Consider the following 144,179-nt stretch of genomic DNA (forward strand, 5'->3'; position numbering starts at 1 on the left):
TTTTAAAAATTTAAATTTATGTGAGTAACCTTTTAAAATTTATATTTATTTCTGTATACTCATAAAGCACTATTTTTGCACAAATGCCCCCAATACAATAGTTTTTCTAACACCGCTAATAAAACCATATTTATTTTAATTAAAAATAAAATAAAATTTTGATATTATTTTTTTATCCTCCATCGTGATTGTCTTATAAATATTTGTTTTTGTGCATCTGCCTATCAAGGATATTTTAGTTATTTTAATTTGAAACCGTTAATTTTTTAACATTATTAAATGGTGTGGGTACATATGAAAGAGTAGATGCCCTACAAGCCAATCGCAATATGTATTGCGAAAGATTTTTTCTTTTGATTTGTCCAAATCATGTACATGACATTTAAATATGAATAAAGGCGTTATGTTTTATCATATGCTGTTGATTATATTTATGATAAACTCCTTAGATTAGGGCAATGGTTTTAAGACTATGATGAGATCATACTAGTGAGACTTAAAATCCTAAAATCCTAATCTTAAATATTCCCAGTCATTGGTACATTGAGTCGGAGATCAATGATTACCGGAAAGACTGGCATGTCTTATGTATGCTCGATGCAGAGGATGATTGATCTCACAATCATTTGTGTGGAGACACTAATACAAAGATGTGGGTGCTCATTAGAGGAATGAGTTCACTGAATTGACCTACAAAGAGAAATCTTATGAAGTCTTACTTACATGTCAAAAGATGATTCTCTTAGTGGGAGTTGTGCAACTGATCCTATGACCTGAGATCACCATGGTATCTTGTGCACATGAACCCATATTTTGGTTTACACTCATTCATGACAATAAGTTATGTACGAGGTCTTCTGGATATGGTGAATTGTGTACGAAGATTATGAGTAGGTCAACAAGGAATTAATCACTTCTAGTAAGAGAAGATAGCATCCTATTTATTCTAATCATATGATAATTCAGGAAGCCTTTGATCAAAGCAGAATGAAAATTAGAAAGAGTTTCTAATGTTTCATTATTTGAATTATCATTAAAAAATTGAGAAAAATATGAATATGAAATTGAGTTTGACATATATTCATACTCATATACATATTTGGGATGCAGTTTGATTAAAGGATTGAATTGCATGGTAACTTGCCACTGAAGGGTATTTTTGGTATTTCCACCAAATTCCATATTTTTCAGGTAGACATGACACGTTGCTAGACGTCAATCTTGTTTTATAGGTTTGATCAAATTAAAGAGTTTAATTCGATCACCAATTAGAAAGGATTCTAATTGTTAAGTTCGGGTTCGCGCAGTTTGGACTTAAATCGATTAGAAGAGTTCTAATCAAGTTGGGTCAACTCGCACTCACACCTATTGCTGGCTAAGTATGGAACCCAATGGGTCACACACAAGAAAACTTATCAAGGGTCTAATTGGATTAGATCATGTTTGCAAGATAAACATCCTAGCAGGTGTTGCAAACCTTAGCTCCTGATTCGAATTGGATTCGAATCTGATTCTTAATTGATCTAATTTGATTAGATCATATTCTAATATGGGTTAGCCAAGAGTTGGCACCTAATTGGCTTGGTTTGAGTATAATTGGATTAGATTTAATAAATCATTCAATCTAGACCGTTAGATCTTGATCTACCGTTGGATGAAGACATAATGGAGAGTTGGTTTAACCCAATTGGATTGGGTTAGAGGATGGCTACCATAATTGACCATTGGATCTTAATCCCACCATTGGATGAAGACATAATGGGTCAAGTGAATGGCGCCTTGCATTGGAGCCCTTGGATCATCATCATGAAAGATCAAGAGGTGAGGCGTGATAGACATGTGATTAGCATGTGATGTTGACTTGGTCAAAATATGGCACCACATGAAAGGACATATCATTTGATACACCTCCTCACTTGATCTGCACCTCCTCTTATTTGATATGGCCCTTTAGATGATGCCCTTTCATGAGAGGATGTGTGGATGGGATGCATCCCTTGGAGATACATCCCTACACCTATTATAAATAGGTTAGCACTCCATGGGTTTCATCATTCAAAATTCACCCCACTCCTCTCTTCTTTCTTTCTTACATTAGTTTCTTTCTTTCTAGCATTGCTTCTAGTGTGTCCTAAGCCAAGACAAGGTGGTCTTCTTTAGGACAAAAAGGATTAGAAGTGATTTTAGAAGGCTAAAGGAAAATAGAAAGGAAGGAAAGCAAGCCATTAGAGTTCTTTAGAAGAATTCTGCATTAAGGATCAAAAGTCTTTGGAGCTAAAGTCTTGATCAAGTTTTCGTGTGGATCACTATTGGAGGGCGGACACTTGGACGCCTCGTGGAGATTGTACACTTTGGATTAGCGTTTGAGGTATTCTACTAATTCTGCATTTATTTTATATCATTTGATTGTAATCATTAAGGTGATCTAGGCTTAAAAGGGTTTCATGCATAGGGACTTTATTAAGAAATTTTAAAATCCCTAGCTTCCGCTGCGCATTATAACATGCTAAAACCCTTCAGTGGTATCAGAGCCATCCTTAATTGGTTCAATCAAATAATTATGTATGATGTATGATTATTAATTTACTATGAGATAGTAATGTCATATGCTTAGAGAAATGCTGAAATGTATGATTAATATATGATATGTTATGTAATAAAATATCATGATATGAAATTTTCCATATGAAAATATGTTGAAGCATGTTAATTAATTGCTTATGATTTATACATGCTATGAGATAGCCATGATGCATAATAGTTTATTTTAAACATGTTAAATGTATGTTACAATTAAAGAATGTGCTAGAGACTAGTAAGCCCTCAATAAAAATTATATTAAGTCATAGTGTTGAAAAACTTTGAGCTAATCCATTCTAGAACAATTAATCTAATTGGTGTCTAAGGAAAGCACTAAAGGTGGTTACTTAATTAGGACCTTACTCTCTGAGTAAGGGGAGCCTCCCACCTGCTTGCCTGGCCAATTGTTTGATTGCCTATTATGGATAAGCTTAATATTGATATAACACTATTGATAGCCTTCCTTCATGCCTCGATATTATTATGTCAAGATCCATGCTAGTTTGTTGTGCTAACACAAGACTTGCAATGGGGACTGATGTTATACTGTCTTGGTGCATTAAGATGCTTATGGCATATTTTAATATATTGCCTTGTTGTGCAACCACAAGGGCAATATTATTCGAATATGACTATATGGAAATGAAGGGTTTGACTTAACTAAAATATTATTGTTTGTTGTGCTAACACAAGGCAATAAGTATTTTAAGAGGACAAGATAAAGTTGAGAATTGCATGAGATACAATTGGAAAGAGTTTCCTACCTTTGAACTCATAAGAGTTTGTTGTGTAAACACAAGGCTTTTTATGATGAATTAGGATCTCAACCCTACTAAGAAAAATTATATTTTCACGTTTATCATAGGAGAGGGCTATGATATTCGATAAAAATAGTAGGAGACAAATTAGATTAAAGTCCTTATCTAGTTGTAAACATGTCATCATGATTGGTCTGCTTATATTAGTTTTGTTCTTGCATATGTAGAATTATTAAATGGCTTCTTCACTTTCACTAAGAGGCATCTTAGATGCCAACAAGTTGACCGGACCAAACTATATGGACTGGTTGAGGAATTTAAAGATAGTACTCACTCAGGAGAAAATTTCCTATATACTTGAAACCCCTGATCTTGGAGATCTAGGGGATGATGCTACAGAAGAGGAGGTTGCCACACATAAGATGTGGAAAAATGACAGTGTGACTGTCAAATGTATCATACTTGCCTCTATGAACAATGAATTACAGAGGCAACATGAAGGCATGGACACTCAATCCATACTTCTCAATTTAAAAGAGTTGTATGGAGAACAAAGCAGGACTGCTAGGTATGAGATATCTAAGCAGTTGTTCCGTGCTAGAATGAATGAAGGAACTCTAGTGCAAAACCATGTTCTTATGGTTATAGACTTGATCACCAGATTAAGTCAATTAGGTTTTGCTATGGATAGTGAGCTCAATCAGGATTTGATCCTGCAATCACTGCCTGATTCATTCTCTCAGTTTGTTGTGAACTTTCACATGAACAAGCTGAACACCTCCCTGCCCGAGCTGTTAAATATGCTCCAAACAGCTGAAGGGCATATTAAGAAGGATAAAGGTCCACTCCTTCTTATAAATAGCACCTCTATGAGGAAATCGAGAAATAAGGGTTCTAAGAAACGATTGAACCCCAAGAGTAGCATCAAAAAGAAAAAAGGAAAGAAAAACTCCGGATCAAGTACCTGTTTTCATTGCGGCAAAGCTGGCCACTGGAAAAGGAATTGCAAGAGTTTTCTTGCAAGTATGAAGACCGATGCAAGAGTTGCATCAAAAGGTATGTTTATGTTACATGCCAACTTGTCATTAAGTTCTTCAAATTCAAATTCATGGGTATTGGATACCGGCTGTGGTTTTCACATTTGCAAATCTTTGCATGGACTACAGAAAATTAAAATTTTGAAGAAAGGTGACTTCGAGCTGTATGGCGCTGGAGGAGAGTCCATCCAGGCTGAAGCTGTTGGAACCTACAACTTGGAATTGCCTTCGGGAAAGCTCCTACAATTAGAAGATTGTTATTATATGCCCAAAATTATTAGAAATGTAATTTCCATTCCTTTGTTGTTAAAGAAAGGTTTTGAAATTAATGGAAAGGGCAATGGTTGCTCTATTTATTTTTCTAATAAGCATCTTTGCAATGGCATTATGGAAAATGGTCTTCTAGTTTTATTACTTAATGACAATGTCTTTCATATTAATAAAAGCAATAAAAGAAAGAGAGAGGAAGTGAATAATACCCTCCTTTGGCATTGCCGACTTGGTCACATAAGTGAATCAAGAATCAACAAGTTATACAAAGAAGAGTTCTTTGATCCTTATGATTATGAATCATTAGGAACTTGTGAATCTTGTCTTATGGGAAAAATGACCAAGTCTCCATTCACTAGACATGGAGAAAGGGCAAGTGAGTTATTAGGACTTATACATACAGATGTATGTGGTCCTATGACAACTCCAGCTAGAGGTGGATACTCTTACTTCATCACATTCACTGATGATTTATCAAGGTTCGGATTTGTGTATCTTATGAAACATAAATACGAAGCCTTTGATAAGTTTAAAGAGTATCAAAGTATGGTTGAAAAACAAACCGGAAAGTGTATTAAAATTCTTCGATCTGATCGAGGAGGTGAATACCTTTCTAGTAAATTTTTAAATCATCTTAAAGAAAAGGGCATTCTCTCTGAATGGACACCTCCGTATACGCCACAACTAAATGGTGTAGCTGAACGGAGGAATCGTACTCTATTAGATATGGTAAGGTCCATGATGTGCTTTACAGATCTTCCTATTTTCTTCTGGGGTTATGCCTTAGAAACTGCTACATATGTGCTAAACAGGATACCTTCAAAATCTGTATCTAGTACTCCATATGAGATATGGAGAGGTAGAAAGCCCAATCTTAAATATTTTAACATATGGGGCTGCCAAGCATATGTCAAAAGAAATTTTGGACATAAGCTAAGTGCTAGATCAGATAAATGTACATTTATAGGTTATTCCAAAGAAAGTATTGGATATCTCTTCTATCACCCTACTGAACAAAAGGTATTTGTTAGTAGGCATGCCACTTTCTTAGAAAAAGAGTTTATCTTAAAAAAGGGCAGTGAAAGAAGAATTGAACTTAATGAAGTTCAAGACCTACAAATAGAAACACAAGAAATTCTTCAACCAGATGTACCCATTGATGAAGTACAACCACAACACACATCTCCTCTCCAAAGGTCAGATAGAGTGCGAAATGCACCTAAGAGGTATGGGTTTATCATTGAGAATGATGAAGCCCACATCGTCGAAAATGATGATCCTCTGACCTATTCGGAAGCTATCATGAGTAATGACTCTAACAAATGGTTAGAAGCTATGAAATCCGAAATAGACTCTATGTATACCAACCAAGTTTGGACTTTGGTTGATGCACCAGAAGGTGTAAACCTTATAGGTTGCAAATGGGTCTATAAGAAGAAGATTGGAGCAGATGGCCAAGTAGAAACCTACAAGGCTAGATTGGTGGCAAAAGGTTTCAGGCAAAAGCAAAGAATTGACTATGATGAAACTTTTTCACCAGTTGCCATGCTTAAATCTATTCGGATTTTGCTTGCAATAGCTGCATACTATGATTATGAAATTTGGCAGATGGATGTCAAAACCGCCTTCCTTAATGGTTATCTTGAGGAAGAGGTTTACATGACACAGCCAGAAGGATTTGTCTCAAGTGGGAGAGCAAATCAAGTTTGCAAGCTTAAGAGATCCATTTATGGATTAAAGCAAGCATCGAGGAGTTGGAACATCCGTTTTGATACAACAGTCAAAGAGTTTGGTTTTATCAAAAATGTGGATGAACCATGTGTGTACAAGAAGACTAGTGGGAGTGCCGTTGTCTTCTTAATATTGTATGTAGATGACATACTAATCATTGGAAATGATATTCCAATGTTACAATCGGTCAAGACTTGGCTATCAAAAAGCTTTTCCATGAAAGACTTGGGAGAAGCATCCTATATACTTGGTATAAAGATCTATAGGGATAGATCTAAAAGGATGCTAGGCTTGTCCCAGTCTAAGTACATAGATCGTGTGCTGAAAAGATTCAGCATGGAAGGATGTAAAAGAGGTTACTTACCTATGAGTCATGGCATACGTCTCTCTAAGAAGATGTCTCCTAAGACATCTGAAGAGAGGAATAGAATGAATTCTATTCCCTATACTTCGGCAGTAGGATCAGTTATGTATGCTATGCTATGTACTAGGCCTGATGTTGCTTATGCCTTAGGCATAACAAGCAGATTCCAGGCTGATCCAGGAGAAAATCATTGGATAGCTGTGAAAAATATTCTTAAGTACTTAAGAAGGACTAAAGATATTTTTCTAGTTTATGGAGGATCTGAGTTGAAACTAGAAGGATTTTCTGATTCTAGTTTTCAATCAGATCCAGATGATAGCAAGTCCACTTCAGGGTTTGTCTTTACCCTAAATGGTGGTGCAGTGAGCTGGAAGAGTTCCAAGCAGCAAACTGTAGCTGACTCAACTACTGAGGCAGAATACATCGCTGTAAGTGAAGCCGCTAAGGAAGCTGTCTGGATGAAGAAGTTCATCGCAGAGTTGGGAGTAGTTCCTGAGATTGTTGGACCAGTTTCAGTTTATTGTGACAACACTGGAGCTGTTGCTCAAGCAAAGGAACCAAGATCTCATCACAAATCCAAGCATATTCTAAGACGCTTCCACCTCGTTCGAAAGATCGTCGAGAGACAAGACATAGTCATTGAACGAGTAAATACAAAGAACAACTTAGCAGACACGTTCACTAAAGCTCTACCACAACAGCAGTTCGATCGCCACCTCGATTGTATGGGGATAAAATATAAGAGCGATTGGCTTTAGTGCAAGTGGGAGATTGAAAGAGTAGATGCCCTACAAGCCAATCGCAATATGTATTGCGAAAGGTTTTTTCTTTTGATTTGTCCAAATCATGTACATGACATTTAAATATGAATAAAGGTGTTATGTTTTATTATATGCTGTTGATTATATTTATGATAAACTCCTTAGATTAGGGCAATGGTTTTAAGACTATGATGAGATCATACTAGTGAGACTTAAAATCCTAAAATCCTAATCTTAAATATTCCCAGTCATTGGTACATTGAGTCGGAGATCAATGATTACCGGAAAGACTGGCATGTCTTATGTATGCTCGATGCAGAGGATGATTGATCTCACAATCATTTGTGTGGAGACACTAATACAAAGATGTGGGTGCTCATTAGAGGAATGAGTTCACTGAATTGACCTACAAAGAGAAATCTTATGAAGTCTTACTTACATGTCAAAAGATGATTCTCTTAGTGGGAGTTGTGCAACTGATCCTATGACCTGAGATCACCATGGTATCTTGTGCACATGAACCCATATTTTGGTTTACACTCATTCATGACAATAAGTTATGTACGAGGTCTTCTGGATATGGTGAATTGTGTACGAAGATTATGAGTAGGTCAACAAGGAATTAATCACTTCTAGTAAGAGAAGATAGCATCCTATTTATTCTAATCATATGATAATTCAGGAAGCCTTTGATCAAAGCAGAATGAAAATTAGAAAGAGTTTCTAACGTTTCATTATTTGAATTATCATTAAAAAATTGAGAAAAATATGAATATGAAATTGAGTTTGACATATATTCATACTCATATACATATTTGGGAAGCAGTTTGATTAAAGGATTGAATTGCATGGTAACTTGCCACTGAAGGGTATTTTTGGTATTTTCACCAAATTCCATATTTTCCGGGTAGACATGACACGTTGCTAGACGTCAATCTTGTTTTATAGGTTTGATCAAATTAAAGAGTTTAATTCGATCACCAATTAGAAAGGATTCTAATTGTTAAGTTCGGGTTCGCGCAGTTTGGACTTAAATCGATTAGAAGAGTTCTAATCAAGTTGGGTCAACTCGCACTCACACCTATTGCTGGCTAAGTATGGAACCCAATGGGTCACACACAAGAAAACTTATCAAGGGTCTAATTGGATTAGATCATGTTTGCAAGATAAACATCCTAGCAGGTGTTGCAAACCTTAGCTCCTGATTCGAATTGGATTCGAATCTGATTCTTAATTGATCTAATTTGATTAGATCATATTCTAATATGGGTTAGCCAAGAGTTGGCACCTAATTAGCTTGGTTTGAGTCTAATTGGATTAGATTTAATAAATCATTCAATCTAGACCGTTAGATCTTGATCTACCGTTGGATGAAGACATAATGGAGAGTTGGTTTAACCCAATTGGATTGGGTTAGAGGATGGCTACCATAATTGACCATTGGATCTTAATCCCACCATTGGATGAAGACATAATGGGTCAAGTGAATGGCGCCTTGCATTGGAGCCCTTGGATCATCATCATGAAAGATCAAGAGGTGAGGCGTGATAGACATGTGATTAGCATGTGATGTTGATTTGGTCAAAATATGGCACCACATGAAAGGACATATCATTTGATACACCTCCTCACTTGATCTGCACCTCCTCTTATTTGATATGGCCCTTTAGATGATGCCCTTTCATGAGAGGATGTGTGGATGGGATGCATCCCTTGGAGATGCATCCCTACACCTATTATAAATAGGTTAGCACTCCATGGGTTTCATCATTCAAAATTCACCCCACTCCTCTCTTCTTTCTTTCTTACATTAGTTTCTTTCTTTCTAGCATTGCTTCTAGTGTGTCCTAAGCCAAGACAAGGTGGTCTTCTTTAGGACAAAAAGGATTAGAAGTGATTTTAGAAGGCTAAAGGAAAATAGAAAGGAAGGAAAGCAAGCCATTAGAGTTCTTTAGAAGAATTCTGCATTAAGGATCAAAAGTCTTTGGAGCTAAAGTCTTGATCAAGTTTTCGTGTGGATCACCATTGGAGGGCGGACACTTGGACGCCTCGTGGAGATTGTACACTTTGGATTAGCGTTTGAGGTATTCTACTAATTCTGCATTTATTTTATATCATTTGATTGTAATCATTAAGGTGATCTAGGCTTAAAAGGGTTTCATGCATAGGGACTTTATTAAGAAATTTTTAAAATCCCTAGCTTCCGCTGCGCATTATAACATGCTAAAACCCTTCAACATATACAAAAATAAAAATAAAAGAAAGATAGAATAGCAAAATAAGTGCTTTACGAGGGTATACATGCAAATATTAATTTTGGAAGGGTATGGTATAAAATTCAATATTTAGGAGGGGATTCATGTAAAACAACTTTTAGATAAATTAATAGCAGTTACATCCAATTCCTGAAAACTCAAGATAAATAGTTGTTTGGACATACAACGCTCTTTATTTTCTTTTCCCACACACAGCGAATGATTCCAAACCCGTTACCGTTACAGAAAGCGGCATAGTTTGAAAAAAAGGAAAAAAGAACTTTTTGAAAACTTTCCAATGTCCGGCTTGCGCCAACGGTCACTTCTGGGTCCCTCACACAGAAAACTCCTCCATGGAATCCAGATAAGTTACTCATAGACTTAATGAAGGCAAGCAATAGATATGTAAAAGGGTGCGAAGGAAAGCATGGGTTTTCAAATCAAGGGATCTTACAACTCTTCACCTCTGCTTCAGTCCTCCTCTTCCTCTTCTTCTTCGAACTCTTGAGCAACCAGAAGAAAGTAGCCTCCTCTTAAACTTCGTAGGTACTCTCTCTCTCTCTCTCCGTGTGTGTTTGTTTGAATGTATGTAGCGAAATTTTTCTCTTGGTATATGTGTTTAGGACCCTTTGAAGGCATTTCTTGCCAAACCTGGCTATCCGGTTGATAACCCTGCTATGGCCAAGAAATAAGCTAGAATATGTTTCTTTTTCTTCAAAATTTTTGTTTTATAAATTTCCTTGTTGTTTCTTTACACTGTCATTTTTTTCTTAAAAAAATCTGTGCCCTTAGGTACTTAGGTGTATATATTTTAATTAGTTCGTCTGATCGATGGCTTCATCTTGGCCAACAATTTTCTAAATTATTTCCTTCTTTTTTTAAAAAAAAATCTCAGACTCTTGTGGTTTCATCATTGTTTTCCTCATCTGCCTGATGATCCCTCCATGGACAAAAGCCAAAGTGTTCCTGACAGTCCATTCAAACCACATCATTTTTAATTTTAAACAAAAAATTATCTGTCCGACGTTTCCTTTTCTTTCCCTTTTCTTTTTTTTTCTTTTTTTTTTGCACCCTATATTTAAAACAACCGTTGTTATAATGTTCCAGTCTTCCAGATACGGTAACAGCAGCTCCGGAAGCCTTCAAGTGGATTTTTTTTTTATTGACATTAGTTATCTGACATTTTCATCATTCATCAAAATAAATCGATATTTAAAAAAAATGCTCTAGAACATCCATTAAGTGCACGCGAAAAGAAAATTCTTGAATCCACTAATGCTGACTTGGAAAATTAATGCTCAGAGCACACCATGGATGACAGTCTGTTAAAATAGCTCTGGAGGTGGTGATATAAACATCGTCAACATCTTTCACCAAACATAGAATGGCTTGAAATAGCCCAACAATAGGATGGAGCATGGCCTAGTGTCATAACCCAAAACCTTATCCAAAAAGATTAGCTGGAAGGTATTTTTTGAGTTTCTTGGTTCTGTATAAGTATCCAAGATTTACCTAGCGAATAACCGATGTAGAACTAAATACACACCCATACAGATCCTCACATATTTCTTCCGTTTAAGCCTAGCATTCTCGTCATGCTAAGGATCCAAATTTATTCAAATCCAATCACAAACACTACGATGAGCTCATGGTCAGCTCAAATATACTCGTGCTGCAGTATCATCTAGTCTACATATGTCTGAATCGGGTCTGCTCTGATACCATTATGTCATAACTCAGAATCTTACACAAAAAAGCTAGCTAGAAGGTATTAATTGAGCTTCTTGATCTTGTATAAATACCTAAGATATATCTAGTGAATAACCGATGTGAGACTAAACACGGCTGTGTGGGTCCTCAGACCTAGGTCTCTCCCCTTGAGAACCATGTCAAGGTTTGAGCATTGGCGACCTCTTCCTCTTCAAAGCAGGAAGGAGAAATGGCCCTTTCTATTCTCTGATCCACATGTTGATCTTGCGTTTATGGGATGTGATGTCCTTGGGTCCTCATTCCTGAAGATTAGTGGTTGCAGGTGAATAGGCAAAAAGAATGAGAATGGTGGAGAAGCAGTCCCACTCTTGGTGGTTTGACAGCCACAACAGCCCATGGAGTTCGACATGGCTGGAATCTACTCTTCAAGGTTTGGTTCTCTCAAAACTTGATCTTAAAGCTAGATAATATGAGATTATAAGAGGTGGACTATGCCGTGTCATATTGTTGATTGATTTCAAGCTGATACTAGAAAAATTTGTAATTGCTGGCTCATCGGCTGTATATTTTGCCACTTGATGTCTTGGATGTGGCGGTCTTATTCTATTTCGGAATAATTAATAATATAAATGACTGAAAAAAATGAATGTTTACTAGCAAACTTATAAAACTTTTCATCTTTAGAAACCCAAACAGAAAGGAATGGCACCATGGAACGCCATACCATACGGCGTACTGTACCTTACCGGTCGGTACCGGTATATGGTATAGGAGGCGTGCTAATACTCAGTACATCGAATCGGCCTTCATACTGCTGGGCGTACCGATATAGAAACAGGGTGGCATGGGTATAGGGCCTGATACTAGGACGACGTATTTTGGATGGCAGTTTCAATTATTTAGAGAATATGACTGCCCTACAGTAACTATGAAATCATCAGATAATCTAAATATCATTTTTCTGTTTTTTTTTCTTTATTTTAATTCCGGAGAAGGGTGAAATGACATCAAAAAACTTAGATTACCTAATTACACTAGTTTATGATCATTATCTTAACTATGTTGGAAGCCAATCTGGATATTTTAATGACTAAGCTGAATTTTTGGTTAAAGCTTTAAGAACAACCATAGTCAGATTGAACTTATGTTCTTCAGGACGAGTTGTTGTATTGTTGGCAGCCCTTCCATAAGTGACAAGAAATATGGACCAAGCCACTATACCTTCTTCTCCATTTTACCTCCCAATCCTCCTCAATTTGCTGTTCTTTAACATTTCTTTCCTTCATGGCTTACTTCACACCATGGTTTTATGAGTTTATGAAGCACGAAAAACTTGAGACTGGTAAGCAAGTTTTATTTTGGTAGAGGCTCAAATCACTTGCTAACAAATTAGCTACAGGTGTCTGGAAATCAACATATACCTTGGCCTGATTTGCGCCAACTCAAATTTATGGGATAAGAGTTTTTAGTCAGAAGGCTGGTAACATTCTCAAGTTGCCATTGTCCAGGACTTCAAGACACCTCGTAGAAGTTGCACATAGGATTTTATGTGGACAACAGATATGTAAACATGATGCTAGAACTCCATTGCCTTATATTACTCTGTTACAGTCATGCATTAGATGTCACTCAACCATCTTTTTACTTATTAATTTATAGCGATCATGGCATGATCAATCACATTTTCTTCATGCTATTTACATCTTATGAGTTTCTTCTAAAAACCAAACTCTACCATTCAGGAAGAATCTGTACATGCGAAGGAGTTTTCTGCTTGCATTTTCTTAGTATCTTGTCAATTCAGTATGTTAAACATAGATACTCAATAATCTGCTACTATTGCAAGAAATGACTAAGGATTCGCACAAATTCAAGAGTAAAACAATGAAGTGAAACTTGCTTACTCAATAATCTGCTACTATCTTTTTTCTTCGATTCGACAGAGCTAGAAGAGAAGACCAAGGCAATGCTGGCACTGATCGAAGAAGATGCTGACTCCTTTTCTCAGTGTGCAGAGTTGTACTATAAGAGGAGACCACAACTTGTGGATATGTTAGAACAATGGCACCGGGCTCAACGCTTATTAGCTGAGCGGCATGACCAGCTCAGGTTAGAAGTTGGAAGGCATCAGAACCTCACACCATTCCGCTCCCTTATATCAAGAAGCAGAAGCTGGTCTCCTAAGCTAAATAGCCCAATGGATATGTTGTGCGAATCTTCCTCGGATTCTTTTGATTCTTATCAGTCTGAAGTTGATGATCCTGAGGGAGAAGTCCAAGTCGAGAGCAAGATGACAGAAGTGGCTGATGAGGATAGCAGCAGTGATGAGGGGAAGCTGCTGATGCATGAAGAAATCGAAAGACTGACAGAGGAGAATAAAATGCTGAAAGCTGAAATAAAAGTAAAAGATGAAGAGAAAAGGGAAGTTATTAGACAGTTGTCTCTGCCAATTGGCATTTTAAGTGATGATAATGCTAGTCTGAGGAAGTGCATTAAAGAGATAGTAAGGGGAGTTTTTTCGAATTAAAAGAGTTGAAAGAAATATTTTCCTGGAAGTAGTTTGGTGTGCGTTAAACTTTTTCTCTGCAGTGAATGTGAAAGCATAGGAAAAAAAAAGATGACGACAAAATATACATCTGTTATGAATCAGCTTATATGTGGCTTTTCTCATGCACTTTGCGAGGTTTGATCCCAATAAAGACAAGTTTAAAAGAGAAAGTTCTTTGTTTAAGTTTTCTCCTTGCTATTCTTTCCTTATGGGTTTCTGTAATGAGCATTGCTGGATTCCCATCAACATACTGGATTCCCATCAACAATTGTGGCATGCATGGAGGATTGGTAAAATATGAAAAACAAAACATCTAGAACTTTGATCTTTCTTTTGCTAATAGATAAATCTTAATTATGTGTTCTTTCTAGGTCTTTTATTCCTCTTCGGTTGGTGGATATTGTTCAAAGTCACAAGTTCAGCATTTGGGAACCATATTGTTAGAGGAAAAATTGGAATTTTCAAAAACTAAAGAAGACTCAAAGAAAAATGTAGTAGAATTTAGGAAAAAGAATAGATTATTCTTGGCGCAGGCAGAAACAAACAAGGAAAGCAATCAATTAGCAGATTAAATTCGTTCATCATATTTTTTGAGTTGCTTATAATTTACTTCGGTGCATCGGCGATTTTTTTTTTTTTTGGACTAGCAGGAGATGTTCTTGATAGCACATGCAAGGTGTAATTTTAGCATTACTCAAACATTGTAATTGGATGCTTGTGATCCATGTAAGAGAGAAGTATGGATGAATGTGACCTCCTTTCAAGTATGGATGAATCATTTAGATTAGATTTTTGTTTTTACCAAAAATTCCTTGCAATAAATCCAATGTGAACTATGAGCAGGAAGGATAAGAGAAATACCAACTGCTATGCCGTGCTGCATATGTGTGTATCATTTCACAACGCATGCCAAACCTAGTCGCTGCTACCTTGGCCTAAGACACATCTAGCTAACAAGTTGACCTAACTCATTAACAAAGAGAACTGTTGTGGTTGAAATTTGGCCCGAGGGTGACCACGCCGGAGGAAGCCGAGAAGATGCTGGCCGAGACAGAGAAAGAGAGCCACCTCCTGCGCTCCGGAGTACCTGCATAAAGCCTTGGTCAGGGATTCCGGTGAAGGCCCTCCGATGGCTAAGTTAGCCGGACCTTTTTTAGAGGTTTCCGAGCGCCTTTGATGGCCTCTTGTAGCTTAAAATAGTTTGTAATGGTTTGAAAATGCTTGTAAAAGCTTACCAAGGGCCTTTCTCTACCTTTTTTTTATATGGTGAGGGTCACTGCCGTTACCTGAAATCTCGGGCTGAGCTGTGATCAGCTGTACAATAGCTGAAGACGACGTTCGTTGGCAGGCGTGGCAGGGTATGATTCTTGGCATGTGTGGTAGGGTATAGCCTTTGACAGGTGTGGCAGGGTATAGCCCTTGACAGCAAGCATAGTTGGGGCAGCAAGGCATAGTTCTTGGTTGGCATGTCATGGCGTGACCAGCAAACAATGGTTCGTAAAAAGGGACTGGCCAGGTTAGGATGTTCGGCCACATGTGCGAGCGTGGGCGCGCGCGCAGGTGCGGCTGCAGGCAAGGTTGGGCAAGCTCAGAGGGCGCGGCATGTGCTTGGCGAGGTCGGCCTAGCCTCTGGTTGAGAACGGCTCGGCCTTTGGCGGGCTGAGGTCGGCTCGGCCGGAATTGGGTGGCTTCATGCTGGAGTAGGACGATCCATTTTGCCTCCTATCAAGAACAATCAAACAAATGTGGACTAGAGAGAGTCGATCGGCATCATGGATATGCTGCCCCATGCATGATAAGGGAACTATACAATCATGGCTGTTTTGTCAATAATAGATGGTTGTAATTGAAGAATCGGCTCTCGAAGAGCATCCAAACTTAGACCCTGTTTGGGGGAGCTTTTGGAGGGCCAAAAAGCACTTTCTGGCCCTCCAAAAGTACTTTTAGATGAAAAACTGTGTTTGGTAAATTTTTCAAAAAGCTGTTTCAGCTTTTGCGGGAAGTTGAAAACAGCTTTTGGGAGGAAGCTCCAATTTGGAGCTTTTAGGAGGAAGCTGTTTCAGCTTTTTCGGAAAGCTGTATTTTTGACAAAAATGCCCATATTAAAATAACATAATTACATAGTTTGTCCCTTTATAAGCCTAAAAATCTGCTGGAGCTAAGAATCCTAGCCGTCAGACTCCCTTCCGTAAGAAAAGGTATTTTTCTTTTCAATTTTTGTATGCATCTCTTGAACCACATTTTAGAAGAAAAAAATTTTAATCATTTTCCATACCTTCCAAAATCAATCTTTTTTTTTTTTTTTATCATCAACCTCGTGGCCCATGCTGAGGTCCTCCTCAAGCGTGGACCACGAAGAAGAGCCCCTGGACCGCGGAAAATTATGGAAAATTATTATGGAAAATTATTTTATACTAATAATTATAATATTTTATACCTTTATTTTTGTATTATACTATAAATATAATATAATATTATATTATATCATAATACATTAATATGTTTGTTAAATAATTTAATATTATGTTATATTATGGAAAATTAATTTATACTAATAATTATAATATTTTATACCTTTATTTTTGTATTATACTATAAATATAATATCATATTATATTATATCATAATACATTAATATGTTATGTTAAATAATTTAATATTATGTTATATTATGGAAAATTAATTTATACTAATAATTATAATATTTTATACCTTTATTTTTGTATTATACTATAAATATAATATCATATTATATTATATCATAATACATTAATATGTTATGTTAAATAATTTAATATTATGTTATATTATGGAAAATTAATTTATACTAATAATTATAATATTCTATACCTTTATTATTGTATTATACTATAAATATTATATTATATTACATTACATTATAATACATTAATATGTTATTTTAAATAATTTAATATTATGTTATATTATGGAAAATTAATTTATAATAATAACTATAATATTTTATACCTTTATTATTGTATTATACTATAAATATTGTATTATGTTACATTACATTATAATACATTAATATGTTATTTTAAATAATTTAATATTATGTTATATTATGAGAAATTAATTTATACTAATAATTATAATATTTTATACTTTTATTATTGTATTATACTATAAATATAATATATATTACATTATATCATAATACATTAATATGTTATGTTAAATAATTTAATATTATGTTATATTACCAAATATTAATTTACTCTAATAATTATATTACTATTATGCTATATTAACATAATATTATTTTATATTACAATAATATTATACTATATCGTATATTTATGTATTAATTTATGTTATGTTTTATTATGTTCTATTGTATAATACTATGCAATGTCCTTTATGGTAATTTTGTCATACAAAAGTACTTTTTTAGTTTGTTTACCAAACACAAAACAAAGTACCACAGCACTTTACGAATATAGTTACCAAACAGCAGACAGCTTTTTATAACAGCTCTACTTCAGACATCTCTACTTCCAACAGCTCTACTTCTAACAGCTCTACTACCAACAGCTCCCCCAAACAGGGCCTTAGTTTTTTTAAAGTGATACGGGCAAACAAACCAAACCCTTCTTGTATAGACGCATCCTGTTAACAAGTTGACTTGGCATGCGCATGCAAACCTGACCTAGGGCCAAAATAATATACTCTCCAAGGAGATTTTATAAGTGCTCTGCAACATAAGAAGCAACCCAATAAGATATATTTTTCTATAGATATGTGTTTTTTCAAAGACAATAGCACTTTCACGAAGAGAAAAACAAAGTTCGATAGCCCTGACATGAACTTCCAAACATTGATGGGATAAATGTCTATCCCAACATGTTGTTGGCATCTCTAGCATCAATGTTCAACTTCATGAGAGAGCATTCAACCACATTCATGCATTAATCTCATGCAGATCCATACATTCCAAATCTTTTTTTGGTTTTTTGTTGTTAGAGATATTTCATATTCCAAATCCGCCCTGTACGTGTCCTCCAATGGTCAGGAGACCAAAATAAAGAACCCAAAGCTTTAGCCCTATTATTTACCAAAAGAAAAAGAAAAAGAAAAAGAAAACCTTAACCACCCTAGTTCTAGAAACTTAGGGACCCCACCGATCCCCTTTCTCCGTATCCACAGAAAAAGAAGACCTCCTCTTCTCATCCCGTCGCTTTCGTTCCAACCGTTACGCCCTCGTTCCGGATTCCATGCGGAAGACATCGCCATTTCCTTCATCTCCATCTCCTCTTTCTTCCCAAAACAAGAAGAAGATTTCAACTGGAGGAAGCAAAAGAGAGAGACCAAAAGAAGCCGATCAAGAATCAAATAAAGGGAGAGATTAAGCGAAGAACAAGAGACGAATCCGATCGGACTGGATCGCCGGCAAGCGGGCGGCGGCGAAGGAGGAGGAGAGGGAGATGGAGCGGGGGAGGGCTGGAAGCCCGCTGTACGTGCGGCAGAAGAGCATATCGAGCTCGTCGGGCGGTGGGGCGTCGTCGCCGATGATGTCCCCGATGCACCGCCACGTCCGCACGGGCTCCTCCGGCGTCGCCAACTTTCGCCGCCAGCAGAACACTGCCGCCCGCGCCGCCGCCCAGCGCCTCGCCCACGTCATGGCCCACCAGCCTGCCGGCGACGACAGCGACGATGATGAGGACCCTGCCGCCCCCCTGCCGGAGCTCTCCACCCCCCGCCGCGCCGCCCGCTCCCCCTCCCCTGCGGTATATTCTCTTCTTTATTTTATTTCCCCTCTCAAACAATCCTTTTGATTTGGTCTGTGTGCGACTACTTGATTTTTCCGGTGGGTCCCACCTGGATGTTGTTTCACCCTGCCTTTTTTTTAATAGAAGGAAATTAATTTTTGAAACAGTTTTTGTGATCAGCAATGATACGGTTCCCTCAATGTTAGGTAGATGGTTGTGATTGACTGATTTGCTTCCTGTCTGTTAATAAAATAACAGGAAACAGTAAACACGTTTGAATTACTCAATAATAGGGTGTTGTTGTACGTGATTGTCCTACTTACAAACACTACAACAAACTGAATCTGACACACTTTATGGTTGATTCTTCACCTAGTAAGTGATTTGATATTCTAAATCTTTCAAGAAGCTTAGTGTTGCAGACCCTCTAAGATGACCTACCCAAGTGTTTGAAATTTGAATGTATGTGTCTGTTAGGCCCTGTCTGGTCCAAGTGCTGCTCATATCCTATGGAAGTGTGACTTTGAGAATGGTAAGGCTGACTTTATCGCACTTGAGTCTTAACCTGCTTATCATCATAATCTCTTACTTGTTAATGACACCAAAATATTTAGAATGCTATTGCTACTACCAAGTGATTATTTTTATTAGATTTCTTCAAAGGAAGTTGAATCCACTATGGATGGTCAGAATCATGATTGAAACAAATAGTATCGTTATTCTTTTTTTCAAATAAACGTAAGTAAATTATTGTGGCTTTTGATTGGTTGGCTTGTTGAGGGAGATTGGATATACTTTGTTTGGAGGTCCCGATAGCTTCTGATTTTTTGAGTCATCATGTGATGGATAGAAAATCCTTTCGAACATTTTAAATTCTTGTAAGGTTGATTCACCTTTCCCTGTAAAAACAATTCTGACATAGATCATGAACATATAGAAGAACCCTATATGGCTAGGGATTGTTAGAAGATCTTATGGAGAAAGGTTGTTTTGTAAAAACTCAATTTTGGGGGGCTTTAGAAATACAATGATAAGGCATCACAAGTAATGATGACGTTAGTCCATTTGAGGTGACTATCATCCTCCATAGTAATGGCAACTTTTCGTGTTGGCTATGAAGCATGAAGTATATGACACTAATACAACATTATTTTGATATGATGACACAACAAATCTTCAAAACTATGATATGATATGGCTAAGATATGATAACAAATAAATTATATATTTTTCATATATGTAAAAAAGTATCTAAAACAATGATGGATTATCAAAACTAAAATATAAACATTCTTTACAACAACATTGGTATCCATGAACTCAATCAGTTAGTCATCACTCAAATTAATAGACCATAGTCATTTTGCCACATGGTTATCTCAACATCAGAAACTTAAAAACTAATTATTAATCATTAAAGGTTCGCATTCATCAAAAAATAAAAGAAAATGAAGCCTCCCTCTCATCTCTAAAAGGAATTTGAGAATTATTTTGGGCTTATCCAAGAAGTATTCAAAGCCCTTTTAGTTAAAATATTTAAAGAATGATGTGCATTGCTCTAAGAAAAGTCATGACCGATGCTAATGGTTGTTTTAGTCCTAAACCACCAAGCCATGGCCCTTGGAAGCCTAGCATGGACTTTGGGTTCATGGTGGATGATATGGCAGACTTGAACCCAATATGGCAGCTGGTATGGTGGGTTCGAGCTATGCCCTATGAGCCTGTAGCTGGCTATGGGCCTCTAGCAGGTTAAGCCAGTATCCAAGTGGGTTTTTCCTCTTATCTTTACAATTAATGGTATAACATCAAAGTACCACATTATCTCCCCTACTCCTCATAGTCAACCCTCTATCTTAGCACTTGCTTTCTTGAGTAACGATATAATGTTGTAATTATGGATGGACTCTACAAGAAATATATTTGATTAGTTCTACAGAGTTATTAAAGCTTAACATGAATAAATTGGTCATATTTATTCTCATTGAACCTTGAGTTAAGTGCATGAAATATATGTGAAAAATCACATATTGGATGTTAGGTAAAATACTAATACATTTTATTGGCCCACCTTAAGCTCAAATTGCTTGCCGTGGCACTTGCTTTTAGCTGTGTGCCATGAAACCCTTAGTTGTGTTTGCCAAGCACTTTTTGGTGCATTGGCAATATAATCCATGTTTGTTCACACTTATGTGTTTTCTCCATAAATATCTTTCTATTAAGTCTTCTAAGGAAGGCATGGATGAGTCAGGGAATTGGCTTAAGATCAAGGATTCAAATATTAAGGTACGTGGGCATATTGATGACCGACTATTATGGTAGGCACCATATTATATGTTGCATTGACAAAGGGTACCCATAGTATGCTTTGGTTCAACTAGTATGACCTTCATATGGCCTATTTTTGCCTCTAAATTTATTTTTTCAGCCTTTTTTCTTAGCATAGTTATATCATTATATTAATGCTACACTTTTGCATATATGGTAAGAGTAGACTATGCTTAGTTACCCTATTCAATGTGTATTGAAGTTCTTTATTGCTAATTTAATATATAAATCCATGTAGCTTGCAAGAAAAAATATTAGAAAATATTGAAATCATTGTATCAGTGAATGATCCGAAGGTTGTAATGCATTCAAGATGAAATCATTCACTAGTAGCATTGACTTGACAAATAAATAAGGAGAGGATAACCATTTTTTTGACATAGTTAATCTCTCACCTTGATAACTTGTTGGGTATCTAGAGAACTTGTATACATGTAAAAACGTACCACATACATAGAGAATTACATATATACCTACATATATATATGCATATATATATAGAGAGAGAGTGTGTGTGTGTGTATAACACTTCAAATATGGTTATTTTCATTGAAGTATATGTTGTCTAGTGTCATTTTTATGTGAGATGCTTGGGAGACTATACGACTTTTCTTATTGGACATTTGAGTGGTAACGTTTGGATATAGTAAATTATGATCCTTTAAGATTTTTGGGAAATACTTTATGGTAAGTCACTCCGTTGGAGGGGTGGTGGTGGATGAACGAAGAGAGGGGAAGAAGGTTGGTGATGCATTTCAAGGGGCACCTGCCTCCTGCACCTATTCAAGGTGGTGTAAACCTCCAAGTGGGAACACAAGAACAAGCATACCCTTTCTAATCATTCGATGAAACATCTATACAAAGCTGGGACCAGTAGGGGTCGTTACAAAGTGGGAAAGATGGGAGTAGTGGAAGAGAGATTCTACCATTGGTGGGAGCTAGTGTAGACACGTAGAGGATGACCCAGTCCAGAAGGAGGAAGGTGTGGTGAGGCGGAAGCGGACGTGGTGTGGAGTAGGCAGTGGGCCTATTGAATAGGAGGTTGTTATTTAATGTGATGGGTGATGGGTTGATGGGTGATGGGTGTTATTTAAAGTAAGAAACTGTAACCGTTTGGGGTGGGAAATATTTCGTATTCTTGGGTTTTGCATGGCGAAGAGGAAGCGGACATGATGTGAGGAGGAAGCGGACGTGGTTGCATGGCGAGGAGGAAGCGGACCTGGTGCGAGGAGGAAGCGGACTTGGTGTGGAGTAGGCAGTGGGCCTATCATGCCCCCTCTGTTAGAACGACCTTGTCCTCAAGGTCAATTCCCGAAAATCGTTTGCTGAGTTCAGAGAATATCTCCCACATAGCTTCGGCTGCTGTTTCACCCCGCCATTGGACAAGAATTTCTGTGGCTGCAGCATTGTGTCTTTTGACCATGCGCCTATTAAGAATGGCTTGAGGAAGCCTCTTTTTCTGTGATATATCGGCTGGTATTGCAGTTGGGGGTGCTGGTACATTTGTGCCAATGTGGGCCTTCAACATAGAGATGTGGAAGACTGGATGAACTCGGACGCCATCCGGAAGCTCAAGCTTGTAAGCCACTTGTCCTATGCGCTCCTGGATACGGAAAGGGCCATAATATTTTGGAGAGAGTTTGGGCACGTTGCGCTGAGCTACGGTCGACTGTCGATATGGGTGCAATTTCACATATACCCAATCACCCACACTATAGACTTTGTCGGTGCGATGCCGGTCAGCCTGTGACTTCATGCGATTTTGCGCCCTCCGCAAGTGTTCCTTCAATTCCTGTAAAGCCTTGTCCCTTGCTTGAAGCGCCAACTCTAGCTCCTGAAGTTTGGTTGTTTCTAGAGTGAAGGGAACGACTGGTGGTGGTGGGTACCCGTATAAGGCCTGGAATGGTGAGGTGCTGATTGAAGTTGAGACTGGTGTTGTGGCTCCATTCCGCCCAGGGCAACCATCGATACCATTCTTTAGGTCGGAAGCTACAAAAACAACGTAAATATGTTTTCAGGCATCGATTCACAACTTCGGTTTGGCCATCAGATTGAGAATGGTAGGCTGTAGATAGGCACAACTTGCATCCTTGGAGCTTCAGTAGTTCCCTCCAAAAGCTGCTTGTGAATGTTGGGTCTCGATCACTGACCACTGAGTTTGGCATGCCGTGCAATTTGTAGATGTCTTCAACAAATGCATGGGCTATGGTTGAAGCAGTATATGGATGAGAAATCGCAACAAAATGAGCATACTTTGTAAGCCTGTCGACAACTACCCAAATCACATTTTTATGGGCAGAGGTTGGGAGTCCTTCAATAAAGTCCATGCTGATGTCGCTCCATGGTCGGTCCGAAATAGGTAAGGGTTGGAGAAGACCAGCTGGAGTGCTTGTAGCATATTCGTTTTGTTGGCATATGGTACATTCCTTGATGAAGTTGTAGGCATCTCTTTTCATCCCTATCCAATAGAAGCAGTTGGCGAGTCTCTTCTTTGTTCTTCGTACGCTCGCATGGCCACCAGTGGGCGAGCAATGGAAATCCCATATGAGGAGTTTTTTTAAATTGGCATTAGGACTGATCAACAATTGCCCTTTATAGAAGATAAAGCCATCCTTGACATTATATTTCGTGGGGTCCAGTTGACCTTCCTGCCACCTTTGCAACATATCATATAAATAGGTATCTGAGGTGTACAATGCACGTACCTCATCTAGCCATTTTGGAATTATTGTGGTGATTGCCTGGTAGGATGCATCTAGTTCAATTCTAGACAGTGCATCGGCAACACGGTTTGAATTCCCAAGTTTGTATTCAATAGAATACTCATATCTCTGTAACTTACTTAGCCACTTTTGTTGAGCTAGAGTGCTTATCCTCTGCTCCAACAAATGCTTGAGGCTGCATTGGTCGGTCCGAATGATGAACTTGTGGCCTAGCAAATAAGGCCACCACTTCTTAATTGCGATAAGGATGGCTAACATCTCCTTTTCATAAGTTGATGATAACCTGCAGTCAGGTCTAACTTGGTGAAGTAAGTAGCACCATACAGTTCATTAAGCAACTCGTCTACTACCGGTATTGGGAACTTGTCTTTGAGAGTGTGGCGGTTTAGCTCGCGATAATCAACACACATTCGCCAATTTCCGTCTCCTTTTTGGACCGGAGATGAGAAGGAACTTGTGCTCGGTCGAATGATGCCTTCTCGAATTCCCTTGTTTACTTGTCTTTCAATTTCCAACTTTTGAAAGTGAGGGTTCCTATAAAGTGGTACCGCTACAGTGTGCCCTTTGTCCTTCAAGAGATATGATGGTTGTGGCTTTGTTGCGGCGGCAGGCCATGAGGTTCTTGAAAAACTTCTTGGAACTCGTCCAACAATGCCTGTAGGTCCGGATGTATGGCAATTGTAGGCGCTGGCTGCATGACAAGATCCACCCAAAAGAGGGAGATGGCTCTTGCTGTTCTGATCATCCGAGAAGCTTGTCTGCCATCCGTCCAGTTCGTGGGTAGCTCCTTTACGCCGGTGAGCGCCACCCTTTGGTAGCCTTGAATCAGGAAGACATGGGGCGTTCGGCATGTGTGGCCTTTATGCCACTTGTCATCGTAGTAGTAACAAAGACCTTGTCGGCGCCTCTCCACCCTTCGACGTCCCGCTTTCGCTGGAGTGAGAGTGGAAGGGCTCCTTGTATCTCCCTTGTCAACAACATTGGTAGTATTTGAAATGGGTGGGGTGCGGATTGGTTTAGCTTTGAAAGCCTTCCAGCGTTGGCTGTGCTTGTCTTCCATGAGTCTTGCCATGCCCATGGCCGACACGAGATCCGTAGGTCGAAACATCTGCACTTTGTAACGAATGTCATCCCGCAAGCCACTAATGAAGCAACTTACCAAAAATCCTTCGCCGAGTCTAGAGATGTGGTTGGCGAGCTTTTCGAACTGAGCTTGGTAGTCCTTAAGCGAGGAGGTTTGGTGAAGCTTGGTGAGAAGTCTGATGGGGTCCTCCATTTGGGTCAGTCCAAATCGAGTGTGTAGGCCCTCCACCAGATGAGACCAACTGGTCCACGTTCGCTCGGAGACAAACCAGCGATACCATTGAAGAGCATCGCCTTGGAGATGAAAGGATGCGAGTGCAAGCCTTTGTTCTTCAGGAGTGGCGTGGTATGCAAAAAATTGCTCACATCTATACACCCAACTTGCGGGATCGTCAGTGCCATCATACACCGGAAATTCAAGTCGAACCACCCGGGTTTGGATTTGGCTCTGACTGCCGTTGCTTGAAGTAGCCTCCTCTCCGACGGTCCGCGTGCCTGGTCCCATTGAAATTTGGTAGAGTTGTTGGGAAAGGATGTCCAGAACATCCTTGAGATCGGATGCTTTTGCTAGGGAAGCAATGGATTCCCATAACTTCGATATCGCCTGGTCATGTTGTCGTGCCGTCCGTTGTAACTCAGCAATGTCTTCTGCTCGCACATGGAGGGAGCCTGGCTCTGATACCAATTGATAAGTCACTTCGTTGGAGGAGTGGTGGTGGCTGAACGAAGAGAGGGGAAGAAGATTGGTGATGCACTTCAAGGGGCACCTGCCTCCTACGCCTATTCAAGGTGGTGTAAACCTCCAAGTGGGAACACAAGAACAAGCATACCCTTTCTATTCATTCGATGAAACATCTATACAAAGCTGAGACCAGTAGGGGTCGTTACAAAGTGGGAAACATGGGAGTAGTGGAAGAGAGATTCTAGCATTGGTGGGAGCAGGTGCAGACACGTAGAGGATGACCCAGTCCAGAAGGAGGAAGGTGTGGCGAGGCGGAAGCGAACGTGGTGTGGAGTAGGCAGTGGGCCTGTTGAATAGGAGGTTGTTATTTATTGTGATGGGTTGATGGGTGACAGGTGTTATTTAAAGTAGAGAACTATAGCTGTTTGGGGTGGAAAATATTTTGTATTCGTGGGTTTTGCATGGCGAGGAGGAAGCGGACGTGGTGCGAGGAGGAAGCGGACGTGGTTGCATGGTGAGGAGGAAAGGGACCTGGTGCGAGGAGGAAGTGGACGTGGTGTGGAGTAGGCAGTGGGCCTATCACTTTAGCATTCAGAATTTTTATTCAACACCAAAATCTAGAATTTGAAAACTAAACTAAGAAATTAAAAAAAAATTTATTGTTAAGAAATTTGAATTTTTGAGTATGTTCGTTCAACTCAAATAGGTGGATTGATGTTTATTTACATTTATAATCTTAAATAACTGGATATTTACTTGAACGATATTTATATGAATAATTTTTCACTTAAATGGCGAAAAACAAAAAGGAAAAGTATTTAAAACGGCTTGCCAATTAGTACTAGACAATACCTAACAATTCTAGACTAGTTTGGGCACGATTTACCTTGATAACCATCAAGATTGACGGTACCATCTCGAACCGCCCGATTTAGGGCATACTAAGCTGTATCGGAGGCCGACCGGCATGGTTTATCCTTCGGTTCGAGAAACTGGCTAGGGAGGGGGAGAGGGAGAAGGGGAGAGAGGAAAAGAGAGAGAAAGTGAGAGAGGGAGAGGGAGAGGGAGGGAGGAAGTAAGAGAGAGGGAGAGAGCTTTAGAAGCCCTCTCCTTCGCAATGCCGGAACCATTGTGGGTGCTAAGTCCAGTAGAAATTGTGCTCAACCATTGTTGGTTTGGTCCTGTTGGCATTTAAAATCTTTTCTTTAAGATTTTCTTCTTTTAAAATTAAGTTTTCTCTATCTCTATATGTTTGCTATTTCTATTGCTTTTTTGTTTTTACTTGCTTAATGAACTATATCTCTTGTCCAAGGTTCGCAGTACCGGTAGGTATCAGCCTGATATTCGATACAAGGGTGTATAGGTGTTAATGCACCGAATTAGCCCAGGCCAACATTATACCAACATGGTACCAGTATCAAGTCCCGTACCGAAATAGCAAACTTTATTCCTATCAAATGACCTTTGCATTAAATTGATGCAGGCCGAAACCTGCAAGTCTTGGCCAAACCAAAAGGATTCAACCAAGGGAAAGATAATCCTAGGATGCCACTCAACCAGGGGTAGCGGATGCCACTCGACACTACTATCGCAGATGCCACTCGATGCGACCAAGCCACACGCTTGATTGGGAGGATGATGCCACTCAACTCACAAATGCAAGAAAGGCTTGCTGGAAAGGAATTATGAAAATAACAACTCTGATCCTCATTTCATTCATGTACCAGCTTTATATGCTATCTTGGAACATTCCTCCAAGCATGGGTAAGACAAAACAGTGCTAAAACATATTGATGAGAGTCTAGTTACAAGTTCCAATATTTAGAAATACCAAAAGATACTTAGGGAAATGAAACTATGTGCTGGAAAAAGACCAACTTAAATGCACTTCGCTGGGCGCTGCTAGTCCAGACGTGAAGTAGTAAAAATGCCATAACTTTCTCTAGGGATCTTCAAATGGCACGAGATTAAGTTTGTTGGAAACTAGAGGAGTAGAGCTTTCCAATGGTATATGGCATGCTAGCTGATTAACCATGCTGCCAGGATCAAAGGATGACTCACTAAACACATGAGTCAACTCTTGAAAGCAATGAGTCAACCCCTGCTTCACATGAGTCGACTCTTGAAAGCAAAGAGTCGACCTTGCTGCACATGAATCGACTCTTGAAAGCAAAGAGTTGACCCCTGCTGCTCCTGCATCATTCTCCCCAGCTTGAAAAGAACTCGCCTTCGAGTTAGAATTTTGGTCTTCCCAAAGCAGATGATCCAATTTCTTGAGCTCCTCACTTGAAATCCTTGCATCCTCAGAATGTGGCTTTTCTTGCCAATGGACCAAGTATTGTGTATAAGTGCCATGCTGAGTCGTGATAGAATGTACATCCAGAACATCAACAGACTCACGCGGAGGATTAGAGAGCAGCACTCGAAGTTTTTTGGTTGAAACATAATCTTCTCCTCATCTCCATAATAAGGATAAAGATCACATATGTTGAAGGTAGGACTGATTGAAAATCCTTCAGGTAGTTCAATTCTGTAGGCATTTGGACTCAACTTCTTCAAAATCCGACAAGGTCCAAACTTTCTTTGTTTCAGCTTATTATAAGTACCTGTAGGAAATCTTTCCTTCCTCAAATATACCATGACCAAATCTCCTTCCTTGAACTCTAACTTCCTTCGATGAACATCAGCTTGTGATTTGTACATTTGAGTAGATTGCTGCAGCTAATGTCGAACTTGTTTATGGACCTCCTTTATGTGCTCATCAAACTCTTCAGCTTCCATACTCACTCTTGTTTGATTTGGTAGTGGCAAGAGATCAAGAACATGACTTGGATTTCTGCTATAGACAACTTCGAATGGAGGCTTCTTCGTTGATTGACTGGCTGAACCAAGGTTCGCTGTACCGGTCGGTACCGGTCGGTACCGAGCGTACCGTACCCGTACCGATGGGTACCGGTATCGGTACACCAATGTCGGTACGGTCGGTACCGAGCGTATGGTACCGTACCGACAATCGGTACGCCTATACTAGTGCGGCACCGGTACGGGGTTCGGTACCGGTACGGCGAACCTTGGGCTGAACTATTATAAGCAAATTCAGCTTGAGGAAATGACAAATTTCCACTTCTTTGGGTGCTCTCCCACTAAGCTTCTCAGTAAGTTCCCCAAGGATCTATTCACTACTTCAGTTTGTCCGTCGGTCTGAGGATGGTAAGCACTGGAGAACTGTAATCGAGTTTTCAAAAGTTTCCACAACATCCTCCAGAAGTGACCAACAAACTTTACATCACGATCTGAGGTTATAGACTTTGGAACACCATGTAGACGAACAACTTCTCTGAAAAATAAAGTAGCTATGTAAAATGCATCAATAGAGTTCTTATATGGTATAAAGTGAGCCATCTTGGAGAATCGATCCAGCACCACAAAAATGCAATCAAATCCATGCTGTGTTCTAGGCAAACCAAGAACAAAGTCCATTGATAAGTCTTCCCAGGGAGCATTAGGGATTGGTAAGGGTTGATAATAACCAGTATTTTGGACTCCCCCTTTGGCCTTTTGACATACAAGACAATTTTGCACAAACCGAGAAATATCACGCTTCAGGGTAGGCCAAAAGTATCGCAGCTTCACAAGAGCTTTAGTCTTGTCCCTTTCAAAATGTCCACCAAGTCCGCCAGCATGTAATTCTGCAATAACAAATAATCTCCAAGATCCTTCTGGCAAACAAAGTTGATTGCCTTTGAATAAATAGCCATTGATCAGCAAATAGTCTTTACTCTTCTTATTACTTAAATTCTGTAACACCCTTTTAAAGAATGGATCTGCAACATAATAATCTAGTAAGAGATCAAAGCCAGTAATTTCATAAGAGAGTGTTGTCAACAAACTATCCCAACTTTGTTTGATGAACCGACTTTATGGTGTAGAACAAAAGAAAATTTTTCAAGATATGATACCCAACTAGCATGACGAGAATTCAGCTTCTTTTGGCCCTTCAAGAATCTCAAAGCTTCATGGTCAGAATAGAGCACAAATTTGACACCAATAAGATAATGTTCCCAATGCCGCAAGGCTTGAACAATTGCATATAGCTCCTTGTTATAGGTTGAATATTTCAGCTTTGCATTACTGAATTTCTCACTGAAATAAGCAACAAATCTTCCCCCTTGCAATAGAACAACTCCTATGCCAACTTTGGAAGCATCACACTCCACTTGGAATGGCTTAGAGAAATCTGGTAGTGCTAGGACCGGTGCTTCAACAAGTTTGGACTTCAACTCTTGGAAACTTCTTTCAGCCTCATTGATCCATTGAAATTCCTTCTTCTTTAGAACATCCATCATTGGAGCAGTAATGGTACTAAAGTGTCGAATGAACCTCCTGTAGAATGATGCCAAACCATGAAAGCTTCTCACGTCAGTCAAACTTCTAGGTGTAGGCCAATCAAGAATAGCCTTTACCTTCTCGTCATCCATCTTCATGCCATCTGCACTAACAACATAGCCTAGAAATACAACTTGATTAGTCATGAAAGAGCACTTCTTCAGATTCACATACAACTGGTTTTCATGGAGCACTTTGAAAACATTGGATAGGTGATTCACATGCTGTACACTATCCTTGCTGTAAACCAGGATGTCATCAAAATACACCACAACATGCTTCCCCATGAAGTTCTTCAAAACTTAGGTCATAAGCCTCATGAAAGTGCTAGGGGCATTTGATAATCCAAATGGCATAACCAGCCACTCATACAAACCATTTTTGGTTTTAGAGGCTGTTTTCCACTCATCACCTTTTCTAATTCGAATTTGGTGATAACCATTCCGTAAATCAATCTTAGAAAACACCTTTGCACCAGCCAACTCGTCCAGCATATCATCAAGTCTAGGGATGGAAAACCTATACTTGATTGTAATCTTGTTTATAGCTCTACTATCAACACGCATTCTTCATGTTTTATCTTTCTTAGGAGTTAAAAGGGCAGGGACAGTACAAGGACTAAGTGATTCTCTAATCAATTCCTTTTGCAATAAATCAATGATTTGCCTTTGTAATTCAGCATGCTCATTAAGAGACATTCTATAATGAGGCAGATTAGGAAGCACAACACCTGGAATGAAATCAATTCGATGCTGCTTGTCTCGAAGTGGTGGTAAACCAGCAGGAAGGTCAGCAGGAGCTAAGCCTTTGAATCTGTCCATTAAGTCTCGAACTTCATCCGAAACTTCTGTTTCAAGTTCTTCACTTTTTTCTGCAGCAACCAGAGCATAAACAATACCATCTTTGTTGTAGGACTCTTCAAATTCCTTGTAAGATAATAAGCTGATCTAGTTCGAAGAAGGCACACTATTTGGAATGTCTTTCATGGGGTCAAAACATACTTCACTTTGTTGTGGATAATAGTGTAAGTGTTCTTCCTCCCATCATGATAAGCATTCCTATCAAACTGCCATGGTCTGCCAAGAAGCAAATGACAGGCATCCATGGGTAGCACATCAAAATAAATTTCATCTTCATACTTGCCAACAACAAACTTTACTTTGCATCTTTGAGTCACCATGATTTCTCCACCCTTTTTGAACCAGGAAACCTTGTAAGGCTTTGGATGGTGTTCACAAGAAAGCTTCAGCCTTTCTATCACTACTTTTGACACCATGTTCTCACAACTTTCCGAATCAATCATCAAGATGCACTTCTTTCCATAAGAAAGACAATAGGTTCGAAAAATGTTATGCCTCAGCCATCTATTAGTCTCTTGAATAGTCAGCACTTGCCGGATTACAAGACTTTCCGCATCACAATCACCTTCACAATATTCTTCATTAAGATCAGCCTCTGGTTCTTCATCATAAATTGGCTCTTCATCTTCTTCTTCCACAAGATGCAATTCAACTTTCTTCTTTGGACATTCATAGGACCTATGCCCAGATTCACCACACCATAAATATTTGTTGGAAGTTGAATGAAACTTTCCTTCTTACTCCCTCCACCCTGATGTTGGGTTTGTTTTTCAGAGGTAGGAGCCAACTTCTTACCCTTCTCTTTCATCCCTTTTGAGCTTTCACCCTTTCGGTATGAACTCCATTTTATTTTCTCTTCTGCCTTCAATGTCGAATGCATCATCAACTCGCCTTTAAGGTTATATTTCAGTTCACTCACATATCTGGCCACCAATTGATCATCAGATTCTTGTAAATTCACACGACTCATAAGCTTGTAGAATTGCTCTGTATAATCACCAATAGATTGCTCCACATGCTGATGCAACTGATGGAACTTTTGGTAGAGAGTTTGAGAATAATCCAAGGGAAGAAATTTCTCATCAAGCTTCAATTTCATCTCAACCCAGGTATTGACTCTTGAGATTCCTCTTCGATCTCTGCTATGCTAATATTGTTGCCATCAGATTAGAGCATGACCCTTCAGCTTCGTAGCCACAAATTGCACCTTTCTTTCATCTGTAAGAAATTTCCAATCAAAGAAAGCTTCTAAAGATGCCATCCAGTCACAATAGCCATCAGCATCAAGTTTGCCATCAAAGTCTTGCACTTGAACTTGGATGCTTCGATCAGTATTCTCCAAAGCACGGGTCAAGCGATCCATGGACCATTGATCAGCAACACCAGGTTCTGAAACAGAACTGGAAGAAGATGACCGATCATTTTGGTTGTGGTTGTTGAAGAAGACATTGTGTTCACTTTCTTGACTTCTATGGCTTCGAGTGGGTGAAGCTTGAATCTGCTGACAGAGTTTATTCACCATGTCTGTCAGTGCTTGATTCGATTCTCGTAATGCAGCAAGTTCAGCTTGCACTTCATCACGCTCCGTAGCCCTTTGATGTCGTGGAGGATTCCTTTGACGCCGTGGAGGCATGGTAGAGGACCCGAAGATATGAAGAAGATTGAATAATTTTGAAATAAAGGACACCACAGTAGGAAAATCTGCTCTGATACCAATTTGATGCAGGCCAAAACCTGCAAGTCTCGACCAAACCAAAAGGATTCAACCAAGGAAAAGATAATCCTAGGATGCCACTCAACCAGGGGTAGCGGATGCCACTCGACACTACTATCGCAGATGCCACTCGATGCGACCAAGCCACACGCTTGATTGGGAGGAGGATGCCACTCAACTCACAAATGCAAGAAAGACTTGCTGGAAAGGAATTCCAAAAATAACAACTCTGATCCTCATTTCATTCATGTACCAGTTTTATATGCTATCTTGGAACATCCTTTCAAGCATAGGTAAGACAAAACAGTGCTAAAACACATTGATGAGAGTCTAGTTACAAGTTCCAATATTTAGAAATACCAAAAGACACTTAGAGAAATGAAACTATGTGCTAGAAAAAGACCAACTTAAATGTTCTTCGCTAGGCGCTGCTAGTCCAGACGTGCAGTAGTAAAAATGCCATAACTTTCTCTAGGGATCTTCAAATGGCACGAGATCAAGTGTGTTGGAAACTAGAGGAGTAGAGCTTTCCACTGGTATATGGCATGCTAGCTGATTAACCATATATTGTTCCCAGAATTAATTCAAAACTAACTCTGTCATGCAGCCAGGATCAAAGGATGACTCACTAAACACATAAGTCGACTCTTGAAAGCAATGAGTCAACCCCTGCTTCACATGAGTCGACTCTTGAAGGCAAAGAGTCGACCCCTGCTGCTCCTGCATCATAAATTTACTAGTAAAAAATAACTAAAACTTGTTTTGGTCATTATTAAGTGTGGGAATTGCTTCTCTTGCCATAGATTGATATGAGAGAGGTTTATATGAATCAATCACCTTGGTTTATGGTTCAAGGGTTGTCAGGAAAAATATCCAGGTTTCATATAACTTCTCTCTCTTTCTCTATCTCTCTCTTGCTCTCCGGAACATTTAGTAAATTTGTATAGAATGGGAGCAAAAGCTATCACATTTGAGGTAGATGATTTTGCATATAATCAAAATGAAATAAACTCTCATTCTACTAGGTTGATACAATATCAATCTCTTTATTTTGCTGATTCAATTTTTGACATCATTGGATTCAATTAATTCCTATGTTGCACTGAATTTTTTGGCTGTAATTTTCTCTTGTATGCATGCAAGATTCACTTAAGCAACCATATGACTATATTAGTTACAATAATAATCTAATCTTTATGTTGAGATGGATAACTGAGCAGCTCTTATGGTATGTTAATTCCATTTTTTGACATGATATTTTGTTGTTGTCCTGCCTACTGTTATGCATATATTGGCATCCATTGAAAGCTTTCAATTTCTTGTTCTTTATGTGCAAGTAAGTATAATGAAGCCCTCCATATATAAGTTGGATAGTGTGTGATGTCTTCTTGAACAATTTTGTGCATGTATAGTCTCATCCGTTTAATACTATTTCATATTAGCTAACATATACTGGATTTTTATCTTTCAAAAGTAAGAAAATGCTTGAGATTTTGGTTTTATAATATTTTGACTTCACCATTTTTCTTGTCTCATACATAATTTCATGTGTAAATGTTGTAACTTATTTTAGAGTTTTGCCTCAAATATCTTAGTCGATATGTCACTGCCATTATTGTATACTTTTTCCTATCTTCCCTATTCCTCCCTCCGTCCCTGCTCCCGACTCTATCTTCTAGCGCACATAATAATTGGTTTGGTTTTTCATCTACATGAGGTTTATGCTTTAGGAATTCAGATTTCATATTCTTATGCAATGTTATGTCAGTGATCTTTAGCTTGACTAGTTAAATTTTGTGAATTTGCTACTTTTTGTTCTAATTTGATATATTGAAAACTTTTATATCCTTTTAGATAGGTCGTTACCTTGCTGAGCAAACTTCAACTATTCGTCTTACATCAGCTGGTCGACCATCTATTGCGGCAAAACCAACTACTTTGATACCACCTATTAAACCATCACCAAGGCCAATTATTACTACATTGGCATCAGAGTCTCCTGTTGTTAGTCGAAGAGAGAAAAGGTGGTTTTGACCTCTGAACAAACAGATTGTTCTGCAATTAGAAGCATTTTGTTATTAATTTTTTAATACACTCAGATTTCATATTTATATAGCATTTGCTTATACTTTGAATGCTTCTATTATCAATTCCTTTTCCTCCTTCCAGAGTTAAAATCATCAATATTGGTCACACATTGAAAGAAATTTAAGAAACTGATTCATTGCGTTTCTGATTTATCATGCTGTTCTATAACATGATGTGTGGAAGGTATCTGACTATGTAGTGTTTCTCATTTTTTTGATGTCATCTGCAGCTGCAGTTTCTAGTTGTTATTAGCAAATTTCTTTTACAATAATATAATGCAGTTGCTTTAGTGGATTTTGTGTAAGAAAAGATTAATATCATATTTATATTGATGATAAGCCTGGTTTCTTTTATAGTTTGGTAATTATTTTCTGATAGGGATGCTTAGATAACATCAACGTGCCAATTTGTTTAATCTGGATATTGGTCTGGCATGGACAATGTAAATGGAAAAACAATAGGAGAAACAAATTGTCTAGGCACATATGGAATTATTTGAAGTCATGTTACCGAATTATGGTAATCTAATAGTACATTCCAATGACCAACAAAATTATAGTCCATAAGGTCTGCAATCTCGTTGCCGAGTATGTATCGGTACCTTAACGGAAGAACAGAAAGTTTAATAATAGAAAAGAGAGATAAAACAAAGAGATGAGAAAGAGTCACACATGGTCAGGAATGCCAGCCCATGTGCCTTATACTTCTTTTAGATAATATGCCTAGTTTCCCAATAGGTTGCTGAATGAGTAAAATGTGCTTTCTTGAAGTCAGTCGTCTGCGGTGTTGTTATTTTCTTTTTTTGGTTGCCAAATTGATTCCATATAGTGCACAAGGATCAATTGATGGTTATGGTTGTCTTCAAGATTAAATTATTCAAATGTACTGACAACATGTATGTATTTTTCAAAATTAGATGAGAGAGAGTCGCACATGGTCAGGAATGCCAGCCCATGTGCCTTATACTTCTTTTGGATAATATGCCTAGTTTCCCACTAGGTTGCTGAATGAGTAAAATGGGCTTTCTTGAAGTCAGTCGTCTGCAGTGTTGTTACTTTCTTTTTTTGGTTGCTAAATTGATTCCATATAGTGCACAAGGATCAATTGACATTTATGGTTGTCTTCAAGATTAAAATATTCAAATGTACTGACAACATGTATGTATTTTTCAAAATTATAATTATCTTATAAGTATTTTTCAAAATTAATATATATAATTATTATTATAAGAAACATTAAAATCCATAAAGTTTAATAAATTGTAAATTTTTTATCTGTAGTTGAACCACTAAATATTGGTGCTTATGGAAGATTGTATGTGATGTTGTTGGTTTGTCGTGTTTTCCATTCTCATGCCAGGATCTTTTCAAATATTTTGTATAATCATGGATTTTAAGTATCCTTTTGCTTTTCTTGAATATTTGTTTTGAATAATTGTAGGTTAAACCATGCTGCTGAAGAACAGATGTTGTACAGGAATAGGTCTTACTGGAGATGCATGTGTTCTTCTTTTTTTTTTTTCAAAATAATTGTGGTGCTTACATGATGGAGAAGCATAATTTTGTTGGATATGGGGAGGTGGCTAGATGACCTTATGCCTAAAGACAAGTGGTTAGAGTTAAGCTAATTCATTCAAATTTCAAAGTATCCATGGGCATGCATGATGAATGCCATTGACCAGAGTGCTGAGATTCGCAAGTTCTGCAGGGACAAACTTGATTTCCATAATTTGGTTAGGGAGTAAACCCAGAAGGTGAGATAAAAAAGAAGTACAAACTAATCTCTAATGTCTAACAAAATTGCAGTCTATGATTGTTGTCAATAATTTTGCATCTTCTCCAGAAGTGTAATTTTTGGGAAACAGTTTTTGGACTTTGTTAGTGAGCCTCAAATCATAGAGATGGAATTAGGATCTTGAACTTTGCCACGAGACTCTAGATCAAGGATTTAAAAATTGAGGTACAGGCCTGTAAGAGAAGCCGTTATCCGTGAGTTAAATCTAGAACCACAAGAGAACCCAACCACGCCACCTTCAGTCGCTCCACTTGCAGAATTTCCAGCAGCTGAAGATGACTCCTCATGCCATGCCATCAGCCGTGCCGATTGGAGAATCTGGGACCGGATCCGTGAAGCCGTTAAATTGGACGTTCGGGCCCAAGAGATCCTTGAAAAGATTGACGCAGCAGCCGATGGTGTGACCAACTTCAAGGTCCGGGACGGGCTCATCTTCTACAAAGGGTATGTCTATATTCCCGACACTCCAAACCTAAGGCAAGACATACTAGATCACTTCCATAATAGCAAGGAAGGGGGCCATGCCGGATGGTTTCGCACTTATGTGCGCATCAAAAACTTTTTCTTTTGGGAGGGTTTGAAAGCCGAAGTCAAGAGGGTAGTGACCCAATGTGACACATGCCAATCCATCAAGTATGACCCTAGGGCACCCCCAGGACTTTTGCAACCACTTCCAATACCCAGGATGATTTGGGAAGACCTATCCATGGACTTTGTAGAAGGCCTACCCAAAAGCCATGAGTATGAAGTAATCTTGGTAGTGGTAGATCGGCTTAGCAAGTATGCCCATTTCATAAACATCAAACATCCTTACACTGCTAAGTCAATTGCTAAAGCCTTTGTGGAAGGAGTAGTCCGGTTACATGGCATCCCAAGGACCATCATCTCCGACCGTGATCGCATCTTCCTAAGTGAATTTTGGAAGGAAATGTTCTCACTCCAAGGCACCACGCTCAAGGCAAGCTCTTCATACCACCCCCAGACCGATGGACAAACAGAGGTTGTCAACCGCACCTTGGAGCAGTACCTTCGATGCTTTTGCCACAACAAACAGAACCAATGGTCAGAATACTTGGTATGGGCAGAATATTGGTACAACACTTCATACCATTCAGCTATCAAGACAAGCCCCTACCAACTTGTCTACGGCCGGCCGCCACCAACAATGACAACTTATGAACCTGGGACGGCAAGAACTCATGAAGTAGAGCAACAACTTATTCACCGGGACGAGATGCTTGCACATGCAAAAAGAGAGCTGCATCGGGCACAACAAAAGATGAAGAAACATTACGATGCAAAGCACAGAGAGGTAACCTTTCAACCCGGTCAATATGCTTACTTAAAGATCAATCCAAAGAAGCAACAGGCCCTCAGAAAGAAATTCAGCTTCAAATTATCAAAGAAGTATTACGGGCCATTCAAGATCCTTGAAAGGATCGGGGAAGGGGCATACCGGTTGGAGCTTCCTCCAAGTTCCCAACTCCACCCGGTAATCCATGTCTCCATGTTAAAAGAAAGGATTGGGGACCCGTCCTTGATCGAAAGAGAGCTTCCCACCTTTGATGAAGAAGGAAGATTCCTACTCCAACCAAGAGAAGCACTCAACTACAGAATATGGAGGCGGGGTAGAGGAAGAAGACCCGTGTGGCAAGTCCTCATACATTGGCAAAACACTCCACAAGAAGAAGCCACATGGGAAGACTATGACGAGATCACCCTACGATATCCTCACTTCACCCTTGAGGACAAGGGTGCTCTCCAAGAAGGGGGGAATGTTAGCGACCCCAAGCGGCCCCGCCGTGACAAAGTCCTGCCAAGCCAAATTTCTGCAAGTTTGGCCGAGGCCAACCTCGGCCAAGAGCAACGCCCGGGCCAAATCCACTGCTTGGAAGTCTGCCCAAGCAGTGGCCAGCACCTTCAGCCTTCGGCGCAGCCCCGCGCAGGCCATTCCCAGCGCCCGCACGAGGTTCTGTGCCCTCTGCAGCAGCGCGCGGCCCACCGCGCACCCAGCCGGCCTCAGCCGCGCGCGGCCAACCGCGCGCCCAGACAGGCCACAGCCCGCGCAGGCCTCTGCACGGCCACCCTGCAGCAGCACAGCCGGCGGCACCAGCGCCAGCCAGCGCGCACTCCCGCGCGCAAGACCAGACGGCCGCCTGCACACAACCGCCAGCCCGCGCGCACACCTGCGCGCACGCACGCGCGCGCCCCCGCGCGCCAGCCCGCGCGCACCCCTGCGCGCCCGCCCGCGCATCAGACTGCGCACGGCCCCCAGGCCGCGCGCCCAGCCACGCGCCAGCCCGCGCCCGCCCGGCGCGCCCCGCGCACTACGCCCGCGCCCGCCTGGCGCACCCAGCGCCCTGCGCCCGCGCCCGCCCGTCGCGCCCAGTTCCCTGCAACCGCGCCCATCTGGCGCGCCCCGAACCTCGCCAAACCAGGAGACGGCCAGTACACCGCAGGGCCGCCTCCCCGCCTCTCGCCAGCAGCTGGCGCCCGCGCAACAGTGGGTTGCGCACGCGCCAAACATGGGCATGAGCACGAGCGGCAGCCAAGGGCACCAGCCCATGCGTGCGGCCATGGACGCGCACGCATCAGGAGAAGCAACCAGCCCAAGGCACGGCCAGATCGACATTCGGCCGAGCGCACCACAGCCAAATCAGCCCAAGGGCAGCGCACGGGTTCAGCTCGACCAAAGACACAGCCAAGCAGCCGAGCCCGCCAGCATTGGGTCCGGACTAGCCAGCGCACGAGCGCCCGAGTGCCAAGGATGGAAAGCCATGGTCAACCAGGGCCCGCGCACACCAGAAGACACTTGGCAGCCATCCGCCGACCATGCGCCCAGCCAAAGAAGGAAGGCAGCAGCTAGCCCGACCCCACGCGCACTAGCGGACACATGGCAAGCATCGGCCGATCAAACGCCCCGCCAAAAGAGGAAGGCCACGGTCAGCTCAAGCCCGCGCGCGGTCAAGGACACATGGCAGCCATCAGCCGGCCGGGCGCCCGGCCAAGGAAGGAAGGAAACTGTCAGCCCAGCATCACGCGCACCAAAGGCCAAGTGGCAGCCATCAACGCCCGAGCGCAAACAAGGAAAACCATCAAAAGATTGCGCCCAGCCAAGGCCAACAACCAGGGACACTTGGCAGGCTGCCAAGCATCAGCGCCGAGGCAAACCAGGAAACCGCACGCAAAGAATCCGTGGAGGAGCTTCTAGGCTCTTCCATGGCCAACCGACCAAGGCTGACACGGGCGGCCAGGATGCATCAGGCCGTCAGATGAGCGCGCGTCAAGAGGACACGCCAGCAATCCAAGGGAAGCTCGAGCCAAAGGCAACAAGGCATGGCAAACCAGGAAGCAAGCTCGGCACAACAGGAAACCCAGCCCAGCCGCCCGGCGCAGCAACCAAATCTGGCTGCGCACGGACAGATGGCAGCCACAGCAAGTGCCACGCACAGAAGCCACGCCAACAGCAAATCCCGAGCGCCCAACCATCTGCAGCACATGGCCGAACCAAAGGCCAAGATTGACCAGGCCATTGCGGCCGAATTAGGAGTCTTTTTCATTAGGGTTTTAGTCCAAAATAAGCCAAGGCCGTCGGCCATTAAAAGGAGCCATTAGGGCCCTTAGGCAATCATCTCTTAGAACATTGTTTTTCCACCATTGTGTCAAGGGTTGTATCCCTTTCTTTTGTCGGCCGAAAGGCTTGGGACTAGGGTGGGGAACATCAGCCCCCCTAGGTTGTTCTTAGGTTGTGCAAGGTCCCTTCCCGACCTTTGCCGAGTCCTATTTGTAATCCGTTGTTTAGTGGAATGAAATCACTTTTCTTCCAACATTGAGCCCCATTGGTTTCATCCCATCGCCGGCAGCCCGAAGGCAAGCATACGGCGTGGATTCCACGGCAACAAGAAGGAGGAAGATACCCACAGCAAGTCGGTCCCAAGGCAAACCACCAACACCACCCTCAACCTTGGAACGCTTGGGCCGGGGATCGGGACCGCAACCCCCGGGTCGCCAACACTGGTGCTTTCATTGAGAGTCTACATCGGAGATCGTCGGGTAATAGGCTTCAGTCCAAATCCACGGAAGGACGATCTCAAGGGTATCTTCTAACTTTTCAGATCTACATACTTCATTGTTCTCTTGTTGAGATCTGAAAATCAGATTTCAAATACCTTGTAATAGCATAAAAAAATCTGATTGTAAGGGGTTGTTTCATGGAGTCGGATAGGGAGTCCTTTAGCCCCCAAAGGCTCTTTGAGACCATTGAAAACCACAACACCGAGATGAGTAGGGTGTTAGAACATGTAGTGACCTCCCTAGCCGCCATAAGAAGAGAAAGTAATGCAAACATAGAGAGGCTTGAGAGGAGGTTTGCAGAAAAAAATCAAGAGGGTGAAAGAGAAAGAAAAAACCAAGAGGAAAGAAGAAGAAGAAGTAGGGACGCATGTGGAGAAACCCTAGACGATAGATGGGCCGGTGGCATCCACATGGAGGATCGGCCAAGGAGCATGGATAGACCCGAGAGTGAACCCATAGGTAGTCCCCATTCTTGTAGGCCTTATGGCCGACATGTGCATGAAGGAAGAAGAAGAGAGGAAAGGGTTTATCATGAGGGAGGTTTCGGACCACATGAAAGAGGGATTAGAAAGCCCAAGATTGAGTTTCCAACCTTCGGAGGGGGGGATCCTTATGAATGGCTCGACAAAGTCGAGCAATACTTCCATGTCTACGAGACCCCTAGAGAAGAGAAGGTGACCTTGGCAAGCTATCATCTTGAAGGAAGGGCCAATAGATGGTGGCGGTGGCTAAGGAACATATATGAGAAGGAGGGAAATTATTTGGGGTGGACGGCCTTCGTGCAAGAATTCATGAACCAATGGGGGCCTTCACCCACCATCAATCACCATGGCCAATTGGCCAAGCTAAAGCAAGAGGGCAAAGTTCAAGCTTATATCGACGAGTTCCGACAACTTCAAACTATGGTTGAAGGATGGTCGGAAGAGGCACTACTTGGCACTTTCGTCGACGGGCTCAAACCTTGGCTATCCAAGGAAATCAAATTGAAGCAACCTACCCGTCTTCAAGAGGCGATGCGGATAGCGGAGATCCTTGATCAAGCCAACATTCAAGACCGGCGGACCAAGGAGGGCTCCAACCGCAATATGCTGCCACCCAAGTTCCAACCGGCAGCAAACACTTCCAAACCTCAAACAGCCGCTGCATCAACCTCCAAATCCGCAACCCCCGGCGCTCACGGGCATTCAAAGACCATCAACCATGAGGATGACGGCATGGATCGGCAAGCATGAAGTCTCTTTGCTCGTTGACAACGGTTCGTCCCACAATTTCATCAACCCAGGAGCCTTGCAGCGAGTGGGACTCAAGGGAGCAGCAACCGAGCCGTTCGAGGTCAAGGTAGCAAGCGGCGAGCGGCTCAAATGTCAGCAAATTGTCAAGGACGTGCGACTCAACACCCAAGAGGTAAAAAGGCTATCCCGAGAGGAACTTCAAAAATACTTTGATAAAGGCTTGTGTTACAAATGTGGTGCAAAGTGGGAGAGAGGCCACCGCTGCAACCGTGGCCAAAATTTTGTCATAGAGCTCCTCGAGGAAGAAGAGCCAGAAATTTCAGATGGGCTACAAACCGAGGATCACTCAACCGATGAGGAGACCGGTCAAGCCTTTACCATCCATGACTGCCAAGCCACGGAAAGCCTTGAAGGGCCAAAAGCCATCAGCACCACCGCCGCAGAAAATTCTGTAACCATGCACACAGCCGGCGGGAAGGAAGAACCACAAGAGAACCCAACCACGCCACCTTCAGTCGCTCCACTTGCAGAATTTCCAGCAGCTGAAGATGACTCCTCATGCCATGCCATCAGCCGTGCCGATTGGAGAATCTGGGACCGGATCCGTGAAGCCGTTAAATTGGACGTTCGGGCCCAAGAGATCCTTGAAAAGATTGACGCAGCAGCCGATGGTGTGACCAACTTCAAGGTCCGGGACGGGCTCATCTTCTACAAAGGGTATGTCTATATTCCCGACACTCCAAACCTAAGGCAAGACATACTAGATCACTTCCATAATAGCAAGGAAGGGGGCCATGCCGGATGGTTTCGCACTTATGTGCGCATCAAAAACTTTTTCTTTTGGGAGGGTTTGAAAGCCGAAGTCAAGAGGGTAGTGACCCAATGTGACACATGCCAATCCATCAAGTATGACCCTAGGGCACCCCCAGGACTTTTGCAACCACTTCCAATACCCAGGATGATTTGGGAAGACCTATCCATGGACTTTGTAGAAGGCCTACCCAAAAGCCATGAGTATGAAGTAATCTTGGTAGTGGTAGATCGGCTTAGCAAGTATGCCCATTTCATAAACATCAAACATCCTTACACTGCTAAGTCAATTGCTAAAGCCTTTGTGGAAGGAGTAGTCCGGTTACATGGCATCCCAAGGACCATCATCTCCGACCGTGATCGCATCTTCCTAAGTGAATTTTGGAAGGAAATGTTCTCACTCCAAGGCACCACGCTCAAGGCAAGCTCTTCATACCACCCCCAGACCGATGGACAAACAGAGGTTGTCAACCGCACCTTGGAGCAGTACCTTCGATGCTTTTGCCACAACAAACAGAACCAATGGTCAGAATACTTGGTATGGGCAGAATATTGGTACAACACTTCATACCATTCAGCTATCAAGACAAGCCCCTACCAACTTGTCTACGGCCGGCCGCCACCAACAATGACAACTTATGAACCTGGGACGGCAAGAACTCATGAAGTAGAGCAACAACTTATTCACCGGGACGAGATGCTTGCACATGCAAAAAGAGAGCTGCATCGGGCACAACAAAAGATGAAGAAACATTACGATGCAAAGCACAGAGAGGTAATCTTTCAACCCGGTCAATATGCTTACTTAAAGATCAATCCAAAGAAGCAACAGGCCCTCAGAAAGAAATTCAGCTTCAAATTATCAAAGAAGTATTACGGGCCATTCAAGATCCTTGAAAGGATCGGGGAAGGGGCATACCGGTTGGAGCTTCCTCCAAGTTCCCAACTCCACCCGGTAATCCATGTCTCCATGTTAAAAGAAAGGATTGGGGACCCGTCCTTGATCGAAAGAGAGCTTCCCACCTTTGATGAAGAAGGAAGATTCCTACTCCAACCAAGAGAAGCACTCAACTACAGAATATGGAGGCGGGGTAGAGGAAGAAGACCCGTGTGGCAAGTCCTCATACATTGGCAAAACACTCCACAAGAAGAAGCCACATGGGAAGACTATGACGAGATCACCCTACGATATCCTCACTTCACCCTTGAGGACAAGGGTGCTCTCCAAGAAGGGGGGAATGTTAGCGACCCCAAGCGGCCCCGCCGTGACAAAGTCCTGCCAAGCCAAATTTCTGCAAGTTTGGCCGAGGCCAACCTCGGCCAAGAGCAACGCCCGGGCCAAATCCACTGCTTGGAAGTCTACCCAAGCAGTGGCCAGCACCTTCAGCCTTCGGCGCAGCCCCGCGCAGGCCATTCCCAGCGCCCGCACGAGGTTCTGTGCCCTCTGCAGCAGCGCGCGGCCCACCGCGCACCCAGCCGGCCTCAGCCGCGCGCGGCCAACCGCGCGCCCAGACAGGCCACAGCCCGCGCAGGCCTCTGCACGGCCACCCTGCAGCAGCACAGCCGGCGGCACCAGCGCCAGCCAGCGCGCACTCCCGCGCGCAAGACCAGACGGCCGCCTGCACACAACCGCCAGCCCGCGCGCACGCACGCGCGCGCCCCCGCGCGCCAGCCCGCGCGCACCCCTGCGCGCCCGCCCGCGCATCAGACTGCGCACGGCCCCCAGGCCGCGCGCCCAGCCACACGCCAGCCCGCGCCCGCCCGGCGCGCCCCGCGCACTGCGCCCGCGCCCGCCTGGCGCACCCAGCGCCCTGCGCCCGCGCCCGCCCGGCGCGCCCAGTTCCCTGCAACCGCGCCCATCTGGCGCGCCCGAACCTCGCCAAACCAGGAGACGGCCAGTACACCGCAGGGCCGCCTCCCCGCCTCTCGCCAGCAGCTGGCGCCCGCGCAACAGTGGGTTGCGCACGCGCCAAACATGGGCATGAGCACGAGCGGCAGCCAAGGGCACCAGCCCATGCGTGCGGCCATGGACGCGCACGCATCAGGAGAAGCAACCAGCCCAAGGCACGGCCAGATCGACATTCGGCCGAGCGCACCACAGCCAAATCAGCCCAAGGGCAGCGCACGGGTTCAGCTCGACCAAAGACACAGCCAAGCAGCCGAGCCCGCCAGCATTGGGTCCGGACTAGCCAGCGCACGAGCGCCCGAGTGCCAAGGATGGAAAGCCATGGTCAACCAGGGCCCGCGCACACCAGAAGACACTTGGCAGCCATCCGCCGACCATGCGCCCAGCCAAAGAAGGAAGGCAGCAGCTAGCCCGACCCCGCGCGCACTAGCGGACACATGGCAAGCATCGGCCGATCAAACGCCCCGCCAAAAGAGGAAGGCCACGGTCAGCTCAAGCCCGCGCACGGTCAAGGACACATGGCAGCCATCAGCCGGCCAGGCGCCCGGCCAAGGAAGGAAGGAAACTGTCAGCCCAGCATCACGCGCACCAAAGGCCAAGTGGCAGCCATCAACGCCCGAGCGCAAACAAGGAAAACCATCAAAAGATTGCGCCCAGCCAAGGCCAACAACCAGGGACACTTGGCAGGCTGCCAAGCATCAGCGCCGAGGCAAACCAGGAAACTGCACGCAAAGAATCCGTGGAGGAGCTTCTAGGCTCTTCCATGGCCAACCGACCAAGGCTGACACGGGCGGCCAGGATGCATCAGGCCGTCAGATGAGCGCGCGTCAAGAGGACACGCCAGCAATCCAAGGGAAGCTCGAGCCAAAGGCAACAAGGCATGGCAAACCAGGAAGCAAGCTCGGCACAACAGGAAACCCAGCCCAGCCGCCCGGCGCAGCAACCAAATCTGGCTGCGCACGGACAGATGGCAGCCACAGCAAGTGCCACGCACAGAAGCCACGCCAACAGCAAATCCCGAGCGCCCAACCATCTGCAGCACATGGCCGAACCAAAGGCCAAGATTGACCAGGCCATTGCGGCCGAATTAGGAGTCTTTTTCATTAGGGTTTTAGTCCAAAATAAGCCAAGGCCGTCGGCCATTAAAGGAGCCATTAGGGCCCTTAGGCAATCATCTCTTAGAACATTGTTTTTCCACCATTGTGTCAAGGGTTGTATCCCTTTCTTTTGTCGGCCGAAAGGCTTGGGACTAGGGTGGGGAACATCAGCCCCCCTAGGTTGTTCTTAGGTTGTGCAAGGTCCCTTCCCGACCTTTGCCGAGTCCTATTTGTAATCCGTTGTTTAGTGGAATGAAATCACTTTTCTTCCAACATTGAGCCCCATTGGTTTCATCCCATCGCCGGCAGCCCGAAGGCAAGCATACGGCGTGGATTCCACGGCAACAAGAAGGAGGAAGATACCCACAGCAAGTCGGTCCCAAGGCAAACCACCAACACCACCCTCAACCTTGGAACGCTTGGGCCGGGGATCGGGACCGCAACCCCCGGGTCGCCAACACTGGTGCTTTCATTGAGAGTCTACATCGGAGATCGTTTTTCCACCATTGTGTCAAGGGTTGTATCCCTTTCTTTTGTCGGCCGAAAGGCTTGGGACTAGGGTGGGGAACATCAGCCCCCCTAGGTTGTTCTTAGGTTGTGCAAGGTCCCTTCCCGACCTTTGCCGAGTCCTATTTGTAATCCGTTGTTTAGTGGAATGAAATCACTTTTCTTCCAACATTGAGCCCCATTGGTTTCATCCCATCGCCGGCAGCCCGAAGGCAAGCATACGGCGTGGATTCCACGGCAACAAGAAGGAGGAAGATACCCACAGCAAGTCGGTCCCAAGGCAAACCACCAACACCACCCTCAACCTTGGAACGCTTGGGCCGGGGATCGGGACCGCAACCCCCGGGTTGCCAACACTGGTGCTTTCATTGAGAGTCTACATCGGAGATCGTCGGGTAATAGGCTTCAGTCCAAATCCACGGAAGGACGATCTCCAGGGTATCTTCTAACTTTTCAGATCTACATACTTCATTGTTCTCTTGTTGAGATCTGAAAATCAGATTTCAAATACCTTGTAATAGCATAAAAAAATCTGATTGTAAGGGGTTGTTTCATGGAGTCGGATAGGGAGTCCTTTAGCCCCCAAAGGCTCTTTGAGACCATTGAAAACCACAACACCGAGATGAGTAGGGTGTTAGAACATGTAGTGACCTCCCTAGCCGCCATAAGAAGAGAAAGTAATGCAAACATAGAGAGGCTTGAGAGGAGGTTTGCAGAAAAAAATCAAGAGGGTGAAAGAGAAAGAAAAAACCAAGAGGAAAGAAGAAGAAGAAGTAGGGACGCATGTGGAGAAACCCTAGACGATAGATGGGCCGGTGGCATCCACATGGAGGATCGGCCAAGGAGCATGGATAGACCCGAGAGTGAACCCATAGGTAGTCCCCATTCTTGTAGGCCTTATGGCCGACATGTGCATGAAGGAAGAAGAAGAGAGGAAAGGGTTTATCATGAGGGAGGTTTCGGACCACATGAAAGAGGGATTAGAAAGCCCAAGATTGAGTTTCCAACCTTCGGAGGGGGGGATCCTTATGAATGGCTCGACAAAGTCGAGCAATACTTCCATGTCTACGAGACCCCTAGAGAAGAGAAGGTGACCTTGGCAAGCTATCATCTTGAAGGAAGGGCCAATAGATGGTGGCGGTGGCTAAGGAACATATATGAGAAGGAGGGAAATTATTTGGGGTGTCGGAACTCGTCGATATAAGCTTGAACTTTGCCCTCTTGCTTTAGCTTGGCCAATTGGCCATGGTGATTGATGGTGGGTGAAGGCCCCCATTGGTTCATGAATTCTTGCACGAAGGCCGTCCACCCCAAATAATTTCCCTCCTTCTCATATATGTTCCTTAGCCACCGCCACCATCTATTGGCCCACGGACAGATGGCAGCCACAGCAAGTGCCACGCACAGAAGCCACGCCAACAGCAAATCCCGAGCGCCCAACCATCTGCAGCACATGGCCGAACCAAAGGCCAAGATTGACCAGGCCATTGCGGCCGAATTAGGAGTCTTTTTCATTAGGGTTTTAGTCCAAAATAAGCCAAGGTCTCTGGCAGTACGATGGATATTGAATCATGGGGGTTTACAAAAGTTTTGTAGTCTGGTATGGGCTGGGTTAAATTTCTTTAAAAAACAAGAAAGAAAAAAAAATGGTGTACCCCAGTGGTATGATTAGTACTGGGTTGGCAGATGATAGGGGGTGGTGTGCGAAGGGTATCTTCACCAGTCCCTAGCCAGCACAGGCAGTACTTCAATTATAGCTTAAGATGTTGACATCTGATAGAAGATTGAGGATTCAAACTTTCACAGCACTTAAGGAAGCTATTTAGTTCTTGTTTTTGATCCTAGAGAACATAAACCCTAGGAAGTATAATATCCGGAAAACCTAATTCTTGGTCAAATATAAAAAAGTTCTGATGCATCTTTATTTACAAAATGATTAGAATTAAACAGAAATTTAGCCTTTTTTCGGTCAATATGTATTTATGGATGTGTGAATGTTCATACGTCCCTCCAGATCATGTCTCATTGAACTTTATATAGGATGCTTTAGTAGAGATTTTCTTCTCTCCCTCTCTCTCTCTCACACACACACACACAATCTCATTCAGTGTGATTGACAACTTATCTCTACATCTAGGATGTCTATCGATTTGGGAAATTTGAATTTGAAAGAAACTGTTCAAACACGTTCCTCTTCTGCTCTTCAAGATGAGGTAATTCTTCATGTAGTTACCCTATAATTTTATAGGAGCATGGTTGTTGGTTTCCAGAAAGCGTTGATTTTTGATTTTGGAATTTTCATTCATAAGTTGGTCACGTCTTTCCATATTTTTATCTTGTTAAACTAAATAAAGTTTATTCCTAAAATTGGCATATATAGTTCTGTGGTTATTTCTTTGTACAACATGTTATTGTTTAAATTCCAGATTGACGTCCTTCAGGAAGAAAATGAAAACCTTCTTGAAAAGGTGAGATCCAGCTTTATTTTGAGTGACTGATCTGTTTATTTCATAAGCCTTCTAATGGCAATCCTTATGCCTTCTCTTCTTTTTCTTCATGCTGATTTGCAACTTCCCAGCTTCGACTTGCAGAGGAAAGGTGTGAAGAAGCAGAGGCAAGGGCTAGACAATTTGAGAAATGGGTCAGCTTCTCCATTAGCATATATTGCAACTGATTCTAGCAAGTAAACTATAATAATTCAGTGGCTTGTTTCATATCTGTTGCTAGATCGGAAATGCCTTTTCTGTAAAAGCTACATTTTGTTATTTGTGATGTATACTGCATTGCAGACTCTAGAACTTAAGAAAAACATATTCATAATTGTATTTAATTTAACTGTTTTAGAAGAAAATCAGAATCTTAATGTTATTAATTGCTCTTTATCAGTTTTATTAGTCCTAACACTGCACTGTCTTTCATCATGGTTTGTGTTTTTCATCATATAGATTGTGGGTGTGCTCTTTGGGTGCATTTAGTGGCTTTTCAGCTTTAAGAAATTCAAGTGCTAGATAATAATTTTTTCTGCATGGCATGAATGTTTGTAGGAAATTTAAGCAAGCTGAAATGATGCTAATGAATGTTGGTGAGGTAGTGGCTTCGACTAAAGAGCACTGTACTTCTGAGAACTACTAGGAAATACATGAGTAAAGGGGAGACAGTGGACAAGGAGATGATAGGTTTGAGTGACCAAAACATGTGAATAAAGAACATTATGTAGCAAATGCTATTACATTCTTAGAGAAAGTGAATCAAATATGGAGGGAAATAATCACCTAAAAAATTGCTTGGAATTAGAAAATTCTCCTACTCTTTTACCTTCATTAAGGATGTCATGATGCTCTTTCCTCCATATCTTTTTCTTTCTATTGCCAGCAATCTCACAAATTTTTATGTTTATCCTTTTTTCCAAGATCAAGGATTAAGCTCCTGGTCTGACCTAGTCCATCGTGGTGGTACCATATTGGATTGGAGAGAGACCAGCTTGGAACATTTTGTGGGACCCCAGAATCTAGCTCTCACTTGGACCAGGCCATTCCAATAACGTCATAATTGGTAGTGATTGTCACCGACTAGTTTGGTGACCGGAGCAATTGGTAACAATTGGGACATAGTTCGGTCCTGCTGAAAAAGAGAGCATAATGTTCTCTTACTTTTCTATTGGGGTTCTCAATAAGAGAGTAAGAAAGAGAGAACAAAATGAGAGGAAGGAAAAGAAGAGAGAGGAGAGGGAGAAGGGAGAGGTGCTTAGATATATTGTCCTCTCCCTTAGATCTATCCTCTACATTGGAACAATCATGCAAATCTAGTAAGCTTGTCCGTCCCCCACTTTTTTGTGATTTGTTTGGTCAAAAATTGAGAAAATAAGAGAAAGTTATGCCAAAGTACTCCCATTTGGTATGAAATTTGAAATGTTATAGGGTGGGTATCAATCTACAACACCATGTTTTTCATGTATTTTATTTTTATAACATTATATTATCTTTAGAATAAATTAATTACTAAGGTATCATTGGCATTATTTTTATTTTTGTTTATAGAAATATGAAAGTAGAAGTATAATTTAAAACTTTTTTTTCAAAAATATAAGTAGATTCGGTATCATAAGTTATTTTAGAAGCATAAACATGATGGTAGTTATGGAGGTGATGGTGGTGTGGCAAAGGTGGCAATAGTGATGATGGTGTGGCACGGTGGAGGTGTGAAGAGGTGGCGATGGTGGCGAAACAGCGACAATGGCGCTGGCCATGGTCTGCCATACCGGCCGGTACGTACCGATCCGGCCTGGAACCGGTACCGGATCAACATGGAATCCGGTACCGGTAGTTTATTATTGGAGAACCGGTATGAGATCAGTACGGACCAGTACGGGATCGGTACGTACCGGTCCGGGCTGCCACCGGTACGTCGACCGGTACCGGTACGGCAGACCTTGGCGGTGGCTGTGTAGTGGAGGCGATGGTTGTGCCAGGACAAAGGAGGCAACCGATGGTAGGGGTGGTGTGGAGGTGGTAGAAACATGGCAGCGGTGATGGCAAAAACAATGACAACGGTGGTGGAGGTGGACTAACGGTGTGGATGGTAGTAGTGAAAAAATATGAGTTTCTTATTTTTATAAATATTAAAAGTAAAGATTTCTTACTTCTATTTTCTAGAAATGATGAAATAATTATTAAAAATAAAAAATAATGTAAGGGAACCAGACTTGCTTTTTATCTTGGTTTCTATGTTTTTGTTTTAAAAGCAGAAAAAGAGAAATAAATTGATGCCAAATAGGACCTAAAATAATAGGAAATATTATTATAAAATTTAAATTTATATCGACAATATAAACCATTGGTGCTGGTGTCGGTATACTGACAATATAAACCCTACCATTAGCTCAAAAAGGTTATTTAGGGGCCTACAAACATCAAAAAAATCATTAAAAGTGACAAAACATCGAATAAAACAAAAAAGTAAGAAACAAGGGCCATCACGGCACGTTACGAAGATGGCAACCGGTCTTACCGGGATGGTAGCATTATGAACTGAACCAACTCAGGACCAAACTGGGATGGGTACCATTCCAGGATTCAAACCCTTAATAAATCTAATTCTTGTTTTGAAAATTGAATTGTATTTTAATTTCGAAGAGCAAAGTGGGATGCGTACAAGAAGCAAGGAATGAAGAATAATGCCTTGAAGATAACATATAATCCAAAGGCCACATGATAAACTGTACAAGGTGCAAAAACAAACTGGTTTCTGTGTTTCATCATTGCATGTAGGCAATATTAGGTAAGTGAGAAAAGGATGTGAAGCTACCAACAACCTATTGATCGAATCTGCCACCAGGGATTGGCTCACAATCAGTTTGCCGAAACTTATGATGTAGCATAGCAGTAGAGTAGCCTGATCATCAGTCAAGTAGCATGCAATGTGATCAGCTATACCTGTTTCTCTCATGCACACCTTTTGTGGGGTAGGGGGTTCTCAAAGGGCATGTATATACTTAAAATTGAGAGTACTGAAAGAGATGAGTAACCAAATTTGAAAAATAAGTTTCTGGATATACATACGTTCTATCTTAGATATTCATACAAAAGCAGCAAGCAATTTTGCAAGTACCTAAAGCTAATTCAGGTAAAGATAGGTTTAGAATTTGACCAGGCTTCGAGGAAGCAAATTGAAAATCTTCAATAGGCTTTTTACAAGAGTTCAGCCCATCATCATCATAATTCAAGCCTTTTGCCTTCATATTTGGTGTTGTTATGAAGCAGAACATAAGGCCAAGAAGGCTCCATGGAAGAATTAACTGAAAGTCGAGTCCATAACAATATAAAATCCGGCCTATGGGCTGCCAATTTCCAACTGCAGGAAAAGGCGACCGAAGTGAGAAAGCCAACTAGGCTCTACAGGTTAGAGAAGGAGAATAATGGCATGGAGAATGAAGAAAGTCAAATAAAAGAGAGAAGAGTGCTACATAAGTAAGAGAAGTATATATGATAAAGAGAGGTGCATTATCCAGAAATCTTTAACTGTGACAATGACTTCTGTTCACTCATATGGTGGTCTGGTCGTTGACTCTCCCAAAGGCATCAATAATCTTGCTGCTGTCCACTTTATGCAAATCAGTAGTGCAACCAGTATAATAGAGCAAATGGATATGTACTTCAGCAGTGTGAAGATCCAAATGAAAAAGACACCAAGTGCTAAACAAATATACGTCTTTGCACTTGGTTTGGGGGGGGGGGGGGGGGGGGGGGGCTGTGTGCATGGAACACATCTATCATCAGCTATAGAGTAAATAAAGTAGGTTGTTTGTAAGATAATTTCTTTTGTTACATTATACATCCAAACTCATAGAAAGACAATAGTATTAAGTATTAACTATTAAGTGTGTTGACTTCCTTCTTTAAGCACGTAGAACCACATATTTAATATTGCTGAAGTTGCAGGTCTTTGTGAACGTAGCAAAAACAATATAACCTTGACTTAATGAACCAGGATGTTGACAACTAAGTTATGTACAGGTTGCTTCAAGAGCTGCTATGCAAACAAGTGGTCCTAACAATCAAGAGGTTGCATCTCTTCGAATGAAAGCAAAGGTAGAAAAGTTCTTTCTGGTTATGTATCTTGCCCATTGTCATGGTAATGTCTGATCATTCTCGATAGCTTCTTCTTTGCATCATTATCCTTTTTCTTTTCTTTTTCTTTTTTCTTTTTGAGAAAAAAACTGCAGGGTTTCATCTGTTAGTCTTCATCATTTTCATGTTAGATTGCTAGAGACGAGGCAGCATCCCTGGCCGAACATCTTCAAGAAGCAGAATTGGAAATCAAATCTCTTCGAACATTGGCACAGAAAATGATTTTGTCTCCAGAAGAAATGGTACATATTCCATTATTTGTCTACAGAACTGAATTGCTTCAAAAGATTTTCCACCTTAATGACACTAATTTAATCTTGAGATATCTATCTCAGGAGGAGGTTGTTCTCAAGAGGTGCTGGCTTGCTCGATATTGGAAATTATGTGTCAGTTATGGTAACATGATTTATATATGCTACTTTTTTTTTGAAATAAAAGAATCAATTCTTATATTATTTTCAGACTATCAAGTAGATAACATTTATTAGATGATGGTAAATTAGATCTGTTACAATCATTTTTAATATTCAATGTTAATTGTGTGCTTACTTAAACCTTTAAATACTAGCAAGAATAAGTTACGATATTGGGGCTGACATGGTTCTAGGACACTAGACAAGGTACCACGACCTGAGACTCAAACTTATTTGAATTTGGAGGTGTCGCTATCGTGATTGATTAATATGGATGCCAAAGTAACATGAAAACCAAGCTACTCTCAGCCAGACCAAACGACCAATACATTCTTAACTGAAAAAGTCTGTTACAACCAAGGTACGTTGTACCGGTACCGGTAAGCGTACCGGTCACCTACCGAACCGGTACGGTTCCTATTCAGACCATTTTGAATCAGTACCGAACCAGTTAGCGCGCAGCGCGCGCAGAAAAAACATGCGCGGATGCGTGCGCGGGCCGCTGCCCTAGGGAATCGCGCCCGAAACTGCGCGCTGATGCGGTTCCCTGCGCGGGCAAGCGCTTGCCCCAAGGACGGGTACCGGTGCGAACGGGTCCAGTTCGCACTGGTATCGAGCTTGTACCGCTCAATTCTGACCCCAAAGAGACCAGAATCGTTTTCCACGCTTGAACCAGACCGGTCTGGTACAGGCTGAACCGGCTGGTATGGGTCGGTTCAGCATGCCATAGTTCCCACAATCTATAAATCAAATCCAATCCACATCTTGACGATACCCTATCATACATAATGCTATATCCTCAATTGTTACAAAACAAACACTACTTGGTACCAATGGTTACTAGTTGGTGCTGCCTCAACAATCACCAAATCCCAAAAATTTACTCCAAAGCTTATTCCTTTTATACTCCAAAGTCCAAATTCATTTCAACTCTACCTAATTACTCTAAGAATAGCAACGTCGAAGGAACAAGTACCGGGCCTCGTATCGGTTCCCGGCGGTACGAGTTGGTATGGGCATGCCGGATCTGTACCGAAGAGGGCATGATACCGTAGGACAGAGTAAAAGAGAGAGAGAGAAGGGGAAGAGAGGGAGGGAGGTTGGCGGAGGGTGGCGGACGCCGGTGGAGGGCCGTCGAAGGCCACAGGAGTCCGGTCCGCCAGCCCTCTGCCGGCGTCCCGACCTCTCCCTCTCCCTCTCTCTCCCGCTCGCTCTCTCTTTTCTTCTTCTCTGGTTCCGGCAATGGGTCTCGTTTCCGTTACCAGAATCGTACCGGTGAGCTACTGGTACGGCTCGGAATGGCCGGAACCGCCTGGTTCGGGATGGTTCCGCCGACATTGGAGAATAGTTTAATGATAATGAGAGTGAGCAATATAGCTCAATAAGAAATTGACTATGGTTAAAAGAAATATAATTTTTCATTAGAAACAAATTGACTTTTAAGTGCAAAAGTCATTCAAAAGTTAAAGCAAAGATTCAATGAATGCTATCAGAGTAAAATACAAAATAAAAATTTTCAACTGAGAAGTGAGATATTGTAAACAAACCAAAGCAAACAATCTTAGAAAATAGTCCAAATGTTTCACAAAATATCACATGTTCTCAGAAAGGTCTATTTGTCCCATCTAGGCCACTCATATCATCCTTAATTCCCTATTGCTAATGCAACTAACACCACCTATATGCTCCCCAATAATTTAGATCAGGCCACCAGTAATTAGGGCTGCAAGTGGATCAGGTTGGATTGAGGATGGCATGACCCAAATCTGTTCAATGTTTGAATCAGGTTAAAAAAAAGTTGTACCAAACATAATCCAATTCCCTTCGGGTTGGATCTTTTTGACATTAAGCATGATGTATGCGGTGATACTTTGCATTTCATGGGATATCTGTTCCTGCTGACACTATCAACCTATGCCCATAGTTATTAAACCCGGACCAATTACTGACCTGACAAAGGAGCCGGGTCACGGCTTCACAGTTGCAATTGTTGGGTCAATTGATTGGAATGGATTATAGCCAAAACATATAAAAAAACAAAAAATATTATTTTTTAATAATATAAAATATTTATAAATATTAAAAAATATTTTGAATGTTACTCTTTAAATCACATGGATTTACATTATATACACTAGACTTTAGAAGCAGCATAAACAGAAAATATTTATGAATTATTTATTTTTAATGAATTGTAAAGGATGCTATATAAAATATAGAAAACATGTTAGAACTTACTTATATTTTTAATAATTTGCAGTAGTAAAGTGTTGAAAATATCCAAAAGAAGATAATGAAGCATATTTATTTGCTTTCATTTTTTAAGAAAGATAAAAGGAATTATTTTTTCTTTTTGACAGGAAGAATTGGTTAATAAATATTCTAAGTTGGCATAATTGAGGAAAAGATTTGATTATTGAATAATATGGATATATTATAGGTATATTGAATCACCCATAAAATGTGAGCACACAAGTTGTCCTGGTGTTGAGGCATTTGTGGCTGTATGAAAGGTCAGCAGTTCAAATCAGCTATTGAGCATTTTTAGGATTTTTTTTTAATTGATTATCCACTACCCACCTTTACACCTGTCTAGTTCACCGGTTTTCAGAGAGAGGTTCGGTGGTTTTCTTGAGGTTCAACTGCATCCTCTGTCCTATTTGAAAATCAGGCATATCACCTAGTCTGGTCTGGTTTTTATAACTATGCCTATGCCAGTTCTGCACAAATTGTTGCGGCTGGATATCTCTTAGGTCAGCCTCTAGTGACCTGTGATTGGCTTGTGTTTGGTGGCGACTGGCTGGCACACCCATCATGACTGGAACTTGTGCTGTGATGGCCGCTGGCTGGCAACCCATTAGCACTGGCACTTGAATCCTTGCTAAGATTGTCACCAATCTTGTTCATATGGATCAATTCATGATCAGAAACACCAAGTTTAGATAATGGTTGGGCATATAAACTACATCCATCTCTTAGAAAAGTAATTGCAAATCAAAGAGCCAAGTTGAGACGCATTCTGCTCTTACACGTAATTAAATTGAAGCAGTTTCAGCAAGTAATTACAGTTTATTTGGAGTTCATGTGAGCCCTGCTTAAGACTTAAGAGAGAGAAATTGTCATATACTACACATTGTATTATTATGTTTACGATGAATATGAGTTGCTATATTTCTTCTATAACAAGACCAGCAAGTCAATTAGCTAATATTCAGTCTGGACTAGAAATTTATGACCAAATAGATGAAACAACATTGGAGAAGCCCAAAATGTCGCTTTTACATGTACTGTACTCGTATGTATTACGAAATGGGAGCATTTATAATCTTTTGGCTGAACATAGTCATTGCAGCTTTTTTTTTCTTTTTTCAGAAATGATTCCATCACATTTCATTTTGAAGATTATATTGGCCAAAAAAAGGACAAAAAACAAAATATAAGTCACTGTATAATGGTTGCAGTATATGCAGATAGCAATGTGTGAGGTTATATACGAAACAACAAAAGAAACATTGATGGACATTGCTATATAGTAAATACTAAATACAAAGCATATTTGTTTCAGAATTTTCCAACAAGACAAAATTTGCTAAACTCTCTCTTTAAAACCTTATTATCATTAAGATAAAATTAAATTAGAGCTGATGACAAATGAAACAACCTAACCCAACCTAAACAACACTCAATGTAGTCCATTGTTGGGCCCACCTTTGGTTCTATCCTCTATTGTGCGGACACCAGTGCTAGACCGCCCGTCACTTGGGTCTACAGCCGCCGAAGGGGGATGGTTTAGCCAGTTTTGGAGTGATTTTATTTTATTTAGGCTTATTAGGGTATTTTGTTATTTGACAGCCTTTAGGGCTTATTTTGTTATTTCGTTATTTTGAGAGTCTTTTGTGAGACTATTTTTTTTTGGGGGTCTTTTGCATTTTCTGGGTCTTATAAATATGTTGGATTGTACATCATTTAGGGTTATGCTATAAATGAAAATTGATTTTGAATTTCTTACTTTAGCTTTGCCGTGTGAAACCCTAAGCGGGGCTAGGTGTGAAGCCTAGTTCCCTCCCTTTCTTCTTCCACTTCTCTCCTTCTCTCTTTCTTCCTCTTTTTTCCTGCTGTCCGACATCAACATTGGTATTACAAAGCTAGAAAACCTCCAGATCTCTTACCCATGTTACCCCATGTTAGGATTTCTGAGTCTGCACATGCATTTTTACAACACATTTATAAGTTGCATCAGAACATCCACGAGCATATTCATGCATGTAATGCTCAATATAAGATGCAAGCTGATTCCCATGCTAAGAAATTTCAAAGTAAGGATTACATAATGCTCCGTATTCGGCCTAAGCGGTTTCTTTCTGGAACTGTTAAGAAATTGCAGGCTCATAGTGCTGGGCCATTCATGGTGTTGCACAGGGTTGGCACCAACGCCTATGTCATTGACCTCTCCTCTGATTTTGGTATTAGCCCGACTTTTAATGTTGAAGATTTGGTTGCTTACAAGGGCCCACCAACAATCCCCGATGGGCGATGACCCTTTTGTTGAGCCATCTCCTGAGCCCAATAATTCCCTTATTATTGATCCCATACCAGCTTCGATTCATTTTCTCCTCCACCGAGCACAACAAGAGTACATTGATGTTATTTTAGATGATCAAACAGTTTTTACCAGTGATGGAGGTATCCAACGCTTCTTGGTTCATTGGCGAGGACAACCAGCGTCCGATTCCCCTTGGATCACGTACGAGGAGTTTCTGCAGATTGACCTAGATCTATTGGAGTACTACCAGAGCTACACCGCGCCACGCTCGTCGAGGTCGACTTCTTCCCACCCGAGGGGAGCTGGTACGGACACCAGTGCCAGACCGCCCGTCACTCGGGTCTACAGCCGCTGCAGGGGGATGGTTCAGCCAGTTTTGGAGTGATTTTATTTTATTTGGGCTTATTAGGGTATTTTGTTATTTGACAACTTGTAGGACTTATTTTGATATTTCGTTATTTTGATGGTCTTTATGAGACTAGTTTCTTTTTGGGGGTTTGTTGCATTTTCTAAGTCTTATAAATATGTTGGACCATACATCGTTTAGGGTTATGCTATGAATGAAAATTGATTTTGAATTCCTTTCTTTAGCTCTAGCATGTGAAACCCTGAGCGGGGCTAGGTGCAAAGCCTAGTTCTCTCCCTCTCTTCTTCCACTTCTCTCCTTCCTCTTCTCTCCTTCTCTCTTTCTTCCTCTTTTCCCCTGCTGTCCGGCATCACTCTACCTCTTCAACACCATGTGTTCCACAGAAGGAAAAGAAATCAAAGAAAGGTCATCTGCATATAGTAGGATCATTACTTAAAACTGTGGAAGCATAAATGGCCTTTGACTGCTCAAAAAAGATTTCTGAGAGCTTAGGTAAATTGTGGGATATTATAACAAATACCAACCCCCCACTCCGCCCCTCTCTTTTTGTGTGCATAGATGCATGCACATGCAGCTTTATTCATCTATTCATTTAGCTTTTCTCGGTCTCTCCAAATTATCTTTATAGGTATCAACCTTCAAATACGCTATTATTATGTCTTGTTTTACAGGAAGGAGGAGGTCAAACAAGATTAATGCCTGAACAGGATATGATATATGTAAATTTATGACTAGAAGATTAGAATATTCTTCGGGACTTTAGAATTATGTATATGAATTGGGAGTGCAATCATTCTTCTCATTGATGCATGTAACCATAGCCATACTGTCCAGTCTTGGCCCAATTATTTGTTTCAGGTTTATGAATCCTCATTCACCAAGTATTCCTATGCACTGAACTGTCATTTCATTGATGTAATGATTTGTTACTTGCATCAGTGCTTTGTATAGGATGATCTAAATGCGCTTAGGATTACAGAAACTTCTCACTGAATGCATTGAACATGAAAATAGTCATAATTTATGTCTGAAAATGAGTTTTAAAGTTAAAAAAGCCTAAACTTCTATATCAAAAAATCATATTTAACAGTTATAGATGTTTATTTAACTCTGAATTTTTTTGAGGATGATTATTTAGGGAGTCTAAACTTTTTTAGATGGTATATTAAAAGTTTTTTGATTCTTGATAGTGGCATTATAGGGTATTCTTTGGGTTGAGTTGGACTTGAGTGGTCTAAAGGTAGATTGGATTTTCATAATTCTGTAGGACTAAACTGAGGCTGTACTATAGTCTATTGGTTGTAAGAATGATGGTTGGTTGGATCTCAGGCATACATGCTGATGTTGCTGAAACAAAGCATGAATACTGGTCATCCTTGGCCCCAGATCCTATGGAAGTTGTCTTATCTGCTGGACAGAAGGCTAGAGATGGAAATCCATCAGGTCAGCCTTCTTGGTGTCCTATTTTTGGCTCAGTGGTTATTTTAAAAGATTTTAATGCAATATATCAATATCTCTCCTTCAATCTTCAGATTTTTTTTGTTATTCATTCGTTGTTTTCATCTTTAACATTCAACAGAAATAGCTGATATAGAGGAGAAGGACAAAGTGCAATTGAATGTAAATGATCTAGCTGAAGAGGGAAATATTGAGTGCATGATTTTAGTTGAGAAGGGCTTGCGAGAACTAACTTCAATGAAGGTTCCTGCTTATTTTCTTAATTATTTTATTGTTTTTTATTAGTTAGTTTATTCACTGTTCAGTTTAAAATGACTTCATATTTTCTTTAACACTTGATATGCCCATGACAAATATAATCTACTTTTTTGCTTCAATTCATGGAACCTCTGTGGTCTTGTCTTATAATATCCTTGTGGAGTGAATGAATTCTTGTATTTTGCATGACAAAGCGCCGGTATCCTGTTTTTGTTATTCTCACACTTCAATGGTTTCATAAGACTCATCCTTTACTTGAACATATTACATTCCTAAAGCATTAATTCTTTAGAATTTTATTTCATGAAGTCAAGTTTCTTTTTGCATGTATTCTATGCCAAGTTTTAAGTTGTAAATTTCAAGAGGCAAGTTATGTGATTCCAAGTACATCTTTGGTTGTTATGCAGATTTATACTTTTTAATGCTTATTTAAATCCATTGTTTCTTTTGGAGCCTTCAGCCATATCTTTGCATAACAAGACAGTATGCTATCTATATAGGGGTCAGCTTTTAGGACTAATATTTGATTCATCTTGCCAAAATCTCAACTGAGTCATCCTTGGATGAAAAAGAGGATCTAGTATGAAACCTATAGATTTATTCAATGGACAAGTAACTTCTAAATCTGGCAATTTAACCTCAGGAAATCAAGGGATCTTCCGAGCTTCCCCTAAACCTAGCAACTGTATTGCATTTTACCCTTCGCTTATAACTTGTGCCTTGGAGTTGGAGGGAGTGCCGATTGTCAAATCATGCCTTCTTGCCTCTTTCTTCTTTCGGTAGCACATTGTTACATATTGTGTTGTTGCATAAAACTTTCTTTCTTTTCTTTTCTCTTTTTCCAATCCATGCTCATGTTATAATTCTTTAACTATTAGTTAGGCCTGATGGACATGCTAATATTTGCTAGTTATACCATTACCCACTTGCAGTAATTAGTCCTAAATTGGAAGTAACACCTTTTCTGAAGTACTTTGAGTATATATTGATTGTTGGTGAAGTGACAGCCTATTCTAAAGGGGTCTGATTATTCTTTGAGTGTGCTTTCCCTTACTCTTTGATACTCATTTTAGGTAATACCTAAGATTCTTCTCTATGCTTTTATGAAGAAAGAAAACCTGAGAACTCAGGTTTTTGCACTTGAGATTTTACCCATTGAATATCTTGTGTAGTTTTGTTGAATCAAGTTTTAGACCATGAAACTAGGTTGGGCAGCTTTCCAGGACATGCTAGCTAGAAACAGTAACAGAATACTGAATAGTTTTTAGCCAATGCAAGAACTAATGTGTCGAATGGTAAGCGATGCACTTAATATAGGTAAAACTCATAGCTTATTATTGCTACAAAATGAATCTTCATGACCTTCTTACTAAGATTGAAAGTGACTATATTTTGGAATCTATCATGAGGAACTAAAAGTTAGGTTCAACAAAACAAATTGTGCTCGACAACTATAATAACATGCCCCATGAACTGATACTTTTACATAGACTGCATAATTATGTACATATAGACAGACGTACTTGCATGCATACTTCATCATTTTGAAGCTTTTTCTCTATTTGATTCCAACTAATTTAGATTGTATGGATTTCCCTTGGCTCTTACTGATTTTATTTGTTTGAAGGTAGAGGATGCTGTCCTTCTTGCAATGGCTCGACATCGACGTGCAAGTATCAAGTCTGGATCATTCTCAGGTAATTTCCTGCTAAAGTTCTAAATTTTGTTTTTATTTTCCATGACCCCTGTTGATTTTTTTGGCTGCCTCTTCTATACATTTTCTCATCATTCGTATAGAAAATATTGCTTTCTCTTGTCCTAGAGTTGGCTTAAGTTGTTTTTGCAGAAAATGCTATTGTATTGTGATTTTGTAACGGAATTCCAATTCCACTTAAATTGAAGGGGAGGCATTTTTCTACTTGTTTAATTGGATGAACTGTATGGATATTTTCAGAATACCTCCCTTGTCTGTGTTTTTAGTAATCTTAACCGAGATTTTAAGTACCATTTCCAATCTCCATACCCAATCGGTACAATCCGTAATGAGTGTCAATGTGGTACATTTCTTAGTCCCAACGCTCGATATGATAGGTGTAGTGAGTCCTAGTTCCTAACCAACATGCTGCACCCTGTATCACTGGTACAATATGGTACAACCTCACTAGCCAATGTAGTTTAGTACATGTCCTAACCAAGGTTCCCCATACCGATTGTACCGACGTACCGGTGGGCGTCGGTACCGGTACGGTACCGAGACAGTACTGAACCGAACTGGTACTGTACCGGCAAAGATCCGCGCGCGCGTCCGCATTAAATGCCATAAAGGTGCATTGAATATCCCGTGCGAGCGAGCTGTCTCGGGAGCTCGTGTGGGTGCACTGCCCCGCGCGCGCCGAGGAGCCACGCGCGGGGGGCGCTGCCTCATGCACTGGCGCTCTTCCTCACGTACCCTGCGTGTGGGGCGCAAGGGGTGCCCGTGCTTGGGCTGGTACGAACCGGCCCAGTTCGCACCAATACCGGCTTGTATTGGCCCGGTTCGCACCGATACACAGTGAAAATTGGTCCAAACCGTTTTCAATAGCTAAACCGTACTAGTGGGCGTTGGTACCAGTACGATACGCGCTGAACCGGCCAGTTCGAGCCGGTTCAGCAGACCTTGGTCCTAACTGTCATGATATATACAAATCTATGGTAGCCATACAACACTTTTTCCGTTAAGATATGGTCATTAGTAAAATTCTGCATTCAATGAATGCTTCCTCCTACTAGCGGTAAAGATTGAATCAACTAGATAACCTAACCTATTTTTAATTTGGGTCGTGTATGAGTCAAATTATTTGACAAGAACTTTTAATGCGTTGGGTATGTTAGAGCTTAGTGCCAACTCTTGAATTGCAAGGATACAGTTCTATTTGGGCAGAATAATTTAGCTCGTGTTGAGTCATGACCTGGGTAAGAATTTAATGAATACTAGGTCTTTTTTAGTATTTAGTTTTTTTATTAGTTTTGGTAATGAATCATTAATAGTTGGAGTCATTGGACTAGATAGGTCAAGCTCGGTTAGTTATGGATTGAGCCTTGTATGTCATGTTTATTTATTGTTTGAATGGGTCAAGTTATGGCATGGAGGTTGACCTATGAGTAGGTATTGGTAAAAGAGTCTCAACTAGATGTTGGGTGTTCGTCAAGGTTTCATATGCTATTGTCCCAACTTGACATGAGCCGAACCAATCTCAAACTAATCCATCACTAGCCCTACCTCATCCCAGACATCATTCTCTAAACTAGTGTTGTTCTTTGCTAGTGAATACTTTATTTTGACTATCATTGTTACCATGGTTCGCCGTATTGGCCCGAATCGAGCTGTACGGAGTGTATTGTACCATACCAATATCCGGTATGGGTAGCGTATGGAGCTCGGTTTGGGGCATACCGTACTGTATTGGTATCCGATATGGATGGCGTACCAATATTCGGTATGCCGAAAAGATCTTATACCATACCGTATCGACACAGTACTAGTGTGGCACTGGTACAGAGCTTGGTATTGAGACAACGAACCTTGGTTGTTACCATGGTTCGCTATACCATACCGAATGGGGCGGTACAAGGCATACCGTACTGGTTCAGTATCGGTACATAGTACGGAAGGCGTACCGACACTCAGTATGCCGAACCGGCCGTACCGTATGTACCGACATAGTGATAGGGTGGCATTGGTATGGGGCCTGGTACTACGACGACGTACCTTGGTTGTTGCTCTATTTGTCAACAATAACAAGTCGCAAGACTTTTATATGGTAATTGGGCCCTCTGGTCTTTCTAATGAGCTCTCATATTCTATAGAGTTTACTAACATTTTCATGTTATTACTATATATTGGTTTGAAGATCTAATCAAACTTTTTGTAAGAAATTTATTGAAATCAAAACTTTAATTTGATTCCAATGATATGTCTTTCTATTCCTTTGAAAGATGGATCCATACTGGAAAGAAAATGGCCTTTTCGAGAAATTAATCAGTGTTGTGCATTAAACAAATGGAACTCAACAAATGAAAATAGTTTCACAAGCACCCAAGTTTTTAAATACTGATAATAAGACATCCTACGATCCTAGGTGTTGAGACGGGTCGAGTGTCGGGATGCGGGATGGGATAAGTCAAGAAATAGAACAAGATAGGACATTCACCATCTTGAGTGTCGATATGCAAGGCACCCATATCGACACCCTATTCCACAAAAAAACTAGGAAAGTCTTGTCCCACAATATTTAAAACCATGAGCACCAGTAAACTGTCATCTACTTTCACAGTTTACACTTTGTATAGAAAACAAAATCAATAATGACCATTTTAATAATTCTTGATGATTGGAAAATATGTTAGAAGAAATGTATCAGAAATGAAATTTTATTGATAAGATAAGGCCTTTATTTTTGTCGGTTTACTCATAAATTATATTTTTTTGCTAATATTTGTATGAATAAAATGTGCCTCGATTATTATCCAATATAAGGGCCGACATTTGCGACCCAAAATTTCAAATTGTCAGAAGGGTTCACAAGAAAGAAACAAAATTAAAAATATTTAAGCCCAATTTGATATCATAGAGTGCACGTATGCATGTTCATGTATGTATGTATGTATGTATGTGTGTGTATATATATATACGTATGTATGTATGTATGTATGTATGTATGTATGTATGTATGTATGTATCTTGCATGTGTGTGTGTGTGTGTGTATATGTATCTTTGCATTATGTGTGTATATTTGTGCATACGTATTTGTAGATGCATACATGTATACATACATGCCAGCAAATGAGTTCAAGCAATGCATGTCTAAGGAAACACGGTAAATAAATAAAAAATCAATTATATTGGCCTTTTCACATTCTGACACTTTAAACTTTCTCTCTTTTATCTGCTATACTAAGAACCAGGATAAGATTTTCTCCTAGTTAGGCCATGGTTCCTCTTCCCATTGCTAAAAAGGGTTTCTGTCATCACTTCAGCTGTGACATAGAATGCAAGGGGAGCAACGACAAAAGTGCAAGGTGAAAACCACATAGTTGATTGCAGGATATTTTCACTATCTTGTTTTGACCATGATTGATCTCTAGAGCTTTTTAAGATGGACTTGGAAATGTAGTCTGATGTTGACTGGGGAAGGATGGAGCCCGACTAAAATGGGGGTGGCATAGTGGGTCTCATGCCAAGTGAGGGGAATGGAAGTGATATGACAAGCAGAAGGGATTCATTAACTTTACATAGACTTTAACTTCGAGAAACAAACTTTGCACCACTCAACAACTTAAAAGGATACACCTTATGTTGGTCCAACTTGGAAATTCGAGTTCTATTTGTAAGACGGCATATTATTATAATTGCCCATCCTAGAAACTCATGTTTCACAAAATAAGAATCATATTGGACTAACAACCTAACAGGGGTACATATTTTAACGATCCAAAATGTAACCTAGATCTTGTTTAGGCCCATTAACTATTATGTTGGCCCATCCAAAATTGAAGTTTGAATGTTCTTAATAAGGCTAATATATCCAAACTTGCTTAAACTGGTAAAACAGACATCTCTAAGCAATAGAAATTATTTTCACCCAACCTACACCAGTAAAATAGACAACTTGCTTTTTATTTAAAGAAATATTTTAGAAATAAGAACAAGTTTCTATTTAGTTTCTAATAACTCAAGAAAATAAGTGAACAATTTAGATCCACCTCTACTTCTTAAGCTCTTTAATGAATTTTAAAATCTTACAGGGAATTCAAGTACCAGAACCAGAGCACATTGCCTACCATTCTATGAAAACTTTCCTCTTGTCTAGAATAACACATGAAGGGGTAAAGCAAATAAAAAGGAGGTGGCCTCTAGTTTGGTAGGAGGAAGAAGAGGTAAACAGGTGAAGCAAGGAACTCCATCAGATTTCTATGAACAATAAGGTTTTATTTAAATGTTTAGGAATGCAGGTTTGCATCTTTTGATGCTCGTATTCAGATTGTTTGCTTGAATTTCCTATTGGCCATGGCTGCATCTTACCAATTGCAAAAATATTTGAAACCCTAAGTTTCACTAAGAAAAATGTAACAATGACTACGTTCTATTGCCTCATGATGAGTGCCAACTTGTAAGGGTCAATCTTGTAATTACCAGCCTACTGAGACATGCAATCTTTAGAGTTGGGGAAGCCAAGAAAGAAGGAAGAGGAAAGTAAAGAAGTAGAATAAAACATTTCCCAGCATGTAAACAAATTAAATAGAAAATAAGAGATAAATTCTAAGTTTTCATTGTTAGAGAGCAGTGGTTGATGGCTAGTTAAGGGCGGACTGAAAGAGGCTGGTAATGGTGAAGATTAGAAAGATTGGAAGGAGAAGAAGGAATGACGAGATCTAAACACCAATTTGGGAAAGAAGAGGGAAAGACATAACTCTTTCATCTCCTTAATGTAATAATTTAATATGAAGTTTTTATTATATTCTTTATCATATATGCTAAACTTATTTAGGATTCTTCTTCACCATTGATTTGGCAGATGGTCAGCTCAGTGCCTTCTTATGTTCTAAAGGATTAAATTGACTTTTCCTTCATTAGAAGGCAATATCAGTCATGTAAATAGGCTTTTACTCAATTAGGGGGCAATCTTGACCTTGTACTTGGTATGGATGCTGAAGGAGAAGAAAAATTTTATAAGTGGCCAAATATGGCCATAATAATTGATTTTTATGTAATTTATCCTATAATAAATAAATAAAATAGAAATAAATAGATTACATATGCTAATTTCATATATAAGAAAGTAAATACAATAAAAACAAAAGAAACAAAATGCACATATATATATATATATATATATCAAGAAATGTGGAACCGAGCCGTACCGCCCTATTCAGGCCGAACCGAGCCGACCCAGTCTCTGACCGGGTTGGTTTGGGCATATAAAATGGTTCCGGCACAGCGGGCATAAGAGCGAATCGGACGGAACCAGACCGGTTCCGTCCGATTTGGCCAGGATTCGGTGCGAACCGTGGTTCGCACCAAGTCCGGTTAGATTTGCCACAGCGCGCGTTATGGCATTTTTGGCGACCGGTTCGGTACCAGTTCGGTCCGGTCCGAACCGGACCGTGCGGCACCTAGTACCGATTCGGCAATCCTTGATATAAATATAAGTATAAAATGCAGCATATGTTTAGCAATGTTAAAGCTGAATTCTTGGCAGGAACACGATTTCAGTTACACACTTGGCTTGTTAGGTTTAGCAATGAGTTGGACTACAGATGTAGTAAAGAAATGGTATATGTTGGAAAAGCATGTAATTGCTGTAAACTCCAAAGGAGGAGGACTGGCTTGCAATGGAAAGTATAGCCAAGCTCTGAGCAGAAAGATTAGAGAAGAGTACATGATAGTATTTGTTACATATATATTCCATTAGAAAATGTTACTTGCTATCAGTGTTATAAAAGGCACCTGACTAAGCACCTAGGTGCCTGACTAGGTGAATATTACCCCCCAAAGGGCCTAAGTGGTGATCGCTTAAATCCCACTAAGATGGATGGGATACTGTTAGTTATGAAGTACTTCAATCCCGCTAAGATAAGATACTACTAGTTATGATATACTTCCCTGGCCGGAAGATTTTACATGGGAAGGAAAAAAAAGAAGGGAAAGAACAAGAGCAGTAGCCAGCTGGAGACTCCTCCTTTCTCTGCTTTTTTAAAAGGGAAAAGTGGTTGGCTGTGGAGATTGGTATTGAGATTTGAGAGTTTGTATGTGTTTATTAAAAGGAGAAGTGGTCGGCCCCGGAGATTGGTTTTGGGAGTTTGTACGTGTGTTTTCTTGAAGTATTGGAGGATTTCCTTCTTAGGCAGCTGCCTAATCCATTGACTAGCATCGCCTGGTCCTTTTCATAACCTTGCTTCTTGTAATATTTGAATCAGAAATCAATAGAAATGAATGATAGCAGATATAATTTGGGGCACTTCAGAAAGTCAAAAATGTCCCTTCTCAAAAGTATAGTGTGCGCATGTGTGTCAGCTTAGCAATTATTGACATGATGATCTTAGAAGCCGAAATCTTTTATCGAGGGTGACGGACCTACTTTAAAATCAACCCAGAATCTCACCTGGCTTCATTGCTAAAAATATTTCTAAGATATCCGCTTCCTTGCATCCACACTCGCACCTTCTTCCGTTCTGGCAACTGAGATGATCACACTGAATTTCCCCTATATCTGGTCTACTTGACATGTCATTTATACTCGATTAAACTTGTGTAATTCTACGGCATCTGGTTTCTTTTTTGCAATGCTTTCCACTAATTATCCAATCTGATGGACACTGTACTCTGTTTTTGTGTTTATATAGACCATTTATTAGTGATTTATAATCATTTCTTTTAAAGTCGTAACAATTGACGCCTTTAGTCTAGACAATAACGAGCATCTTGTTGTAGGTTCATCAATTGCAGCTGAAGGTCAAAATCCTGTGGAAGCAGTTGGTTAGTTCTTCTCTCTAACTCTCTTCTTTCATAGAGCATGCTTGGTAGTGTAAAGATGGGGAACGACCATGAAGCAAATTCCTCATATGAGTCAAAAATGGAATTGTTTATGAATTATGATGGTTCTTTTTCTTTGGAAATAATGCAATTAATATTAGTTCCATAACAATCTAATTGTTCTTTCGCTCAACTAGTTACTGCAACTGTGCTTGATGGTAAAATCCTAGTTACTTTTTCTTTCAGAATTGAGTCAGGAGGAGTCTGAGGATGTGCTCTTCAAGCAGGTGCAATGATGTCTTTTCTCTAAGATTATGTGTATCAGTTGGTCTTGCTATCCAAGAGGATAAGTAGTTTCTTGCTTTTCAATTTTTCTGATTATGTGTGTCATTGAGTGCCTGACTTCCTATGCGCTCCCAGGCTTGGCTTACATATTTCTGGAGGAGAGTCAAAAATCATGGCTTGGAAGAGGACATTGCAGATGAACGTTTGCAATTTTGGATTGAGCAAAATAACCACTCCCCTACCTCACATGATGTGGTAGAAGGTAATCATATGTTTTGTATTTTAGAAAAATGAAGATATTCGGTTTTAATATTTGCAATTTTGCATAACTGAAAATGTCTGACATGCTGAAGAATAACTTGACTGTCTCCTTTACAATTAATTCCACTAAAGTGCATTAGGTGTCTATAAGTTCAAATGAGCATGCAGTCATGCATGTGCCTTGGCATTGAAGTTCATGATGGGAATGAAGGTATTGTGAAATCCATTTATTTTTTCTGGTATTAAACTCGAACTCCAACATGCTGCTGTGTACATGAGGGTCCAGGTTGTCTGTACATCTGTCTCCACATCATTTTCTCTCCCTACAGTTCATGCTATTTCTCCCATGCATACCCCGTGCGAGACTCGTGTAAGAAAATATATTAGAATATAACAATGTGTATGGAACCTAATTTAAAAAATATTTTCATATGCCTTTATTTTTCTACCTTCTCTATGTATGTGGGAATGCTTGTATGTGTTCTATATGCAAGTCTGAAGGGCAGTAGATGTCTTAAAATTTATATTGCCATGGTTTTCATAGTTCTTGATCCAAAGAAGAATAAACACAATTTTCTAGTCAGCACTGTACATAATGGGTTCTTCTATGGCTTTTTCTGGTAGTATCCAGTATGTGTTGGGTTACAACTACTAGACCATGAGAAGAAATGCATTCTTGTTCTTACCAAATTGGCAAGACACTTTCTTAATATTCGAAATAGTGTTAGTATTGTTAGCAGTTAGTCTCAATGGAATGGACTTTTTTCAATTTTTGAGGATTAACAGTGGCGCACCAACACCTCCTTGTGATAGGAGATGGGTGCAACTGCTGGACAATGTGCCTGTTTGCCAATGAAATGGGTATTATCAGAAATATATGAGTAAGCTGAATTACTGCAGCCTCCTTTTGGTGCTTGTTTTCCATGTCACAGTTGAGCGTGGGCTTTTGGAGTTAAAGAAGTTGGGGATTGAGTCCCAGCTGTGGGAAGCAGCACGGAGAGGGAGTGATCAAGATGCCAGAAGTCAGGCTGATTCAGAGCTTTGAGTTTGCTGACAAAGAGCCTTCTCTCCAAATGTAGATCAATGACATTAGATGCAGTTTGATTGCTTCTCAATTCTTCATAAACTACAGTTTTACTATTTTTAGTTGAGAATTTACCTCATTCTTCCGTGCTCGTCATTGACCCGGTGAGAATTGCTTCTTTTTGGTAGGAGAGGTTGTGCATTCCTCTACTAGTCATGAGTGATGAAGATATCGTGCTCGCATACGAGCATCAGATGTTTGAAAGGCTCAACCACCCTGCAGTTTCTTCTGTCGGCGAATGAAAACATGGTTTTGCAGTGTGGCAGTCAGTGATCCAAGGAGTGCTTCCTGAGTGAACCCCGGAGATGTTAAAAATTGTTGAAATTTCAGATGCAAATCATTACATTTCGTTTTGTGTTTTCTATCACCATCTGCCTCGTGATTGTTTTGTTTACTTTTTTGCACTGTTATGATAATGTAAAAAGTCTATCGAGTATCAAGTGTACGTAAAAAGTTTAAACTTTTAATTCAAACAAAAGCAAAATTCTTTAGCAACTCCTTTTATCTTTGTTTTCTTGCTCCCTTAAACAGTTGACACGAGGCAAGTTTGTTAATTAGATGAAGCTCCTGCTTCATTTGAAGTTTGTGCCCTTGTGATTTGGCAAAGACTGATATCTTGCTTGCCGGTCTTTCATGTATCCAACTATCAATAAAACTGTGGTGCTAATTTGAATTGAAGAGTACAATTTCCATTCAACAGTTTAAGGTAACTCTCCAACCCTTGGTTTGGTTGCAGTACAACAATTAATCCTCGGCATTATTTCAGTTACCTTTATAATAGCTATACACACTTCTGCCGTGTTTTATATACATCTGCGCGTTATGCGAACTTTGTGTTAGTTTTGTGCATCTTTATGCACACTTAAAAATTTTATGCTGCAGACAAGTGCTATTGCCACAGCTTATGAATCCAAACCTGGGTGGCGTATCCATGAAAGGATGAAGGTTGGAGTGAAAAAATGGATAGTGTAACAAAGGATCGGGAAGTAAATTTTTAATCAGCAACCGTCGATCCTGAGGTATTTTTTTAATCGCCAGCTGCTAATACATCTTATTCTAACCAATCTTTTTTGATCAGTACCGTACATAATGCAAACACTCCTGATATGATGAAAATGGAGTACATGCCAGACCTTGGTAATATCCCTCTTCATGCAAACCAATCCGCCACTCTGATCGACCTCGCATGGTACGCGATGAAGTGAATCTCTCTGAAATTGAGACAGGAATCTAAATTCCGGTATAACAACTCTTGTATGTGATGGAACTTCGTTGGTGGAGTTGATCAAAGATACAACAGCATAGCTATTGGTTCAGTATTGATACGATATGGTAGTTTAATATGAAGCGATAAGCACTGATGCAACAAACCTTTAGCATGCATGCATGCATATGCGTGCTTGATCTCTTAACCACAGGGCAGCATCTCTAAGATACAATTTTGATGGGAACATTGGAGCTAATTAGCTACCCGCCTAGTCCACCAACTTATTTGCATATTTATTTTATTTTATTTTTGGGTTTGTTTGCGTTTTATTTGTGTAGGGCTTATTTGTGTTATTTTTGGGTTTATTTGAAGTTATTTCTGTGTAAGGGGGTTTTATGTTAATTGTATTTATTTGGGCCCTATATATAGGGACTATCTTCATGATTAGGGTTTAATGAAGTAATTAAAAGTTTTCTCCCCCACGTCTCTTCCTCCTCCCTTCTTCTCCCTCTTCTCCTCCTCTCTTCCTCTCTTCTCCTCCTCTTCTTCCTCCCTCTTCCTCTGTCTCCTTATTTTGCAGCAGCAGCGGTCATCCCGAGATCGACTCGTCACCGCTGCAGCCACCTCTCCCGTGACCGGTTCAACATCAAATTTGGTTGTGAAATAAATTTTGGAGGAGTCAAGGAGATTATTCAAATAAGTTTGAAGGAATAGGACCACTAAGCAGATTTTACACCACATCCTAACAACTTATAAGGTTGTCCTAGATAGAGACCACATAGATAAATCTTATAGATATAATAATTTTAAATGGACTGCAATGTGACATCTAAGAGGCCGAGTTTGGCTAAGGTAGAGCAAACGATCATAAAGAATATAACGGTACAAGTTGAGCGGTGCTAAGATATCAAGTTTAAAGTAGGCCTAATTCGTGTGAGAACTAGACTTTCAACTTTAGTGGCACGACGTGCAGAAATACTTGAGTGGTTGATAGACTGAGAAAAGTGGTAATTGTGGGATATAACTACAGGAACTATTGGAGATACGTAGATGATAGGAATGGATAGTTATTAGTATTGGGAGCTGATAGTTACTCGACTGCTTTGAATGTATTTTATAAATATTTATATGCAAACCTTTGGCCAATCAAACACTTTTCTTGTTGTGTATCTTTATTTTTACTCTATTGTTACTTATATTTGGCTAATCATGACCTATGCTACCACTTTTTTAACCATCTTTTGGTTTTCTGACATCAGTGACATGCCCCATGAAGAATCTAACGCCAACAATAGAATAAGAGTTTTGTGTGTTTGTTTGGATGGGCAAGTGTGGAGATTATGGTGTTTGGTTAGAGAATAAATTTTAAAAAAAAGGTGATTTTTTATTTTATAGATAAAACTACCCTTCCATCAATATTAAAAAAAATGGCTAAAAACGAAGGAATAGGTTTCGAAATCTTAGCAGCTTCTTTGCCCCATCTCAACACCCATGTCTTAGGGCTAAAGACCGGTGAGATAAAATATGTCAGATCCATTCCAGTTTATATCAAATTCGGATAAAAATTTTATAGAATCTAGATGTACATGGTAAGTATTTTTAAATCTCGCCGGATTTGGAACATAAATCTGGATATTAATATAAAAAAAACCTTCATAGAAGTTTCACACCGGGAATAAGAAACATTAACGATTTTTCAAATATGGATCTAAAGTTGCATTTGCTCGTGTTCCCCCCGGCTAGCCAAAATCAGAACCGTTTCCTAGCCTCGAAGGCTCTAGAAGAGGTGGTTGGCCTTCCTTCGGATGTGGTTTTGAGGCTAGAGACATCATTTCGGATACAACTCGTATATGCCAAAATAACCCTATGATATTTTTACTTTTGGCCATGAACCTTTTTTTGATTTGGATCGAGTTAACTTCTTCTATTTTCGGCGTAAAAAGCCTCTAAACTCAGATTTATCTTTAACATAATTAGAAATATCAATGTTCGCGTAGGACATTAAGGTTGGGGCACGGTCGGCTTCAACACAATTCCGCAGGTAGGTTGGTGCCCGGCTCTATCTTGCATCCGCAATGCGGTTGGAGATTCCGTTCACACCTGCAAAATTCAAATGATACTTCCTGTGGATCCTTCTAGTCGTTTTGTTGCGGCCTGCCGCTCTCCCTGGCTCCTGGGACAGGTGTTATTAAATGGAGCAGAGCGTGTGTCCGGCGGTAGAGACACGTTGCACCTCACCGCCATGAACGGCTACTCTTACTCGAATCATGAAAAGGATAACTATTGCTTCAATTCGGCTAGAGACATATATTATCTGTTCAGAAGAGATTCCCATGCAGTTTTTTTCTTCTTTTATATATCTTCATCTGGCTCACAAAAAAAATCATATATATATATATATAGGGAGAGATACTTACATTTAACTAATTCATATTGTTAGAATCCGTGCGAACATGTATTTAGTCCCATATTGGTTATTTGTTGGGTAGATTTAGGGTACTTATACAGGATCAAGAAATTCAAATAATACCTTCTGGCTAGCCATTTTGGATGAGGTGTGGAGTTGTTACAAATGATATCAAAGCAGAGCCAGCCCGTAACCTATGTGGACTACGAGTTACTGCAGCACGGATCTATTGGGACTGACCACGGGCCGATCGTGGTGTTTATGATTAGATATAAATGGATTTGAACCCTTAGCCTGACGAGGATGTCAGGGCTTAAACGGAAGGAGTATGTGAGGACTCATGCGGGCGTGTGTTTAGTCCCACATCGGTTATTTGCTGGGTAGATCGATCTTAGGTACTTATACAGGATCAAGGAACCCAAATAATACAAGGACTTGGATTGTTATACATGTCTTAATCCATTTATGATGACAAAGTACTATTAGAATCTCTTTATTAAAATATTTTAATACATAATATAAAAAATAATTTATATATTTAGTTGATTATAAAAAAATATATTGTACAATAACTTATGTTCGGTTGGACATCTATTTTTTAAAAATAATATAAATATTTATTGTATTTTTTTAAAAAAATATCTTATCTTCATTCTCTTTAAAAGCTTAAAAATATTTATAAAAAAATATTATCCTAATTTTGAATCAGTAAAAGTAGGATTTCTATGTCTTATATATTTTTTATAAAATATAAAAAAATTATTTTGTAGGAAAGTTATTTTTTTATTTTTTTTGAAAACTCTAATTAAATACATCTTTCATTTCGTTCTCTATGGGCCACACAAACCCTCATTGCGGATACTCTTTTTTTTTTTCTCAAGATGAGAAATTCTTCCATTATATATATATATATATATATATATATATATATATATATATATAATGGAAAGCTCGAATATCATAAGTTTTGCAAATATTTTTTCATAGAAACTAGTATTTTCAAAATAAAAAACTTTTTGTGAAAGGAAGAGAATTTTTTTAAAAAAAGAGAATTATTTTTTTTAAATCTTACCATTTCGTCAGCTATGGCATACCTAAAGAGAGACTTTTTTAAAAAAAAAAATCATACACTTTTGTCATGTACGCCTCTCTTCATTATTATTTTTTTTAACAACGGCGGCTCACACCTGATGGATATGAATGCGGCCAATAAGATTAGAAAACAAAAGGCTACAAAAAGACTCTGACACAGCCTCATAGTCCATCCAGGTGAAGCCCCCTGAGTGATGAGCAACAAAGAAGGTAACCCAATCAGGAGCACTGTTTGCCTCCTGATAAATATGTGTGGCTAGGTAGGAGACACACCCCCCAGTAGGCGGCGGATCTCATGAAACAGTGATTGCTCCTCAGTTGTGCATCCTTGACCTCGCACCTACTCGATGAATGTAGCCGAGCCCCCCTCTAAGAGGATATAGTCCGCGCCTAGCACCCGTCACGTATAGGTGACACCCCCCATGTTGCACGGAGATCGGCACACACCATGGACGTGTCAAAGATCCATCGCCCCCTGCTGCCACCAGTTTGGCGTCGTGGTCTCTAATGACAAAACCAACACCTATGTAGCTCCCTCCCTTGCCTACACTGTCGTCGAAGTTCACCTTGAGAAAGCTGAGGGGTGGGGGCACCTAGGACACAAGAACAGACCTGGATGCTGTAGTAGCGGAATGAGTGCCCCAGATTTTTCTAGCTAGCCCAACATGCGAAACCTCCATGATCCCGAGAAACTCCGCAGCATGCAGTAAAGCTCTATCCACCACTGCTCTCGGATAAAAGCTGCCACCCTCGAAAACCCGGTCATTCCTATCCAACCAGCAATGGTAGGCTAGGTAGGTAGCCCGTGTCCCCCTCTCCTCACATTCGGGACCCCACATAGAACCGCCACAAAGTTCTCAATAGACGACCACACCTGCCGATGGTTGGGCTGAGCCAAGGCACACTCCCAAATCTGACTGGCATGCAAACATTCAATGAGGGCATGATAGATAGACTCTTCCACCTCTGGGCAGATCACACAGACTAAGGGGATCCGCACTCTTCGCCTGACTAGCATGCCTCTAGTGGGCAAACACCCCCACACCACTTTCTAGAGGAATAAAGCAATGCAGGGGTAGATCCACATCCTTCAGATCCACCTGCCATCTAGCTGTCGCACCGGAGCTCTCCCCACCAGCCCAAAAACATCACGGGCTCGCACCATCAACCTTCCGATCAGGCTCCAAACCCTTCTATCTGCTGTCTCTCCGATAGGACTCGCTCAACCAGCGGCTCCCCAAACAACATCCTGATGAGGTCTTCGTCCCACCTCCACTCCCTCGAAGCGAGGAGATCACAGACTCTGCAACCCTCCAGCCCTCCGAGGTCAATCATGATGGGCCAGTCCTGCAATAGAACCTCAGAGAGCCACCTGTCCTCCAGGACGCTAACCGCCCGCCCATCCTCAATCTTCCACCTGATCGCCAGTAGCACCACTGGGGCACGAGCACAAATCTCTCACCAAATGAAGGAGGACCCCCGCCCAACTCAGAAGGCAGACGGTTGAGTCGGGTCTCCATACTTCGCCCACAGTAGGGCTTCCTAGAGACTCTCTGGCTCTAAAAAAAATCTGGCTGCCAGTTTGGTCACTAGAATCTCCCGATCCTCCACCAAGGAGTAGACCCCCAATCCGCCTCTGCTGGTCAACTGGCATATATCTCCCAGGCCAGCAGGTGGACACTCCCTCTATCGCCCTGCCGCCTCCAGATAAAGCTTCTGAATAGTTGCTCCATGCATTGTAAAGCTGCTATAGGCACCATAGTGTGAGACATCAAGTAAAGAGGAATGAAGCTCGGGACTGACCATACAGCGTAACCCTGCCCATCATAGACAAAACGCCCGCTTGCCAACCCTCCAGTCGCCGCCTGATGCTCAGCTCCACAAATAAGCTCTCCCCCCTGCGTAGCCATAGTCCAGTAATCGGAACCCCAAGGTAGTGCAGAGTCCCATCCTACTCCCTTATCTCCAGGATGCTCATGACTGAGGTCTTCGTCCCTGGTCAATCTTTGGGTTGAAGGAAATGGCTGACTTGTTCAGGTTCACCTACTGGCCTGACACTCTGCAGTAGACCCCCAAAATTCTGCGTATGGTTAGCGTTGAACGCCTCGTCGCACGGGCTAAAAGTAGACAGTCATCCGCAAAGAGCAAGTATGATTCTATATGCCTGAGGGCTCGGGGTAGGGAGTCTGCACAGATAATGAATAACAGTGGTGATAGGGAACATCCCTGCCTCAGCCCTATCGAAGATTCGAAGAACTGCAACGGAGAGCTATTAATCAATAAGGCAAAATACGGGGTCAGAATATATCCCTAAATCTATCTGATCCACAGCATTGGAAAACCAAACCCTTTCAAATATGGAGACACAAAATTTCACCTCATTCTATCATACGTCCGCTTCACGTTGAGTTTGATGTCCATCAAGCTCCTGCGTCGCGGCGCCTCCTAGAGGTCTGATATGAACTCACGTGCGATGGTCCGTCATGAACGCCTCGTGCTCAGGATAAATCAGCCTAGACAGGGTACCCACGTACGTCTCTCTCTACGGTGATTCTTCTTTTCTTTGGTCAAATTTCTCTTATCCTCACCGCCGGTGCGAGTTCGGTCCTCGTGACGCCCCAAAGATACTTAAATAGCTCTCTTATCCTCACCTGCCACCCTCCTAACTCTCTCTCTTCTTCTTCTAGGCTCTTCTACCGCTCTCTCCAAGGGGTGGCCTGAGGTAAGCCAAACAGGGCATAATTGATGCTAAGCGTTTAGAATGAATCTTAGATTTTGGTACCATAAGCGTTGGGGTTTAAGCAAACGATCACCTGATCGATTCTTTTCTTAGGAAGTCCATGTATGCTTCTTTCTGCTTTGATTTTTATGAATCTTGCCCCTGTTTTTGCTTTGATCGAGCTTTTGTTTCTTTATGTTGATTTCTTTTCCTTCCTTTACTTCGAATTTTAGATGGCTCTTTTTTTGGTTAATTTCTTCTGAGTTAGGAATCACTTGTTGCATATATGATTTCCTAGGTACCGCAACTTGGATTGCTTGTTTGCTAATTACTACTTAGTTTATTTGATCATTTAATACCTTATGAAGCAAAACTAGAAAATAACTATTTATTTCGGGCTTATATTGGTACAGTTTTGTCGATGATCAACTCTATAATTTCCTTTTTGGTTGATATAACTTTGACGCTTGTCTTCATACCGAGTTTTAGCACCGATGGACTTGTTTAAGAGTAAACATGTTCTGTTCATAATTGCGAGAAAAATTAGTTTGGGTTTTTTTTTCCATGAATACCCTTCTAAAAATTCAATTTTGCATGAATACCCTCTTAAAATTTATATTTATTTCTGTACCCTTATAAAACGAGTGCTTTTGCGCACATGCTCCTCTTTAATACTGTAAATAAAAACTATATTTATTTTGATTAAAAATAAAATTAAAATTTGAAATTACATTTTTTTGTGTCTTCCATTGCGATCACAATGTTTTTCTTTGCACATCTACCAATTAAGAATATTTTAGTTATTTTAGTTTGAAACCGTTAATTTTTTAACGGTGTTAGATGGAGTGGGTATATATGCAAAAATAAGGATAAAAAAAAAAAGGCAAAACAGCAAAACAAGTATTTTACGAGGGTATACATGTAAATATAAATTTTAGAAGGTAATTCATGCAAAATTCGATATTTAGGAGGGTATTCAGTTTGATATCAGTCGTGCAAACATCATCTTGTTTGTAGTCTTGGAACTTTTCTTTTGTTTTTTATCATTTATGTGTAGATCACGTACAAAAATGGGGAAGGCTGTTGCTGTTCTTGGTGGCACAGAGGGTGTGACAGGCACTGTGTACTTCACCCAGGAAGGGGATGGTAAATTATTTATAGAATCCTATAGCAATTTATTGATCAATTATTGATGCCTAAGTTTTATTTTGTTTTTGGATCTCATTCGTTGATGGAATTTTAACCTCTGTTTCAGGTCCTACTACAGTGACAGCAAACATCTCTGGGCTCAAACCGGGGCTTCATGGCTTCCATGTTCACGCTCTGGGTGACACCACCAATGGTTGCATGTCTACTGGTACTGAATTCTCGTTTTGGGATTCAGATTATTTATGTAATTTCACCTCATTATGATCACTGATTGGCGTACTTGATGTGTGGGACATCATAATGTTTTTTTCTTTTTCTTTCCCTAATGCAGGGCCGCATTTTAATCCTGATGCAAAGGAACATGGGGCACCTGAAGATAAGAACCGCCATGCTGGTGATCTTGGGAATGTGACTGCTGGCGAGGATGGTATGACCTTTTTTTTTTTTTTATCACAGCCACTTTGTGGTGCTGCATTTTTGTTTTTATCGCATTTAAAAATGACAACTTGGTACGAGCAGTGGTTTTTTTATATTCTTCAAGGGATTTATTGAAGCATTGTGCATGGGTGGTTGCTGGACTTCTAGTTTTTTATTATTTAATTAAATTTTTTTGTTGGTTTTGGTTTGATGTTTCAGGTACTGTTACTTTTAGCATTGTTGACAACCAGGTGAGTTGATTTTTCCCCCCTTTTTTTGTTTGATACGTTCCTGATGAGATAATGATTTTTCTACCTTCTAACCACTAAAAAGGATTATTCACTTTTGCAGATTCCCCTCTCTGGACCAAATTCTATTGTTGGAAGGGCTATTGTTGTCCATGCTGATCCTGATGACCTTGGGAAGGGTAATTATTGGTTTTCAGATGCTATTGCTAACTTTATGTTCCATTAATTTCAGGCATTAATATCTGCCAATATGGAACACCAGGATTTGTCGAGCATCAGTTTCTATATATTGCTATTTTCCATCTATTTATGTTCAGTTTATTGCACAAAAAGAATCCTAGTCACTAAAATCTCTCTGTTAATACTAGCATTTTGTGATTTGCTTGTTTCTCTTTTACTTATTGAAACTAAGTTTTAGCTCATCTCAATGGGTTTATGTTAGTCAGTGCCCTTTTAATCTTGAGTGTCTGTACCTTTTTTTTTTAAAAAAAAAAAAAGATTGGAGCCATTTTGGATGCTCAGGCATGGAGTTTGGTACATCAATAGGCCATCGAAAACAGCATCCATTCTTGGGTTTTTTTAAGACAGAAAGGGCGGAACAAGTGTTTGTGTTGGCATCTCTTGTATATTTGAGCACAGCATGATAACCAAGAAACTGCCACACTGCTATGGCTTTATGCAGGTTGGCAGTTCATTCTACCCTACCATGGTATGCTCGTTGCCTAATATCCCAGAGGGCATATTATAATACTTCTGAATTTGCAATCATGATGAAGCCCAAGGTTCAAAACTTTGGTTTTGCTCTCATTGTTGGCCTAATCGATGAAGTTTTCTTTTCGAAAGCAGTTCTGCTAGTTTTCTCCGAGTTTTAGAATCTCAACCAAAAAATGAGTTAAGGGTGCAAAAAAGAAAAGAAAAAAGGTGTTGACAATATGTGATTAATATAGCAAATAAATAAATCAAGTCCAGAAGATGCTTTAGACATCATTGTAGAGTATATTGATGCATGCATGTATTGTTTAAGTTGTTATGGTAAAGCTACTAATAAATTATAAACATTGAAAACTGAGAAAATGTTATCAATCAATAGTGTACTTCTTGTTCATTTCTTTTAGGAAAATATAGCATAGTGCTGAAGCAATTTGTGGAGCTTTACATCTGTCCCGAGGTATCATTTCTAGTACATTGGTGGGGCATGTACACATTTGAGGACGCCCTATGACAAATCTAAATATTGATGGAAGAATGATTCTGTGAGGCATGAATTGCAAATCACTTGCTAATGACATGAAAATATTTTTTATTGATCCCAACAAGACTATCACTTTATTTATAATTCCAGAGTATCTGCAGCCAAAGCTGACTGGTCTGTAAGGTCTGTTTGAAAAATATCTTAGAACCCTATTGCAAATTGGAACTTAGGACCTTGTAGGATTTAAGCTCAAATCTACAAATTTGAGTTCAGATCTTGAAATTCAAGATATCCAATCTATTTTAGGCATTCCTCGCAAAGACCTCTCAAAAGCCCCTTCGCCCTTACCCTGCAAGAAAAAAAAAAAAGAAATCTCGTAACCTTGTAAAAATTTACTTTACTTTTTATTGGTTGCACCCAAACCTGTAAATTAAAACCTGTAAAATCTTAAGTGTCATGACAATAAGATATTTCCAGAAATCACCTAAATTACTAAATGGTTTCAAAAGAATAACTTGCATGTATACATAAGAAATGACTCTGTAGACTAGTTTCAGCTGAAACTACATAACCATTGTTGGTTATGGATCATATTTTGGGGAGAGTCTAAAAATATTCATCTCTGTTTTTTAGAGTATCAGATGAAATTTAAACCATTTGATGGGCATTAGAAAGCATCTTCTAATGGATTAGATATTGTTTTTTGATTAAATTCTATTACATAAAAATTTTAATGAGATATTTTAACAAAGGTTTTGCTTACATACCATAGTTTCAAAAAGTAACTTGAAATTTCTTGGTCTAGTTATTTTGGACTGTTTTCAGGTTAAAATAGGCATGCTACTTATGGTGTCACCATTTATTGGGTGTCTTTCCGCACACATGGCCTATAGCATTTTTAATTACATGAAATCTAGTTTTGCTTCCTTCTTTTTCTTGGATTGTTTTTCTTTTTACCTTTTTTAATGTCTGATCCCGCGTAATTGTCTTCAACATTTTTTTTTTTGTTTTGTTTTCGTAGATCTGATCCAAGATTTTCTTGTCCATGTTGTTCGTTTTTTTCTTTGTTGGAATTTTCTAAATTCATTCATTCCCTCTTCCCTTCTTAGCCCGCCCATGGTTTTGAGCGTGCTTCAAGCTCTGGCTTTGCTAAATTTTATTACGTACGAAAGAAGAAAAGTAGGATTGATTCCTAATTAGTAGCTACGTCGTCCTGCTTTAAAAGAAACCAGTATTTCTTCATTCCTAAATATGAGCTCTTTTCTAGTTACTATATGGTCTCCTTTTTGAAGACTTTGAAAACTCAACTTCGGTCCTCTGGGTTGTGGCTGAAAGCCATAACTAAAACAACCAAGGTTGAGAAATATTGATATGACTGACCTCCCTTGATAACATTGGAATTGATTACCATGTTGAATTGAAGTAGAGGTTGCCATATCAAATATTCTTCATGTTGTAGATTCTACCTTCATCCAACTACCCAATCCTATCCATCCAAACCCCAATAAGTTATCTCCATAATTTTAAAGCGGTTTTCTATGTGTAAAGCTCGTGTCTGTAATCGTAAATAGGTGTGCTATCTGGTTGGCTTGGGTCTGGGTCTCAGTTCTCACAACATGGACTGTGGGATATTCATAGATGAACTTTTCCCTAAAACTGTCTAAGAATCATATTCATGGCTAAACTTTTCCCTAAAACTGTCTAAGAATCATATTTCATAGCTGAACTTTTCCCCAAAACTGTCTAAAAATCAAATTCATAGCTGAACTTTTCCCTAAAACTGTCTAATAATCAAATTGGGTCTAGGTCTCTGGAAGGGGAAATTCATGATGGGTCAGGTATGTTAAGACCCATATCCTTTCTGCCACTCATTGAGATTTGATTAGATACATATGACAACTAGCATTATTTATCGAGATGAACTCCCTTGATATTCTTAAATAATTCATCAATGACATAGCTTCGAAATAGAATTAATAATCTTTGGTAAGCTGTCTGCTTGATTGGGTCATATTGTATGATTGGCTCAGATTGGGAATTGATAATCTCTCTCTCTTGCATGCATGCGTGCACGCACACATTTTCTGCCCTCCATTTCTCCGAGTTCATCCTGAAATGCTCTTTCTTTTTCAGGTGGTCATGAGCTTAGCAAAAGCACTGGAAATGCTGGTGGAAGAGTTGCATGTGGTTGGTTTTCTGGAACTTTATACGATAGTTCAAACTAAACTATGTATTTCACTGCTCGTTCTTATTGAATAGGAACTTTAGTTTGCTCTGCCCCTTTTAGTTTGTAACGTTTAATCAACCACCTTGCCTTCTAGACTTACGGAGTCTTCTTTATTATTTTCCAGGCGTTATCGGCCTGCAAGGATAAGTTACCTAATCCGGATTTCCAGGTAAGTTTGTGAGATGATGAGAAGGCCTATGTAATGTACTAAGACGCAAAGGCATGTTTCCTTTTGTAAGTTGGTAGGAAAACATTAGCGTGACTAATGCTGAATAAGAAAGCTTGTGGATTTTGGACCTACGTGCTGTAGCATTTGTGTTGTGTGCTGTCACGTCCTATATCTGCTGTTCCTAGACTCTAGCATATATTGTCTGATGACATCATGGAAGCAGTTGCATTTTCTCACTCGTTACTTTTTCCCAACGGCTGGTTGTTGAGTTAGTTCTTTTACCTTTGACGAAAGAGTACGTGAAGTAGCTAAACTGTAGAAATATAAGTGGACTCATTTTGGTTGGCAGAAAAAAAAAATTATTAGAATATTTTTTTGTAGAAATATGATGTATAGTTTTAGCATGGTTGAGTATCTATTTTTTTTAAAAAAAAGTTGTATAAAATATTTATTATATTGTTAATAAAGAGAAAAGTCTTATTATGAATTTTATTTATGAATTTTGATAGTTTAAGATATTTTTGGAACCGGCAAGAAAGGAATATTTTTCTGTTTTTTATGGATTTTTTTTTGAAATATGAAAATTTTATTTTCAGGCTATTTTTTTATCTAAGTATTTTTTTTTAATTTCCTTTTGTTTTTTCACGAACCAAATAAGTTTTTGTTGGCCGATCTCCATCCTAGAGAATACCCGCGGCAGCTGGGACTCGAGATGTCTTCCGAGTGAACTCCGACTCGATCACAGAGCATTTTATTGGTTATAATATTAAAACTAGCCACAATTTTATCTCGAATTGTAAAACATATTAAATTTCTCCATTAGATCACAAGTTCAGCCAGGGGGTTTATTTACTCTCTTTTTTTCTTCCCTCTAGTGGAACCCAGAGCCTGCCTTCCCACAAAAAAAGCTGAAATGTTAAGTCGTCAAAAAAATGGAAGGGAAGAGATTTCCACTCATGGAAAAAGAAATCAAAGCCTTCGTGGACTTATTAGCTGCATCCAATTCTGCGTGTGCTCCGCGCATGCTTGCGCACTCAAATTTTTGGAAAGAACGATGTCAAAGCCAAGGTGAAACGGCAATTTTGATCAGTTTGGACTCACCTTATCAATGTAATATGATGCCGACTGGAGCATTATATCATCTTGTAAGGTCAGCTACTTCATGCCCATAGAAGACCATCATATACGATTTCCAGATTTGATATGGGGCTTTCCACAACATCTAGATTTGGTACCTGGTTATCTTCTGAGAAGCCTATGTATGGCTCCAACAAATCAGACAATCTTTCACATGAAATTCCATAGTCCTTCAAAGTACAGGGTGAGGCAGCAGCAGCAGCCTCTCCAAAACAGCAAGAAAAAATTGTCTTCGAATTTTTACACCAAGTACTTGTTTCCACAAGCTACCCAAGTCTCAAACACAGAATTTACGAATGTAAAAGGTGCAAATACTAAAACAAAACCTTCTAATATGTCACATGGTGGCACTCACAGTCAACAAGATGACTGAGATGTCGGATATTCCTTATTTGAGTTCCATTAAACTTCAAAACTTGCAGCAATCATTAGTTTACTCGTATTACAGTAGATCATATACCATAATTGATCGGTAGTGCAGCAAATGTTGAAATTGGGAGATGTTTGCTTGTTGCTTGCCGATATCTTCGTATTCAATATTCACCTCGTTGGCTGAGACCTCGAACATAGGAGGAAGGAAGAATAATCAAAAATCATGTATTGATGACTGGAATTAGACCTAAAAAGTTTTTAGCAAGCAAGAAACACCATCCCTGCAAAGAAGGTAAAAGATTTCAGACTGTACCATTAGGCGATTATAAGCACGTACATTTTTGTAAGGATGACTAGATATGAGATCCAGCATATGCTTAAAAAATAGAAAAGAACATGAAAGTGGATACATGCATACTAGGACAAGCCTAGATCCTGTGGCCATCACCATGTGGCCTTCTCTGTGTGCACACCATGATAGTCCTGCATGGTAAGGGGACTTTGTAGTAACGTACTTTAGGCCCAGCAGGGTCCCTTCCGCACCCTGTAGCCTCACCCTACAGGTCAGCTACTACAGGGGCACAAGGAAGAAGGACCATATGATGGTGACTAACATTGTTGTTAATTATCTTACAATTCACAATCCAAATAATAAAAATGGCCCTAAACATTCTGGATCCCATCCACAGATCAGGATCAGTAGAATTACAAGATTTAGATCCATATCACGGACTACACATTATGATCTAACTTGATTACATCAATTACATACTAAATCATAGGCACATCCATTTTCTATATGCAAAATTGTGGCTGTTAGATTACCTCCCAACAGTAATTCTCAGGTAGTAAAATGAGCAAGCAAGTTATTGAAGTTCATAGAGTTCAAAACAAAATGCATTTTTTTTAAAAAAAAATTTATAGCCATATATTAAAGTATTGTCTTTTCTTTCCTAAAATCTATCTAAAGCAGTAATTAAATTGAAGGAGTTTATGAATTCCTTGAATAACCAACAAAGATAGTTTATGAATTCCTTCAATAACCAACAAAATATTTGTTTCATTAGACATGCTCTATATGGCCTATGTTGGTGAAAATTAAGACTTTTTTTATATATAGCTTTCTATTTGCCATTCATATACTTTATAGTTGACTTGTATCTCAATTTTCACATCTTTTATATTTAAAAAGTTTCAAAAGAAATCATTAAAACAAAACTTATGAATTATGACCGATCCACAATCAATCCGACCCATTCTACAATTTTACGGCTTGATCCTGATCTTAACAATATGGTGACTACAGAGTATCCGCACTTTACTAAGAAGGGATTCCCTAGCCTTTGCAGTCCAATTAAAGTATGTTCACTTTTCGCATTCTCTCAATCTGACTCAGGTACCGGCTTGCTGGCCGGAGTACTGGTGGTGCTGTGGCTGCTGCAGCAGTGGTGCCATGATACATGAGCAAGTGAAGCTTGAGGCAGGCAGGGATTGTTTAAGTCCTTCGATTACAGAGAATTAGGTTGGCTTAAGGTGGAAACCTGTTCAGCAGGATGACATACTGTATTTCTGTTTCTCAATTATAATAATCACTAGGTTTAATATAAATGAACAAGAAATCTAACCATCAATAAGATACATCAAGGTTCTGTTTTTCTTGGGAAAATATCTATAAATGGAAAAAAGCTAAGACATCCTCCATGACATAGAACTTTCCCTTCCAACTCTTGCTCCAGCTTCCACTCAGGTTTTCTAAGGTACTCCAACATCAACATGCTATGCATCAACAGAAGATTGTCATGGCAAAAAGCATTAGCTAACCTGTGATAAAATTACCATCTCTTCTCCTTTTAACCTGGCTAAAGAGTAGCGTGCCCTAACCAGTAGTTTTAGCTGACCGACCATGGAAAAACACCTCTGGTTGCGGGACATGGTAGCATAAAAGGTGCTTGATCAAAATCATTAATTTTCAAATGTCAGAAGCATAAGAAACAGAACATGAGAAAATAAATTTACATTCTAACTTACCCCGATCGAATCTTCATGCTCCTCACTATAAAATATAGCACACATTAAATGATTCTTTGTGTATCAAGGTTTACAAGCAGATCACCACATAAAAACAATTATTTACTAGCAACCAAGGATTTTGGTAAATCAACTACTTACTCTATTAATGGTCCTGACAGTGGAGGGCACACAAGACCTGCAATTATCAGATAGGAAGGCTGCCCCCCTTCAATGTGATATGGCAACTTATAAGGAAAAAACAGATGTCAATAACAGTTGTCAGTTTGGAGGTACGGCAAAGTAAGACTCCAGCTACTTACTTGATGCGCCTGTGGTTGCAAAACAGATAACTTTCATGTAGAGTCCTTCTTGGATGATACCAAGCTCCGCAACATCACCAGAAAACCTGATGATCCAAAATATTAATATGCTTAAGAGCCTGAGCAACCCACACCTGAACGCATATACAAGGATTACAGATTTTCAAATCAAGAAGTCCACAAACACACATTTTATCATAGAGATGTATGGTGCCCAACTGAAGCATTTAAAATAAGGGTTTAAATATCAGCAGCATGCCTTGCTTCTGGAACAGCATGGTACTAGGTCAGGACATACTAAAACAGCTAGTAACAAAAAAAAGAAAAAAAGAAAAAACTGTCTGCATATCTGTCCCAATCTATCCCGACCGTCATGGTGCATCCCAATGTCAGGACACAACTAGGAAGTTCAGGACATCCTGCCCCAACAGAACAGGTATCCCGCCAGTGTCCCTGGTCCCAGTTTCACCATCCTATCCCAGAGGATTTGAATCTTTGGTTTAAACCACTCTAGAGTATATTCTGTACAATTATCTTAAATTATATTAAAGAAAACCTATTTTACTTCCACAAGCAATGCACATGCTCTGTATGCTTGTATTAAGAAAAATAGAAATTCTTCATTAGGTCTGCACATTTCACCAACAATTAATATTAAAAAAGATATAGTACAACCAAAATGAGTGTAGCAACTGAAAATGGCTATGTAAAAGTACCCCTTATTATGATGGTACATGTGTGGAATGAGAAATACCTATCGTTACAGGAGTTCAAGAAAGCTCTTCATGCTCTGTCACTGAGAATGCAAAACACAAAGGCCACTTCCCCTGTCAGATCATGGAGTCTTAGAAACCTAGGTGTTCGTTGTAATGCACACAATATCAAATTAGCCATCACAAGAATCATGCATGTTCCTTTTTCCAGCATTATTGTTCTTTTCTCTCCCCATGCTAAAGTCTGTGAAGACATGCAAATAATCAGTAATTCCAAAAGATTTGGTTGCTCCTATATTGTTTTCTCAGGTATATCGATACTAGCTTTGAATAAGTCCACCCCCTCTGCCTTGTGGACTCTAGCAGGGTCTCTGAGCTTGACTGGAAATCCCCCTTCCCAATGGCCTCAAACACCAGCGGATCAGTTAACATCACTGGAGCACTCTCAGCATTCATTTTTTCTAAAGCGAAAGATAGGTTCCTTCCAAGCCTTCTCTCCAAGTAGGCATCAACAAGGCAACCATAAGTCACAAGATCTGGGATGACACCCTCATGCTTCATGTGTTCAATGCTTAGATGGAGATCCCAGAACATGCACATCCTTGAATATGCCAAAGATCGTATATTGAAGGTAGTGAGATCAGGTGAGAAGCCAGCACCCACCATGCTTATAAATTCTCGCTGCAGGCTTTTCATTTTGAAATTGGCAGCATAAGACAACAAGAGTAGATTCCAGAGAAGATTGCCCACGTTACGCCTGCCAAGACCCACATCCCTCAAAAACTCACCTAGTTTGTAGAACTTCCTCCCGCTTATATAAGCAGATGCCATCGCCCGTATCGCTTCTTTCTCTATAAGAATTCTTGATTTCTTCATGCGCCCATATGCGGCTTCCATCTCTTCTATCGAACCAAACAAACTATAGTACTTGACAAAAGCATTCCCGGTCATGGAATCAACCTTAAAACCTCTCAAAACCATTTCTTTTACCATGTCCTCCATCAATTCAAGTTGTCCGACTTTCCCAAAGCAAGAGACTGCTAATGAATAAACCTCGCAGGAGAAGCCAAAATCTTGCCGGGAGGCAATCTCATGAACAATTGTTGATATCTCATCAAACTGCCCCATCATAGCGTAGGCATCCATTAGACCTGAAACAACCTCAATGCTGGGCAGGAATGAGCTATTTATGATCTCACTCCACAAGGCCTTAGCTTGTTGAAAGAGGCCATTATTTGCATAACAAAGCACCAAAGCTGAAAGGGTGGCACAGCCAGGCACGAAACCTTTGGACTTCAAATCAATGAGGAGTTTCAGAGCAACTTCAGGCATCTTATCTTGGTTCAGTGCTTGTATTAACGCCGCAACCCCCTCATCATCAGTCCTTTTCTCTTTCTTTCTCCAATTTTGGACCATCTGCTCACAATCATAAAGGGAAAAGACAAATTCATTAAGTCTTGAAGTACTAAGATTATGTTAACACTTCAAGATTAGTTTTTGATAGAAGAATTGCTCAAGGAGTGAAACAAAAAAACAAAAAAAATCTTTTCCCTCTTTATTTTGTGTTCTGGTGTGTATTGCGATCATCACCAAGTTATCTAGCTAATGCGGAGCTATTTAGCCAAAGAGCATAATTGTCATCTATAATAGAACTTGATGAGTCTAACTAGACCTTGGTAATTGGCATCCGAGGCTCCGATTTGGAGCCTAAAAAAGAGATTGCATGGTGGGTCCATGGGTCTCCTACCTATGTGAGGAACTGTGCAAGCATGTGTTTAGTCCCACATCAGTTATTCGCCAAGGAAGATCTTGGGTACTTATATAGGACTAAGGAACCCAAAAAAATACCTTCCGGCTAGACTTTTTAAGTGAGGTCTTGAGTTGTTACAAATGGCATCAAAGTGAATTCGGCTCATAGCCGATATGGACTAGAGGATACTACAGCACGGGCTTATTGAGCATAATCACAGGCCGGTTATGGTGCTTGTGATTAGATTTGAATAAATTTTGACCCTTAGCCTGACGAGGACATCAAGCCTTAAAAAGAAAAGTTTGTGAGGACCCGTGCAGGAGTGTGTTTAGTCCCACATCGGTTATTCGCCGGAGAGATCTTGGGCACTTATACAGGACTAAGAAACCCAAAAAAATACCTTCTAACTAGTCTTTTTGGGTGAAATCCTGAGTTGCTACAACCTACCATCCACTTACGGTTCTAGAAGGTCAAAAGTATTCTAAAATGCAAAGAGAAGATTGATGAAGAGAAGAAGGAATAGGAGAAGGATAGAGGAGAGAAGCATGCCTTCTAATTTGCAGCTTACCATTAGAGGGAAACCGTAAAATGAAATCAGGAATGGATGGACAAGGGAGAAGAATTGAAGGGAGAGGGGAATAGAAGAGGGGACCTACGATTAGGGTTAGGGTTTCCATGGGCGGTGATTGCCGGGAAAGAGATGGGGCAAAGAACGGGTGAGTTTGAATCTGATGCTTGCTATCTGCGTCATGTAGGATAATGGGTTTGAATCATGCCGGAGGGAAATTGTTGTCCCTCGGTAGCTTTGGACTCATGACAAGGGAGGCCAAAATTTCACTTTGGACCATGACTAACCGAAAGATGAACTGAATAGAACCCCTTTTGGCTTTATTCATATCAAAATTTCTCTTTTTTTGAGAGAGAGAAGGGATATATCAATATTTTTCCAACACTAAAATGAAGCTGTTTGTCAAAAAAAACGAATTTATTACAAGAAAAAAAAGAAATAACAAAGTTACGAGTCACTATTAGTCACCCATTCTTCCTAATTAGGTTGAAACTATTTAGTTAAATGATCAAACAATTTTATTATATATTTTATGGTTCAGAACTGGCAAAAAATTCGTTGTTATTGTTGAATATTTAAGCAGACAATATAAGAGGGTGAAATTTCTTCACTCTCCAATTGGAAGTAAAACCTAACTTGCCAATCTCACAGCTTAAGATGATGCCAACAAGAAGCAATCCTCTACAATTCCCCTAGACATCAGATAAGTCTAGTTGCCAGGGTAGAAGAATAGGTATTGATACATGAAATAACATCCATCTATAAAGCATAAAGTACGAACCCAAGAACCTTAATTCATAAATGCATGCAACTATAAAATATAAGAGATCATTTTCATCACAGTAAGATGTAAATTAAGAAAAGGAAACAAAATGTAGTGGTCCTCCGCAATACCATTAATTTCATGGAGAGTCCGATACTGAAGATGCTGTTGGATAAATCAGACATTCAAAGTAAACACTGTAAATTCATAAATGCAATACCTAAAAAACAATTGCAAATGCAGTTAAGAGTTTGTTAAAGAGTGTGAACCATGCCTCATGTTCCTTGAGATCGTACACCAGACCCTTGTCCTTCTTCTGCACTCCGGCTAACTTAAACACCGCCTCCCCTCTACCCCCATCGGGCGGAAGATACACTCTCTCATCCTTCCCTCTCCCCGGATATCCCTTGTGAGAAACCCCTTCAGACTACCCTCACAAAAGAACACAATACCACCAAGAATCTCAAGAAAAATCAAACCCTTCCAAGAAAACACCGATGCTAAGACATCTGTAAACGAGATTCAATCAAGAATACCTCATCGCTGTTTCCTCGGGGAGAAGCGCCGCTTCTAAGAGATTGCTTTCGGGACCGTGGAGGTCGTTGGCAGCAGGCGAACGTCGACCTCCGAGACGAGGAAGTGGAGTGGGAGAAGGAGAGGGAGGGGGAAGAGGAAGAAGGCGCAGCTACAACTGTGGTCATAGCCACAGTCAGAGGAGGAGAGGAGAGGAGAGGAGAGGGAATGCGGGAGGTCACGACCGGCGAAATAAAACAGGTGAGATTTTATCCTTCAACTTATCTACCCGTTATCCCCCTCTCGCTGCCCTGGTTATCGGTCACGTGCAATGCACTTGACTTTAAACCCGAACTCGCGGACAGTTTATCTCCGCCTCGGCCCAATTTAGCGGAGCTAGAAAGTACTTTATGATCCTCCAAAAACACTTTTAGATAGAATAGAGATGTTTGGTAAAAAAATAAAAAAGTTGTTTTAGCTTTGTCAGAAAACTAAAAATATTTACTTGAGAAAAGTTCTAAAATAAGTTCTTCAGAAAAGTACTTTTAGCACACATCGAAAAACTACTTTACGTTTATAAATTTTTTTTATTTTAGACCAAAATATCGATGATAAAATTATATAATTATAAAAAATGTTCTTTTATATCATAATTACGAAGAAAAAAATCTACAGGAGCCCCAACAAACAAGGAACTTAATCAACCCTGTCTTTTTTTCTTGCCACCTGATCAATGTATTATTTCTTTACTTTATTTATTTATAACAAGGAAAGCATTGGAAAGAAAAAAATCGTAAAATCTCACTTTTGCATATCTCATTGTATGCGTCTACTTTTTTTTTAAAATATTAATTCCTAAAAATATTATATTAATAAAATATAAATATATAATGATAATAATTATAATATTTTATATCAAAAATTGTATTATACTATAAATATAATATTATATTACATTATATCATAATACATTGATATGTTATGTTATATAATATTGAATTATGTTCTATTATTATGCTATAGTATATAATATTATATTAACTATATTAGAATAATATTATATTACATTATAGTAATATTATGCTATATCATATATTTATGTATTAATACATATTATATTTTATTATGCTCTGTTGTATAATACTATGATGTCTTGATGGTTATTTTGTTATACCAAAAGTACTTTTTCAGTTTGTTTGCTAAATATATATTAAAGTTCCACAACACTTTAAAAATGTAGCTGCCAAATAACAAATAGCTTTTTATAAAAATTTTACTTCAAAAACTTTACTTCTGAAAACTCTATCGCCAATATCTTTGACCGAAAAAGTTTACTTAAGGACGGACACGTGACAATTAGTAAACCCAGACAGGCTTATAATTAGAAGTTTGTTTATTTTTTGTTTATTTTTATTTAATTTCTTGTCTTCAATCCTTTTTGATCTTTTGATTTTTTCCAAAAAAAATATTTGGGGATTTTGGTTTGTTTTTCGGGTATTAGTGTTTAATCTAGGATTGTTAGGGTTCCTGGTGATATCCTCGGACATGAATCTTATATGTTTTAGGGCTTCTTTATTTTTTATAACCCTAATTCAATTATCGTTTAGGATATCCACGTACAGGTTGGTGACAGTGATGAATTTGTTTGTACGTCACAGCTCCGTTGAGGGTTTCATTCAAGAAATTGAGAAAAAAAATAAATAGTTTTAGTATCTTCATGACATGAGGGCTCTCCCTTGACTGCAAGTTAGGGTTTCTGAGGTCGTTAAAAGCATGATCTGAATTCATGATTCTAGTGTGGTTTGATTTCTGAAGCAATCTACCGTCATCAACCATTAATACTGTATATGACTAATTTCTTACCAGGTTGGGCACTCCTTGTCATCTCAAATTTACTATGTATTGTTTATTACATCATTCATTTCCAGGGCATATCCTCCATGTCATTATCCTGTGTGCAAATAGATCCCTTATAACACGTTGGAAGAAAATGAGTGCAAATTTTGGTGAAATAAGATATAGGAAATAGAGATTGAAAACAGGGTTTTTTTTTATTAAATTTAATGTTGTTTGAAGAGATATAAACGGAAGTATTTTCTAGTTGGCATGATCATGTTGATTCCAGATTAATTTTGTTAACTAGCAAAGAGATTGCTTGAGTTTGTAGCAACTTTTAGCGATATGCCCGAATCAATCCCAAAATTAATAGAAGACCTATGGGTTGAGTAGATTAAAGCTTCTGATTAAAGGAGTTGCTGAGAGAATCAACGAGCTTGTCGTGAATCTTGTAGAAGATGATGGAGTTTTCACATGCTTGAGCGGCAGTTGAAAGAGGCTTGAATTATAGATCAAGACCTTTCAGGGCATGAATGATCAGATCATCTTCATCAATCGGTGAGTTGATAGTTTCCAGTTCACGCATGGTCTTGAAGAACTTGTCCTTGAGATGCAAACAAACGCCCAAGTTTGTACCATGCCTCTTGAGACATTGTAGAGGAGGTGATGAGAAAGATGATAGACTTAGGAATTGAGACAATAATTGCATTGAAAAACAATTGATCCCGACGAATCCATTGCAAATAGGTTGAGTTGGTAGTTTCTTCGCCATCTCTTAAGATGTTTTTTGACGGACAAGGGTAGGAACCATCAACATAACCCATTAGATCATAACTGATCAGGATAGAATTGAATTGAGCACATCAAACCCGAAACAAACCCGAAAATTTGAGGTAATAAGTCTTAGGGGAAGTTGAGCAGTAGCATTAATAGCAATCAAACTAGATGTATTTAATGGTGAGTCAATGGGGAGAAGTTGAGTGGTGGTGGCTGACATAATTAGATAGGAAACGAAACGAAGTTCGTTCTTGTAACCACTTTGGTACGAAGCTTTTTATAGTCAAAGTGGGGGACCTATGCTTGAATTGAAGTAGCGCCTTTTGAATATAAATGGGGCGTCCTTGGTAGCGCATTCGATTATGCGTCTGTAGATATATTGAACCCACCATTTTAGGGCGAAATCAATTTTCATTTCAGTCCCATGCATCGTCTACAAAATAAGACTACCGATGAAAGGATTTAGTACCCCAGTGCTTGTTCACGCAAAGATGCCATGATAATTGATACATATAGATGAAATATTGACACTCATAATGAGAGAAAACAACCACACATGTTTATTTATTAATATGGGTATTTATACCATACACAAGTCGACCAAATTAAAAAAAATAACAATTACAGCAAGAATTTGAAACCCTCTAAACTAATGCTGTTATTACAAATATTTCCAAGTTAATCATCCGAGCTTTAGGTGTTATCTCTTGTCGGAAAGATCTCAAAGAATCGCGGGCAGGTTTCAGGTGCGAGATTTTAGAAAGGTCGGTAAGTTAGTTGCATTTCTGCCTATTTTGTTTGCAGAAGTTAGCTCACACATCTTATTCAACATTCGCTCCTTGCACAATTTAATCAATATTTTTACTTCTATCTTAAGCTACATTTCTTTTGACCTTCAGCAGAAAAACTATGCACTTGCTCAGATGCCAATATATATGACACAAATCCTTGTCACAAACAATTATTCTTGCAGAAGTAGTCTTGCGTTCCAGGATGGCCTTTTACATTTGGAGATTTCACTACAGTCATCACTCTTTTGCTCAAAACGCATATAATTGCAACCACCCTGCTGTTGTCACGGCGCTCTTCTTTTTCATACTGCACCAGCTACTAGGATGTAACATGAATCATTATTTCAGAAAACAAAAAAAAGAGAATCATTAGTGTCCAATATAGTAGGAATTATCCATTGAAATACTTCAATATACTTGAAGTATTTCAATCAAATACTTGAACTAGTGTTCTACTCCTTTCTATTATGATCTTTTATCATACTAACTTGCAAAATATACTTCAGGTCTGTCACTAAGAATGTATAAATATTTTTAATATTTGTTTTCCATCTTATGGAGGAAAAGAAAAAGAGGGAAAAACAAAAAAAAAAGGGGGAGAAAAATGGCATGTTGAAGGGAAGCATGTTCTTTCCTAATTTGTAATAAATCTAAATGAAGCATTATGCAATGTTTATGAATGCAACTGATCTAATTCAAGCTAATTAACTGCGACGTTCTAATATTTCAACAATTTAATTCCTAGAAGAAAAAAAAAAAAGAGAAGCCTTTCCTAAAACTACTGCAAACAATTATTATGACAACTACAACTTAACTAATGTCATAACTGGTGTCATTTGTATTGAAAAGGATGCCAATGAGGGGCAACGCAGGAAAGAAAGCAGTGTTCCCACCATTATTCTTGGACACAAAGGAGAATCATTGGGATTCCTATCAAAACAAAACTCTTTGATCACTTCATCAGAGATGCCTACTTCAAGCCACAAGGAATCATGTTGCTCGACCCACCTTTTACTCATAATCAGATGTCTTCACCCAAAGATCCCTGTGAAGAAACTACCTTCTCATTAACTTGCCATGTCCTGTGATAGTAGTGTGCTGCTAATTTGAAAGTTTTCTGATAACTTTGTCTCAAAAACAAATCAAAATTTTGAACTTGAGTTATCCCATTACATCAGTAGTCTCAATTTCGAAATCAGTGGGCCTCGCCTGCTGCCATGCATAGAGATAGAGTTATCTCAATGTGAAGCGTCACACTCGCAGCTAGTTCGGCCCATTCAAACCAAATTTGGCAGCCAAGATTGCTACCAGGATTTTTTAGGATTTATGTCCTCGTAGCTGGTCGTGTAAGTGTGCTTGACCGTGTGAGACAAGGCATGCATGTATCTGTGTGCATGAGTGCAAATGGATCGAGTCGAATCATGAGTAACTTCGATCCAATCTGATTGCTTGTTCAGATTCTAATTTTGAATCCAGATCCAACCTAATAATGAATCGGGTCGGATCCGTGTATAACTCGGACCTGACCCAAAAAATTCGAATCCGATTTGGGTCCGGATCGGATCCAGCTTGGATCAACCTATGCATAGCTTCAGAACTTATTTGCACCCCTACGGGCTGCAGCTCGCGAGCTCAAATATTTTTACAGATTCAAATCAAGTCGGATTAGGTCGGGTCTGAATTCAGCAAACCCAGATCCGATTCGAAAAATAGAACAGATTTAATTTTAGAATCCGACTCGGCTCCACGGTTCTCCAAAATAAGTTGGATTGGGTCTAAGCGGGTCGGATCGGGTCAGGTCGGGTTACGAGTCAATCCGACCCACCTATGATGTTATTTGTGAGAGAGAAGAAAATAATTTATAAAAAAATTAATACATAATATATATATATATATATTATTATGAGGAGGAGAAAAAAAATTATTAAGAAAATCATAGTAAGATTGTATCATTAGATCTAACCGGATAACATAACTATATTTGGATTTGATAAAAAAATTAGAATATATGTAATTTTTTGATTTTTTTGGTAGACTCCCACGCTAATCTCGTGAGCATAGCCAGACAGACCCAAAGAAAAGTGGGGACATATTGATACGCATTTAGTCACTATGTACTGAACCGATCTAAAATAGTTATATAAGACTGAAAAATTTAAATAATATTTTCTAGCTACGGTTCTTTAGATAAGATTCTAATTGTTATAAATGATATCAAATGAAACTTAGAGGGTAAAGAAAGTACGTAAATATCGTATGATGATTTTATTATTATTGTTTTTGGAACAAGCAAACGAGCTTCTGCTGCTCTCATAGGCGTTCAGTTCGGACTTCGCGGGTTGAAGGCTAATGCGCGCAAAATATCTTCGACTGTCGCGTCAGCCGGACCACAAGCGACAGCGACTCAACCGTAACGACTAGCGGCGGCCGAGGCTCTTCCGCCCATCAAACTCGTTCCCTTCAAGAAACCAGCCTGCATTTGTTACACCCAAAAAAAAAAAAAACAGCCTGTATCACCCTCGAGAGACAAGTACTAGAGATGGGCGCATTATCATCAAGGAGACTCAGTCAATGTGACTGGGCAAATTCTGGAGGCAGGGCCAAAGGCTAAGTATCTACTACTATGCAATATCCAGAAAGTATTGTGGCTTCTAAACAGTACAGTAAATAGAGTTGCTGACTAGATTTTTTTTTTTTTTTTTTGCTATCCAACGTTCTGAAAAGATATTTTAAATTGGATACACTTCTAGTCCTCCGTCACTATATAGATTTTTTTAAGTAATTTATCTAGTTGTACTTATGTAAGATTAGTGTGATTAACTAGTCACGTTAATTACAGAGATAAAACTTAGTTATCGGTTCGTTTGGCCTTAAGAGCTTCACTTCTTTTTAAGATGATTTTTTTTAGAGAAAGAATCCTATTAATAACACACACGTAACTAACTTGATCAAACCTGAGAAAGAAATAAAACAAACAGAAATAAGAGATAGTCCTGTAACCAACTCGACTTTAAAGGAAAGAGAAGCTAAGAATAGAATCTACCCTCAGGATAATTTGTTGTGACAAGCAGTATAAGCTGATGTCGAATTTAAGTGATTAAAGATTATGAAATGCACCTCTCATATTATAAAGGAACGGAGGGCCTAAACGGGCGATGATCCCCTTGTTCTCTTATGAGTAATTTTCTTGTAAGACTTTTATTATCCAATCGTACCTAAACTTCTGCACCGTATAGAGCCAATCACCGTACTATATCAAAATAAAAAATAAAAAATCCACCGCCGCCTCTCTCTCTCTCTCTCTCTCAACGTTCGATTCGGCCGTCATTCTCGGGTAAATCAAACCTGACGTCTCGTCGCTTTCGCTCTTACATTATCTTAAGCCATCACATGCAGCGCCCGCTCCACGGAAGATAATGCGTACTTTTGCCACGTGGCACAAGCCGATATGCCGATGATTCTGCCCAATCAGCAGCGAACTGCGCGAGCATCCCAATGGGCGCCCCACAAAATTTGTTTCGGCTATTTAAAATCTTCAGTCGTGGGACCCGCGGATCCACGGCGATGTCTCCGCTGGTGCCAGCCGTCGATCTCCTCGCCCGGGCTTTTGATTCTCCCTCTAAAATTGTCCATTTCCCTTCCAGGCTACAGCATTAACGCTGGAGCAGGACATTTACATATATAACAAGTTTCTTTCCTTCTTGGCCGATGTATCCATACATATCCCTTTCCATCACTCACAAATATATCTTATGATACATGAAGCATGGAGATGAATAAAGAATACAAACACACCGAGATCACAAGTTTCTTGAAAATGAAATATAAAATAGATAGAATATATTAAAAATATATATATTTATATTTATATTTTTGTGTCCGTATTTACTTTTATACATATATATACAAAAAGCGTTGATAAAATATAAAAAGTTGTCCAAATAACATAGTCAATATTTTATACGGTAGCATTAACTTTTAGAACTCTATTAAACATTAATTCATAACTTGTGACTCTCTATCTCGTTTTCAATGTATCTAGAAAATATATAATATATATTCGGGAAGTACCCATAATATTCTTTAAATTTTAAAAGATATGATGCATGATATAATATTGAATGTATCTGAAAAATATCTGGCAAGTATCGATATTCAATACAAATATAATTCGACACAATTTAGCATTTGAGGTATCAAAACTTTGCAACCAATATAGTGCTGATAAATCAGTTGCAATTTTTTTAATTAATTTTTTATAATTGAAAGTAGTTTTAATCATCAAGATTCAAATCACCAATGTAAATATTAACAACCATACTTAATATATTCATAAGATGATTTCTATCCCTTTATTGTCGCGGTCGGTCACCTATATACATTAATTAATGCATGTATACATGCATACATCAACAAATATAAAATGTATGTATACATGCATACATTAACAAATATAAAATGTATGGATGCATATATAATTGACAGGCAGACTCAAACACCACACTCAAAAAAAACCAGCTTAATAATTAACTCCAACATTGCCATTATTTAAAAGTTACATGGTTTATAGTATTAGCTATAAAGGCATAACATAACGTGTTTCATTCAATTGATGCACTAATTGCCATTAAGATTTAATAACAATGATTACTGACTGCCATTTAGAGTGCTAAACAGAAGGAAAAACAAAAGATGGATCTCACCTTAAAAAAAAAAAAAAAAAAAAAAAAAAAGGGAATTAGATCCAATGTCCCAACTTAGCCCGGACCACGTCCAAATCAGCTGGGCCCCATCCGGTCCGGCTGCACCCCAGCCTCTCAACAGCATCTGCCCAAACGGCGAGAGACAATCTCCTGCACCCGGATCTCCTTCCTAAAGTTGGCTCCAAAACACTGTGAAACCGGCGACCAAATGTGGGTCCCGCGCGCGCATCGCTCCCGTTCTCCTCAGCGTTTAACGCTCCTGACGACTCCTTGCTTCCTAAAACCAGAGAATATACCATCGAGTGGAGAGAGAAAGACTGAAAAAGACAAAAAAAAAAAAAACCCGCAATGAGCCGGGGTTTGGACGATGATCCCGGCGAGGTTGGCCGGCATTGAAGCAGACCATGGCCCAGACGAAGGAGACCCAAAATGGCACCCAAGAGGAAGTCGACTGCCACGTTGCATCGGGGGATTCCTGTCACCTTGTGTCACATGACGTGGGGCTTTCTGGGTCCTGTACCATAAATTCAAAGCCAAAGACTCTTCCTCTCTCCCATTGCTTTCTGAAGTTCAGAAGCCTGAGAACTTTTCATCTCTCTTGCCGCCTTGCCTGTCACTGTGTGCTGTTTGGGTGGGTGCGGGCGGCAATACCGACACCACCAGCGGAGACAATCGTTGTGTCACTTGCGGTATTCGTGGGGGCCAAAGAAAGCAAGAGAGGATGCGGTGCTAAATATAGAAGGCGGGGTAGAGTGAGAGATTTTAGTGGTATTTATTTGCTCTTGCTAGCTAACAAAGGGTTGTTTGCTCTTGTTGTGAACTCCAGAGAGAAAGAGGAGAGGAGGAGGATGGGGTCTTCTGGGATGGCTGCGGGCATGGGAGGGAGTAGCTGCTGCTCTGGTGCAAATGACCAAGGAAGAGGAGGTTTGCCTTTCCTCTCATCTTTCTTTCTTTTTCCTTTTTTTTTCTCTCTTAAGTTCTTTTTTTTGATCTGACTTTTGATATTAAAAGAGGTCCTGGTTAGCATATGAATGATTAGTTTAATGCTTCTGTTGTGGGTGATGGATGCTGCACTTTTGGGTTTCACTTCTGTCCCCTGTTTCTTTTCTTTTGTGTTTTTATAATAGATTTTGTTTCTCCACTCTTATGTGGTTTTGTTCATGGACTAAATATCTTAAAATATTTTTCTGTAACTTTCTCCTCATGGAACTAGTTATTGATCATTAAAGCTTTTAGTTTATGGTCCTTTTTTAATGTGTTTGTGAGTTTGGCAGAATGTGATTTTTCTGTTCTTTTTGGTTAATTTCCTGGTAAAGACCACAGTTATGGAATCTCTTCTAAATAACTACGGATGTTGTTCGAGCGATTCTTTGATGTTTGGTTGTTGTTCATGTATTGTTGTGTTCTTAGACGGGGATGGCCACATTGATACCGAGCTATGGCGCGCTTGTGCCGGTCCCCTCGTTACCGTTCCTCTTGTCGGGGAGAAGGTCTTCTACTTTCCTCAGGGTCACATGGAGCAGGTGTTCCAGTCTTCACATCTCTCCAAATTGATTTTACTGCAGTTAACACTTATAATCTTTTGGGAGATCTTTAAGCTATGAGTTAGAAGATATGTTCCCATGTTTGGCTATCACTCTGCTTTGAGTTTTGCTCCTCTTCAGGTTGAGGCTCACACAAATCAAGAGGACAACCGGCAATTGCCAATCTACGGTTTGCCTTACAAAATACTTTGCCGAGTTGTAAATGTCCAGTTAAAGGTCTTTCGCTTTCGATCGATGCACTCGCAAGTTTCTAATTCTTTCATTATTATAAGATTCAATCTTCAGTTGTGGGTGACATGGTTTTCCTGTCCATTCTATTGGTTTTACTTATTTTTCTTCTCTGGTGTATTTGGTTTTCCAACATAATTCTGCAGGCAGAACGAGACACCGACGAAGTCTTTGTGCATGCGACGCTGCTTCCAGAACACAAGGTTGGATGCTAATCTGTTGCAACTTTGCGAAATAGCTTCTTGTATTGGTAGTCAAGTAAACATTCTGGGGTTGTTGGATAATATGAGAACTGCTGAATCTGACAACTTGTGTGTCCGAAGCAACAGGATGAGGGTGTTTCCAGGAATAAAGCTGTGCGAACCTCAATTGCAAAGCCATGCGTGCGTTCCTTCTGTAAGATTCTCACTGCCTCTGATACTAGCACACATGGAGGTTTTTCTGTTCCAAAGCGACATGCTGATGAGTGTCTCCCCCCACTGGTTAGTTTTCTAGTTGAGTTGTCAGAGTATGAGTGCCAGTTGAGTCCTTGCGAACTTCAGATATTTGTCAAGTTGCGTAGAACCTTTGTGGAAAAATACTTATTCATGGATCCCACATTAGAAGTTGCCATCCAAAGAATTATCGTTCATTGCTCTTACATGCTCTACTGTTGTAGAATGCTATGTCCTTTGATGGACTGATGATATATTTCAGTTGAACCAGATCCAGTGCTTTTGATTGGGTATTTTATTCTAATATTTGATTTTTGTACTTGTTTTTATAGGACATGACCCAGCAACCCCCAGTGCAAGAGCTTGTTGCAAAGGATTTGCATGGTGTAGAATGGAGCTTTCGCCATATCTTTCGTGGTAAGTACATGGAAAAGCAATTTCATGGTTAACATTTATGTTAACATCAACATATGCATGACATTAAAGTTATGGCAGTAGGATTTGGGGAAGGGGGGGACGTATCTGCCATATTTTCCTCTATCCACATCTATAAAACTACTTGTTGATCCATATGCATGAACAAGAGTACACAAATCATAACAGCAGATATGTACATGCCTATTTATTTGTTCTACGATTGCAACAAGCTTATAAGCTTGATCAGAGCTCTGTAATCATGTCTAGTTTTACATCCCAATAAGTTTATTCATAATTGGTGTGAACAGATTTTATTGTTATCTTTCATTAAAAAAATTTACATGCTATGGTTAATACATCCTTCTTTAAACCTAAGGTCGTAAACTGTATGTCGGGAGTGTGCCACACTATGAGTGGTTTTACCATAAATTATCTAGCAAATCCTTTTCCAAGAAAGTAAGAAGGCAAAATAGGTAGTGTTGTGATGATATGAGTTTGACTTGAGGAGTGGCACTTAGAATGACTCGAGATGCTGTTTGAGCATGCATGGATAGTAGGACTGATGAGGATTACAAAGCCAGGTAAGCAAAAATACAAATTATTAGCTAAGTTTGATGTTATTGTTTTGCGACATGTAAGATCCGATGTCGATTAAGCTGGAGAGTAGGTAGGAGCTACATGTGATCGATAAACATAAAGCAACATGTTGCTGCAAATGAGACCTCATATATCATATATGCCCTTAGTATTAGAGCTCAATCTCTAAAGAAATTCTTACACAGTAAACATATGATTGAGAGAACCTCTAGAACTGTAACCATGAAAAGATGCATATTGACTAGATTGGCGGTTTAAGCTTGCAGTGATCACAACTTGTTGAATTCACAGTGAAGTTGGTTTTGGTGGTTATGTCAACTGGTACAAAGATCATCTTGAAGGCCAGATTGGCATTGGACTGCAATGTCATAGGCATATAATGCTGGAAATCTGCAGATGAATCATGCAAATGGGAGACAAGACACCATAGGATGTCAAAGTTGTGATGATTGTGCATGAGCCAGATGGCAAGTATCACATGACGATACAAGTCTTTGGAGGGACAAAGTATGAGAGTCTTGTACATAGGGCAAACTATTGTTGCAGTCGCAAGGATCCTCTGGCAGTCAAGACTAACATTATGAAATAAAGATGAAAACTTGGTTCAAAGCTGAAGGCCAATGTCCCATGTGAGATGGCCAAGTATTTAGATTGAAGAAAGAAATAGAACTACAAAGAGGACATTGATGACAATCCAATGAGGAAGAGAACCTTACGAGTCACATGAACCTATTTGGAATTATAAGAATAAATTAATGTGCATACTTGCATAAAGAAGCATGTTTTTTTTAGGAAAGAGTGCAAATCCAAGGGTACAAATTGGGTAGAAAATATCCACTGTTAGCAAGATATAACTGAGGAGCAAAAAATTCTAGTGACAAGGAATGCAGAATTAATTGACCCCAAAAAATGGATACTTTGCATAGTGCGATCAACATTAAAATTGCTCGTGACAAATAAAAATTGTCCAACAGCATGGTAAGAAGGGGCAAAGGAGAAAAATATGGAAGATGGTCACTGTGGAATGAAGTGATATGGAGATTAAAGAAGATATGGATCCCCTAAAGCAACTTTAGGGCCCACATGATTGCTTCTGTGGACCATGATAAAAAAAAAACCATCAAGGACTATGGCATATCCAACCCATATAAGCCAAAGGATCCAACTATGAGATGAGGAATGTGAAGCAATCAAAAAAAAAATATGAACAGGTAATATGAAAATATAACTGTTCCAAGAAAAATAAATTAAAAAAACAAGTTGTTAATGAGCATATAATCAGTTAAGCATTGTGGGAACAAAAAGCCATGCTTGTTGAATAAGTGAAAATGAGCACAAACAAGGTCAAGATGTTAGTGACATGGTCAACAGTATCTATGACCTGAGAATCAAATTGAAAAGATCAGGTGCCAAAAGTGATCATAGCGACGATTTTAAGAGATAAAAATGTCCAAAGAATAAAAAATAAATGGCTGCAAGTGGTGTAAAGGAATGAAAAATGAGTATTCTTCATGATATGGTGTGAATAAAAAAGATCAATGAGGCAAGACTAAACTGAATCAAATAAGATTGGGAACAGATCTACTGTAAAATCAATAATATTATCTTAAATGTGAAATATCATACTGAATACTATTAAATAATTTTTCTTCAGAAAAAAAAGGATAAAAGATAGACCTGAACCCATAAGGCAGTCCAATGATGATGTATGAGTAAAAGGGCAACTTCGTACTTATTTATGGTTGAGACAAAATCTGATTATTTGGCTATAGGGAGGGCAGTTTGTTGAGAACATGAATTAGAAAATCTTTAGAGGTTCTTTGGTCAAATATGATTCTGGCATGCTCCCCTGTTGTTGGCTTGATAAGTCAATAAATGGAGATGCTCTGGCAATTGTGTCTGATATTTGTTCTGTCATATAGCAGAAAATGTGCTGATTCTATTACGTGGTGGAGACTCATAAAGGATGGACCAATCTTGCAAACAACCTATGGTTCTTTTTTTGGGAGTTTCCAGGAGCATGATACCCAGGTTCTATGATCATAAAATTTGAGCAGCATGTATTGAATTGTATAGACTGTCATTGTCATGTCCCAATGAGTCATGCCATGAAAAAGAAGTCAAGCTAGTGTGATTGTGTAGTTATGCAATGTACATGTATTTTTGAGCAAACTATGAACAAAAGTGCGGATGAACATGCTACCATGCAACTTATATATCTGGATTCTTGATGTTTGGACTGTTATATTTGTTTTATTTTGTTTTCACTTTGTTTTGTTTTGTTTTTGTTTGTTTATACAAAGGAAGGGGGAGACCCACTGAGTTGTAATTCCCAGACCCAAATTTTTGGAGATGCACAGTCCAAGAATCAATCCCAAAACGTCTGGTTGCTAAGTAGAGGGTGTGACCGCTGGGGCAAGTCCGGTTCACAACAAACTTAGATTTCTCCAAACTTGCATGTCTGCATTATAACTATCTCCATAGTGATGTGGATAAAGATGTCAATAAGATGCATTAGGCACCATGGCAAAGACCGACTTTTCATTAAATATTTAATTAAAATAGTCATTGTTGATTGTGCATTTGCATCCTGCTTCTCTATTGCTTTTTATTCAGATGGTTCTATTAGGCATGCACATGGGATAATGGGATTGTGTGTTTTAATTTTCTTGTAAAGCATCTGCCTTTTAAACTGTGATTCTGTTGCCTTATTTTCTCCTTAGAGGATATCACAGGAGAACATTGGACTGACTGGAGCTTGTAGGCCTAAATAGTTGCTCTTCTATTGTTATATTCATCATGAATGCAAGTTTCCTTCCTCTATTGCATGTGTAATTGTATGTTTAGTTCATTCTAATTTACAAAATTGGATATGACAGCTTCTCCTAATATCTTTTTTGTTCTTAACAAATTCTAGGTCAGCCGAAGCGGCACTTGCTGACAACCGGTTGGAGTACATTTGTGAATGCGAAAAAGCTTGTTGCAGGGGATGCTTTTATTTTCCTCAGGTCCTCTCTGTCACCCTCCTCTCCCATGAGAGAGAGAGAGATGCACATGCACGTACATGCATGTTTCTATATTTTCATATTGATTCCTCCAAATAAGACAGGAATTAAGGGGCCCATGCAAGGTTTCAGGTATCGTTACAGTACCTGGACTGGCATCCTACTGGTATAAGCCATAACGAGTATCAGTACAGTACATCTGTTTGTACTAACACTTGGTAGTACCATCTCCCAAGCAGTCTGGTCCATAAGCCTTGATGCCCAGGATTGTTTGCTGTGATGTCCAAGAATTTGCCTTTTGACATGTCATATGTGTGATGTATTTTGGCGATTGTTTCGCCCATAGCTCAAAGTGGGCAAGGATGAAACCAACCAAGAAATCATGTTTATCATCCTGACAAAATCATTCACAAAGTATCTATTCCTTTCTGCAGAAGTGAAAACGGGGAACTTCGTGTTGGAGTTCGTCGGGCAATGAGGCAACATAACAGTGCATCTGCATCGGTCATATCTGGTCAAAGCATGCAGCTTGGTCTGCTTGCATCTGCATCGCATGCAATCACCACTGGGACTATGTTCAGTGTTTATTATTGGCCTAGGTAAATGAATAGTCAGTGATACTCTTTTTACGTGTTACTGTTTGCATCAGTTTCTTGTTTTCATGAGCTACTCAATATATCCATGTTAACAAATTTATCATCAACGTTTTGGGCTTTTTGGCTTTTGCGTAATCTGCTCTATGTTACTACACATATCTTGCACATGTATTGTTATCTGAGCTTAAATTCCTCTGGTTCTAGAGATAGAATGTAGTTCGTGTCTTCTCTGAATTTTAAATTCTTTTTTTTTCATCTAGTGCTTTATCATTTGCTTCTGGTTATTTGATTTATGTCCAATATGTCAATTTATAAATTGTTCCTTAGGCGTAGTCCAGAGTTCGTAATTCCTTACAATCAGTATGTGGAATCTACAAAGAACAACTATTCAATTGGAAGGAAAGTCCGAATGAAGTTTGAAGGAGAAGAAGATCAAGAAGAAAGGTGATTGCTCATAGTAGATAGACATGATGAGTATTTTCTTTTTCTTTCCCTTTTTTCCTATAAACATACATGATAGCCAACTTTTTATTTTTACCACCATCTGTCCTATTTCTGTTGATCACATAGTGATCACATATTTTTGCAATCCAGAATTACAGGTACAATAATCAGTATAGAAGACACAGATCCAGCAACTTGGCCTGGTTCAGAGTGGAGGTGTTTCAAGGTAAGAAAAATTACATGAGCATTTTTTTCTGTTACTTTAGAAGGTATTTTAATGCTTGTAAGGCTGAAAAATGCTTCTGAGACACTTTGTCTTTCCGAAGATTGTTGTTTGCTCAGAGGGGTGCATCAGCTGGTGTATTGGCACTTTCGTTGAATTTTTTTATGTGGTGCGCCTATTAACTTGTCATTAATCAGACTGGAAACCTACATCATTTCTTATCAAATTAGATGCTTTTGATGTTCTTTTTTAATATGCATATACTTGCCAGCTGCACTACTCATGCCTTTAGCTTCATATGGGATGCATCTGCTTTTGTCAGCTTCCTTTTAGGCATTTGATTGATTCTCTCTTTTAGTGATGTGGTTGGACTAGTCCAGGGAAAATTAATCTCTGGCCCCATGGTTGACAGCCATTTAATGATCCGGGCCACGGCATGTTTTGATCAACTGTTTTTCAATCTATGGTTCAATTTTATGCATGCTTGAGCTTTGTTTTACGATACATTCAATGTGCACTTTTTATTGTTTTCAAACACAGGGCCCCTGAAAATTAGATTGCGATCAAAATAAGGAACTGGGTACTCAATTTTGTCAAAGGGCCTGATCATTATATGGCTAGAAGTTATGTTGCCCAACAATTAAATACAGCCCTTTTATTATGTTTGAAAAAAGAGCCTTCCAAAATAATCTGTTTTTTCCAGTAGATTTTAGAAATAAATGCCAATAAAATTGGCTTTGAGGATTGAAAAGAGTTTTCGCATCCCTTGAAGTCACTTATTACTCTTATATTACGGTTGTCAAAAATCTGTGAATTTTTGAACATATAATTTCTTTAGCTGAACACAACATCTGTTAACTTTGTTATCTCAATGTTAGGTCCACTGGGATGACACATCCACTATTATACGCCCACAGAGAGTGTCCCCATGGAATGTTACTCCATTTGTAGCTGCAGCAGCACAACCTCCATTTGTACCGCGATCCAAGAGGCGTGCTACTCATCTGCCATCTCCTCCTGATCCGTCTGCCCTCATTAGGGATGGTCAGTTAGTCATCTATCCTCTGAATTTTACATATTTCTGGAAAGACTACTACTATTCTTCTCTATTATGTCTTGAGAATGGTACAATCTATTGGAGCTTCATTCACCTTTGGGCTTCATTCCATCTTAGAATCGTGTGAAAGGTGTTGGAAATGCAAAAATCTCCTTAACAGTTCATAAAGGACTGAGTTTTTAAATTTTCTATACAGTAAAAGGTCTTTTTGTTATTTCCTCGAAAAAAATTTGGTGATGACTTTCATATTCCATTGTTCCATTGATTTGTTTTATCAGTGCACAGCCTAGTAGTGCTTATGCTTCATCCACTTTCTGACTGCAATTCAATCAGCTGAATTGCTTGCACTGATTCTATCCTCCAGGCCCCCTAAAAGTCTCCAATGAACCTGCTCCTAGATTATGCGGGGTCTTGCAAGGTCAAGAAAACTTGGTACCAGCACTAGGATACATTGGTGACTATCTTGAACAGGGGACTGCTCACAAGATTCTGTCTTCTCAACGAATACCTCCATCCAGTCCTAATGCTGGAAGAAGCAATGAATCGATCAATTCTCACAGAGAGATGGGATTAGAGGACTGGACATGCTCTCTGAGGCCTCAGCCTTGTTTTCATGAAACCTATGCAAACGGTGGTATCTCAGAGACTTCATGGCTTGATAGCTATTGGCAACGAATGCTTCCCACTTCAATTGACCTGGGGGCATCGCGAGCCAAACCCAATAGGTTTCAGGATATGGAGGTTTTTAAGTCCAGGGATACAGTAGAGAATCCAACAACTGAACCAATAGCAATGTCCAGTAGCCTTTGCAAAGAACATATGAGTCCAAATGGGTTCAAGGAAGTGGAAAAGAGCATGTACCTGGAAACAGGAGAGCCTTCAGGAGTAAAACCAGTTTCCATGATTAAGATCTTTGGTGTCGAACTGTTTGAGAACCATGTTGGTCCCATCATGTCTCATGTTGCCTATTCTGATGGGCTTCCAATCTCATACAATGCACTTCCTGCAACTGTACCACACATGGCTTTAAGTGAACCTGACATGTTTTCTGAGCCTTCAAAGAGTACAAAGCCATCTGAATGTAGTGTTTCTGATGGCTTCCTGGCACAATCATCCACAAATCAACCTGTTACTGCTCGAAGTTGCACCAAGGTAATTGTTTGGTTGATAACTAAGTGTTGATAGAAATGATGCCTCTAATATTATGGCGATGTGTTAGTTGCTGTTACTAATAGTTGATCTGTTTTGCTTTTCAGGTTCACAAGCTGGGAACTGCTCTTGGGAGATCTGTTGACCTATCAAGATTTGATGGGTATGAAAGCCTAATTGTTGAGCTTGACCATATGTTTGAATTCAAGGGTGGTTTGGCAGACCGCGGCAGTGGTTGGCAGGTCATTTACACCGACAATGAGGGGGACATCATGATGATCGGAGATTATCCTTGGCCGTTAAGTATCTTACTGTTTTCTCTCTCTTACATAATGGCTTATATATTTTAAAATTTATGGTGTTAGTGTCTTATTTTGTCCGAGTCTTCCAATTCATCATTCAAAACATGAAAAATTGCCAACTGATACCAATCTCTAGGTTAAAAAAACAAAGAGATATACCCAATCCTTGGATCATTACATCAGAAATGCTAATAGGAATTGATGATGGATGATGATGAGTCCATTTTTAGTTTTTGCAGGACCAATTTTTTTCTTTATTCTCCTAGTATAGCGCATTCTTGAAAAAAAGTCTGTTTTAGTACCAACTACACTGAGCTTTTTAAGAAATGGTGGTTTATTTTTTTTGTAATTTTTTTCTAAAATCTGATTACATTTTCTTGGAAAGCAGGAAATTTTGCTCCATGGTGCGTAAGATATACATTTATCCCAAAGAGGAGGTCAAGAAGTTGAAGCCATGCCTACTTAACACTAATAGACACCTAGAAGAATTGGCTGCAGGCAAGAAGACAGCCTGTGCATATAATGTTTCAGGTTGAAATGAAAGCATGTGTATCAGATATGTTATTTTGTATGTATGAAACCAACTGCTGTTTTATCGTTTTCATGAATTGTTTTGATTGTTGTGGTCATCTGCTGAGACAGATGGGGAAATTCAAATTGCAAACTGGACATACTGAACCTTTTCAGGTGAAGAGTGGTTCATCAACCTCAAAAAAAGGCCCTTTCCTGCTGAGGAATCTGTTATTTAGTTTCTCATTGTGGTTTAGTTTGCCAAGATTTGGTCATCATGGTGTATCTAGTGTGTATATTACGAGAAGCTATCTTCAGTTCTGTGGTACAAGATACTGCATTGCTGAAAATACCATTCATCATTTAGCATGTAGAGTGGGTAGAATGAAACTTCCAGTATGTCGGGCAAATACAACAATGATGTCAATCCTAAAGCCTATGTATTCTCCATGGTTTAATTATGCTTTATAAATGGTGATCAGCATGGAGGGTGATCTGAAATTATGAAGCTTTATCCTCAGATTTGCTATCAAAAGTTTCTCAAACATGGTGGTTGGTTTGTTGGTAAGCATGCAGTATCGGTGTAGCTTAGGATGCTTTTATCAATTTCTTAAACATGGATTGCACTGCGGACTACTGATTGTCAACTCTTTTGTTCTCTTTTTATTTTATAACCAGTGCTAGCTTCATGGCATCCTTTGATATAGAGAATGTTTCTTTGTTCGCATGTAGTCCTTGTTAGTGTTGCCAACTTTGTAGATGATTGCAAATGCCATGCTGAATTTTTTTTGTTTTCGATATTGGAACGAAGTAACGAATGCTTCAAATTTTGCATGAGTTTTGCATTAAACAGATTCTCGACGTCGCTACAATTTGAAGTATTGCACTATCAATATGAGAAACCTGGGCATTGTGTCCAGAATTACCCAATCAGGCTATAAGAAATTGCAATTGAGATGGTGGCCATACTGAACTTGGAGAAAGGCGCCGAGTCTTCGTATGAGATGTGGCAGCCAAAACAAGTGTCATCTTGAGCTATGGGTGGATGAATGCTTGCCAACCAGGTGTGATGTATGTGATATTTCAAAGGGCTGTATCATCTGTTCATTGGTAGCGAGGTTTATTTATTTGTTTGAGTTGATGATGCACTTTGCTTTTTGGAGCATGTACTCTGATTAATCTTTGGAAAACTGTCTTAAGATAGGTATAATTTTGCTGAAGAAAGGTACGTGTTTTAGGTCAAACATCCAGCCTAGTCTGTTGTAACTGGAGGAAATTTTGCCTAGTGGATTTTAGAAGGTAGACACTATGAGCAGTTAGCTTTCCTCTACAAGGAATGGAAGTGTGGATGAATCGACATCAAATAAAATGTAGGAATTCGGTTTTTCTTATCATATCAGCAATAACATGCATGATCAGAGCATCCCTTTCACAAAAACTTACCCCCTCCCCCTCCAGCCACTTCAGCACCTCGTGATCTTTGAGAAGATCATTACGAGCCCTCTCCTAGAATGTTTTTGTAGATTCCTAAAATTCCATGGTGGATCAAGACTAGAATGAATCCGGGGTGCCTGACCTAATTTACTTAGATGTGTTCCCACGATGATCACCGATGTTGAAAATCTCTCCTAGGTTTTTACACTATAATGAGAGGAAATCCATGATGCGGTGAAAATAGAGCCTGGCTAGAGTGCCTCTATCCTTTAAATTGATTGATTCCCAATTTTTACTCTCACTGTCTCGAAGACAAAAGACATAGGCTGACGCATTGGCTAACTGGCTGATCGACCACTTGGTTAGCTTCACAACATATGCATGACCATTAGTAATTCTGGATAGGAGCATGCGGATCTTTGAGGTTGATAGAGTGTGGTAGACATTGCGATGTTGATTATGCTATGAAATAATTGTCGAAGAATCGCCTACAATCCATAGTAGGGAAGGTACTATCTGCTTCGAGATATCTCTCGTTATCGCATACAATAAAGGCAATGCTTGCCTTACCATCAGCTTTAATAGCGCCACCAAATTTAATCTTCCGTGGGGTTAACCTTCGAATAAATGTAGGAGATGACACAAAATTTGACGATGAAGTTGACTTGATTACCCCAGTTACAATCCTTAGATTAATTAGGTCATTGGTTTAAAGGAATTTTTTGTTAAAATTTTCTTTAGATTTAAAATCAACTATCCTAGTGTAGTAGATTGTAAGAATTTATACTCCCTTATGATACCATCTGGATACCATCTATTGAGTGATCAATACAGGATATGCAACACGATTTAGTTAAACTACAGCTATAATACGTGCCACCAACAAGCATTTTGGTGCAATAAACATGCTAGGACCACAGCCAGAATCCAAGGCACAGTAGGCAGTTGGGCACCTACCACCCAAACCTCCATGTTCACGCAAAATAGTACACCGGCTATTTTTTTTCACTTTTTGTTTTTTAGAATAATCATGCAAAAAAAACTATTTAAGGTTTCAATTTTGTCTACAACTTTAATTTAGTACGATCTGGTCATCAAAATTTTCAATTTATTCAACTCGAACTCTAGCTACAAAATTCGTCCGGCTACCGTGACATAATTATCATCTGATCTAAAATGAGATATCATTCTCTTCTACCATATAAGCTGGTCACTCGATGATAATTCCTTCATGCCAGCTAAACGAAATTTATAGTCATAGTCCGAATTCGACGAATTGAATAGTTCGATATCTTCATTATACTAAATTAAAATTAAGAAGAAAATTAAAATTTTTAGAGATTTTGAGGTTTTTATGTGATTACCTCGTACCTTTTCAGCACGAGTTTGGTCGGAGATTTAAATGGCTACCCAACTTGGACAACGGGTTTTGGCAAGACACTTAATTCTGGATAGGAGCATGCGGATCTTTGAGGTTGATGGAATGTGGTAGGCATTGCGATGTTGATTACGCCATGAAATAATTGTCGAGGAATCACCTACAATCCATAGTAGGGAAGGTGTTATCTGCTTCGAGATGTCTCTTGTTATCGCATACAATAAAGGCAATGCTTGCCTTACCATCGACTTTAATAGCGCCACCAAATTTAATCTTCCATGGGGTTAACCTTCGAATAAATGTAGGAGATGACACAATTTGAAGATGAAGTTGACTTGATTACCCCAGTTACAATCCTTAGATTAATTAGGTCATTGGTTTGAAGGAATTTTTGTTAAAATTTTCTTTAGATTTAAAATCAACTATCCTAGTGTAGTAGATTGTCAGAATTTATACTCCCTTATGATACCATCTGGATACCATCTACTGAGTGATCAAAACAGGATATGTAACACGATTTAGTTAGACTACAACTATAATACGTGCCACCAACAAGCATTTTGGTGCAATAAATATGCTAGGACCACAACTAGAATCCAAGGCACAGTGGGCAGTTGGGCATCTACCACCCAAACCTCCATGTTCACGCAAAATAGTACACCGGCTATTTTTTTTCACTTTTTGTTTTTTAGAATAATCATGCAAAAAAATAAACTATTTGAGGTTTCAAGTTTGTCTAGAACTTTAATTTAGTACGATCAGATCGTCAAAATTTTCAATTTATTCAACTCGAACTCTAGCTATAAATTTCGTCTGGCTACCATGACCCAATTATCATCTGATCTTACATGAGATATCATTCTTTTCTGCCATATAAGCTGGTCACTCGATGATAATTCCTTCATGCCAACTAAACGAAATTTATAGTCACATCTTCATTATACTAATTAAAATTAAGAAGAAAATTAAAAAATTTAGAGATTATGAGGTTTTTATATGATTACCTCGTACCTTTTCAGCACGAGTTTGGTCGGAGATTTAAATGGCTACCCAACTTGGACAACGGGTTTTGGCGAGACACTTAATTCTGGATAGGAGCATGCGGATCTTTGAGGTTGATGGAATGTGGTAGGCACTGCAATGTTGATTATGCCATAAAATAATTGTCGAGGAATCGCCTACAATCCATAGTAGGGAAGGTGTTATCTGCTTCGAGATGTCTCTCGTTATCGCATACAATAAAGGCAATGCTTGCCTTACCATCGGCTTTAATAGCGCCACCAAATTTAATCTGAATTCTTCGTATTGGAGTTCTTTGCGGAGAAGCTCTTCCTTTCCGGAGCAACTTTTCCGATATTTTCTTCTTTCTAAAGAACAAGCGATTTGAGACTATTATATGTAGGAGATGACACAATTTGAAGATGAAGTTGACTTGATTACCCTAGTTACAATCCTTAGATTAATTAGGTCATTGGTTCGAAGGAATTTTTGTTAAAATTTTCTGTAGATTTAAAATCAACTATCCTAGTGTAGTAGATTGTAAGAATTTATACTCCCTTATAATACCATCTGGATACCATCTACTGAGTGATCAATATAAGATATGCAACATGATTTAGTTAGATTACAGCTATAATACGTACCACCAACAAACATTTTGGTGCAATAAACATGCTAGGACCACAGTCAGAATCCAAGGCACAGTGGGCAGTTGGGCACCTACCACCCAAACCTCCATGTTCACGCAAAATAGTACACGGCTATTTTTTTCACCTTTTATTTTCTAGAATAATCATGCAAAAAATAAACTATTTGAGGTTTCAATTTTGTCTAAAACTTTAATTTAGTACGACTAGATCATCAAAATTTTCAATTTATTCAACTCGAAATCTAGCGATAAATTTCGTCTGGCTACCGTGATGTAATTATCATCAGATCTTACATGAGATATCATTCTCTTCTGCCATATAAGCTGGTCACTCGATGATAATTTCGTCATGCCAGCTAAACGAAATTTATAGTCACATAACTTCATTATACTAAATTAAAATTAAGAAGAAAATTAAAAAATTTAGCGATTTTGACGTTTTTTTGTGATTACCTCGTACCTTTTCAGCACGCGTTTGGTCGGAGATTTAAATGGCTACCCAACTTGGCCAACGGGTTATGGCGGGACACTTAAATTTCGTTCCACCATCTTCTCCCGACACCCGCTCTGCCACCCTCTCCCTTCTGCGGGAGCGGAATATAAAGTGGGCTCCTTGCCATCTCACTGGGTTCAAATCTGGGTCCCGAAAACAAGGTGACCTAGTCATTTTCCACAACCGTCTCTCTATCCTAACGGACTCCCCAGTCCGCATGACCTTCACGGCTCCGGTAGATATGCTCCCCTGGGCCTACTACTCCCCGATCCCATTCCTTTGCTCCTTCCTTCCTCTGAGAGGGAGAGAGAGCTGGCGATGGAGGGGTCGATGCTGCTGTGCGTGCCGCTGGTGGCGAAGACGGTGGAGAAGATGGCGGTGGATATGGCGGCGGCGAAGGCCGCCGGCGCCGACCTCGTCGAGATCCGCCTCGACCACCTCTCCGCCTACCGTCCCCGCGAGGACCTAGAATTCTTGCTCAAGGCCGCCCGCTGCCTGCTCTCGTCACCTACCGGTACGTTTTGTGCCAATGATTTCACCCCGCCCTTCAGCGCGAAATAGTTATTGGGTTTGACAGGTCTCTTCTTTGATGCTCCATTTTTTTGCGATTTGTTCATTAGTCTTTTGTTATTGTGGAATTAGAACGGTTGGTGAACAAGGAAGAATTTTTTCAACGGTTTTCTTTTAAACCATCCTTTAGATTCTGTCGCTAGTCTCTTCTTTATGTGGAGTTAGAATGGTTAGTGGGGAAAGGAAAGATTTTGATCAATTGGCTAATCAATTCGTCTTGAGAAAGCAGCAGCTGCGAGTGATCTCGTAATCCACTTGCTGCATCCGAGTGTTTTTGGAGAGCACATTCAGTTTTTTGTTAACAGTGGATCCACTACATTATGCCTTTCAGTAATATAAGTATATAACCCTCTATTTTCCAAACAAAAAAAAAAATCTTAATCTCTTCCATGGTTCATTGTAACTGGATCCTGTGACAGCCTAGATGACCTTTGATTCTTTCGATGTTAGAAGGCAGGCATGTGCAATTGACTTCTTTGCTTGAAAGATAGCAGATACGAAGAGGATGTATTTTATCTACTCATTCTATCTGAAATGTCATCTTGGAGTCTGCTTACTTGCCTTTCTTCCCATTAGCAATTACCAAGGAATCGTACTAATTTCCTCCATTTTGGTTATTTAGACCTCCCCATTTTCTTTTTCAACTTTCTCATATTTGTCATTGCTGCAAGCTTTAAATAACAAGCAAAAATAATGATTCTGCTGTTTCCCTTTGCATTGATAATGTGTCTGATGGGTGTGAATGGGTGGCATATATAAAATTGTTGCGTCCACGACTGAAGCAGAAGTTTAGGTACTCTTTCTTCTTGCAGTGGAGGAATTTTTGCTATTGTTTATCGCTTTATTTTAGGGGGAGTAGGTCATGTTATAGACACTTGATGAACTGTGATCTCTTGCAAGAGCAGAAATATATTTTATGAAAATCTATGCTCCATGAGCGACTTAAGGTCTGAAGAAAGTGTTGCCCAAGGTGACAATCCAAGAGGGGGGGGGGGGGGGTGAATTGGTTTCTTCTAAATTTTGATGCTTTAAACGTTTTCTTAATTAAGTGCGGTGGATGCTTTCTTAAGCTATTTGAGTGAGTTAAACTAACGCAAGAGTAGAAGATGATGCAAGAGTAAATGAAAACATAAGCACAACACAAACACAACAATATATAGTGGTTCGGTGCTCTCCTTAGCACCTACGTCCACTCCCCAAGCGTCCCCTTGGGAATTCACTATAATCTCGCGGATTACAGTTGGATTGTTTTCCGGGCTCACAATCCAAAAACCTTTGTTGGTTTTACGGGCTCACCAACGAACCTATACACTTTGGTTTTCCGGGTTCACCAAAAACCTTTGTTGGTTTTGCGGGCTCACCAACTAACCTTTACACTTTGGTTTTCCGGGTTCACCAAAAACCTTTGTTGTTTTGCGGGCTCACCAACGAACCTTTACAAAGTGTTTAATTAATAAAAGGAAGGATTCAAACTCCTAAATGAGCATATGAAATAATATAAGCTACAAGGAAGAGTTAGAAAGTATTTATCGCTTTGAAGTCGCTTTGCTCTTCTTTGTCAAGGATGCTTCACTCTTTAAAGGGGATAGAGCTCTTGATGCCTCTTTGAATCTGCTCAATCCCTTTCTTTGATTCTTGAATGAAGCTCTTGATGAAGAAGATTAGGGCACTTTTGTATTCTTGGGTACTCTTTGATATTCAACTCAAAAGTTGTTCTCTCTGATGAATAGTGCCCCTTTAAATAGCTTCCCACCTTCTTTGGTCAAGCCCCAATGGTTAGAATTCAAAAACTAGCCGTTACTGACCTTGGAAAGGACAAAAAGTACATCTGCAGAACTAGCCGTTACTGTTCAGCCCGTGTTTGGGTCGGCTCAACCTGTCCTTGGGTCGACCCAACTTTGCCTTGGGTCGACTCAAACATTCCTTGGGTCGACCCTCTCAGAGAACACAGAAACCTCAATTTCAGCCTTTCTTCCCATGGGTCGACCCAACCATTCTTTGGGTCGACTCAAAGTTCACTTGGGTCGACTCAAATTCTTCTTGGGTCGACCCTCTCAGTAATTCCAGAGAACCGTTTTCTGTCTGTCTTTCTGTCTTGCCCTTTGGGTCGACCCTCTCAGAGTTTGGGTCGACTCAAGCTTGGGTCGACTCAACCACTGTGTGGGTCGACCCTCTCAGTGAATCCAGAGAGCATTCTTCCTTTGCGTTTTGAGGTTCTTTGGAGGTTGGGTCGACTCATGCTTACCTTGGGTCGACCCAACTCACTGTTCATTTGTGCTGTTTCTGCAGGAGTGTGCCAGATGATTCCTAGATGTGCCGGGGTCGACCCAATCAACCTATGGGTCGACTCAATCCACACTTTGCTGCATTCTCAAGGTTAGATTCATCCAAATGAACAAGACCATATAGATATTTTCAATTAAACAAATGTACTGAGAGTAATGAACTTATAAATGAAGTATCAATTTAACTTATAGCATGCTCTAGATAATTACTTGTTAATCATCAAAATAACACTATCATCCTCAGAAAGTATAGCAGCATTTTGATATGTGATGCTTGTTTTATGGTTCAAGTATGGTTGGCGGAACCGTCCTAAACCACTCAGTTTGGGGCATCTCGAGCCGTACCAGCGACGGACTGAGATAGTTCCGGTAACGAAAATGAGACCGGCGATGGAGGGGGAGAAGGAGAAGAAAGAAGAGAAAGAGAGAGAGAGTGGGGGAGGGAGGGAGAGGGAGAGGAAGAAAGAGAGAGAAAGGTGGAGGCCAGGGAGCCGCTGTGTGGAGGAGGCAGAGGCCAGGGAGCCGCGAAAGAGGGGCTCTGTAATAACCCCAAAATATTTTTTTTATATAAAAAAAGGATAGAATAGTCCTTTAAAATTGATATGAGGGGTAAAATTGGAAGGAATCAAAAGTTAATGGCATAACGGTAGATATGTTGAAGTGTTAGGGGCAAAATGGAAATTTTTGGTGTGTGATGTGACTTAATTAGGAGGGTTTGGTGGCTCAGACGTGAAACAGAGAGGAGAGGGAGTTCTCAGGCGACAGAGAGGAAGAAAAAAGAAGAAGAGGAAAGAAATGGAAGAAAGGAAGAGGAAGAAGAAGAAGAAAAAGAAAGGGAAAGGAATCTCGGTTGCACTTCCAGCTGAAGGGAAAAGTGTAGATCTCCTTCCCCTCTACGCAAGGACCTCGATTTCCAAAAAGAAAAAGGTAAATGTCCATCCCTATCTAGTCTTTTGATAACATTAGGCTTTACAAAGGGTGAATATAGTCTAGAGGGGTCGGATAAGGGTTGTAGAGGCGGTTAAAAGAGGAAGAATCGGATTTTGACAAATTTTTCCGGCACTACGGAAAAACTGTGTCGAAGTCCCAACTTCGGCGAATTATTTAGGGGGTCAAACGACCTCCGATAGCAATGCATGTTACCTCTTTGGAATCCCCTATGAGTGTAGAATGTTAGGTAAAAATTTCATCAAATCTGGAGTTTGGAAAGTGGATCAAACCCGGGATGAAGTAACCGGCTGTCGGTCCGGATTACTGTTCATCCGGGTGGAAAATAAGGGATTTCATGCTATAATAGAGTATTAAGCCTAGATCAAGCTAAAAGGGACCTTGTACTCATGCAAGGGAATCCCTAGTATACATAAATGATGAGTTAATTAATAGAAAAAAGAAAAAAAAGAAAGAAAAGAAAAGATTTAGGGAACGGGGGAGTTGAATCAATTAAAGTTCCCTATATTATAATTGGCACGTAGATTATGACCTTGATACAAGACTAAATGTATTGTAAATGCATGTATCAGTTGGGCAAGAAGCTAGGGAACAAGAGGAAGAAGTTCCCCACTGCCAGCTGTAGATTTTTGGAGGCGTATCAGGGCTGTGCCAGATTGACAGGTGAGTGGGAGTCATGTACTTTGCACCATGAGCATCCTTAATTCATTTTCATGAATGTCGCCAAGTGTGAATTGATTCCACTTGAGCATATTGATTGATATTGTAGTAGATTCCTCTATAATCTTGATTCTCCATGCTTGATTATTCTGTACATGCATTTGAGGGAACATTGAGAGGAATTATGAGGGGTTGATGAGTAATCAAATTGATTCCGAATTGTGAAATAACTTCTTTTGTAAATTGATTTCATTTCCTCTATTTCAAAGACTTGTGAGTGGTAGCTTTGATTATACTCCTTTATGAGTAATTAAATTGGATCTGAATTGTGAAATGACTTCTTTTGTAAATTGATTTCATTTCCTCTATTTCAAAGACTTGTAGAGCCCTTCTCATGGTATATTGAGTTGCATTGTACTCCCGTGATTCCTCACTCCCAACCCTGATGTTAGTTATAATTGGGTCGTGGCCGAGTGAGTGGTAGTCTTGATTATGCTCCTTTTTAGTAGAGTATTGGGAGGGTGCATTATGACATTTATGCATGGCTTGGCAGTATCTGCAGGACACCTATAGTCGATGGGGTTGAACATCGGCCTTTGTGCACATAGTAGCCTTCTGGGTGGGCGGAGCCCAGTCCCTTCCTAGGGGGGACACGGCCCTAGGCGTAGGATCGGCCGGTCCTACGACTTATATTCTGCTTGCCGCCGGGCATAGTAAGACCCCGCGAGGTGCAGTATGGCTTTCCGCGGATGTAGAATTCCCGCGAGGTGCCGTTTAGTATGTAGATGTGAGATGGATTTCTGTTCTGGATACTGGCCAGCATTTATATGATCAGTGTGGTGTCTTATCCTGCATATGCATGTGACAGTAGGGAGTTGTTGCTGGTTCGCCTGGGGCGTAAAACCCACCTCCCGATAGCTGTCTAGCATTTATGTTATCGGTATGGTGTCTTATCCTGCATATGCATGTGACAGTAGGGAGTTGTTGCTGGTTCGCCTGGGGCGTAAAACCCACCTCCCGACAGCTGTCTAGTGATGATTTACATATTGGTGTGGTGTCATATTCGATATATGCATATGGCAGTAGGGAGTTGTTGCTGGTTCGCCTGGGGCGTAAAACCCACCTCCCGATAGCTGTCTAGTGATGATTTCAGCATATTGACACCTGATTTGTATGTTCCAGCATTATGATCTGTTGAACATATTCATGAGTAGCATATATGTTGACTTGATTATTCCATATATGCTTCAGATGAGTTGATATTGATTGTGGTGATATTGATGATTTACTCCATATTCTCTATGTTGAGTTCATGTTCATGTTGTTATTGATCTTGAGATTTCATCTCGAGCCATGATTATATTCTGTCTCATGTGCATAGTACTCTCTACTCCACTCACTGAGTATTTATATACTCACTCCCCAGTTTGGTGTTTTTGATTGCAGGGCAGGTATTGTATAGAGAGGAGCAGGATTAGTGGTTGCCTGCTAGCTGTGCCGCTCCATAGTATAGTATAATGTAGATAGAGGTTTATCCCCTTTTGGTGTATTATAAACCTTCTATTATATATAGTGCATAGTTACAGTCATAGATCCTGTTGTGGATATGGGTTTGACCATGGATGGATTGGGAAGCAGGTATATATATGTGTGCAGATCAGTTGTGTGCCTGTGATAATGTATTGCTATATATTGTCCAGGTTTATATGTGACAGATTATGTGATTGCTGCTCTGACAGGTAGTGTGTTTTATGTATTGAGATAATCCTGACAGGTCACTATAGGAAAAGTGATCATTTTGTGCATGCATCATGCCAAATTTTTTCAAGATTTATTGATGATTGATAGGTAGTAGGGTTCTACGCGGTGGCTGGTGGCCTTATGCCTACCCGCACCCTAGGACCGTCGCGGCGGCCCGCCGGAAATGGGGGCGGGGGTCGTGACAAAGCTTGGTATCAGAGCAAAGGTTAAGAAGAGTCCTGTCAGAGCAATAGGATGAGTCAGGATTAAGTATAGGATTATACTATGGAGCATAGGATTTTTCTGTATGTTATTTTATGAGTCATTTACAACTCAGTAAAATATATCATGACTCAGTGTGTAACGACCATCCTCTCTTTTTGACTTTTTTAGAGAGATATAAAGAATACCTCCAAGGAGAGGACCTGCTCGTCCTGGAAAGAGGATGGAGCCAGATATAGCATTGGATGTGGGTTCTGCACATGTCGAGCCCCAAAGAGAAAAATCTCCTCCTGCTGATAGACGGAGGGTTGATGATCAAGGAGAGGTAGGAAGTAGAGATGCATTGATGGAACAGTTACTGGCGGAGAATCAGGCTCTGAAGGAGCAGATTGCTCGGGGGAAATCTCCTGCCCCGTCAGTAGTATCCATCCCACCTCCTGTAGTTGTGCCAAGAAGTTTGGCCAGGCGGGCTCTAGATGATGAGGGGATTACTGTACAGGAATTTCTGAGGCTCAGAACCCCGGAGTTTAAGGGGGAAGAAGGTGAAGATCCTCAGAGATTCCTGGAGGAGACTGAAAAGATGATACGGAGACTGCCCTGTTCTGATGCAAGAGCTATAGAACTTGTAGGGCTTATAATGAAGGAAGATGCCTAGGACTGGTACCAGAGGCATATGGAGGACAGATTGTACAGTAGGAATCCTCCAACCTGGGAAGAGTTCAGGCAAGCAGTGATGGATGAGTTTTTGTCTCCGGCTGAGAGGCAAAATCGGGCTCTTCAGTTTGAGAGGCTGAAGCAGATGCCCGGAATGAGCGTATCTGAGTACGCTCGTGAGTTCACTAGATTGGGGAAGTATGCTCCTTACATCATCCCCACTGAAGCTGCCAGGATAGAAAGATTCAGACAGGGTCTGATTTTCCCGCTTTATAATGCGGTGTTGGCAGTAGAGGTCCCCACCTTATCTAGGCTGATTGATAAAGCAAAATAGTGGGAGACCAGAAACAAAGAGGAAAGAGCTGAAAGAGAACAGAGAAAAATGAGTGTGGGGAAGGAGCAAAGCAGAAGAGGTAGATCTGAGGGAGTAGATCTCTCGGAGGGCCCGACGGAGCAGTCTGTATGCTCAACTCCACCTGCCCCACGTAAGAGGAAATGGAGGGAAAGAGGTCAATCACAAGATACTTTTCTACCATCAGTACCTCGTCCTCCGGTCACTATGGCCAGAACTGAATCCAAGTTCCAATCATGGCCAGTGTGTGGCATATGTGGGAAGCAGCACCCTGGCAGATGCAGAATGGGTCAGGGAGTGTGCTACAGATGTGGACAGCCGGGTCATTTTGTCAGAGAATGCCCGCAGGGTGCCACCCAGCAGTTTGTGTCTTTGGCATCCTATCCTTCTGTGCAGATGGACAGGCCTAGTAGTAGGGAGCCTGTAGGCAGAGGCAGAGGTCAAGCACAAACATCACAGCAGAGTGCTGGACCATCTCAACTGTCAGCTCCAGTAGGCAGAGGGCAAGGAAGGGTGTTCACGGTAAATCCACAGGAGGCACGGGCATCAAATGCAGCTGTGACAGGTATGCTCCTCATTGATAAGATTAAAGCTAGAGTGTTATTTGATTCTGGAGCTACCCATTCATTTGTGTCCCCTTATTTTGCTAAAAAGTTAGCTAAGGATAAGATATTGATGCATATTCTCTTAGCTATTAGTACACTTGTAGGGGATAGTATAAAAGCGAAGTATGTGTATCCTACCTGTGTGGTAGAGATAGAAGGTAAAACACTTCTAATTGATTTGATTTCCAATACCACACCGAGCAGAATATGAAAAGCAGATACACTCACCCCTTTGAGTAATCAGGTAATTTACTCTTTTAAATTCGAGGACGAATTTTATATAAGGGGGGGAGGATGTAATAACCCCAAAATATTTTTTTTATATAAAAAAAGGATAGAATAGTCCTTTAAAATTGATATGAGGGGTAAAATTGGAAGGAATCAAAAGTTAATGGCATAACGGTAGATATGTTGAAGTGTTAGGGGCAAAATGGGAATTTTTGGTGTGTGATGTGACTTAATTAGGAGGGTTTGGTGGCTCAGACGTGAAACAGAGAGGAGAGGGAGTTCTCAGGCGACAGAGAGGAAGAAAAAAGAAGAAGAGGAAAGAAATGGAAGAAAGGAAGAGGAAGAAGAAGAAGAAAAAGAAAGGGAAAGGAATCTCGGTTGCACTTCCAGCTGAAGGGAAAAGTGTAGATCTCCTTCCCCTCTACGCAAGGACCTCGATTTCCAAAAAGAAAAAGGTAAATGTCCATCCCTATCTAGTCTTTTGATAACATTAGGCTTTACAAAGGGTGAATATAGTCTAGAGGGGTCGGATAAGGGTTGTAGAGGCGGTTAAAAGAGGAAGAATCGGATTTTGACAAATTTTTCCGGCACTACGGAAAAACTGTGTCGAAGTCCCAACTTCGGCGAATTATTTAGGGGGTCAAACGACCTCCGATAGCAATGCATGTTACCTCTTTGGAATCCCCTATGAGTGTAGAATGTTAGGTAAAAATTTCATCAAATCTGGAGTTTGGAAAGTGGATCAAACCCGGGATGAAGTAACCGGCTGTCGGTCCGGATTACTGTTCATCCGGGTGGAAAATAAGGGATTTCATGCTATAATAGAGTATTAAGCCTAGATCAAGCTAAAAGGGACCTTGTACTCATGCAAGGGAATCCCTAGTATACATAAATGATGAGTTAATTAATAGAAAAAAGAAAAAAAAGAAAGAAAAGAAAAGATTTAGGGAACGGGGGAGTTGAATCAATTAAAGTTCCCTATATTATAATTGGCACGTAGATTATGACCTTGATACAAGACTAAATGTATTGTAAATGCATGTATCAGTTGGGCAAGAAGCTAGGGAACAAGAGGAAGAAGTTCCCCACTGCCAGCTGTAGATTTTTGGAGGCGTATCAGGGCTGTGCCAGATTGACAGGTGAGTGGGAGTCATGTACTTTGCACCATGAGCATCCTTAATTCATTTTCATGAATGTCGCCAAGTGTGAATTGATTCCACTTGAGCATATTGATTGATATTGTAGTAGATTCCTCTATAATCTTGATTCTCCATGCTTGATTATTCTGTACATGCATTTGAGGGAACATTGAGAGGAATTATGAGGGGTTGATGAGTAATCAAATTGATTCCGAATTGTGAAATAACTTCTTTTGTAAATTGATTTCATTTCCTCTATTTCAAAGACTTGTGAGTGGTAGCTTTGATTATACTCCTTTATGAGTAATTAAATTGGATCTGAATTGTGAAATGACTTCTTTTGTAAATTGATTTCATTTCCTCTATTTCAAAGACTTGTAGAGCCCTTCTCATGGTATATTGAGTTGCATTGTACTCCCGTGATTCCTCACTCCCAACCCTGATGTTAGTTATAATTGGGTCGTGGCCGAGTGAGTGGTAGTCTTGATTATGCTCCTTTTTAGTAGAGTATTGGGAGGGTGCATTATGACATTTATGCATGGCTTGGCAGTATCTGCAGGACACCTATAGTCGATGGGGTTGAACATCGGCCTTTGTGCACATAGTAGCCTTCTGGGTGGGCGGAGCCCAGTCCCTTCCTAGGGGGGACACGGCCCTAGGCGTAGGATCGGCCGGTCCTACGACTTATATTCTGCTTGCCGCCGGGCATAGTAAGACCCCGCGAGGTGCAGTATGGCTTTCCGCGGATGTAGAATTCCCGCGAGGTGCCGTTTAGTATGTAGATGTGAGATGGATTTCTGTTCTGGATACTGGCCAGCATTTATATGATCAGTGTGGTGTCTTATCCTGCATATGCATGTGACAGTAGGGAGTTGTTGCTGGTTCGCCTGGGGCGTAAAACCCACCTCCCGATAGCTGTCTAGCATTTATGTTATCGGTATGGTGTCTTATCCTGCATATGCATGTGACAGTAGGGAGTTGTTGCTGGTTCGCCTGGGGCGTAAAACCCACCTCCCGACAGCTGTCTAGTGATGATTTACATATTGGTGTGGTGTCATATTCGATATATGCATATGGCAGTAGGGAGTTGTTGCTGGTTCGCCTGGGGCGTAAAACCCACCTCCCGATAGCTGTCTAGTGATGATTTCAGCATATTGACACCTGATTTGTATGTTCCAGCATTATGATCTGTTGAACATATTCATGAGTAGCATATATGTTGACTTGATTATTCCATATATGCTTCAGATGAGTTGATATTGATTGTGGTGATATTGATGATTTACTCCATATTCTCTATGTTGAGTTCATGTTCATGTTGTTATTGATCTTGAGATTTCATCTCGAGCCATGATTATATTCTGTCTCATGTGCATAGTACTCTCTACTCCACTCACTGAGTATTTATATACTCACTCCCCAGTTTGGTGTTTTTGATTGCAGGGCAGGTATTGTATAGAGAGGAGCAGGATTAGTGGTTGCCTGCTAGCTGTGCCGCTCCATAGTATAGTATAATGTAGATAGAGGTTTATCCCCTTTTGGTGTATTATAAACCTTCTATTATATATAGTGCATAGTTACAGTCATAGATCCTGTTGTGGATATGGGTTTGACCATGGATGGATTGGGAAGCAGGTATATATATGTGTGCAGATCAGTTGTGTGCCTGTGATAATGTATTGCTATATATTGTCCAGGTTTATATGTGACAGATTATGTGATTGCTGCTCTGACAGGTAGTGTGTTTTATGTATTGAGATAATCCTGACAGGTCACTATAGGAAAAGTGATCATTTTGTGCATGCATCATGCCAAATTTTTTCAAGATTTATTGATGATTGATAGGTAGTAGGGTTCTACGCGGTGGCTGGTGGCCTTATGCCTACCCGCACCCTAGGACCGTCGCGGCGGCCCGCCGGAAATGGGGGCGGGGGTCGTGACAGGCTCCGCCTCTGGTCCCCTGTTTCATTCGAAATAGGGGCCCGGAGGCAAGGTTCGCTGTACCGGTCGGTACCGAGCGTACCGTACCCGTACCGATGGGTACCGGTATCGGTACACCAATGTCGGTACGGTCGGTACCGAGCGTACGGTACCGTACCGACACTCGGTATGCCTATACTAGTGCGGCACCGGTACGGGGTTCGGTACCGGTACGGCGAACCTTGCCCGGAGGTAGAGTTCCTCCTCCACCTCCTCCGCATGGCAGCTCTCTGGCCCTCCGCTGGTTCTCTGCCGGCCTACCTCGGCCTCCCTCTTCTCTCTCTGTTTTCCTCTCTCTCTCATTCTTCCTCTTCCCAGCCTCTTCTACTATGTCGGTATGGGCACGACACGGCGTGGATCCATACCGACCTATGTTGTCGGGCAACCGGTCCGGACCCGGTACTGGCACAGTAGACACTGGGTTCAAGATTGTAAATACCGTGGGGTGGGGGCCTCCTTTTTTGTGAACAGGACACCTAGCATATCGACACTCCAGACAGTGGATGTCCTGTCCGATCCTGGTCCACTTGCCGACTTGTCCCCTATCCTGGCACTCGGATGGTGGGACACCCTGCAGTCCCATAGTATTTAAAACCTTGGTATGGTTCCCTAGGAGGTATAGAGACTGACTATTAATATAGAATCTAGTTGCAAGTTGACCATACCAAAATCACTATGGAATGGACCATTAGTAGCAATATCATGTTGATTATTAGTCATCAATTTGATGTAGAGCAACATTTTGGTCTTATGTATCTTGAAATGACTGAAGACATCAATAACTGAAACTGAGGTTATTTCTTCAAAATATCTATCTCTTCACTCTTTCCCTTTTTTTGGTTTAATGATGTTACGTATTTGAGATTATGTAGTGCTTACATGTTTTACTTTTGACCTCTAATGTCTTAATAGGCCAAAGTGGGAAGGAGGTGAATATGAAGGTGATGATAACCGGCGGTTTGAGGCACTTCGCTTTGCAATGGATTTAGGAGCTGAATATGTTGATATTGAACTTAAGGTTGGTTTATGAAGGACTAGTTTAACATGTTCTGTGCAATTGCATCAAGTCCGTGATGATTATCCTTAATGCTAGCTGAGTGATCAGCTTTATTCATTGATTGTTCTGGTGGTCAAATATATGAAAAATGAATAAAAATACTATTTATTTTCTACGATCAAGATTTTGTCTTTTGTTTGGGTGATATGTGTGGCAATCCAATCTAATATAGAACTTCAGTTGTTCTTTGCGGAAACACATCCGTTCATGCTTTTGCCATCTTTAAACATCCTTATCCTTCTTCTTTGGAACGTTAATTTCTATGATAATTAATAAACAATTCAGCTTCTTTATATTTCATTGTATACTTTGCGCTGCTTTAGTGATGAAATCAAGCACAAAGTTATGGTAACATGGTCAATTATGTGATATTTCTTTTTTAAAGCATGGGAAGAATGTATTCTAAACCTCGGAGGGGATTTGTTTTGAGGCATAGGATATGAAAATGTGGAACTGCATAAGGCTTGTGGTATGCCTAAAGCCCTGTGGCATGTTGTTTCTAGGGTTGCAGACTATCAGTGGTTCTCAAGGCTGCATAGGTACAGTGGTGGACCTTGAATAGAAAGATTTAGCATTTATTGGAGTATTTTAGGGATGGCGTCCAGCAACAGACATCTTGATAGAAAGGAATTGGTCACAATACTAGGGAGAAGATAGAGAGAGAGCAGGTCTTCCAATGGATTCTAGGATTAGTAAGTGGAAATCGGAATAGCCTTTAGGGTTCTATGAATAGTGAAAAGGCTTGTGAAGGGAAATTTGAAAACATATCTTCACAGATTTTCTAGTAAGTCTCACTCTATATTGATATCTAAATTTTCTAGTAAATATAATGAACTGGAAAAAGGCAAAAGTGGTTATCTAGGTTAATAACTGATGATAAGGCTTCTAGAATTCTTAACAGATCAAACTAGTGCAAAAAAGGTTGAGAAAAAGTCCAAACATTATTAGATGTGATCTTAGTTATTAATCAAAAAAAGTAAACAACAAAGAAAAAATAATAGTAGAAAGAGAAGGAGAGGAATGGTATAGTAAGGAGCAACTAATCAAAGGAAAGAAGATAAGGAATAAGAAAGAGGATAAAAGAAGGGGAGGTTGCAATCAGACAGTCAACAATCAAAGTTGATACCAAGTCATGAGGTCCTTGGGGGTGATTGCAAAATGGGCAAGGCCCAAAGGGACCTTTTATTGGTCGCCTTAAGGAGAAATATGTCTGAGAATTGAAGTTGGATGACTTCAAATAATCTGCTGCATTATTCATCATCAAGATGATGCAGGAGATGGTTCAAGCAATTTTGGCTTCAATTTTATCAATGATAATCATATTCTGTCTCCTATCCGAAAACTGTGTGCAAATCTAATGTATCCTTTGGAATCAAGTGGCATTTTCAGCATCAGCTCATAATTGGTCAGTTTAATTCAATCACCATTAGATAAATTTGTAGGTGAAGGCAAGTGATACCCAACACGACACAATTATTAATATCAATGCTTTCAATAGTCAGTATATTGGTGATTGTCGAGCTCCACAATGTGTCCATGACTTCAATGGTCTTCCAACTTCAAGAAGACAAGTACCCAAACTCAAAACAACATGAAACTTAAGGAACAGCTGTTGTAGTGAACATACTCTCTTCTTATCTGGTATGAAGCAGAAGAATGAACATGATTTTGGACCCAAGTTGTTATATTGAGTATAGACCTTAGACTCTATTTACAAAAAAATCCATGTACAACCCAAAGTGTGCTTATAATAACAAGATACTGAAGACGTATATCCTTTATGTGGACTAGAATACTCTAGCAGGGTACGTTTCTTGCTATTTAATATCAACAGCTACTGAAAGAAAAACAATCTTCAAGTTTAAGATTAGTAACAGACGTGATTTATCAGGAAGAATTCTGTAGTTGCTAGAAGTGATATTTAGCAATTAAAACATTGAAACCAACTGCTTTAGTCTCAGTTTATGCATAGATTGGTTTCTCTGGATTTTTTTTAAGCCATCGATTTGTTTCCTTTTATTGACATGTTCCTGGACACTTCTCAATTGCAGGTGGCTGAGGAATTTGTGAGACTCATATCTGGAAAAAAACCAGAGGACTTTAAACTCATTGTTTCTTCTCATAACTATCAGAGCACTCCATCCAGTGAGGAGCTTGGTAGCCTTGTGGCAAGAATACAAGCCGTTGGAGCTGACATTGTGAAGATTGCAACAACTGCTGTGGACATTGTTGATGTGACACGAATGTTTCAAGTGATCGTCCTTTGTCAAGTGAGTGATTAATATTGTCTGGTTACTTTGAGAGGTTGAAGTTTAATAGGTATTTGCAGTTATATATGTTTTAGAGCATTTTTCTGAATGTAATTTTCAAAGTTTCAAATAGCGATGACTCTGTCCACCTTTACTTTGATGATCAATTCGTCACTCCATCAGAGACATATTTTGTGTTATTTGTATTATGTGTATGTATAGCTGTTTTATTTTCTTTCTAATTAATGTATACATGGGAGTGCGTGCGAGTGTGTGTGTGTGTGTCTGTGAGAGAGAGATACAGAGAGAGAGAGAGAGAGAGAGAGAGAGAACCTTTTCAACTAACAATGATGTGTAGATCAACATACACTTTTTTGAGTTACAAGATATTAATCTTTTACTGCATGTTAGATAAAAAGTTGATTTCAGGAATTGTTCGTTTCCTTTATATGCATGCGGGTGCACATTGCATTCCTTCCCATTTGTGCCTGTAGTGGCCAACAACAAAATGGGACCTCTTAACTTGTGAGTTAATGGTTAAGGAGTAAGCTATTATAGTTCTTGCATGTGAAATTTGTATTCAGATGAGTCTTATTGTTTAATGAGGTCTTAGCTCTTGGATGGTCGAAGATGACACAGGCATTGTTGGATTAGAAGTACAGTTTAGGTGATTTTTTTTATTTCAACCTAAGTGACTTTATCAATCTATATATAATGAAATTATGTAGTAAATGGCATGGGAAAAAACCTTTATAGTTATAACTTATTTTAGGTAAAGGTGGACCTTTTAATCATGCAAAGTAGACTTAAACCAATGAGACTTGTAGAGATATTAATTTTGTTCCCCAGACAGGGACTAATCAACTCTTAGATTAATATCACCAGTATGGGTAATTTAGTAGAAAAATAACACCTCATGATAATAATGGAAAGTCACAAGTTGCGATTTAGAAGCTTCTGCTAGAACCTCATCTTGTTTTCTTTATTTTTTTCTAAATCAGAACTTTTTCCTACTTGAACTAACTATTGTAAGTTACTTGTTGCTAGCTACATGATCCAGAAATTCTTTTTATTGCTAATAGCATCAAACTTATTTTTGAGTTATACTGCATTTGACTAATGGATAGGAAAAGCAGGTCTCAATGATAGGATTTGTTATGGGTGAGCGGGGTGTGGTCTCTCGGTTGCTTTGCCCCAAGTTTGGTGGATATCTTACTTTTGGCACACTTGATGCGGGAAAAGAATCGGCTCCTGGGCAGCCAACTATATCAGACTTGAGGAATGTCTACAATATCAGAAAGATCAGAGCAGACACAAAAGTTTATGGGATTGTTGGAAAGCCGGTAGGCCACAGTACAAGTCCTATTCTACATAATGCAGCATTTAACTCTGTTGGTTTCAATGCCGTTTATGTACCGCTTTTGGTGGATGACCTTGCCAATTTTCTCGGTGCCTACTGTTCTCCAGACTTTGCCAGGTTCAGGTACATCTTGTTCTTAAAGAAAGCTTAGGAGACGGTTGATGTGTTTTAGTGATGTTTAGTCTTACCAATGTATTTTATTTTATAGCTACTTTAATCTGTAATTTTTAAGAAATCCTTAAAATTCACCCTGAGGAGCATCAAACGTCAAGGGGTTCTCTGATGTCGATCACAGTACTAAGTTGATTGTCTTCATAATATGGAGATATTTTTCTGTTTATCTTAAACTACACATGTTGGAAAACCTATATCATGTTCTCTAACCAGTAGGAGGTGAACAGTTTTTAACCAATTTGGCAACACTTCATTAGTATTCTCATGATTCCAGGCTTCTGATCTGGTGGACTGTGGACATACATTTATCTTGTAACATATTCTAGCATTATGCGTACCCTAGTAAAACTAGTCACTTCCTTTATCTAAGTAGCCAGCGCCTCTAAGGCAAATCCCTTGGCTATGTACTGCTTTTGTCACTAGTTGCATCCTGAAGCTCTGCCTGACTCTCCTTTCGATAGTTTATGGTAGTAGAGCAATAGTTTAGTGTTTTTTGGTAACCTACAAATCAAATGCCACTGAAGCAAGGATTTAGACATTGCTACTTCAGTATAGTACTGCCGGTGCAATATCTTTCCGACAGGAAAACAGGACTGATACAGGAATAGGACACTGGTTATCTCTTGAAGAGGTAAAATACTGCATCTTGTAGATGGACCTAAATTTCTCAAGAAAGAAGATGGATCTCCCTTTCTCGAATGGATTCACAGATTGCAAACATTCCATGCAAATACACATTAGATGGCAGGCACCAACCAAAGGAGGGATAGGAGTAAGTAGATTATCTGGTTAGTCATGTGTTTGGTAATACACAGATGAACATGTGATCCATTGATTATTGGATGTTTATGGCATTATGGAAATGTTGGTATGCCATCTTGTAAGAAATTATTCTTTTCGATAGTATTTCTACAAATATTGCAGCCTACATGTTCCTTATCTGCCCCATTTACTGTGCTTCTGAATTTTATAGGTTCATTGTTTTTCTTGAGACAACAAAATGGTAGTCTTTTTGAAAACCTTAGTTATGAATCTTATGATGATTATCTGGACAACTTTCTCTGAACTGTTAGACATCCCTTTTTTTGTCCTGGGTTGCAGTTGTGGAATTCCCCACAAGGAGGCTGCAGTTACATGTTGTGATGAGATCGATCCCATTGCTAAGGTAAATGTTAAAATCAACACATTCTTTCAGTCAGTTCTATAGGGCTTTTTTAGCCACCACAAGCTTTAAAAGTGCTATAATATTAAAAATTCAAGATCTATATCATTATGTCTTCTCTGTATCTTTGCAGTCTATTGGAGCTGTGAATACAATCATTAGGAGGCCAGCTGATGGAAAATTAATCGGTTACAACACTGATTATATTGCTGCAATTTCTGCTATTGAAGATGGGATAAGAGGTGTATTGCATATTCTATAGCTTTTGGTTTAAAGATTTATCTAAATGAAATAGATTGCTTGTATTTTGAGATCTCTAGTTCCATTCAAGTGTTTGGTGTAATTTTCAACAGGTACATGGGCAAAGGATGCAGCTGTTTCCCCCCTTGCTGGAAAACTTTTTGTTGTCATAGGTGCTGGTGGCGCTGGCAAAGCTCTTGCTTATGGTGCTAAGGAGAAGGGAGCAAGAGTTGTGATTGCAAACCGTACTTATGGTAACTCTCAATCTCATAACTTCTTGATCTTTCCAAACTTTCTAGGCAGTGTATTGTCTAGATATGAAAAGAACCGGAAATAAGTGCATATTTTACAAAACAGTAAGAGAATCATATCTGCCCCAGCATTTAGAATTTGCAGATGGACTCACGTCTTGCAATTCAGTCCACGTGATTCACTGTTCATGTGCTGTGAATTACATAACTTATTGGATCCATGATATTATCTTTGATGTTAGCAAGTTGCCCGGGTATCATATTCTTCAGTTTTTCTTTCCCCTGTAAAAGAAAATTATAAAGTTCTAAGGACTTCAATGAGAAATACATCTCAATCTGTATGAAAAAAAAGGGACAAGTGAAGGGATCATCTTTGCTGAGTTTAGCAATCTTTCATTTGAAGACATGTTATGGACTAGATATATCTCAATCTATATTTCTACATATTGCTTTTACTTTCCTTTCACCATTCCATGGTATTTGCCAATAATTCTGTTTTATTTTTATGAAAAATGTTTCTATAGATCACTGTGCATCTTGTAATTTTGTACTTTTCTGACTGCCAGAACGAGCTAGAGAGCTTGCCAATTTAATAGGTGGACTTGCTCTTACACTTGCTGAATTGAAAAGTTTCCATCCTGAGGGGGGGATGATTCTCGCAAACACAACATCTATAGGAATGCATCCAAATGTTAATGATACCCCTCTGTCTAAGGTTTGTGACACTCTTGTGATATTTATGATATCGTACAATTAGCATTGTGTTATGACTAAGAAGCCTTGGTTTCCAAGTTTCTGCAACTAACAGTGTTGGTTAAACTCTTGGGAAAAATTTAAACCTCAAAATGATGGGGTTCTACCCCAACATATGCAGTAATCTTGCCACCAGGACCTGGGTCCACTGGTTGGCGTCCATCTCTTCAGTACATGCACTGAGGCGAGGTACACAGAAGGTGGATTTAGTCTATTTCTCAATAAAAAAATGTACTCATGCTAATTAAACCTTATTTAGTACTTGACTAAAAAGTAACACCCTAAATGAGTTTTTTATGTTGAAAGTATGCCTTCATTTTTCTACTTTTATTTGATCAAATCAGCTTAGTAAATTCTCATTACGATGCACTGCTCTTGATTTTCTGTTGACGTCGTAAATGAATATATAGCATTTTAGGACATTCTGATGCCGTTCACTTTATATGGAGCTGGAAACAGTCTCTCTATATGTTGCTATTCGACCATAATCTGTCAGACAGCATATATGACCTTCAACTATATCAAACTCTGTATAATATTTTCCCACTGTTTGCTGCAGGACTCTAATTTTTGGTATTTGGTGCACTGAACCTTACTGATTGACATAAAATGTAAAAAAAATGCAGCAAGCTCTGAGGTTTTATGCTGTGGTGTTTGATGCGGTCTACACGCCAAAAGTGACCAGACTTTTGCGAGAAGCCAAAGAATCTGGAGCCGCTGTTGTTAGTGGAGTGGAGATGTTCATAAGGCAAGCAATGAGACAATTTGAGTTATTCACAGAATTGGCTGGTAAGTTGTGCCACAACTGTGTTATGGCCTGCATTGTCTGTTGTCTTTAAATAACTTTGCCCGCATATTGTTCCTGTGCAGCCCCTGAAAGCCTGATGCGCAATATTGTTTCAAGTTTCTGAGAAATATGTAAAACGGTCTGTTCCCATATATCTTGAGCTTTATTAATCTGCACTCTGTGATTTTGATCAGATTTGCCCAAAACAATATGCTAATTGCAAATAAGTGAATAACAATAACCCTTCAAGAGACCAAAATAATAGTAAGCACTTCTTTCCAATCACCCATTTTATATCCAATACTGACCTTTCCTCTAATGAACACAAATGCAAGCATGCATTCTAGTTCTCCACTCTCCAAAGTTCATATTGGCTTTCTAATCTGATCAGGAAGCAAATTTCTTTTGATAACGAGTCTCGAAATGTGTATAAATTGTATTCTGAAACTCATTAGAGAGAAGGCTCCTGATAAATTAGCAAAGCATGCCAGCTCCGGATAAATTCTCTAACAAATGTTGCTTTCCTTGGATGATGCAGAATTATTCCCCGTTTTATGGAGTTTCGGGGCTTTGATGCACAATGAAGTCCAAATAATTATTTTCTTCTGGGGAAACCCTCGTGCAATAACAAGCAGATTTGTTCGCGGACCAGAACGCTATCAACAGATATTCTTCTTACTCTGCTTGCTGTTTCTATTTTTGTAAAATTAGCTGCAGTACTTTGGAATGGATAGGTGCGTTAGCTACTTCAAAATTAAGAGTGATCTGTGATTCCAAAGGCTGAGCAGAAAGCTATCTAGCTTGGCATACTGTTCATAATCTTCTTCTGGCATTAGAAATGGGCATGCCCTGTTGTATCAAGTTAGTGTCAGTGCAACCATCAAGCTAAATAGCTAATTAAAGCTGCACTTTCTGTATCTTCCCACTCTGGTGATGCTGATGAGGTCCTCTGCCTCTTTGGCAAGCTCCCCATCCCCAGCAATTTCCTCCTACACCGTACAATTAAACTCGCATTCTCTGCACCCATGCCTCATTGATTTAGCTTCTTATATCGTCGAATCCATGGTTCGATGCAGCCGACCCCTCAGTATGGTCCCTTGATTGACCATGATTGCTGAACTTTGCCTGGCAGGGAGGAATGGGAAGCATGGGGTGCTATTGATCAAATGCTTGAAGACTGGTTGCTGCCAACTGTTGAAGCTTATACTTGTAGCATTCACAGGTGCTGCTAAGGAGCAATCCAAGAGGCTAGGAGACTGATGGGCACAATGGAAAGTCTCCAGTGCCCCATGGATGTGGTATTTTGTTGATCAAGGCACTCTGTAAACTTGGAGAATTTAATGAAGTGAAGGTCTTCAGGGAGAATGCATTGAAGGGCTGGAGTACAAACAAATTTACCTATACTATCTTTATGAATAGCTTTTGTAAAACCAGGTCAATGAAGCATTCTAACAATTTGAAGTTATATAGCAAAGATGGTCGTGTCTTTGAATATCCTTTTCGCTTACTCAAATGTTTGGAAAGGCTAAAATCTTGTTGGAGAGGAGTGCTGAATTGGAATGGGACATTGATGTCTTCTTCTTCAATACTTTGATGAATAGCTTTCATGAGATTGTTGAATAGATCGATGTTCTGAAATGGTCGAATTGTAGTCCCTGCAAACCAAGCATTAGATTTGTAACTCTAAATCCAGTAGTTCCACCCCAAAAAATATGCAATAAGCTTTGTAGATAACGAAACAGACTCTTATAAAATGTTAATCTACAAATAAGATTCAAAATATTAGAGATTTCAAACACTAGCCCTGCTCTGAATACTCCCATCAATATTGGAGATGGAAGCACTAATTTTGGTTAAGTCATTTTTTCTTAAAAAATCTTTTATACTATGCAAGGTATGTGATTTGGCATCAAAAAAGATCTTGAAATTAATATTATTAATTTATCATCAAAAAAAGAAATTAATGTCATTGATTGGACTAAAAGTAGAAAGGAAAAACTTTAATGATATTAATGGCTAACTATTTTTTAAAATTAAAATGAGAAAACTTAACGAAAATATATAATTACATCTATAATAATGATACTCACATAAGAACTAAAATTAAATATATATTACATACAATATTTAATTTTTTAATAAAAATGTAAGACTTTAGTTAGGGTGAATGAAAGGAAATTTTGAGTGAAAAATTTAACTAGGTATATCAAATATTTAATAAAGCAATGGTTCTATGTATATAATTACCAGACTTCTCTCGATTATGATTGGTAAACACTTAGCAATAAACAAAAAGGCATGCATAAAGCTTGCATATTCAAATCAATTTAGTAAATCACCATTAAGGAAAGATAAAATGCATGCAAATAGAAAAATTAGATATAATACAAAGTAAAAGAATCAGTACATATTTAGTCATGACAAATCAATAATTTAGTTTTTATGGATAATATTGAAATTCTTATTTAGGATACACAAGAAAAAGTAAATATTAAAATATTTTCACATGCATGTATATACTCACACATTGATACAACCAAAATATTTGAGAGGTTACTTTGCCATCCCATTATATCTAAGAAATATAGGGATTCCAACAATTGCTTTTTTGCTAATGGCTACCATACAAACTGCTTAAAAGCTATTAAATAATCAGATTAAGAACAATGATACAACTAATGCTTTAGCCAAGAAAAACATTTTTGAAAGACAGATGAAAGTCAATTGGGTACGATGAAAAGCTAAAAGAAAAAGGAAAAGAAAAAGAAAAGAAGGGAGATTGGAGAAAAGATGTTAGATTTTCAACAAAAGGGTAGAAAATATAATATTGATAATAATATATGAAATATGCTTCTACAAGAAGAATTTTCTTTAAAAAAAATTACTTTTTAGTAAAAGTTAAAAAACTAGCTTCTGGTTCTTCTTTTATGAAAACTTTTAGGAGGCAGAATCAATACCATATGTACTTGAGCCCATAGAAGTGTATAATTTGTTTTCTTTTCTTTTTATAAATCTTTGGAGCCGCCAAAGATGAATTACTGTCCTCTTTAATTTATGATTGATCAAGAAAGACTCGGTTCCCAATTATAAGCCATTTGAATATTGTGAAGTAGCTAGTGGTTTAATAATGATAATATAGGATATATGTCTCATGGGACTCACTCAATCACCAAGTTGTTCCAAAATACATGGATCACCGGTCATCGAATCTCTCTAGTTAAATCCTAAACTAGATAGGATCTCGGCTCGTAGATGATTCATTAATGACCATCAAAAAAATATTATTCGAATAACACATTCTATCTCTGCTATTATAATAAATCTTCTAGCATAGAGCACGGACCCAATTTTGATTCTATTTTTTAAAAATATTACAAAATTACTATACTACTATTTTCCTTTAATAGAATGATTTGTAGGTGATGAGCAATATATAATTAGGGGTAGCCCTCCAAATACTCTTAATCTTCTAAACTCCAAATTCTATTATTTTCCTTTAATAGAATTTTACAAGCTTCTAGCACTATCGACCAGTTTGCATGATATTTTTCTCTCGCATGCATTCCATATGCCTATTACCTCTTACAAGAACTCTCAAACTTCTAGACTCTTCTCTTGAGCGCTATTACTCTCTCCTTTTTATAGATATGCAAATATCGTGAAGTACAATTTTTAGCCATTATTATTAAAAAATTGGAGAAAGTACTTTCGAATACAATCCTAATCGTCCATGCAACATCACATGCATCGAAACGTGCCAAATGTCAGTCATGCATTGTTTTCTCTCTTTCATTTCTAATTTTACATTCCCCAAAACTTACCCTTTCTTTTTATTTCCCGCTGGGTATGCGTGGGCCACCGAATTTTACCCCGGACGGATGCTTCCCTTCTCCGGCTCTCTCTCTCTCTCTTTCTCCTAGGGTGCAAATAGGTCAGGTCAGATCAGGCATGAGTAATCCTGACCTAACCTGGTTTCTTATTCGGATTCTAATTTTAGACCCAGATCCAACCCACTAGAAATTGGTCGGGTCCACAGCTACAATTTTTGGCCCAACGGGTCATTCGGATCCAGTTCGAGCCCGGGTCTGGGTCGGATCTGTTTGTTCAGATCTGGTTCATCAAAGAACTATCAAAGTTTGATGAATTTACCAAATCAATTGATTTTTGTAGCATCCTAGCATCACTTAGGCCCTGTTTGGGGGAGCTTTTGGAGGGCCACAAACCACTTTCTGGCCCTCCAAAAGTACTTTTAGGTAAAAAAAGTGTGTTTGGTAAAATTTCCAAGAAGCTGTTTCAGCTTTTGCGGGAAGCTGAAAACAGCTTTTTCGCAGAAGCTCAATTTTGGAGCTTTCCGAAAACGCTGTTTTCAGCTTTGTCGGGAAGCTGTATTTTTGACCAAAATATCCCCATTTAAAAGTTTCTTTTTCCTCCCAAAAATCTTAATCCCACCGCCTCTTTCTCTCTCACCATCCCCCCTCTCTCTCTCCCTCTCTATCTCCTTCTCCTCAATGTCGCCGGCCCTCCTACTTTTTTTTTTTTTTGGGAGGTAGCCACCACACCGGCCACCCGTGGCCGCGCTCCCCAGCCGCCGCTGCGGCCTGTCGCCTCGGCCGTTGCGACCCACCACACGGCAAAAAAAAAAGGAAGGGGAGGAAGGGGCCGCCATGGCGCTGCCTCCCCGGCCGGCCTGCCATCTTGGCCCCCTCCCGAGGCCCCCCCTCCCCCGCGGTCCCCGCGGCACGCCGTCCCGGCCCCCTCCCGAGCCCTCCTCCCCCGCGGTCGCCGCGGCACGCCGTCCTGGCCCCCTCCCGAGCTCCCCCTCCCCTGCGGTCGCCGCGGCACACCGTCCCGGCCCCCTCCCGAGCCCCCCTCCCCCCGCGGTCGTCGAGGCCCGCCGTCCCGGCCCCCTCCCGAGCCCCCCTCCCCCCGCGGCCGTCGGGGCCCACCGTCCCGGCCCCCTCCCGAGCCCCCCTCCCCCCGCGGCCGTCGAGGCCCGCCGTCCCAGCCCCCTCCCGCGGCCGCCGCGGCCCGGCCCCCCTTCCGGCGCCGCCGGCTTCGCGGGAGAAGAAGAAAGGAGAAGAAGGAAAGAGAGGAAGGAAGGAGAAGAAGAGAAGAAAAAAGAAAAGAAAAAAAAAGAAGAAAAGGAAAGAAAAAAAAAGAGAAGAAAAAAAGAAAAGGAAAGAAAAAGAAAATAAGAAAATAAATAAATAAATAAATATGTATATAAATGAATGAATAAATAAATAAATAAAATAATAAATAAATATATTTCAATGAAATAAAATAATAAATAAATAAATAAAAATATTAGTAATTATTTAACAAATTTTTTCACCTAGCTAGAAAATTTGTTAGAGAAATAAATGGTCATCAAAAGAGTAAAAAATTAATTTATACTAATAATTATAATATTTTATACATTTATTATTGTATTATACTATAAATATAATATAATATAATATTATGTTATGTTAAATAATTTAATATTATATTAAATTATTATCCTATAGTATACAATGTTATAGTACTATATTATAATAATATTATGTTACATTACATTAATATTATACTATATCATATATTTATGTATTAATATATATTATATTTTATTATGCACTATTGTATAATACTAGTAATGTCCTTTATGATCATTTTGTCATACAAAAGTACTTTCTCAGTTTGTTTACCAAACAAATGTTAAAGTGCCACAGCACTTTAGAAATATAGTTACCAAACAGCAAACAGCTTTTTATAAAAGCTCTACTTCCAACAGCTCTACTTCTAACAGCTCTACTTCCAACAGCTCTACTGCCAACAGCTCCTCCAAACAGGGCCTTAATCCATTAAAGCTTGTTCAACCAAAGTTAAAAGGGCACTGTCCAAGAGAAAAATAATACACTTGAGAGAAATAATCCATCAGTTATATTTTTTTGTAAAGTGGATTTTTGGTAAATTAGCTAAATAAAAACCAGAAAATGCATGTAATCACATAAAGCAACGGTCTTGAGGAAACAAATCTAACCATTGTGAGTTAATTTAACCAAGAAAGAACTTTCTTGGAAGTCAAGTAAGACAAGTTATAACCTAACAATGCATCAAACAAGTACTTAAACTATAGGTTAAGAGAAAAAAGGCTATAGTGAAATAAAAAAAAGTGGGCATGGGGAGAAAGGGAGGGGGAGGGCAGCGAGGAGAAGGATTTGTGGGCGGAGGAGGACCAAGATTCGCGTGGTACACGATGCCTCCATCGGGAAGGAAAAGACGGTGAAGGACGATAGAGAGAGAACGAAATAGTGGAGGGAGAAAAGGGGTGGTGCGGAAGACAAGAGGCAAGGGGAGGTGAGAGACAAATAGAGTGGGGGAGGGGGGAGCGTCACCTGGGGCGTCGGCTTCAGCAAAGAAGACAACCGGCAGTGGGGAGGACGACAGCAGGTGGGGTTCGATGAGGAGGGGATGAAAGAAGGATCGAAGACGGGGATGTTCTTTTCTTCCTCTGAAAAAATGTAGACTTTGTATTAAGTCGGCAATTCGAAATGGTAGAAAGTGGAGACCAAAGACTTAAAAGAGTTAAAACTTAACTCTTAAAGAGTCAGTGAGTCACAGAGCTTTGGGTCGGGCCTTAACATTAAGCACCCAGCTAACCTATTTGGCTTGCACCATGCGGCCCGTGGGCCCAAATAATTTTGCAGATTCGAGTTGAGTCAGGCTAGATTGTAGGGTTGAAAATTCAAAATTATTCAAATTTTAAATGAATCGGATCGAATCGGGTCAGAATTCAGAAAACCTAGAGCCAACCTCAAAAATAGAACGGATCCAATTATAGAACCCAATCCGTCCTCACGGATCCTTTAAAATAGGTTAGATAAGATTTAATTGGGTCGGGGTGGGTCATGGGTCAACCCGACCCATTTGTACCCCTACTTACTCCCATTCCCCCTCCTGCAGCCTCCACCAGTGCCAGGGAGTAAGTCCCCCCCTCTCTCTCTCTCAAACTTTCTCTAGTTCTAAGTTTCTAAAAGTCCCCCTCCTCCTCGTCCTCTCTTCTGCCACCCACTTAGGTTTCTGGGTGGTGGCATTGTCGTCTGCGGTGGAGCTCTTTCTCTGGCCTGTCGAAGTACCCTTCTACTTTGTGTTAGGTTTTTTTCTTTTGTGTTATTGGTTTTTCATTCGTCCCCTTTTCTCTCTATTTCATCTCGCTTGGGGCTAAGGGTGGTTACGTGGTTCGCTTGCTCTATTATTGCCTTTGGGCATTTCTTTGAGGGATTCCTTGTTTCTAGAATTGGTTGGTATTCGCGATTTCCTTCTTAGGGTTTTAGGCTTATCCACTCAGTCAATGGGATGTAGGATTTTGTTTGCAATTTTCTTTTGATCCTTTTTGAGATTACCTAGTCTTTTATGGGGATGTTTATTATGAGGTAACTACTCAAGATCAAGATTAATATGGTTGGAGACAACAAGATCATCTTATTTGATTGCACCATAGTGATCCTATATGGCAATAATCTTAAATCATCTCTACTCGTCAAATGACCATCTAATGAGATATCCATCTTTAATGTCAGAAATCTAAGATCACTCCAATGAGAAGATCTTGGGCTAAAATTTCAAAAAAAAAAACTTTTAGGACAATAAAAAAATTGGTATATTAATATACCATTAGTATATTATATTAATTATATATATTATATACTATATTATAATATATTATTATTATTTGATGACGATTTTAAACTATAGTAGAAATATATTATTATATTTTAGATTTATATAATAAAATTATTTAATAGATTATTTCTATTGATTTTATTTTTTAATCAAAATAAATATTAGTCAACTCCCCTTGGGGTTATGCTTATGCTCCATGAATTACACTATTTTAAGGGAGAGGTTTTGCTGCGATTATTTTAGTCAACAGCGTAGGTGACGGTCGGGACATTACCTTTCCATTATTGGTTTACCAAAGGTCCAAAATGTCCATGTACTTAGGACCAAAAAAAATGTCCATGTTCATCCAAAATGTCATTTTCCACATCCGTCATGCCGATCCACCGGCCAACGGCAGGAGTCAACTCTCACACGGACTCCCCAGTCCACATCCGTCCGATGTCGATCCAACGGATCCGATCTTCACGGCTCTACCCTCGGCCACCTACCCCCGAGCCATCCCGGTCCGCTTCCTTTTATTCCTTGCTTCCTCTGTGAGAGAGAGAGGGAGAGAGGGAGAGGGAGATGGCGATGGAGGGGTCGACGCTGCTGTGCGTGCCGCTGGTGGCGAAGACGGTGGAGCAGATGGCGGCGGATATGGCGGCGGCGAAGGCCGCCGGCGCCGACGTCGTCGAGATCCGCCTCGACCACCTCTCCGCCTTCCGTCCCCGGGTGGACCTCGAGTTCTTGCTCAAAGGCCGCCCGCTGCCTGCTCTCGTCACCTACCGGTGCGTTTTATGCCAATGATTTCTCCCCTCTATTCACCCCCAACACCCAATCTTTTCATCTGATTCAGTGCGAAATAGTTGTTGGGTTTGATACGTCTCTTCTTAGATGCTCCATTTTTTGCGAGTTATTCATTAGTCTTTTGTTATTTTGGAATTAGAAGAGTTGGTGAACAAGGAAGAATTTTTTTAACGTTTTTCTTTTAAAACCATCCTTTAGATTCTGTCACTAGTCTCTTCTTTATGTGGAGTTCGAAGGGAAAGGAAAGATTTTGGGCAATTGGTTAATCAATTCGTGTTGAGAAAGCAGCAGCTGCAAGTGATCTAGGAATCCCCTTGCTGCATCCGAGTGTTTTTGAAGAGCCCATTCGTTTTTTTTGTTAACAGTAGATCCACTACATTATGCCTTTCAGTTATGTTACCCTCTTTTCTCCAAAAAAAAAAAAATCTTAATCTTCTCCATGTCTATGTATCATTGTAACTGAATCCTGTGACAGCCTAGATGCCCTTTGATTCTTTAGATGTTAGAATGCAGGTATGTGCAATTGTCTTCTTTGCTTGAAAGATAGAAGATATGAAGAGGACATATTTTATCTGCTTATTCTATCTGAAATGTCATCTTTGAGTTTGGTTGCTTGCTTCTTTGCCCATTAGCAATTACGAAGGAATCGTACTAATTTCCACTATTTTGGTTATTTAGACCTCCCTATTTTCATCCTCAACTTTCTTATATTAGTCAACGATGCAAGATTTAAATAACAAGGAAAAATAATGATTCTATGGTTTCCTTTGCATTGATAATGTATCTGATGGGTGAGAATGGGAGTGGTTTTTATAAATTTGTTGTGTCCACAACTGAAGATTAGGTACTCTTTCTTCTTGCAGTGGGGGAATTTTTGCTGTTGTTTATCACTTTATTTAAGGGGAGTAGGTAATGTTATAGACGCTTGATGAACTGTGATCTCTTGTGAGAGCAGAAATGTAGTTTATAAAAATCTATGCTCCATGAGTCACTTACCCTCTGTTTGGTGCCAAGGATGCTTTTTTTTTTGGGGGGGGGGGGGGACGGACAGGGGAGGAAGGATGGATGAGGAAAGGATGAATGGGTCTTTCATCCATCCTCCCGTGTGTTTGGCGAAATATGGAAGGATAGATGGGAATGATTCCCACCATTGTTTGGTATAGGATGAATGAACGGGAGAGTAGATGATATTTGGTAAAACATTTTTTCTCCCAATTTGGGAGGATGCAAATTGGTGGGCAGGATGGACGAGCAATCCCTCCATTTCATCCATCATTACTAAGATTTTTTAAACTAAACGGTAGATGGAGGCTATCCATCCTTTCAACCTCATCCATCCTCTCTCTCATGAGCTCAACCAAACCCATGGTTAAGGTATGAAGAAAGTATAGCAGCATTTTGATATGTGATGCTTGTTTTATGGTTCAAGGTTTCAAATACCTTGGGGTGGCACGTCCCCCTTTTTCGTGGAACAGGACACCTAGCATATCGACACTCTAGACAGTGGATGTCCCGTCCTATCCTGGTCCACTTGCCGACTTGTCCCGTATCCTGGCACTTGGATGGTGGGACACCTTGCCGTCCCATAATATTTAAAAGCTTGGTATGGTTCCCATAGAATCTGGTTGCAAGTTGACCGTACCAACATCACCATGGAATGGACAATTAGTAGCAATATCATGCTTATTATTAGTCATCAATTTGATGTAAAGCAACATTTTGGTCTTATGCATCTTGAAATGACTGAAGAAATCAATAACTGAAGCTGAGGCTTTTTCTTCAAAATATCTCTATCTTCACTCTTTCATGTTCTTTTCTTTTTTTGTTTAATGATGTTAGGTATTTTGGATTATGTCGTGCTTACATGTTTTACTTTTGACCTCTAATGTCTTAATAGACCAAAGTGGGAGGGAGGTGAATACGAAGGTGATGACAACCAG

General features: G+C 39.9%; 7 protein-coding genes across 41 annotated transcripts in view; 6 read left to right on the top strand and 1 right to left on the bottom strand.

Annotated features, from left to right (window-relative positions):
- The first annotated feature begins 10,124 nt into the window (after positions 1 to 10,124).
- On the top strand, positions 10,125 to 14,180 carry LOC103710143 (protein NETWORKED 3A-like). Of its 4 annotated transcripts, none has more exons than XM_008795763.4 (3): positions 10,134 to 10,302; positions 11,789 to 11,896; positions 13,410 to 14,180. In XM_008795763.4, the coding sequence occupies exons 2-3, from the start codon at positions 11,806 to 11,808 to the stop codon at positions 13,991 to 13,993; spliced, it is 675 nt and encodes a 224-aa protein (XP_008793985.1). In that variant the 5' UTR covers positions 10,134 to 10,302; positions 11,789 to 11,805; the 3' UTR covers positions 13,994 to 14,180. The 4 variants fall into 4 exon arrangements, with proteins under 4 accessions (XP_038981065.1, XP_038981063.1, XP_008793985.1 ...); XM_039125132.1 differs by having other exon boundaries at positions 10,134 to 10,298; XM_039125137.1 differs by lacking the exon at positions 11,789 to 11,896 and having other exon boundaries at positions 10,125 to 10,298.
- Positions 14,181 to 18,156: 3,976 nt separating this feature from the next.
- On the top strand, positions 18,157 to 70,323 carry LOC103713683 (coiled-coil domain-containing protein SCD2-like). Its single transcript, XM_039115133.1, has 16 exons — positions 18,157 to 18,800; positions 22,555 to 22,648; positions 34,372 to 34,541; positions 48,163 to 48,238; positions 48,452 to 48,493; positions 48,604 to 48,666; positions 52,538 to 52,612; positions 52,783 to 52,893; positions 52,987 to 53,047; positions 59,304 to 59,417; positions 59,554 to 59,675; positions 61,318 to 61,387; positions 68,162 to 68,206; positions 68,450 to 68,490; positions 68,624 to 68,750; positions 69,682 to 70,323. Exons 1-16 carry the CDS (start codon positions 18,460 to 18,462, stop codon positions 69,792 to 69,794), a joined length of 1,665 nt encoding a protein of 554 aa, XP_038971061.1. The 5' UTR covers positions 18,157 to 18,459; the 3' UTR covers positions 69,795 to 70,323.
- Positions 70,324 to 77,154: 6,831 nt separating this feature from the next.
- On the top strand, positions 77,155 to 82,896 carry LOC103724299 (superoxide dismutase [Cu-Zn]). 2 transcript variants are annotated; one of them, XM_008815515.4, is made up of 8 exons: positions 77,155 to 77,261; positions 78,316 to 78,404; positions 78,514 to 78,615; positions 78,739 to 78,834; positions 79,044 to 79,075; positions 79,176 to 79,251; positions 82,398 to 82,451; positions 82,616 to 82,896. In XM_008815515.4, exons 2-8 carry the CDS (start codon positions 78,329 to 78,331, stop codon positions 82,636 to 82,638), a joined length of 459 nt encoding a protein of 152 aa, XP_008813737.1. In that variant the 5' UTR covers positions 77,155 to 77,261; positions 78,316 to 78,328; the 3' UTR covers positions 82,639 to 82,896. The 2 variants fall into 2 exon arrangements, with proteins under 2 accessions (XP_008813737.1, XP_008813738.1); XM_008815516.4 differs by lacking the exon at positions 77,155 to 77,261 and adding an exon at positions 77,278 to 77,381.
- Positions 82,897 to 83,389: 493 nt separating this feature from the next.
- Positions 83,390 to 91,067, bottom strand: LOC103724305 (pentatricopeptide repeat-containing protein At3g42630). Of its 29 annotated transcripts, none has more exons than XM_039125173.1 (7): positions 90,830 to 91,067; positions 90,568 to 90,720; positions 87,254 to 88,628; positions 86,500 to 86,585; positions 86,198 to 86,424; positions 85,991 to 86,086; positions 83,390 to 84,450 (listed from the first exon to the last, which is right to left on the bottom strand). In XM_039125173.1, the coding sequence occupies exons 1-3, from the start codon at positions 90,992 to 90,994 to the stop codon at positions 87,477 to 87,479; spliced, it is 1,470 nt and encodes a 489-aa protein (XP_038981101.1). In that variant the 5' UTR covers positions 90,995 to 91,067; the 3' UTR covers positions 83,390 to 84,450; positions 85,991 to 86,086; positions 86,198 to 86,424; positions 86,500 to 86,585; positions 87,254 to 87,476. The 29 variants fall into 29 exon arrangements, with proteins under 29 accessions (XP_038981101.1, XP_038981120.1, XP_038981125.1 ...); XM_039125178.1 differs by having other exon boundaries at positions 83,618 to 86,086; positions 86,198 to 86,222; positions 86,339 to 86,375; XM_039125176.1 differs by having other exon boundaries at positions 83,618 to 86,086; positions 86,198 to 86,222; positions 86,339 to 86,405.
- An 8,235-nt stretch (positions 91,068 to 99,302) lies between these two features.
- On the top strand, positions 99,303 to 109,642 carry LOC103724300 (auxin response factor 7-like). Of its 2 annotated transcripts, none has more exons than XM_008815517.4 (14): positions 99,303 to 99,837; positions 100,324 to 100,436; positions 100,578 to 100,673; positions 100,832 to 100,888; positions 101,009 to 101,167; positions 101,452 to 101,536; positions 105,051 to 105,141; positions 105,573 to 105,737; positions 106,062 to 106,178; positions 106,329 to 106,404; positions 107,280 to 107,445; positions 107,823 to 108,610; positions 108,715 to 108,905; positions 109,298 to 109,642. In XM_008815517.4, the coding sequence occupies exons 1-14, from the start codon at positions 99,318 to 99,320 to the stop codon at positions 109,443 to 109,445; spliced, it is 2,772 nt and encodes a 923-aa protein (XP_008813739.2). In that variant the 5' UTR covers positions 99,303 to 99,317; the 3' UTR covers positions 109,446 to 109,642. The 2 variants fall into 2 exon arrangements, with proteins under 2 accessions (XP_008813739.2, XP_008813740.2); XM_008815518.4 differs by having other exon boundaries at positions 101,015 to 101,167.
- Positions 109,643 to 114,611: 4,969 nt separating this feature from the next.
- Positions 114,612 to 135,374, top strand: LOC103724303 (bifunctional 3-dehydroquinate dehydratase/shikimate dehydrogenase, chloroplastic-like). The gene is given in 12 exon segments (XM_039125223.1): positions 114,612 to 114,838; positions 114,841 to 114,886; positions 126,668 to 126,773; positions 128,864 to 129,082; positions 130,189 to 130,544; positions 131,697 to 131,760; positions 131,891 to 131,999; positions 132,111 to 132,251; positions 132,815 to 132,963; positions 133,628 to 133,790; positions 133,872 to 133,927; positions 134,327 to 135,374. Coding segments are annotated over 11 exon segments (1,542 nt in total). The 5' UTR covers positions 114,612 to 114,690; the 3' UTR covers positions 133,913 to 133,927; positions 134,327 to 135,374.
- A 6,459-nt stretch (positions 135,375 to 141,833) lies between these two features.
- Positions 141,834 to 144,179, top strand: part of LOC103724301 (bifunctional 3-dehydroquinate dehydratase/shikimate dehydrogenase, chloroplastic) — a 10,399-nt gene continuing 8,053 nt past the window's right edge. The window contains exons 1-2 of one of the 2 annotated variants that reach the window (XM_008815519.4): positions 141,834 to 142,220; positions 144,137 to 144,179. The exon at positions 144,137 to 144,179 is cut by the window's right edge and continues 63 nt beyond it. In XM_008815519.4, the coding sequence (XP_008813741.1) occupies positions 142,018 to 142,220; positions 144,137 to 144,179 (246 nt within the window). In that variant the 5' untranslated portion in view covers positions 141,834 to 142,017. The remainder of the gene's footprint in view (positions 142,221 to 144,136) is intronic. The other variant, XM_008815520.4, reaches the window with a different exon arrangement.

This window comes from Phoenix dactylifera, chromosome 1 (genome assembly GCF_009389715.1).
Source record: "Phoenix dactylifera cultivar Barhee BC4 chromosome 1, palm_55x_up_171113_PBpolish2nd_filt_p, whole genome shotgun sequence".
NCBI lineage: Eukaryota > Viridiplantae > Streptophyta > Magnoliopsida > Arecales > Arecaceae > Phoenix > Phoenix dactylifera.

What these genes read in the sequence shown, in the direction of transcription:
- LOC103710143 (XM_008795763.4), top strand. Translation starts at nt 11,806, where the DNA reads ATGAGAATGGTGGAGAAGCAGTCCCACTCTTGGTGGTTTGACAGCCAC. An exon ending in GCTGGAATCTACTCTTCAAG is followed by an intron (nt 11,897 to 13,409) that starts GTTTGGTTCTCT and finishes TCGATTCGACAG; the next exon opens with AGCTAGAAGAGAAGACCAAG.
- LOC103724300 (XM_008815517.4), top strand. Translation starts at nt 99,318, where the DNA reads ATGGCCCAGACGAAGGAGACCCAAAATGGCACCCAAGAGGAAGTCGAC. An exon ending in CTTTCGCCATATCTTTCGTG is followed by an intron (nt 101,537 to 105,050) that starts GTAAGTACATGG and finishes AACAAATTCTAG; the next exon opens with GTCAGCCGAAGCGGCACTTG. An exon ending in CAGAGTGGAGGTGTTTCAAG is followed by an intron (nt 106,405 to 107,279) that starts GTAAGAAAAATT and finishes TCTCAATGTTAG; the next exon opens with GTCCACTGGGATGACACATC.
- LOC103713683 (XM_039115133.1), top strand. Translation starts at nt 18,460, where the DNA reads ATGGAGCGGGGGAGGGCTGGAAGCCCGCTGTACGTGCGGCAGAAGAGC. An exon ending in GAAATTATGTGTCAGTTATG is followed by an intron (nt 53,048 to 59,303) that starts GTAACATGATTT and finishes GTTGGATCTCAG; the next exon opens with GCATACATGCTGATGTTGCT. An exon ending in AGGATGTGCTCTTCAAGCAG is followed by an intron (nt 68,491 to 68,623) that starts GTGCAATGATGT and finishes ATGCGCTCCCAG; the next exon opens with GCTTGGCTTACATATTTCTG.
- LOC103724299 (XM_008815515.4), top strand. Translation starts at nt 78,329, where the DNA reads ATGGGGAAGGCTGTTGCTGTTCTTGGTGGCACAGAGGGTGTGACAGGC. An exon ending in CTTCACCCAGGAAGGGGATG is followed by an intron (nt 78,405 to 78,513) that starts GTAAATTATTTA and finishes CCTCTGTTTCAG; the next exon opens with GTCCTACTACAGTGACAGCA. An exon ending in TGGTGGAAGAGTTGCATGTG is followed by an intron (nt 82,452 to 82,615) that starts GTTGGTTTTCTG and finishes ATTATTTTCCAG; the next exon opens with GCGTTATCGGCCTGCAAGGA.
- LOC103724305 (XM_039125199.1), bottom strand. Translation starts at nt 90,994, where the DNA reads ATGACCACAGTTGTAGCTGCGCCTTCTTCCTCTTCCCCCTCCCTCTCC. An exon ending in CCCGAGGAAACAGCGATGAG is followed by an intron (nt 90,721 to 90,829) that starts GTATTCTTGATT and finishes TTGTGAGGGTAG; the next exon opens with TCTGAAGGGGTTTCTCACAA. An exon ending in ACGATCTCAAGGAACATGAG is followed by an intron (nt 88,629 to 90,567) that starts GCATGGTTCACA and finishes GATTGTGAGCAG; the next exon opens with ATGGTCCAAAATTGGAGAAA.